The sequence below is a fragment of the Haemorhous mexicanus genome, chromosome 4, assembly GCF_027477595.1.
Source record: "Haemorhous mexicanus isolate bHaeMex1 chromosome 4, bHaeMex1.pri, whole genome shotgun sequence".
Taxonomy (NCBI): Eukaryota; Metazoa; Chordata; class Aves; order Passeriformes; family Fringillidae; genus Haemorhous; species Haemorhous mexicanus.
In genome coordinates this window covers 29,660,448-29,762,813 of record NC_082344.1, presented here as the reverse complement: position 1 = coordinate 29,762,813, position 102,366 = coordinate 29,660,448, and the positions used below count along the sequence as shown (strand labels likewise).

General features: G+C 39.6%; 3 protein-coding genes across 5 annotated transcripts; all 3 read right to left on the bottom strand.

The window, feature by feature from the left end:
• Nucleotides 1-9,069: 9,069 nt before the first annotated feature.
• Nucleotides 9,070-26,420, bottom strand: HADH (hydroxyacyl-CoA dehydrogenase). Its single transcript, XM_059844237.1, has 8 exons — nt 26,240-26,420; nt 23,011-23,139; nt 21,539-21,696; nt 16,715-16,841; nt 15,393-15,482; nt 13,804-13,876; nt 10,588-10,704; nt 9,070-9,539 (listed from the first exon to the last, which is right to left on the bottom strand). The coding sequence occupies exons 1-8, from the start codon at nt 26,366-26,368 to the stop codon at nt 9,421-9,423; spliced, it is 942 nt and encodes a 313-aa protein (XP_059700220.1). The 5' UTR covers nt 26,369-26,420; the 3' UTR covers nt 9,070-9,420.
• Nucleotides 26,421-28,298: 1,878 nt separating this feature from the next.
• On the bottom strand, nt 28,299-42,595 carry LOC132326280 (cytochrome P450 2U1). Its single transcript, XM_059844236.1, has 5 exons — nt 42,075-42,595; nt 36,157-36,789; nt 32,775-32,936; nt 31,648-31,815; nt 28,299-31,233 (listed from the first exon to the last, which is right to left on the bottom strand). Exons 1-5 carry the CDS (start codon nt 42,511-42,513, stop codon nt 31,055-31,057), a joined length of 1,581 nt encoding a protein of 526 aa, XP_059700219.1. The 5' UTR covers nt 42,514-42,595; the 3' UTR covers nt 28,299-31,054.
• An 899-nt stretch (nt 42,596-43,494) lies between these two features.
• Nucleotides 43,495-88,212, bottom strand: SGMS2 (sphingomyelin synthase 2). 3 transcript variants are annotated; one of them, XM_059844234.1, is made up of 6 exons: nt 88,126-88,212; nt 62,101-62,735; nt 61,231-61,348; nt 59,363-59,516; nt 55,344-55,510; nt 43,495-54,377 (listed from the first exon to the last, which is right to left on the bottom strand). In XM_059844234.1, exons 2-6 carry the CDS (start codon nt 62,553-62,555, stop codon nt 54,174-54,176), a joined length of 1,098 nt encoding a protein of 365 aa, XP_059700217.1. In that variant the 5' UTR covers nt 62,556-62,735; nt 88,126-88,212; the 3' UTR covers nt 43,495-54,173. The 3 variants fall into 3 exon arrangements, with proteins under 3 accessions (XP_059700217.1, XP_059700218.1, XP_059700215.1); XM_059844235.1 differs by lacking the exon at nt 88,126-88,212 and adding an exon at nt 84,311-84,331; XM_059844232.1 differs by lacking the exon at nt 88,126-88,212 and adding an exon at nt 83,822-84,288.
• Between the last annotated feature and the right edge of the window lie 14,154 nt (nt 88,213-102,366).

Here is a 102,366-nt window from a genome sequence, read left to right as displayed (position 1 = left end):
ACTAGAAGAACAACTCAGCCAAGAAGTGGTCTGTACTGTTCACTGTGCTGAGAAAGGTAACTGACATAATAAAATCTTCAGCAGAATAAGAAAAATAACATACTCCAAAACTTAATGATGGTCAGAAGAGTTATTTGGACAGGCCATTCTTTGAATTTGTATACATTTCCTACAGCTAAGAAAAGTGGCTAAAAAAGTCCTACAGGATATCTATTTGGCTGAGTTAGGACATCTCTGTCTTTTAAGACAGAGAGAAAAAGCCACAGAAACAAGGACTGGGATCTTGACAAAGCAGAATGCTGTAGAAGGATTAGTTCTTGGCACCTGCTGGGTAACAAAAGAGGGGACAGCACACACCACAACACGGCAGTGACTACATCCCTTCAGTGAAAAAAGCCCAAGATGGACAAGATTCTCACATTCTAGTCATTGCTTTTGCTACCCTGAAATATGTTTTCTTTTTACTCTTCTCTGTGATATGTTTAACTTTGTCATGATTAACATCAGCAGCAACAACTGCTTTCATTCTATACTCAATGCTAAATGAATAGGCAGTAATCATATTTGCAAACAAATCATCTGACAGAACAGCCACTTCTTTTTTTTCTGTAAAGACCTGATAGCTTCAAACTGTACTCAACTTTTTATGACAATAACCTGAAAGAATTCACAATCAAAACATTCTAATCTAATAACCCTCAAGAAATTTAACCATGAATGCTTTTAGCCACTGTTTGAAAATTCAAATTTTATAAGGCAGATTTCACGTATGGTCAAAGTTTACCTTTGAGTGGGACTGGTATAACTGCATGACCCAAAAATCAAACCACTCACAGCACTTAGTGAACCACTGAGCAGTGTCATTCTGCCTATACTGGTACTAATATTTAATTGTTTAGTAAGTGTGAATTTACTGAAATTACATACTGAAATGGAATTGCAAGCCGTTTCTCAATATTCAAGTGGTTTATTCCCTTCTTCCTCTAGTCCATTAGATTTCACTTCTACTGTAGGGCTCCTCCCTCCTCCCCCTTCTCTCCTGTGTTTGACTGACTCCTCTGCTCTTGGCCTGACCTCATTGGCAGAAAGAGTTCCCTGTGATGGAACAGCTTTGCTAACTGCCCTCACCCACTCAGAAGCAGTCCCCCTTTTCCAATGACCTAATGCTGGATTTCCTATGTACCTAAAAAAAGTGGACTTAAATCTAGCACAGGTCTAACATTTATACTGTATTTTCATTCTGACCAGTTTGGAAATAAATACAATTTGAAGGAAGAAAGGGGAGAAAGACTATTTTCTAGACAAGTGAAGGAAGAATTTCCCTGCATATGTGTTCCCCAAGCACATTTGAAGGATGGTACTTCCTTAGTTCCCAGGTATGTTGTGAGGATCAGATACAATTATATGTAACTCGTGTAAACCACAGACAGAAGAATTAAGAGATATTTTAAATGAGATGCATACAGCTACACTACAGGTACAGTAATCATAACAGCTACCACACAATTATTTAAATATGGAATATACTGTATTTATCAACCAAAATTCAAACAATTCTTCAGATCACCTTACTCCAGCCATTGTCTCACTATCTTAACCCTTTGCCATTTTTGGGCAGGAGAAAGCTCACTTTCAGAGGCAATGGAAAGGAAACCCAGACAGAACAGAGAAAACAAAGCACATAGAAAGCTGATGGGTGTGGATTTAAGAGTTTCACCTGAACTATTTTCTATTGGGCACTACTGCTATTATAGCATTTACACTGCCATGACCCCAGGGAAGTGTGGAGAGACTCATGCTTAGGTTGAGGGTGTAACTAAGTAGAAGTAGCAGCTCACAGAAAAGATGAAATGGAAAAGTGCAAATACCAGTTCCATCCACACATCACTCTCAGCTGAACAATGAAGACTAGGCAGGACTTTCTCACCTGACCCTTTACCAGATTTCATACAGTTTATTTTAGACCAATTGAGGCAAATACATAATTAAATTAAGCAGAAGACAACTCCTAACCAGGATACAAAAGCCTGCCACATTCTTCACAGCATACAGGAGTTGGGGTTAAAGGATGTCCTTGCTAACTCACATCTTGAAATCACTTCTAGTCAAGGGTATCTACAATCCTCAAAACACATGCTGGATTTCCAGCTGCCAAAGAGCAAACTTTGTTACTTCTCTCTCCATTCCCCATCAGATTCAGCAAGTTCTCCAAAGCCACTTCCTTGCCTGCAGAAGGTAGAGAATATGGCACTCATTTTAGAATGATTTCCCAATTTTAATATAAATCTGTTGCAAGTTGAGCTATGTGCCTGTGGACTAGCACTACTCTCATAATATGAATGACAAGAAATTCTGAGTCAAACTGATTCCAGCAATAGGTAAGCCCAGTCTTTATCTGTCACTGAAACAGTTCATTCCTTAAAAACACAATAAAAGCATTTTTTTCAAAGTCATAGTTTTCACTAGAAATTTTCCTCCTTGTAATGTTAGAAATGTCTACCATAGTGCAAAAGCTCTGGCCTTTGCTAAAAAGCAATGAGTCTGTGGGTAAAGACAGTGCCAACTGTATGACCATTTGACATACTCATCATTGTTTGCCATTATTCTCCCCTTCCACCTCTACTTCAAATATCACATGCCAATAGGCTAAGCAATGATTTCAGCTGTAAACATGTGCAAACAGTATTTAGAATATAACTCTGTCTTTGAGGTAAACTATATGTTCATCTTTTGATCTATGACAACCAAATGTCCTTACAAATTTAGATCCAAGTAACAATACTGGCTTCAGTTCATAGATTTGCCAGTTAAGCATCAACTTAAGCAACAATAGCTTTCAGTCTTTGCCAAAAATAAAATGCTAAGTCCCTAAGAAAGAGAAAGACTTCTTCCTCAGTTTTAAGTAATGTTTTTATTTAAAGCAATAAAAAAATGGTATTAGGAAAACCACTTATGTGAAATTCATAGCATCTTCTCCCTGTCCCCCCATATTCTCTCCTATTAAAAGAAAAAAATACCATTTTAAAACCCTCATATCTCTACTACTAAATTAATTAAATTCTCCAAGTATCTTCTGTCTCTTACTCTAAAGTAAGCTATTTAAATGCCCATTCACTGTGGGCATTCACAGACACTGCCATGTTCCTAAATGCACCCTGACTGGTTTCAGAATCCACAGCCTCATTCAAATCAGCTCCCTCTCAATGAACTATTTCCCTCCAGTCTATTTCACCCACGCTCCTCCTCGAAGGACTCACAGATGTCTACTTAAAACACTACTGGCGTGTCCACTGCTCGCTGTCTGACACTGATGTCACAGAAGCACTCAGAAATCCATCCATAAACAGATAGGAAAACCTTCTAACTCAAAAGGAAGTGAAAGGAGGGCGAAGAAATCAGGAGGCAGTACTTTTTTCCTACTGTTAGAAGCACAGTCTGATTGCTACTGTCTGAAGTTACTAATTAGCAAGAGCAGAATTTTGTTCCTGCAAGGAATTGTGTTCAAGAAAGTAGACAAAGAGGAAAGAAAAGTATGAAAGTTGCTGTTTTCTTTGACATTGTCTCAAGAACTGAAAGGAGGTGGAAGAGCTTGCCATCAAAGTCCATGCCAGCTCTTTTCTAATATTCCCCATTATTTTGGAAATTAGGTTCAAGATTTAAAAGTAAACTAGAACCCCAAAATCAGGCTCTTCAATAAATACTTTAAAAAGTTCTGAGAGAGATTCCAGTGCTGAGAAGAAATCATAGGAAGCTAGATGCCTCATCTGTTTAGACATTCTGGAAAACATCACTAGGCTTCCAACTGAAATAAAAGGCTTTTAGAAATTTCACCCTAAACTGCAATGAAAAAAGAATTGCAACATCAGCTGTAAGGAATCCATTAGTCCTCTTGACATATTCAGAGAAATAAAGCAGTTGTCAGAAACAGTTTACCTTTTACAACCTCTTTAGAGAAAGCTAACAACTGAAAAGCCTGTGAAATACAGATGCAGTGTATCTTACACCTGCTTATGCTTGTGGCTGTGTGGGAGTCAAAGCAGCAGGTCTCAAACAAAGTTAATGTAAAGTAGGTGAAGATTCTGAGTTGAAGCAAGGGCTTCCTTCCAATGACTGCAGTGCTTCAATCCAAATCAGAGCACCACTGCATGCCAAGGAGTCAGGGATCAGAGTGGTCCCTTCCTTGGATTATATGTTACTTACATAGGTCCTGCCACCAACAGAGCAGAGAAATGTCAGCCTGAGCCCAACCAAGATCCACTTACTGTAAATGTGTGGTTTTACCAATTTCTATTGCACAAATATTTAATAGGTCCATTTGAGTATGCAAGGATAATGAAGGAAAAAAAAGGGGGTTTTATTTGGTGCTAATTCACCACATGCAAATTCCAGCTGTTTACTGCAGACCTACCACCAAGCATACACTTCTTCCCACAGCTCATCAGAAAGCCTCTTGCTGGTGAAAGTGGTTAATCCACAACATTTTTGTTGCTGAAGCCAAGACTCCAAATGGGGGGTTTAAGTTACTAATGACAAAAAACTTGCATTCTTTAACTAGCGAATACTGTAAGGGTTTCTCCATTTACAGAAAACCACCCAGAAGTGGTTGCTGGCAGAAAAAAATGGACCAGAATAGAAGAAGCTGTTACCAGGCAGGACAGAGATGCACAAAGCAAAGCAGCAGCAAACAACAGGCTAGGAAAAAATCCTGTTATCTGGCAGCATGGGACAGCCAAAGTAAGCGACAAGTTCCTTAGTGCCCGCCAAGCAAAAGCCTTGTGCTAAAATATCCTCCTGAGCCATGGCCAACTTGCAGCCTCTGACCCCAGGCTGGAAACAAAGCTTGGCCTCGCGCCTCACTGCGATGCCTTGTGCCACCACATGACAAAAGAAATGGCTCCTTTAATAACTAGGTTTGATGTTTTGTATTATTCCTGCCCCAGAAGCAACCAAAACTTCCAGCCAGCATTACAGCTTTATGGTGCTGGTTTCTCTGCGAAGAATGCACTGCCGTGAGTTATTTTCAATTTATGGAAAACCAAATAGAAAACCTCTAGGGGAATCAAAGAGAAGAGTGAATTAAACAAGTGCAAAGTTGCTCCATGAGCATAAAAACCTAAATTTAATATATTATCAGTGACACCTGACATCGTCACAGACTGTTCTGTGATCTCATACATTTAAATTAAGATTCTGCATAGCATTGCATTTATAAACTAACAAGTATTGGATAATAAATGGCATATAAAGAGCGATTTCAGTTTTGATGTGAACTTTTGAGAAGATCATAAAGCTCAAGGCAAATTATTCTACAAATCATCTTTACAGTTACCAGACTGTGGCTCTACTTAACCCTTCTCTAACAGAATTCAGTAGAAGCACATCCCTCTGGTAGTGAATAACAGAAAAAGCTACTGAAGGAACATATAACATGAAAAGATGTAGATCTCAAAAGAATCACAGCATCTGCTGTCGTTACTGGTCTCAGCTCTTCCAAAAAGCACAAGGAAAAGGCATTATTCAGGTCAGCTTTGTAATTGCTCACGTGGTCACAAACTACAGTGAATAAAAATACTGAGATGTGGGTCACTGCTGTGGTACTAGTTAGAAAAGAACGTAACACCACGGCTACAGGTGCCTCTCTTGAAAAAAAAAAAAAGCTCCAAAACTGTCAGCAGTAAATTCTTAGGAAAAGTTGGTCTCTACAAACTACAGAAACTGTGTGTAGTTTGCCCATATCTTTAAAGTCACTTGGTACTGTAAAGCGGCTTTCTCTAGATGCAATAACAAGCATGCACTGAACAACAGAGAATGTCTGTTAATACCTCGGACCTCCTAGCACCACACCTGGCCACAGGAATACACTGAATTGCATTAGCTGACGCCTAACTCACTTGCAGACTTCACTGACCAGAGCCTGGCACAAAGTCAGAAACACACAAAACCTTTTCACATCAAAATCACCTTTTGGGAAGGCAAAGAAAACAACTATTTTTCAGACGTCTTTCTCATTTATGTAACAGATACAGATTTAACAAGACAATATTATCTCACTACACTTCACTTCATACCGCAAATATCTTCTTTCTTGCTTCTTCACCCTGATAAACATTCACTAATTTATAATAAGTGGGTCTCCAGAAGAGATTGGCTGATAAACCTCAAAAGTTTCACAGATACCTGGAGGTGTGTAAGAGCCTCATTCACAGAACAAGCCACCAAATATGGCACTAAGAAAACAAACCCAAACCACAATGGAATCGCATTCAGAAGCCACTACCTTGCTTTTCAGAGACCTGATTCACTGCTTAAGTGCATGGCTGGTAGTATTGGATCTCGTGGCTCTGAAGAGCCAATGCTAGATGCTGGAGTTAACTCCCATTAATTGGTTTTTGAAGGATATTTGCATTGTCACCTCAAAACCCTTGGGTCAGATGGCCTGGAGGACAAATACAATTCATCTATGAAAGAAAAAAAGATACCTTTCCAAGTTATTTTTTGCAGTTGCTGAGTCAATCAATTCTACACACGTCATTCCTCTCCAGATCAAACTTTACTGCCACCTCTTGCACTTTATTCTCCATAAGCTGCTCCTGCAGAGCACCCTCCTCTGCCCAATAAAGATTTTGCTTTCAAGTCCCTGTTTAAAATTTGCTGTGCTCCCGTTTTCTCCCCCGCCGTGTCAGCAGCTAGGCTGACCACAGATGGAGCACATTTGGCAGCTGAAATGACCCAGATGCTGAATCTGGAGCATCTTCCCAGCTGCAGTCGCTGGGCTCACGTCCGACTCCTCAGCTGCTGGCTGTCAAGCTGCCCTCGAGCTGTGCCAAGCGTACATCCCAAAGCTTTGACCAAAGTGGGGCAAATGCTCTAAATCTGTGAGGCCTGCTGACAGAAAGGATAATAAAGACTAAAGGTTTTAAAAGTAGGCAGTGAGGGAAAGCAAACACCCTTCCCTCCTTTCTCTTCTATCCCTCATTTTTTTCCACAATCTCTTTTCCACTATTAAAAAAAAAAATCAAGGAGAGCTGAATGGTGAGAGCAGGTCTAATGTACCACATGCTAGTCTGAGGCACTGACCAGCAGGAGATTCCCCTTCATCCACACCGTGCAGTGGAAGGTGGCTCAGATACCTCTGCTTCAAGTCACAGCCACAGCAAGGGATGGGAAATAATCTTTACTGAGGAAAAGGTGGCAACAGACAACTCCTTTATTTCATTACATATTCATTCTTTAAGCTCTCTAGAAATCTTTAAACTATCAAAGCTGTAGAAATTCTTGTAAAATTCAGGAGTGACTACTTAATATCCTACTTCTGGCTAATTTCCTAATTTTCCTCTCTTAAAAGGGACCTTTACATTCTCAATGCCTCCCCACTGAAGAGCAAAAGAAAAGGCTTACCTTGTTTCAATGACTACAGTCATTCAATTACCATTCTGCATTCTGATCTAGATTTAAGAGGAAACATTTGAAGTTTTCGCCCTTTACTCACCTCTACTCATCCTGGCCCAGCACTCCACATGCTGATAAAATAAACTATCCCCATCCACCATTAAAGTACCTCCACAGGGCCTATTCTGCTAAAAAAAAAGTCTCTTCTCAAATAGCAAGTCCAACTCAAAAATGCCTCTATTTATTACATATACACATACTGTACCTGTTAGAGCTCCTGAAAGGAAAACACTGTTTTAGAGAAAGTTTATTTTTCTAAAATATCGCATTTACTAGTGAAAAATACCTTGCACATTTAACATTAAATAGCCTATGTCTTGCTATAAACCTTCCCCTTTCCAAATTAAAGATCATCATCCAAGTAAAGGGAGCAGTAGCAAATGACTTCTACCTGAATGTTTTTTGTGAAAAACAAATAGCATTTTTTAAGACACAAGAATCATACATATTCCTATTTTTAATTACTACTGAAAACAGTAGTACTGAAGCTATCTTCACCCTGCAGCATTTAAAAGTCACTAAACTGAGCTACACGCATTAAGAACCTTCAAAATGAAACAAACTTCATAGGTAAGAAGTGGACTGTATTCCAGTAAAACCAAGTCAGTTTAGCAACATATTAGTAAAGAAAAGAGACTGTTTATAGTACTGTTTCTTTCCTTTAACCCTTTTCTTTCAAGGCAAGTGGCTCAAAATTAGATGATATGTAATTAAGGACCAGGATCCAATAAACCAAAAATTTTATTCTCTACTCAAGAGATTTCTTACGTGATAATGTCCAGGAAACTAATCTCTGTCAGCACTCAGTTTCTATATATGCAATCTGAATTAGATTATGGAGAAGAGAAGAAGAGGCAACTTGGCATTAAAAAATTATTCATAATTTCTGTAGCTAAAAATATGTATATAAGCACTAAATACAGAAAGTAAAGGAACACTACTACTGAGTTAAACTGGAACACCAATCCTCATGCCCACACACTCTGCAATTCTTGGAAAAAAGACAGGATTTGATGCACTCCCACCAAAGACAAATTCAGCTCTGCTAAGCTCCAAGGAAATGAAGTTGCAAAACAGAAGGTGCTTCACACAGCCAGACACACTTATTTGTTTACACAGCACAAACTCCCAACAGCAATCCTGAAGGTACTCAACTGCAGTAGTAGTGTGTTGTGTAAAAACGACACTTTAAATACAGCCAATTTACAGGACTCAAGAAAACATTCAGAAGCTTTCACCAGCATCCTAGCTTATGCCCCTGAGACCAGAAATCCCCTAGAAATTTTCATTATGTTTCTACATCACCTAGCAAAAGTAGGCCCTCAACCACTAATTGAAAATGCTAGAACACCCCAATGCAAATCATGACCTCTGCTTTTAAATGCATTATTGGGAACCTTCTGTTTGGGGAGCAGCCTGCCATTGTGGGATTCTTTTATTTGCTTTTAAATATGTCCTTCAAAACATCATTGTTCAAGGCACTGTAATTTACATCTACAGATTAGTGGTGCACTTAAGAAAAATCCTAACAAAACAACCCACTGCCTTTGCCAGTATGGGAAGAGACTGCCACCCTGTGGGCTCCATCCAAGACACGACTGCAAGCTCTCACACTCAATACAAAATTGTTGAAAGTTTTATTTTTAAGAAAGTGAGGTTACTTTTACGATTTTCCCCATCAATATAATAACGTTTCAAATACATAAATTCACTTATCATTCTGTACTGCACCTGAGAAAAATCAACATTTCAGGAAGGCACTGTATATTGAAAGCTTTTTTGGAATTACAAAAAAAAAAAAAATCTACCAAATCAAGCTTTGACCATAGTTAACTAGTGCAATCACTCAGTTCACAAGTGAGTTATGTTCTAAACGCAGCTCGTGCCACCCTTGGGAAGGTTTAAACACCTGTATTATGGCAATGCTGAATAGCATATACAGATAGTTTAACACCTCTTCAGGTCTGGAGTTCATTTGTATTTGTAAAATCCTTCACCAGTCTTTTTACCCAGCTTCTTTTCTTCTACCAGTTTATTCAGGAGTGGGCTGGGTGCAAAAAGAGGATTGTTGGGCTCTAATGAATGCCACCCTGGAAAGGAAGGGAAGTGGATGAATTAGTAACAGTTCTGTTTATATGCAAAAATAATAGAGATCTGCATCTCCTTAGAAAAATATTCGAAGGTCAGGAAACTGAAGAAGGACTGGAACTTATTCTAGGCTCTCTGAGACCCTGCAGTACAGCTTCATAAAGCCCACATCAGTACTGATGATTATGCACAAATCTAAGAATTAGTCTTCAGGCTCAGTGTACTCCGAACACCTTACAGTCTCCACAACTGAGGATTTTTTAAAACAATTAAGGAGAACTTTTGAAACATAGTTAAGTGCAAGGAAATAAAATAAAGGCTCTGCTGAAAAGAAATTCAAGTGCAAAGAAATTCCAAGTTGAATTTCTACCTGTGAAACACATGGTGACTTTGAATAATTTAACTCTACTCCACAGTACTAAGAGCAAAAGAGGTTCCACTGAAAATGCCATCATGGAAGTGACATTCTGCCTCAGAGAATGTTTAAGCTGCTCATTCAAAAGAACACAACAACCATCAACAAGCCATCATCAATTATGTATGCTTTTGTTACTGTATTGACATTCACGCACTTATCAACTGAAGTGACAGGGAGATGGTTCGCTTACATCCTTTGAGATATTTGCTGGGTTTCCTATTAATTAAGAATGAAAATATGGCTAGCAGAAAAAGGATAGGGAGTCTCAACATTTGTTGATTTTCACAGAATTCCTCTCCTCCAGTACATGTCACCCTTCCCACTGATTCTTTTTAGTAATATAAAGTACCATTAATGTTAATATCTTTACTATTTTCCAATAGCACTTGATGAAGTCAGCAAAGCCACCACTGTTCTGTCCCCATGTACAAAGGGTACAGGCATGCAGTACAAATGCTGTACTCACACAGCATTCTGAGCTGAATCCTAACAGCTGAATCCTTTCTCCTTAACAGTTCAAAGGCTATACTATAAACATTCAGTTTAAATAATTAAGAGTCAAATTTGCATTAAAACATTTAAAACAATTTAGCTAGAAAGTGGAAAAGCAGAAAAAAAGAAGCATGCAGTACCATCTATAATATATTTACTGGTATCCAACCCAACATAGTCCAGCAGTTCAAATGGACCCATGGGATAGCCAGCCCCAAGCTTCATAGCAACATCAATATCTTCCTTTGATGCATCTCCTAGAGAAAAGATTGACAGTTTGATGAACAGAGAAGATTCCGCATCTCCTTGGCACCACTTATAAATAATTAACAGGGTGTTATTTCACCCTGGTGCAGCTCTTCACAGAAATCTCTGCATGTTTCACAGCCACAGAAACTGGAGTCAGCATACACATAGTGGAGCATAAAGCTGAACCTCTCACAAAAAAAGTAAAAAAAAAAAAAGCAAGCCCTGCAGGCCTGCTTTCTATTTTCCTGGTTTCCTCTTGCATTTCAATATAGAGCACTGCACTGCTGATGGAGCCACAGCTCCCATGCTGACCCTATCAGAATGACTAAAGGAAGAACTGGTCCCTATGAAGAAACAAGAGCTTCTTTTAGAGGCAGCAGAACAGGGTAAGTAAGGAAACAACTCAATTTCAGCTTCATGAGATCAGCAGCAGCTTTTGAATGATGCACAGGACAGAGCTACCCTTAGACTACAGCTGCCAGAACACAACTGGTATCCAGCTGATGGGTAAGGCAGGCACGGAGAGGGGGGCAGAAGCATCTGAGTAACATGCTTAGCTATAGCACCTATCACCAGAGGATATCTGTTGGAATCAGAGATGGCACATAAGAGAGACCTGAAATGACGGTGCGGGTGCAGATGAATTAATGAATTTCGAAATTATTTAAAAAGAAATAATTAAAATGATCAGAAATTTGTAACTTCTAGTTCATTCTGCACCTATAAAAATACAAATCCTGCACTGCCACATTGTCACAGTGAACTTCAACCTCATTCTTTAGCTGGGAATACACATTTCAGACTGTCATCAAAGCAGATGCCCCTCTACTGCACACCTCTAACTCATATTTTGAGAAAGGCAGTGCACTTTCTCTGCAGATGCTCCAAAAAGGATGAAGTTATACAAACCCCAGAGGTACTTGTTAAGTACCCTCTGTGCTCAATGCACACAGGCATGCACGGTGTCCGGCAGCTTGGCAGACACAGCCTGTGCAATTTATATGCCTAAGATCAGAGAACCTTAGAAATAAATTTACAAAATCTCTTGTAAAAGTAACAACTTCAGTGACAGTTCTGTAAGAACTAATAATTTATATATACCTCCTTTTACTCTTTAAAGCTGACAATGTTCTTTTTAAGCCACATTTTATTTCTGAGAAGCTGCGGAGAGTAGTCTTACCTAATCTGAACATAATTCCAGTTCCCCAAATTCAAACACAGCTAAATCCTCAGCTCATTTGCAGCTGATGCAGGTATACAGACTTATTCTCTCAACAGATTTGTCCCACTTTATCAAACTTGGGACGTGGCTACCCGACAGTTTAATTAGAATGCATAAAAAGCAGTAAAAGGGCACACAAGGGCTATATCCCTTGTTCATTCTGGTCTCTCCTAGTAAAAAGAAGACTTCCATAGAAACTTAGCTGACTGCTTTTTAGGTTTTCCACTAAGGACAGAGCAGCACAGACCACTATACATTAATATTTACAATATGCCCTGTTTAAGTCATTGCTAATATACTAAAGATATATTGCATGAGCAAAAGTGAACATTTAACAGAATGAGATTTTGTAGAAATAAAAATGCAAGGACTAGCCCAATAAAATGACACTTGAGTGCTTGGGGTTACCAGGAAAGAGACACAATTTCATTTAATGTAGATGACAATCTGGCTCAAGTGTCTACTCTGAGAATAAACACGTAGAATATAACAGAAATTTAACCAGATTCACTGGAACATATGAATTAAAAGGCAGCCATCAACCTTCCCAAGACATCAACTAGCTTTTTAAATAGATTTCATTAGAGTTAAAAAGTCACAAATTAACTTTAGCAATTTTGGAAATATCATACTGTAGAAGAAAATACAAAAAGAGTAAAGATTAAATCAAAATATTGTTTTGTTTAGGAAAAAGCATTCCGTTTTAACATACAAACTCAGTAAATGTTTTCTTCTGCATTTAATTAAAAGTTCTGTTGTCTCCTGAAATATGCACAATGATACATACCACTTAACAAAGGCACCTTTTAAACACACTGAAATACCCATACACTTTATTCAAAACTGTGACTTTTTCTAAAAGAATAATGCCCCCTCACATTCATGCCTTTGCCTTTCAAGTCACTAAATTTACTCTTTTCTCCCTTTGAGATGTAATTAGGTACATCTGTTGATGGATAAACAAGTAGTGTTGTTTTATTTTTTTTTTTTTTTAGAAATCAAACCATCCCTTCCATGTGCTTTAAAAGAGATTTTTAATATTTAAAGCATACTTGGAGAAATTCTGAAAATGGAGTGCTTTCATCTGTAAAAAGGCAGTGATTTCAAAAACAAAATATTTCAATGACATTCGTAGTAGCACAGAGCTACGAGCAATGCACTTGAAATAAAAGCAATTATAGTCTGTAATTTCATCTTTATCCACTACATTCATTATTGGCTTCTTTTCAAAACAAGCTTCAATGCTTTGAAAAATTCAGTGGTTCTTTGGGGATTCATAATTATTTTTACCTACATATTAATGTAGAAGAGACCAGCAGTGAGACAGGAGTTCCTGAAGAACCTATGTCTAAAAATCAACACAGAAGGGGAACAGGAAGTTTTACGTGGCAGTAGCTGAGCTCAAATCACTTCAGTGCCAGTACCACAGTGTGACACTATTACACCACTTACCTTGAAACTGGGGATTTATTTCACAAGCCCCATGTGAGTGAACTCAGGAGAACTTTACTAACGGTCCCATCATGGGGCTTTCAATCACTTTAAACAATGTCTCCTGGGACAGAGAGAGGAAAGTTCCTGAATAGGTGGCAATGTATGTTTTTACAATGGCTCTACACTCACCTGGTCACCTCCAAGCCAGAAACATTTTCCAACACCAGGAATTTCACACACAAGTACCTTCCAACTCCACATAACCTGACATTTCAAAGTGAAGGCAAGGCCTTTCCAGCTACACATGTTGGCTCATATTTAACATTCTCTATTCATTTCCAGCCTTTAATGTCTGAAAATTTTGAGGGAATCCCATGGCTTTTCTGAAGCAATGTAACATTTAGTAGTGTTATATGTCAACATCCCTTGAAGGGAATATCCCACCAAGTACCTCTCTCATAAAGACGAACCGCTTCCATCATATATGGCACCAGGAGACGGTTTACAATAAACCCAGGAGTGTCCTAGGAAAAATAAAAAAGGGATTCTAAGTAAACGCTCTTTACCAGAACTACACTCAATGCCATGTGACAAATAAAACAAGTGGATGAAGACACTTATTGTATCATTATTATGGTACTCTCTGAACTGTATTTTTCATCTTATTTATCTGCTCAGTATTAAAGCATAAAACATTGTGAAATTCAAACAAGGAATGCTACATAAACAGTCATCATGACTGAGAACAATAAGACTACTACAAGCCAAAGCAAATAATCTTAAAACAATTTAATATGGATAGTCTTTTCTTTATCAAGAGTCTAATGATACAATTTCCTGAAGGTTAGAAGAAAAGCAGTTCCTCCCGAGAAAGTTTTTTTCTGTGTGTCCTCTACCAGAAGCACTCCTGACTAAATAGTCTGCTTCACCCCCACTGCTCACTGGTGATCCATACTTTTAAAAGTTAGGATAGTTTTAACAGCAAAGATCAACACTAACAATGAAAAGATAAGACACATGCTGTCAGAAGGTAACAAATGAACACAAAACTTCTTTGGCACAAGCATCAATCAAAAGCACAATCAATCAATCAAACACAAGAGAAAGAGTTCTGCAAATATAGTATTATTTTGTATATTACTACTGTTTCAGGTGTTTATTCTTCATTCCACTTTATCTCAGTATTTAATCCAGAGAATCCCAAGCAATGCTTCTTCTATAAGCAAGAATTAAAAAAAAAAGTTCAGGCATGAATACTGCATTATTCTCTATCCAACTAATTTATAACAATTCTTCCTATATTCTGCACATTGCACAGTACTAAACTGACAGAAATAGGAAAAAAGTCAACTAAGGCCACCGAACAATTTAGCCAGAATTTAGAGAACATAGCCAGAATTAGAGTCCAGCATCCAGAAGCTGAATTAATTAATCCAGTAACTACCAGATTGCAGGCCCTTTTTATTATCAACTGTCTCCTGGGGGCTGTGAAACCCAAAGCAGTAGCTTGCATAAAGCTATCCAGACCACAGCTTAATGGATTCAGAAAAAGTGAGCTTTCAAAGTAGGGTGTTTCTCTAGAGAAAAAAAACCAAAGCTGAGAAGAAATTAAGATTAATATGTGTCTAGTTACTGCAGTCTTAAGAAAAACTTGCAATGACCACACACCATGGAGGATTCAGCCAACTGCCTCACAGTACAAGAGGCAGCAGTTTTGTCTCTAGCATGGCTAAGGATGAGCTCCTGCTCAAGCTCTCCAGTCTATGCCTCTGCAGGACTTGAAAAAAAGACTCCATAACAGTAAGCTCTGATACCTGTGAGTTTTGCTGCTCTAGACAAGATGTCTAGAGTCACTGGACTCTGAAGAATTTGTGGTAAATGTGGGTGTTTTCTTTGTCAAATTGCTTTTAATTATGAAGACAAACTGGACAAGAAGCAGCTTAGAAATTTTTGAAGTGCTCATACATCTACTAAAACCTACCACCCTAACAGTCTACAAGGACAGACCCTCTGAACACTATACTGTCAAAACATACTCACCTTACAACTGACAGGACTCTTTCCTACTGCTTTACTGAAATCCACAAGTGATTCAAAAGTCTTTTGGCTGGTCATTGGAGTCTTGATGACCTAGGTACAGAGAAGGTAGAGAGAGCATAAGCATATTTACAAGCAGAATCTCTCCCGTTTCCCCTTTGCAGCAATGTAATCCAGAACACTCTTCCAGAAATTCACAAAATGCTTCACAGAAAACCAGCTTCAATGTATAGATATGTAACATACACAGAGCACTATTTTACACACAGATACAGCATTTTGCAATGCTGTGTTTCTTTAAGACACTTTCCCACTCAGCTACTATGGAAGGATGGTAAAAGGAACCATTCTTTGAAAGCACACTTAAGAGATTATAGTGTATCAAAATAACTCTAAAAGCTACATAGTCTCTTGTCTTGGGAAACACAAAGACATCACTCTACAGACCCATTTAAACAGCTGTACTTCCTGATAGAACAAGTTCTAGCAGCTACTCCACCTCTCTAAAACTCTCTCTCAGGTAATTTTAGGGAGTGATAAGGTTTCTCCTTGGCCTCCTTTTCTCAAGCTAAACAATCCCAGCTCCCTCAGCTGCTCCTCATGTGAGTTACTCTCTGGACTCTTCACCAGCTGTTTCCTTTCTCTGGACATGCTCCAGCACTCCAATGTCTTTTTTGTAGTGAAAGGCCCAGAACTGGACACAGCATTCGAGGTGTGGCCTCACCAGTGTCAAGTACAGGGGGACAGTCACGGCCCTGGTCCTGCTGGCAACACTATTTTTGACACAAGGCAGGATGGCATTGGCCTTCTCGGCCACCTGGGCACACACTGGCTCATGTTCAGCAGCTGCCAGCCAGCAGTCCCAGATCCTTTACCTCTGGTCAGATTTCCAGCCCCTCTTCCTCAGCCTGTAGCACTGGAAATATTGAAATAAACAGGACTGACTTTGTTTCAAAAGTGACAAAGCAATAAGATTCCATCTCACGACAGTTTCTATTTATTTCTACACTGGTATCAGCAATTCTTACAAATAAGCCTTCCTGCTTGAAATGATAGCTATAAACAGCACCTCTGCTGGCACTTCAGTGGAGAACTCAGGAGCCTTGAGACTGAAGGACTTGCCTCTGTCTGTTAAAGCCGCCCTTCAACAGAGATCGCAGCACCCTCTAATCACTAGAGGTAGCAAATTCCATATCAGAACAGCTGCAAACTGAGATCTGCTCTGTCAATCTCACTGAAATCCCACTGCTGACAATTGCACTGCTGGGAACATGATGGAACATGATGACAGCAGCCCCTGTAAAGCGTGTTCATAAGACACTCACCTCCACGAGCTTCATCATAGGCACAGGATTGAAGAAATGAAGACCACCAAATCGATCCTGCCTGGTGGTTGCATTTGCCATCTTTGTGATTTGCAAGGATGAAGTGTTGCTTGCAAATATTGTGTGCCTGGGAATAAGAAATATATAGATTGCATATAGGACAGTAGGAGACCAAGGCACTAAACATAAATAGAAATCCATTGGCTAACCATGCAAGAATTCTCAGAAATATCCTTGCAGTTTATCATGGTCCTTTTGCTAAGGTCTAGCACAGCAATGATTAAATAACCACTGCAAAGATGGTGTGGCTTTCTGATTCTTGAGGAATTATACTGAATACTTTTATTAGGGACTAGAAAAAAGGACTGTGCAAGTTTAAAATCTTATTTCACTCCCCAAATCCATTCTAGGTAATTCCTTCAGCAGTCCTGGAAACCTAAAGGTATTTTTTATTTATTGTTAAACACATTTACACATTTATTGAAACCCAATCATATGCTGTGTCAAAAATGCACTTTGGAGTCTTACAGAAGATTTGCAATCTACTTTGTTTTAAAATTATCAATGAAAGACATGATGAGCAAACATACCACCAGAGCAAAGATTTAATAGGGAAAAAAAAAACCAGAGAAAATGTAAGACCTGCCACACATAGGAAACTGCAAAGGATCTACAAAATGTCATGAATTTTAAGACATATATGAAGTCCTTCTCCAGACATAAACCAGATTTACTAACTGCAATTTATAATGGTTTGAGGTTTTTGTTTGTTTGGGTTTTTCTTCCCAGAAATATCTCAAAACCTCAACAGCCCTGCTATCATACCAAAAACTTAGAGAAATGGCTTTTTCTTCAATCAGAAAATCAGAAACTAAATTAGAGATGAAAACCTACCTTTCATTTTGGGCTGCATCCTACTATCCCTTCAAAAAGTTATCCTGCTGGACTCAGCAAACATATATCTATGTTGATATTTTGCTTACATTTTACTAATATGTAACTGAGCTTTGCAACAGAGCTTTCAGAAAAGTTATGTCCAAGTCAAGGTGACATTTTTATGGTGGCATTAAAGAAAACATTTCAAGACAAAAGCACCCACTTTGTTTTCCATTTTTTTTATCATGTTTTCTTTTTTGTTATTATGAAAGAAATAAAAAGTCCTGAAAATTCCTGCTTATTCTTCTCACAAATATTCTTTTATTATCTCTCTACCATAAAGTGGCCTTATACTGTTCTGAGGTGAGGCACTAAGAGGAACATTCTGCATTTCATAGTTTTGACCTTGCAAGGCCAATGCATACAAAAGTCACTCTCACCAAAAATCTGCCATTGTATGTGAAAATTAAAATACTCATATAAAAAAGAAGCACATCGATTTGTGAAATATAATTGCTAGGTTTATATCTGAGTCCATGGAGGAGATTTTACCTCAGTACTTCTTCTGTAGCTTCACACAATAGAAAGCCTTGGAAAAAAGAAAAGGATTTGCACTGTGAACAAGTGCATTTTAGTTACACTTTCTTCTCTGACCAACCAATTGATTTCAGTTGAGTTTAGAATAGAATTTTCATGCCTCTGTGACTTAGAATGACACAGTCCACGCTTCAGGTGACAGCAGAGTTGGGAGACTTTGGGAAGCCAGAACTAGTGAAGCCATAGAAATGGTTTAGCAGAGTGCTTTCTCTTGGTGCCATCTAGTGGCTCAGGGAAAGACGTCAAAAGCAGAGCCCAACACAAGAGAAACGTGAACAAATATTTCCAATAAATCCAACTCTTACAGTCCAGCTGCCTTACACAGCAAACACTGAACAATACTTCATTTTTTAACAGTTTTCTAACAAATTTGTTGTAACACAGTGAACAGCTGAAAAACACTGGCCAGGTCCAAGCTGAGTTTCCACATCTAAAGGCAAATCCTAGACTGTGGAATTTTGATGGGCATTTCCTAAACCCCATAAAAAACCAGAAATCAAGTACAGAAAAGTTCCTAAAGTGGATACTTTAAAGATAAAGTTCTTTTATCATCTTCCTTACGACCCTACTTGGAAAATTGCTGCAGTGTCTACAAAAATCCTAGCTTGACCTTTCTCAAGATGAAAATGCAAGACTAACTCCATTCAAGAAAAGGAAAGCACAGTTGAAGAGTGGGTAGCAATGCTTTACTCTGCTCCAAAGATGATGACCATGTAACACAGTAATAAATACCAAATATGGTGAGTTTAATACTGAGAGGAATAGAACATAGAATTCTGCCTTCCACATTTTGCAATGCTCCAAGAACATAAATTTTTGCAAAGTTCCAAGAACATAAACCAGTACGTTCTCAGACTAATGGCACCCAAGAAACAGCATCCAATGTTTCAGCTGGACAGTTACCCAGATGAGCAATACCCTGAGTTTCCAAGGTGCTCTGGGGTTGCCAAATGCTCCTGGCTTATTACACTGGAACTGAACACTTAGGAGAAATTTGCTCCCCACTCACAAATACAACTTCTCTCAAAAAAAGAATAGCTTTCCCATCCCCTACATGTTTAGATCCACTTTCAGAGGAATCACAGTTATTATAAGAAAAGGAAAAGTAATTAAGTTAATTGTGCTATGCTTTTTCAATGTAATATTTCAGTTTTTTGCAGTTCCCAGACTTATTTATTTTCCTCAGAGATGTCTCCATAGTTCAAAAATGGGAGATGAACAAGTACACGTTGCAGCTGAGGAAATGCATGAGACATGAAATACATCACAAAAGAAGAAAAATGCAGGATTTCACACACCTTCTATTTCACAGGCAGAATTCATCATCTTGTCAGAACAACTGTAATACACAGCCCCTCACATTTCCACCTGCTATCACCCACCCCTGTGGGAAGTTCTGAGATTTGAAAGAAGCCAAGTCATTCCTCCACAGCATCCTGGTCTTTCCTGCTCTCTCCCTGTAATCCACACTTCAGAGGACCATCAATGCTCAGAGCCCCTCAGAAGCAAAGTTTCTCCTGAGACTCAAAGCTGCCTTTAAACAAATCTTGTCTTTGCTACCAATTAACCACAAGTCTACCACCCCTACTGAGCTGACACAACAGTTAGTCCATACAATAGGTTTATACAGTTTGAACTATTCAGCCTTAGAAAAGGCTGCAGAATGCTTGCACTGACAGGGAGAGCTTTCCATTCCAGCACAGTGCCATGTGGGATGAGTAAAGCCTACTGCTTCCTTCTAATACATGGAAAAACAGTCACTACACTATGCACACCATCTGCAACTCTATACTCTCTCACAGTTACAAATACCTTTTGTATCCAAAGCTAATATTTTAAACACTGGACTACTAAGTTTCACTATTTTACCCATTTTTCATCTAGACTTTCTACAATGCAATCCATTTTTTTGCTATCCACTTGACCTTCCTTTACCCTACACATAAGATATCTGTATGCTTATAATAGCTTCCAAATATCCTCTTAAAAAGGAAGGCTTCTTGTCTTAGCCATTTTCCCCAACTCTGTAAAATCATCCCTTTCACAATGGGCAGGAGCATATTTGAACAACCCCCAGGATCTCTTAACACTGTGATGTAAAATTTGATGTTTTACAGCAGCTATGCTGATGAACAGCTCAGTCTTACAAAAAATAGCCTCAGGTGTTCCAAGCATACATATTTTTAAGTGAGGCTCCAAGTCCCCATGCCCACATTTCCTTGCTGACTGGTTTTAGACAGTTTACCATTTAGTACACTCAATTTGCTCATTAAATACTTGGCCAGCCAATGGTGTCTTTGCACAAAATAGGCACAAAACCACCATAACAAGGTACTTTCATAAATGTGGAAGGCATCTGCTTACTTTTGTGTGTCAGGGTAATGGCAAGTTATCCTGTGCTCAGTACATGGCTGCTTGTGATGGTTTACTGTTTTCAAAATTACCAGGTAATTTTAATTACTGATAGTAGGAGAAGGCCTGAAAATCTCCCCAGTCAACTAATGATAACATCTTTTCTCACTTGATATGATAGTCAAGGCACAGCTTGCCCAGTTGACAGGTCAGACAGTCTAAAATACCTCTTAGCCAATATACCTCCAAATTGACCTGCACTAGATAAAATCTCAATAAGCAGTCAAGGTCTTGTGATCCTGACTCATCAATTACAAGGCTGAAATTTCTGAGACTGCATGCTCACCTTAACAGCATTTTTGGGATTGGATAATATTCAACAGTAGCTTCCAACAGTTATCAAATGTAGTTCAAAGACATTTCCAGGGACTTTATGTAACTGAATGAGTACCTACTAAAATACTATTTACCCTTTTACATCACACACAATAACCAGCAATGGCTGTTTCCTAACTCTTGTAATATAAAGTCAAGTCAGTTCACTTAAGACATTATTGAGCTGAGTGAGATTTCTTAAAACTTGTTTATGACAGGTGGGCTGGAAACAAATACTTTATCATTCCAATTCCCCATTTAAGTATGGGAACACAACATTAACAGTAACCCATGTCCACTGGAACAAATCAATTCTACTGTTCTGCATTTGTAGTTGGAATAAGATTTGAAATTGCCAAGTAGATAGGCAATCCTAATGACTAAACACACCTGGAACAACAAATGAAGCAATGCAACAAGCAAATGAAGCAATGCAACACACCTGAGAATGTTTGTAACATATGCACCTGGCACAACAACTATTCCACACCAACATGATAGTCTGGAGCTGGTCTAAGACACCAAAACTCATTGTTAAATAAAGCAGCTAAGAAAACAGAGAACTGTGAGTATAAAAACAGAAAGTAGTTTAAGTTTCAAATGTAACAGGAAAAATATACATACTCTGGTGCAAACTTATCCAGCGTCTTGAAGAGTTTATTTTTAACTTCCAGGTTCTCCACAATGGCTTCTATCACCAAATCTGTGCTGTGGACCACTGATGCTGCATCTGTGCTTGTTGTGAGGTTCTTCAAGGTCTTCTTAATGAACTCAGTACCAGCCTGAAACATTTTCAAGCAGCTGTAATGTCTATTTACAGTGATTTAATTTATTTTTATATAAGAATCCTCTTACGTTCTCTGGTGGTTTTGACCCCCCCCAAATGCAGGCAGTCTGCCATATTTCCAAATCAATTAGAAAGTTCTAAGTGTGTAAAGGTACAATGCTTTCCAGTGACAAAATCTTCCTAGCCAATTAAATATGTTTTGAAGGAAACAGGGGACCTTTAAATTCATTCTTTTAGGAAGACCATTTGCTGTAGTCCAGCCTTCAGAACAAGAGTCTGAGTGATCATCTGGCTGGTCAATCAGTAGTTATAGTTTCAGTGAAAAAGTGGGGGGAAATGTTTCCTCACTAATAAATCTGTTGACACAGTTTGTGAGGGCAGAAATCAAACAGAAATGCAAGACTTTCAGCCAAAGGTAAATGGAGACACAGTACAAATGAAAAAAACCCTATATGGTAGAATATAATGTCATACAAAAAGTGCAAGTATTATGTGGACAGTTTTCTTTTTGATTAAAAGGCTCTACGTAATTATATATGTATGCTCTACTTATCCTGGCACTTCCATACTCCTGCAAACAAGATCTTTTTATTTCCTTCGTCTGCTGCATCTTTTTCTGGCAGTCATCAATATCAGTATACATTGTATACGTTAATATGTATCAAAAGAAGGAATGAATCTGCTGAGGAATTTAGAGAAACAAGCACAGCAACAAGTAACCCTTAGGATACAAAGCTAGGCTCATCAACTGCACCACAGTGAGTGGCTGGCTGTATGCAAGACTTACTCAGCGATGCAAGTGCAAAGTTCTACATCTAACGTGTGTCACTTGCACTCTCATTTCCTTTGCAGTAATCCTGTGCCCAAGTGTTAGGAGGGAAAAAAAAAAATAAAGACTCCTTACTCAGGTATTAAGACAATTTTGTTAGTATTTGCTTTTGGACAAAACGGGTGCACCCCCAGGTAAGCACTCAAAGACTGCTTGCTTGCTTTTAAGTTAAGATGAATAATTTTATTCCATTACACACTTGGCATCTGTTTTAAAAGATTGCTAAGTTGGTTTAAATCTTTAGCTTAAAGCTGAAATTTATTAAGGAAATAAAATGAGGCAACACATCTTTCAACCTCCCTAAATTAAAAATAAAAAACAAACTGAAAGTCCAGCTTCTTGAGCACACTGGGAAAAAAGTTTTCTTTTTAAGCAATATAATAACATGCTCTATAATGCATAATTGCAATATCATAAGTTCATTATGGCAGTTTTTATTCTTCCAAGTTTTCCTAGAGGAATAAAGAAGAAGGTGTCAACCTCAGGCTTATCTGCAAACTTCTTCTTTATCACTCTCTTCAAACTCTCTTCAATTCCTTTTGTAGACTTTTTAAGGATTTCATCTGACTGGTCAACTAACACCACAGTGTGACCACTGGCTGCGGCAACCTGGAAGTTAAAAAAAATAAAAATTCAACACCAATGTCACAAAATAACCAACCATATTGATTTGTGTTGACAATATGGCAGGGATTTAGGCAAAAGAGAGCTAAAATATATTGACTTAAATGCACTTGACTAGAAAAATTATAAAAGTCTGTGTACAGTTGAGGTGATACTGAAGTGATAAAGGTCTCAAATAACTTGAGGGAAAAGGAAAAAGAAATCTCTCCCTCACACTGTCTGCAGAATCTTGTTTCTGAAGGCACCTAAATTCTGTGGCCGTGGCTACAGAATAAGCAGCCATCTTTAGAGGAACAAGTGTTTTAGCTGAGAGCCTTGGATCTTGTAAGGAAAAAGGGCTGTGGAGACCAAAACTGGAACGCTGGCAGGGTGAGCAGGTGGCACAGGGGATGGCCCACCCTGTGTCCCCAGAACACAGCTCTGCTGTCAGACCATGAGCATGTCCCTGCAACAACAGGAAGGTGGCAGTGAAGCTGAGAGCAGCAGTGGACATTTGCCACTCCAGGATTCCACACAGACAAGAATGGCTGCAAAGTCTCCTTACTCTGCACTTGGTGCAAACACTGGCTCAGCTACCCACAGCACTTCTGGAAGGTGTCCAGCACATTAAAGATCAGCTGCTCATTATCTGTTACTTCACTTTTACTTTATTTATGTTCATCTTGTTACTCAGCAACAGCCTATCTTCACTTCCAGAATCCTTGAACTAACAGAGTTGTGATTTAGTAACTGTGTAAAACAGATATTAAAACACAGTTCCACTGATGGTTTTAAAGTGACTCGACTTCAGAGCTTCCCTTCTGCAATCTTTTACCTTACATTTAATCTTACACATGATGACTAAAGATTCATGCACCCACAAGACCTACTCCAACAAAGCTAGCTGAAATGGAAAGTACAGCTATCTCATGAAGAAAAGCATTATGATATTCTCATCCAATTTGCCTCACTAACCCAGCAGATAAAGAAATGCCAGATTGTCTCTGGACAGCAGCAGTAGAGCTTTAAGAAGGGGTCAATCTGCACACAGACATTTCTTTATCCAACTTGGTTTTTTATTTTCACTATGGCCATCCCATAAAAACCACTTAAACCAAATGTACTTCTACTCCTAACACCTCATCTGCTGCTGATCATTTGTAACAGTGATTTTTCATCTGAAGATGAAAAATCACTACCAAGCACATTTTTAAGAGGCGCTTCCCTGAGGATCCATTTATGACACCATCACTGACCAGCTGGTGAAAAATCCTAGAAAAATTAACATCTCCCATTTCCCATTTACATGGATAGGGAAGAAGGAAACAAGACAAGATCATACAATTTCCTTGCAACTCAACCATATGCATTCTTAAACTCTACTATCCAATGAACTTAAGAATGTGTTTCTAAATAAGAAGTACAAGTGCTGGGCAGTCAATTAATGCTATTTTCATACAGAAGTGCTTTTCACAGGGCAGAATCAAAAATTATGGCTTTCAGCCATACACTTTAGCAGAGGCTTGCTTCACCTGACAGTATGAAAAAACAAGAGAACAGGAGATGTAATTTCTTTAGTGCTCAAAAAGGGATGAAAAGCAGCTTTAATAATAGGGTACAGGGGAGACAACACTCAGTGTTATAATGACCTCTGCTTTGAGATAAGTTTGGATTGATAAATTGGAAGCAGATGGTCAGCAAAACAATCCTGGGTCCTTAAGAGCTGTAGAGGCCTGCAACCCCTGTTACTGTCAAATACCACACATGTTTCTCTTGACAAGCTGCTGTCTGAAAATGTGCAGTCCAGCAGAACAAGATCAGCACACTTACCTGGAAAATTATAAGCTTTGCATAGTCTGCATCTTCCTCAAACACAAGAACAACTTTTTTTCTTACTTGTTCTTTGATGGTTCTCCAGGGGAAACCTCAAGCTCTAGTATTATGATACAGAGGAGTATTTTTATCAGAAAAGGGAACAAACAACTATTTTCTTGCCTCTGTATTCCAGCTGCTAGATATTTGCCAGGAATGTAAGAAATCTTTGAGAAGCAAACCTACTAATTCATTGAAATGGAGAACTGCTATTCATGAGCTGAAGCTCCAGCTTCACTGTCAGTCTCTGCTTGGATGTTTGCCTACCCCCCTTATTCTTTGTGAAGTTTGTGAACTACCCTGGTATCCTGGGCAACAGGTTCTTTCTCTGAATTAAGTAAGTGACGAAATTTTCAATCACTGAAAGGAGTCTTCAGTTTAATGCCCCAAAGCTATCAAGTCAAAGGTGAACTTAAAAGCTAAAGGCCTGAGATTACACTCTGGGAAAATAAGTCCTATTTAAATATTAACCTCTTCATAGTTCTGAAAATGACTGACAGCTAAATGCTCATTTTAGCTGCTGCATGTAAAATGTCTAAAACGTCGCTAGATCTGCTCCCTTGCCAAGTTAGAGGAATCTTCTTTCCAACCAACATTTTCCACATATCATTACCCACTGTCTGCTTACAATTAGTCCACGCATTGTCTTAAGAACCACCTTAAACAATTTAAGCCATCAGCCTTGGTTCTTCTCGCCGAGCCGTCTGACCTGAGGATGGGCGGATCAGCAGGGGACGAGTGAGAGTTGAGCAAGCAGAGAGGAGCGGAGCAGCAATGCTCTGCACCCCGCCTCGGCGGCAGTGGAACCCGAACCCGCGGCAGGCTGGCAGCGCAGCGCAGCGCAGGGCTGCGTCCCGCCCAGCACGGCCGAGAGCCAGCGCAGCCACTGCTTCCCACGCAAACACAGCCCGGAAAGGCAAGCGCGAAGGAGTTCGACCACGGACTGCAACTCATTCCGAGAAGCGCCAGGAGGGTTGTTACGTTTAGTTCAGGGTTTTATTAATGCTGGTCCGCCAGCGGACCCCTCGCCCTTCCTAGAGCTCGTCCCTTCCCGCCCGGGGACAGCACCACGGCTGGGCTCAGTTCCGAGCGAAGAGCCCCAGCGGAGCTCCGGGCCGCAGGAGCAGCAGCCCGGGAAGGGCCCGCGCTGGCCGCAGGGCTCGCCCCGGGCCCCGGCCGCCATCGCGCCTCCGCTCCCTCCCGCCCCGCGGCCGGGCCGCTGCACCGCGCTCACCTGGGCGATGCCGGCGCCCATGAGGCCGCCGCCGATGATCGTGACATGCTTGATGAGCAGCTTCTTGGCGGCCGCCGTGGCGGCGTCCGAGGAAGCGGCGCGCACGAAGTAGCGGGTGGCGAAGGCCATGGCGAAGGCGCGGAGCGAGCGGCGCGGCCGGGACAGGCGGGGCCGGGCCGGGCGGGGCGAGGGCCACGCTCCGCCCCAGGGGAAGGCGGCAGGTTCCGGCTGCCCAGTCCCAGCTGCCGCCGAGGAGGGGAGGCGCGTTGGGTCTTTCACCTTCGCTACCTCTGATTCCTTAAGAACCAAGCATCAAGGGCAAGGTCAGCACTGCCGGAACGCCCGCGAGTCCCCGGCTGGCGCTGGGCCGGCGGCCGAGGCTGCGCTGGTGGCCGCCCTCTGCCTCAGAGGTCACCGCGCTGCCCTCGGCGCTCGCCTTGGCGCTGCCGCTGCTCATGCTCGCAGAATCGCTGAATCAATGAGGCTGGAAAGACCTCCGAGACCATCGAGTCCAACCCATGACCAAACACCACCATGTCAACTGGACCACGGCACCAACTGGCACATCCAGTCTTTCATTAAACACCTCCAGGGACGGTGACTCCACCACTCCCTGGGCAGCCCACTCCAGTGTTTAATCGTCCTCTCTGTGAACAGAGCTCCACCTCAACCTCTCCCGGTACAGCTTAAGGCTGTGTCCTCTTATCCTGTCACTGGTTTTGTGGGAGAAGAGGTCTACCCCCACCTGGCTACACCCTCCTGTCAGGGAGCTGTAGAGAGCAATAAGGTCTCCCCCGAGACCCCTTTCCTCCAGGCTAAAAAACACCAGATCCCTCAGCCACTCCCCACAGGACCTGTGCCCCAGACCCCTCCCCAGCCTCTTCGCCCTTCTCTGGACACCCTCCAGCACCTCAATGTTCTCCCTATTCACATCATTAAAAGCTCTCTCCCCAGAACAAAAGTTTCCTGTCTAGAAGGGGTTGCTATTTCCCGGCTAGCACAAGATACATAATAACAAATATAATAAAATTTAAAAAAAGAAAAAAAATTCTTCCATTATAAATACTAACAGCTGAATTATATCAGATGCAGACTTTCCTGATTTCCATCTAATTAATTTATCACCAAAAAGACCTGCACTTCAGCAGCAGCTGACAACACAGCAATTATTACTTGAGTCAGCATCAGGGTAAACATTAAGCAGCTTTTATGTTTCACTCAAATGAAGTAAGTGTTGTATTCTCATATCTCTGCACTTTGTACCACAAACCTACTGCAAAAAACTTCACCTGGATTAGGCAGGAGAAGGAAGGCTGTGGAAACAGCTTTATTCAAAGACTCAAGCTTAATGATCTTTGTGTATACAAATGACAGCTGAGTGGTAATTAATGAATTTCCCCTAAAACAAACAAACAAACAAAAACAAAAAATAGCAGTATGCCAAGTAATCTGCAACCTAACTCCAGGGCAAAAGACACAAGATTTCCACCTATAGCTCTTGTTGCTGAGTGCCCAGCCCCTTGTTAACTAGTGCTGATACCCACACCCCCTCCCCACAAACACTTCAGCGGGCTCCTGCTCAGCCCCCTGCTCTTCCATAGGGAAGGATCTCCCACTTCCCCCTGGACCTCTTGGGGGCTCTTTGCCCTCTCCCCCAGGCTCCCCCTCGGCACCATTTTCCCTCTCTGCCCTCTGCCTCCCTCGATGCCAGGAGTCCAAAAAAACTACACCTCAACTTCTGCCCAGGTGTTCTTTCCTGCAGAATGCATACCTCCTCCTGCTGACAATTCATTTGCTCTTTTATCTTCCTCATCTCCTACCCTTTCATCTTCTATTCTGGGTAGCAGTGTTTTTAAAAAAACCTCTTTCTATCATTTGATCATAACATGCCTGGCAATGTTATTTTCTTAATTTAATTTTGTTCCCCCACTTCCTTCACTCCTCATCCAAAGCATTTTTATAATTCTCACTCAGAAGCTTTTTCTGCAAGATGCCAAACACCACAAGTTTAGTCAGTAAGTGGAACTCGTTGAAATGACTATGCAAAGCTGTGAAATGCTTACTTGGGAATTACTTTATTTAAAATAAAAACACATTGAGGCAAAGTAATTCTAGAAATAAAGATATTTGCAGCATTCAGAAACAGTCACCCACTTATCTGAGCATACATTTTTCAACAAGGCATTTGAGATGCTTCCTCTGCTAAAAAAAGGAGAGGGGGAGGATACATTTACAAAAACAAACCAACTTTGCTACCACTCTTTACAGTTTGCCAAAGATGGCAATACACTTTGAAAACCACAGATTTTTATGCTTTTATGCTATTGTTCGGCTACTTTTATGGTGTCCTGTGAAAATTTCAATGCACCTGAAAGGTATGAAAGGCAGGTCTTTATTGTCTTTATTTATTCCAACAGCATCCTGTATTCTAGCACACCTGACATGGCTGGAACTTAGAGTCAGTAGTTTTAGCCTGTACACATTGCAGCATTTGATTACAGGTATCACCAAAAACCACATTCTCAAAGTAGTATTTGTAGAAAGCTAATTTTCAAAGGCGACATTTTAAACTAAACTCAGCAGGCAAAACAAGCACAAATATGTACAGTTTCACATACCAGGGGATTATGTGAATTGCATCTTCTTTGGAATCCGTAAAAAAATACTAAAGTGCTTTTCAAACGTGTCCTCAATGATTAAAAGGACAGGTATTTTATAAAAGTGATCAGTTGCACACCAACATCATTATGTTGTTTAAAGAGGCATTTCAACAGAAAGATAAATATTATCAGCACTTAATTTTAGCTTCTCAATTAAGCATAATTTATGATTTCCAGACAAAAATCCCAACTCTACAGAAACTATTTATTCATTGGAAAATAAAAAATTAAATTAAATAAAGTGCTTAATTCTCCAGTACTGTCTGGTTTTAGAGCAAGTTCACTGGCATTGGTACCAAAATCAACTTTTTATTGTACTAAGTTTTCAAAAACTTCATACCAAAAAAACAAACCCACAAGCCTATATAGTCCAGAGTTAACCTAGTTAAATTGAAAAGAATTGAAAGTTTTCACACAAACAGTGGGATACCTGACCAACCAAATACATAATTCAAAAATTAAGGCACTCTGTTATTCAAAACAGGTAACAGAAAACCTTAATTTAAACGCAAAATTACTATCTTACAGTCTTTGTTAGGCACTACCTGGCTTTTAAAACTTCAAGGTTAAAAGTGACAAAACCAGACATTAATTTAAAGCTGAAAAGTTGTGTCTTCTTTCACAATTTAAGTTTTGTTTCTGCTTTGGAATACCCAATTCTAAATCACATTCAAACTCACATTCCAGTCTTGTAAACTTGACATTAGGAGGGCTCTGGGTATTCTCTACGTCTTCAGTGAGGGAAAAAAAAAATCTTTAGAAGAGTACATAACAACTTAATTAATGTGATATGAAATTCTGATAGATCAAAAGGACTGTAAAAGAGATTAAAGAATGATTAAAAATAACTATTTAAAGGTTAGTTGTTATATAGTCCCCCAAAAGATCATTTTCCATGTTTGAAATACAAGGCAAGACTGAGTGCCCTGTTCTGAAACAATTAACATGAGGTTTCCTTGGCAGCTGGTTTGACAGTGGTTAAGAGCACTAAGATTCTGCATGTGAAAAAAGTACTGACACACTCATGCTGCATGAACTACAGATATTTTTACTCTCTATGGAAAATAATAAAGAGAGAGCCATTATATTCAAATCTCAAGTTTGTTAGCTTCTTCCTGTTCCCTGGTAAATGTATAAACAGTACCTGTACTGATATAGTGATGCCATATTTGAAGACTCCAGTTCCCAAAGGCAGAGGTTGTGGCAGTACCGTCCACACTGCCTGTGGATGAAAAACCTGAGCACCAGCCTCGACTTCAGGATTACACACTGTAGACTGTAGTGTTTTCCCCAGTGAGCAGCTGCTGGTCCCGTCCAGCCTGCAGCCACTGCTGCCATGAGGTAAACAATGAATGCCAAGAGGCAGCACAGATGTCTTGAATATGTTTGGCACCAGAGAGAACAGAGTTCTGCTGTTTCTTGTTAGAGAATTCCACTCTCGTTTGTATTCTGAGATAAAACATCTGCATCCCAACGCTGCACACTCATTTCATGTTGAGAATATGGCATATTCAAGGATTCATTTGGCCTCAAATCCTGGCCTTTCCAACTTGGTACCTGCTTTTTTATAGTGTGCCCTGAATCTCAAGGATATTTGGATCCAATCTACTACATCTATAAGTTAGTTGCAAAAAAGAATCCTCCAAGGTTAAAAGTAATGTCACCTGGTAATTTCCAAAAAGTGTAAGTAATTATTTAAGCTCAGTTATAATCTTTCATTTCACAGAAAATGCTAACAACTCATTGATACTTTTAATATTACATGATGTGCTTCACTCCTTTGGTAAATGAAATATTTATGTGCAGCTTTCACAATTTTTTACAATTACTATTTGCCAGAACAGTAATAAATGTTTTGGACCATTCCCCCATAATCAACATTTGACAAACTGACCATAACAGACAGATGTTAAGCCCACCAAGTTTTAATATCAAATTAAAAACTATGCTGTCAGTTCATTTGTGGAATGCAACAGCTGACAAAAAAAATCTTTCCAGAAGGCTAAATGGATCATTCTTACTGACTAGGAAAGCCTGTGAAGTTGGGGTTATTTTCTGGAAAGAAAGTAATAAAATAAGCTGGAAATAATAATAATAAAAAAAGCTGTATTTTAAAAGTGCAGTACTTCTTTGCTTAATCTTTTTTGACACTGTATCATTTCTTCAAAGCTATTATGTTGAATGGACATGGAGCTAAAGTTAGACCAAACCTTCCCTCCATAGATGGTTTTGCAGCATTTTCAGGGTACATAAAGGTAAAACTTTGCATAAGACTTGAAAAAATCAAGAACAGCTCCATTTTTGCCAACTGCTCTCCCATGCACACACGTTTACCTAAAGAACAGTTAGAAGAGAGGTATTACTGGCTTTATACAGTTGACCGATTTGTTAAAACACATATAGTTCCTGGGCTACCATAGTCCAAAGAAGGCTCAAACTACTATTAAGCTATGAACTCTGAAGCTCTGGCCTCCTGTATTTGAGTCTAAGGCTTGCTCAGCTGTACTAGTTCATATTAACAACATTTACACCCACAGTAAAAGTAGTATCAAAGGACAATTCATTATTTCTGTCTGGTGACTGGCTATTTAGGAACCCAAACCATTTTGCAGGCCACCAACTGTGATAATAAATCTACTCCTATAATTGGTCCTATGTGCAACCTTTATATCTCTCACCCCCAAGGCCCTACACTTGAAACACCACCATCCACCCACCCAGCTAATGACTCCATGTGGATTATCTTACCCATTCCAAAAGGAATGAACGACTCTTTCTTTATTAGCTGGCCATTTTCATCCAGAAATCTTGATGGTTGAAATTCATCTGGCTTCTCCCAAATGTTAGGATCCCTGTGTACTGACCACAGGTTGGGCACAATCACACTACCCTTAGGAATAGTATATCCCTGGAGCACTTTAAACAAAAGCAGAGACAGAGATGTGACAAGTTGCTAGAAGGAAACATGGGAATAATAGCAGTAAAAATGCAACAAGAGGATATCACAAAAAATTATATTGATCCCTAGCTGTGGGCTGCAAATGTAGCAAAAGCTGAAGGCAAAGGTGATCTCTGCTACCCTGCTTGAGTCAGAATCACTCAAGCCTGAGCAGTTGGAAAGACACCTAGTTACACCAACAGCTTCTGCAGAGAGAAGGTAGCAGCAGTAGTCAGAAATGCACTCTGCAGTACCCCAACACTGTGACCCATTTTCCTCCTGCTCCTGTGCTGTCACAGAGCCCCATCACAGTCAAAGGATGGACTTTGAACTGTTGCGACACAAGGGTTTTGAAATGACTAGTCTCATTTCAGCTTGCAGCACCTCACTCCCCTGCAAATCAAAACATTTAGAAAAGCAGATCAGTAATAGGTCTAAAAGCTGAGTATTGCTCTCTCACACCGACTCTGGCCAGTGCTCAGTGTTCCTATGTTTAGGAAAACACATAGATGAGTTGAGAGATGATATTTCTTAATGTTTTCTGTACATGTGGAGATCAGTGGTATAAGCCTTTAGCAAACCAATTACTCTAAACTGATTTTTTCAGACCTCTGTGTCAGAATGCCAAGAGCAGCTCTCCTGTTTCAGGTACAAAGCTGCAGTCCCAGCTTCCAGCCATGACTTAGCACATTAGTCAATACAAGCCAACCCCCAGAAGAAGAGATCACTCGAGAGTAGAAAAACTGCTGGCTGTCAGGTCAGACATGCTGCTTACATAGAGAACTATGTCAAGGCCTCTGGCTTGTAAAGGACATTTACATATTTGTTTTACAGGTCTAATACGTAAATGAGGTCTTTGCAAATTATCACTAGATATCCCATCAGATCTTCAGCCCCAGAGGAAACACTGCAGTAACAAGTCTCTAGAAATGCTTACCAGCAGTTTCTGAGGCCATTCGAGGAATAGAAAGGGGAACAACTGCAGTCATCCTCTGAACTTCCATAATGGTTGCCTCTGTGAAGGGCATTTGAGCCTTGTGAGCAAGAGAGGGAACTTTGTCACATCCTAGAACTGCTTCGATTTCTGCGTGAACTTTCTCTATTCAAAGGGAGCAAGAAAAATAAAGAAATCAGAAGACATAATATGTGAGAAGACATAATCTCAATTTCATCTGACTGTGCTTGCTTCACTGTTTACATAGATTTCTCAAAAATTACTTTAGGATGTGATTCCTAGCTGAAACAGCTATGCCAACATTAGCCTTAGGAACAGACTCAGCTATGAAGAAAACGACCAAGCACAATCTTGACAACAGTCAAGAGTAAACACTGAGCTGACAGACCTTGCTAGCACTGCAGTATTGGAAAAGTACAGGAAAGTCCTGTTGCTACTCCAAACGTATTCATAATCTTACTTTAGGAGTTTAATTATACAGTAATTTGAATTCTGGGAACATTAAGCTTCTGCTCTGCAATTATAAACTTGAACAGTAAGATAACTGTGTGCAGTGTGTGCCTGAGCTGAGGAGATGGGAGAGTTTTTCATGCAGTTCTTTAGATACTTTATTCTGGAGCAGGAATTCTGGTGCTGTTACTGCAAGCATTGAAGCCATTTAACTCATTCTTGCCATTTCCTACTTTGTATTCACAGAACCTAAACTCAGCTATTTCCCATTTCCCCCAAAGGCAGCAGCAGATGCTCCTTTCCCTTTGCAGCCCTTCTGCAAAGTCAAAAAAAATCATGAGCTTATCAGCTTTCTCATTCATGGGGAGCAAAGTAGATCAAATTATTTGCTTGCCCCTTTCATTTCCTTATATCCTGAAGGCACAGCATACAAATAATTCTTTTCATAGAAGTTTCCAAGACTCAGGATTTGCTTCACCTACATACATATAGGATGATGTGCCTTTTCTTGCAGGTAACTTGCAATCTGGCTACACCACAAAAGACAATCTTGGAAAAGGAGACCTCAAAACTAAACCTTTATTCAATAATAATAAAAGTCAGTTTTTATTTTTACCCTTTCTATCCGGCATACTTTATGGTTGTTCCACTTGACTTTTCCAACCAGGCTGCTGATACTCTGAGTTTTTGCTCTTTTCTCTCCTTAGCAGTGATACAAGATTAAATAAAAGCTCAATGTGAAAAAACTGTCCCCGTTGCCCGAGCAGCATCCCCACGGGCTGCCTGAACTGTGTTGAGGAGCCGCTGCTGCCACCTACTGGGTTTGCCCCAGAAGAAAAGCTCATGCATGAGGAACATTAAAAACCACAAAAAATACAACAAGAGATGGGCTGACAGTCTGACTCTCCAGTACTTTCTTTGTGGAGAAGAAAGTTCTTTCTTTCCCTTTTATTAGGGACATATCATAGCCCTATATTCAGGCATGTATGTTCACAGTAATCTAAACAAATAAAGTTTTCAATATAAAAAAAGAACAACTAGACTGTCTCATACCAAATGACACACCAGTGCTTTATCCTGAACGATTCATTTGTTCAGCATTCCTAAAAATGTGAGGAACTAAACAGACAGCAGCCAAACTGCTGCTCACATTACCAGCTGCAAAATGTAAACTCCAGCAGCCTCTGCAACAGTATATTATTTGAACTGCTCCACAACTTTTCAAATATTTAAAAATCTCAATGATCTTCAGAAGCCAAGGACCAAAACAAAGTCAGGGAACAGTACAAACCAAATACTCCCCATGGCTTCACCATATTGTCCATCCACGTCATTCTTTATTTCCATGTAAAAAGCAAAACCTTTTTCCACAGAGAAAAATACTTTTTTTCCCTCTGATAGCCCTTAGTTTCCTTCCCATGACTGCAAGTAACTTCTGGTACTTCTAAAGGATACACAATTCAGGTATTTTCTCTAGAGAGGAAATACATTTAAGAGAAATGTATTACCAGGAGTAAAAAAAAGGGGCCTGTACACAGTTCCGAGGCAACCAGGACATAAGGAATAGGATATTAAAAGTGATACAGTCTGGAATTCTGAGCATACTTAGACTACTTGACAAGAGCCACAGCAAAAGGGGAAGTCAGACAGAGGTAATAAAACTGTTAGAGATCAGTAGAAAAGTGAAAATTGACTAGCACATATGTATACAGTACCAGGCAGAAGGAAAAAAGTTTAAAAAAACAAACACAAAACTCTTCTGGATTCCATTTGTGTAATTTAGAATACGTCTAATCCATGTAACTGCACATCAAGTCAAGCAGTGATAACACACAGCATTAAAACAGAAGAATAAGCCCATGCAATAAAAGTTTATGTACATTTGTCCCCAGTGAACTCTCTCCTATGTACTGAACTGGTGCCCTGTTTTACAGTTTGTTTGACTTTGTGCAATAAACTATGACCTATTTGAAGAGATTTTTCCAAACAGATCCAACTCAGGGCAGATGAGACTACTACCGGTCATGACCACATAGTTTTGAAAAATTCCAAAACCAGAGATTCTGTTAACTCTCAGGGCAATCTTTGTCACTCCTTTGCCATGTTGTCAGGGCAATTTCTTTTCCTGGTATCTGATCAGAATTTTCTTGTTGTAGGTTGTTTCCACTGCTTCCCTTCCCTTCCCTCCACTGCACACCTCAGGGGAGACTACCTCCATCTTCTTAGCATCTTTTGATCAGACAGTTGTAGATAGCATAAGGTTTCCCCTCAGTCACTCTTCCCTAAAACTGAACAAGACCAATTTGTTCTGCCTCTGTTTGTGTCCCCCCATCCCTCATCCTCAGCCACCCACCCCACTGCCCTGAGCACTCAAGACTGACGGGGAGAAGCCCTCTAACAACACTGGCAGCTGGGGCTGTGCATTTGCGCAAGTCCAGTTTGCTTAAGCTGTCTCTGATTTGATCCTCCCCTACAGCAGGTGGTGTTTTACTTCCCCAGACTCTGCTGCCAGGTTCAAACACCTCCCTGCTCAGGAAGTCATAAAAGCAGACCTTAGCACTATGGTCTTCACACATCTTCTATCACTACTACATGCCTGGAATGTAACAACTGCCAAAGTTTTTCAAACATGCTAAAGTTCCCTGGAATTTCTTGGAAAAGATGAAATTTTCCCAAACCAGAAGAAATTCACAGATTAAAGGGCCATTTAGCACTTAATATATAGCATTAACCCATCATAGAACAGCAGGATAAAAGATGCCTGATTACAAACCAGCCTTTCAAATCACACATACAACACGAACCGCTGGCTCTCCAAATGATTCCTTCACTGTTGGTGCTTGCTTCTGTTTCTGAGCATCCATCTGGAGCTTTATAGCCTTGAATAAATCACCTAGAATAAAAGTAATCTTACCTTGTACTTCAGGGTAAAGAGACATGTAGAGCAGGCACCACAGCAATGTGTTGGAAGTAGTATCAGTGCCGGCGATGAAGAGATCACCGATGATAAAAAACAGGTAGTCGTCATTAAAACTGCTCTCCTTGTTGTTCTTCTCTTCCTCTGCGTGGATGAAGTACATATCAATGAAGTCCCTGGGATTTGCTGCATCCAGTGTATCCCTGTGCTGGGCAATTATTCTCTTCAGAAAAGCAGTAATGTCCAACTCGGTTTGCCGAAGCTCACGGAAAGGCCCAAAGGGAAGGTAGTAGAGCCACGGGCAGATGTTGACCAGGATCATGTAGCTGTTCACGCTCAGCTCCAGGGCACGGGCCATGTTCTTCAGCATCGTCTTGAACTCATCATCTTCGTAGTTAAAGCGCTTGCCAAAGGCCATGGAACAGATAATATTGGACACTGCATTGCGAATGATTGGGAAGGGATTAAATGAATCCTTTCCGTGCTTCAGCATTTCCTCCTTTACAAAGTTCAGCTCCTCGATGATTTTAGGCTCTAAGCTGTGTCTCCCTACTCCAAAATGACGCAGTGTTGACAGAGAGAATTTCCTCTGTTGCTTCCAGACAGGGCCATAAGGTGCAAAAATAACACCTGAAAGAAAAAGGGAGAGACTGAAACCAAAATGCCCAACTTTCAATTAGAAAATAGTTAGCCATGCCTGCAACTCAAGAGGGAGAAAAGAAGGAAATGATACACAGCAAATCTCTCCCAAGCACCTGTCTAGGAGCTAAAGGAAAAACACAAGGTTCTTCACTATAGCTTTTTTTTGTGTGTGTAAAAAGGGGGAATAAAGCAAACTCTCTGGTTTTCCTGTCCCTCCTTTTCCTTATCACTGAAACAAATATCCAAGTTACATCACCAGTTTCGTTAGACTTTGCAAGACACAAATAGATGGAGAAGAGGGAACAGTTAGTCTGGGATATATGTTAGACACAGCCTTTTCTTCCCAATGTCCTAGACATGAACTTCTTCAGCACAGCATAACAGAAGACATTAAAACATAAACTGATTTGCATTTTTCCTCCTTCGTGTTATACAAACTTCTCAATACTTTTTGCAAGTGTGTCTATTACAAGCAAGCTTTAAGTTATAATAAAAATATAGGATACTCACACTGCAAGAAAACTGGGAAGATGAAAACAGGTTCAGAGACATTGGGCAAATTCCTGTTTGATATGCATCTCAACAGTTTTGATGCCTGTAGGCACTTGTTCTGCATGATTGTGTCATTATGAAACACCATTTAAATTAAATCCCAATTACTCACTTTGAAACAGAAACATCTCTTATGTTGAATTAAAAGACCACACCAAAGACACCACAGGGTAACAAATACACAATCTGCAATTTCTAATGTACTCCATGGTTAACCTGAGAAAGTTTAGCCATCAAACATGATCTAGTTCTGGATTTGTTCTTCTAGTAAAATGACACCACTTTTTTTTTTTCTTTTTTTCTGGAAACAAAAAGTTACCTTGTAAAACCAACATCAGTTCTTCTGTCAACTGCAAACTTTAACACTGAATTTGAAAGGAGAAATGGCCATAAGAAAATAGAAAAAGTACATAAGTACTAGAAGATGCATCATGTTTCAATACTTAACACCACTTACATTTCCATTACAAGTTAATGTTCCAAGTTCTTAATGCTCAAAGACTACAAACACATGACCTAGCTTCAAACGTCCTAAACAAGAACATTAGGAAGAGTTAGGACACGCTCAGAATCAGCTGAATTTCATCTTCTCTGCATGAAGACATTCCTCAGGCAATCTATTCAAATGCCCACTTCCTGGCCCTTCAAAAAACAGAACCAAAATCTTTCCAGATTTCCTCTCTCAACTGTTTCCTGTTAGCACTGGTGTCCTCAAGTAGGTTAAGTGAAAAAACAGGAGTATTTGGGGCTGAATTTGGCCAAGAACCAACCTGGGTTGAATTTGGCCAAGAACCAAGAACCGTGGGTCTCCAGGGTTTGTGGCTGGGCTGCGAAAGAAACATGGATTTCTTGGAACAAAACAAAGTTATCACTGTTTCTATCCCACAACAAATATCTCCAAAATAGGCTATTCATCCACAGTCTCTTCCTTTTTTTTTTTTTTTTTTTAAGTTAAATTAGTTTTAGGATCCAAATACTTTCATAAAACAAAACAGACCTATTGTCTTCAATGCAAAAGAGACTTGCCTAGGCTCACAGAAAAGCTAACACCAAAAAGAAACGTCCCCACATGCAGTGAGCCCCTCCAGCGGTCCTGCAGAGAGCATCGGTGTTTTCTGATGTCCCCAAACCCCAAACTACTGCAGAATACTAACAACTGATTTGTAAATTGGGAAAGAATTACACAGAAGATAGATTAAGGAAGAAGAAGAGCATAAAGACAGAACAAAAGAGAAAAGAGAAGAAAGCAAACTCTCAACTGCATCCCTAGCAAGCTACAAAAATGGAATAGTCCTTTGCTGATTTCAAAGAAAATCTGCCTGCCCTAAAAAGCCCTTACTCAGCACAGACATCTCTACTCTTAAAAAAACCCCCAACAACAAAAACAACTCCTCCTGTAAAGAAATTAAAGCAAAACAAAACAAAACAAAAAAAAACCAACAAAAAACCCTGAAGGCCATACAGCAATAAATTCTGAAGCAACAATAACTGGGACTTCATGCTCCCTACAGAGGCCTAATTCTATGACCTGATAATGAAACCTTTTCAATACAACTAACAAACTCAGAAAACCGGAGAGTTCATTTTATTCCCCCTTTTTATACAAAAAAATTTCAAATCCTCACAAGAAGCAAAAACTTACTCACTCTCCTCCATCCCCCACATTTTTTACTGCTAGCTCTAGTGCTTGCTGCTACAATCCTGGGAACATTGACAAACACAGCACTCATGACACTTAATAACGTTCAACTTCTGTGTTGCCACATGTCCACATGTGGGTATGCACAGGGCAGGGCTATAAAGGCAGACAACCACTCTGACTCCATGTACTCTGCAGATTCAGTCTTTGCTACCTCTCGTAGCTATAGAATACAAAAAACTAAAATTCTAAAATTAGACCACAGAAATGTCTTGTTTCTCTCCCCAGTCTACTACTTCTCTTTCTGCAGACATATGTGATGATGAATTAAGAATTGACTACTACCTTCTCCCTTAAGTTCTTATGGCATTTTCTATCCAGCCAAGAAGGCCTCCCTCACTTGCTAATCAACTTGCTGAAATGTAATATTTGCCATTTCTGATACTTCTACCTGCTCTCCCCCAGAAAAAATTATTTTCTTTCCACCTTACATGCAATAGAACCACTCAGCTGACATAAGCCCCTCTGGCTGGCAGGACAGCTTAAGGTAAAGACAAAACTATACCAGCAAATGGAGCTTACAAGAAAATATCTCTGTATGTTCATACCAGAATAGCTCACTGACAGAATGAAGGAACCCAAAGAACCCAAGGACATGCAGGAGCCCAAAATGGACACTAAACCTCCCAGAGCTGAAGTACCCAAACTATGAGTGGTAGAGCTGAAGTAACCCATCATCCTGCCCTTACTGTTACCTTTCCTAGTACATACTAACACAACTGCTGCTGTCCTGACCTGCAGAAACATTTCACCCACAAATTCCTGAAATGATCACCCAAACCAATCTTAAGAGGCCTCCAGTTTGAGTGCAGTAATCCATCTGCCTCCCCCATGAACCACAGACGGAAAAAGCAATGCTTGTTAGCACGAACGCAGCACTGCAGAGGCTCAGTCATCTCCTCATGCCACCATCAAACCCAAGGCAGCACAGGGACAGCACCTGCAGCTTCCACTGGCATTTAGAGAACCAGCTTGTGGGGGGCAGTGGCCCCACTGCCCACATTCACCCTTTGTGCACTCAGAACACACCAGCCCTGTGGTTCACTCTACAATACTCCTCCATCTGGGGCAATCCAGCCTGCTGCTAACACGAGCACTATGGAACAGCGGGGGATGCTTTATGGACCCCTGGGCAGCCCTGATGCTGCAGTCCTCATGCCTGTGGTGACCTTACAGATAAAACCAAACCCAGAGCAACACAATGTCCCTGCCACAGTGCAACACAGACAGGCACCGTCCCTGGGCTTGCTTGCAGCATGCTCTGGCTATGGACAACAGGTTCCTGGAACGTCCAGCTCTCCTGGAGCACCCACTGGTGGAAGCTGCCAGCTGCCCTAGCTACCCTTCACCATATTCAAAAAACTCTGATAAAGAACAAGATACACATGAAATTCACAGCATTCAAGGAAAAAGAAATCTACCATGAGCCTGAACATGAGGTTTTACAGCACTGCTAAAATTATCTAACTCCTCTTCCCCTTTCCTCCTCCAGTTCTTGCTGAAGTACTGTACCTAAAAATACTCATGCATGATAACAACGTGCCAGTAAGATCTGTCTTGGAACAATATCATTAAACCAACACAATTCATCTTTTTTTTTTTTTATTCTTTAAACTGATTTCAGCAATGGTAGCTGATAGCATTTTAATAAACATTATCTAGCTCCCTCACTTTCTTTTCTCTTTACTATGGCAATTCTAGTAAAGGGGGAAAAAAATATTCATGCATATGTAAAAAACACATTTCCCTAGCCTTGGAAAAAATAATTAAAGGTAGGTTTCACAATAAGCTAGCACACTAACAAGCCTTCATGGATCCACCTCCTAAACTGAAAAAGGGTAAGTTTATTTCCATATACTTATACTTTCCATATACTTCCAAACAAAGAGATCAGTAATGACCTAAAAACTAAACATGAAGAAATTCTACCTGCAGTATCATCAAGCATGTGTTTAAACCCTTCAAGCATTTTTCCTGCAAAAGATAATAACTCTCCTTTGGACTCTTAAAAAAAAAAAAAAAAGACAACCAAACCCAAACATGCTCAGTAAGTTTTGACAAGCAAAATAACGCATTTGCCAATATCTCAGCAACAGTAGCTTGTACACAGGCAGCAGAGTGCACAGCCATGGGACTCTGCAAAAGCCTGAGCTCTGCCACCACTACCCTGGTAAGAACTGCGGGACAGCTCAGTTTCATACCACTGCCCAAGTACTTGAAATTTCTTCCCCTCACACAGCCAAAATCAGAAAGCCCCCAGGTGACAGACCAACTTAAACCCCTGCACAAATGGCAGCCACAGAAACAATAAGGTTAAAAAAGACCTCGGAGATTGATTCTAACCCATGACCAAACACTGCCTTGTCAACGGGACCCTGGCACTGAGTGCCACATCCAGCCTTTCCATAAACACCTCCAGGGACGGTGATTCCACCATCCCCCTGTGCAGTCCATTCCACTATCAAACCACCCTTTCTGTGAAGAAGTTCCTCCTAATGCCCAACTTAAACTTCCCCTGGTGCAACTTGAGGCCGTTTCCTCTTGTCCTATCCCTTACTACCCAGGAGACCAACTCCGCCCTGGCAACAAGGCCTTTTCAGGCAGTTGGAGAAAGAGAGATAAGGCCTCCCCTTGAGCCTCCCCTTCTCCAGTCTAAAGCAGCCCAGCTACCTCAGCAGCTCCTCAGTCCCTTTCCTGTGCACAGAACTAAAGGCACCGGGCACTTCAGTCACCCAGAGATGCTCCGTGGTGCACGGCACCGCACTGCCAACTTCGCGGGGATGCTGCACCTCACGGCAGGGCGAGTTTCTCTCTGTCAGCAGCAGGGCGAGGGATACACGCGAGGAGCAAAAAGCAAGTAAACAGTTCAGTCCACAATTCGTGGGAATTAGTTACAAATTTCGGCAATGCAGCCCCGGTCCCGAGCAGCCCCCGCTCCGCATCGCTCCTAAGCATCACTCCGACCACCTCCCGGCGTGCGGCAGCCGCCCGGGCGGGTCTCGGGCTGCCCCCGGGCACTTACCCTTGTGGTGGGTGATCATGAGGACGATGGGCACGGAGGGCCGGTCGCTGAACACCTCCGCCTTCTGCACCAGCGCCTCCCGCACCGCCCCGAAAGTGTTGAGGATGATGAATGGGCGGCTGCCCACGAAGAGCCGGAAGATGCTGCCGTACATCTTGGTGAGGCCGGTGAGGAAGACGTGGGGCGAGAAGGCGGGGGAGAGCCGGTCGCCCTTCACATCCACCGCCCACCTGCGCAGCAGCGGAGGCGGCAGAAGGGCGAAGGCGAAGTTGCCCACGAGCGGCCAGGGCGCGGGGCCCGGCGGCAGCCCCGACAGCGCCCGCGGCCGCCGCCGCAGCAGCCAGTAGCAGCCGAGCCAGCACAGGGCCACCAGCAGCAGCTCGGTGGCCGTGGGCGGCCGCAGCAGCCACGTCCGAGCTTCCGTGCTCGTCTCCGCCATCTCCCCGGGCAGCGGGACCGCCGGCCTCGGCCCGCCGCCGGCGCGTAGCGGTTTAAGATGGCGGGGGCGGGCGGGAGGCGAGGCCGGCGGCGGCCTGACCCCGGCCCGCCGGGCCTGTGGGCGGGGAGCGGGCCCGGCCCCGACACCGCCCCCGCGCCCGGCAAGACGTGAGAGCCCGAGTTTATAAAGGATTAAACATAAACCCACTGTCCTGCTCCTGGGAAAAAACCAACAGTCACAGCAAAAGTGAGCGCTTCTCCCCACCCCCTCGCAGGACTTGCTTTCAAATGCTCCTTACGCAAATACCTATTTTTTTAGCGGTTTAGAAGGGAAGGAAATGCAGATGGATCATTTTCCCCGTTCCCAAACACAAAAACCCGGCAGTTCCAGGGAATACACCAAAACTTTTTGTTTCCAGAGCCAAGGACGAACCTAGAACCATATCCAGCTTTAGGTCCCCTGCTTAGCAAATGCAAAACAGTACAGAGAGGCTTCGAAGAGGGGCACTTCAGTTTTAGAGGAAAAAGACATGTAGCTCTCCTCCTTTCCCTCAAGTAAAATAATAATAAAAACCCCAAACACAGACACAAACCCCCCAAACACACCCGAACACCCCAAACCCACCAAGAAGTGGTGTTGAGGGTAACTTCCCCCTCCCTCTAGAAAACACCTCAGTGCACTTTTCTCAGCTGATCAGCAATATAAAATTTAACCCCTAGAGAGGTAATTAAACGTCAAAAAAAAATCCCACTGTCTGGTCCTCACAATAATTTGCTGCAGCATCAGTGGGTGTAGTAAGTGCTCTTGATACACAATCACTAACAGAGAAAAGTATTTGTTTGGCCCACAGTGCTCCTTCTATAAAGTGATCCCCAAAATACAAAACAATGGACAGAATAAAGGGAGCTTTCCCATTAAAAAGGGTTTTGCTAAACAAACAGTTGAACATTCAGTAAAGATAGTGACAAGTTGCTCATAAAATAGTGGCTGAACTGTATTAAAAAGGTTTTATTGCAATTATACAGAAGTTACAGCAATTTCAGAAATACATAAAGCTTTAAATGGTCAAGGTCAGTTTTCCTCTGAGCAATTAAGGCAACTGTCTCTGTAATCTAAACAGCAAGTGGACATTTTACCAGCCATGGACTGAACCAAACAGAAAAACTAAAAACAGATTTTGACTGGCAGAAGAGAACGCAGCTTTTATTTTGTCCATATTTGGCAGAAATTCAGTGGCTAATTACAATGTATACAAATAAAATGCATCTATTAGAAAAAATATATAAAAACAGATGAAAATTTAGCTGAACTAAGGATATTTTAAATCTGACTCTCCAGAAAAGTTTAAGTTCTGTAGTATGAAAATAAGAAGCTAAGGTATTCAGCACAGCTGAAACACATTACTGTTTTTGTCTGTTTTCTTTGTACAAGAGTAATCTAGCCCCACTTCCTTCTCAGTCTAGTCAGGAAGCTGAACTAGATTTAAAAAATGCCTTACTTCCCTATGTATGCAGCTGAAAGTGTGGTTTCAGTGGCATATAGCTAATTCTAGGATGTCCAGAGATTTAATTGCACATTAATTTTGATAGAAAATGTGAATAACTTCAAAATGTTAAGTGATAAAATATAGCTTTTCCTCTAACATACCAGTAGATAAGTGGATATTTCAAGTTAAAATAATAGCTGTTGCAACATTAAAATCAGTTTCTCCAATTTAAGTTAGAACCAAATAGCCTCTTTTTAAAGCATGAAATTATAGCAAGACATATCCAAGTACTTTACTAATATTCTGCATACTCCTAATAACTACATATACAAGCTTCAGCACTACAGTACTATCCATGGAAATCCTTCCTGTTCAGTCCTAGCATCAGTGTAATAAAAAACACACCCCTTTAATTCTGCACTTAAGGAAACACCATTTGTCAAAATCTTTTACCCCTAACTCAGTAATCAAAGCATTTGGTGACTCTACTTTTAACAGGTCAAAAATAGCTCCACATAACAAGCAAACAAACATCCCCACCAGAGTAAAGGCTATCATGAAAAAAGTATTAAAAATAGAATAGTTCAAAGGAACTAATTTTTCCTTGAAGATAACCAAGTTACAGAGTTAAGGCCTAAGCAGAAGCATTGGAAGTTTAATTAACACAGTAAACTCTCAAAAGCAACATAATATTCTTTGCTCAAACTTAATCTTTGAATCCTATCAACGCTTAGGACTGTTGACCAGCTGTTCTATGCAGCTGCTGACTTAGCACCCATTCTCTTCAAGTGTGGGCTGTGGTTTTATATGCTTTATTTGAGCTTGCATGCAACTTTTGGATTTTTACTTCCACAGGCACTTTATTCATAAAAAGCACTCTCCTTGTCAAAAGCACATTGAAAGGATTTGAAAGTTCTGAGTTACAGAAATATGTTTCAGTGCACTAGTGTAACACAGCAGCTAAAGTTAAAAAAACCCACTTTTGGTCAAGTGCATGTCACACACTCAAAGGTTTTGTTTTTGCAGGGCATTGAAACATGCAGCCATTTGCCTCTTAGTATTTCTGTAAGTATTGCACTTTTTTTGTAAATTAAAAAAATACAATTCATTTTCTCTGAAGCATCTAGTAATTAAGACAGGAAAATTATATTTCAATGTGGCTTAGGACTATTATGGGTGACTTAGTTCAATCTTTGGCTTTTCCAAGGGTCCTACTATAAAAGCAGGCACAGAGACAAGTAGGAAGACAATCCAGACTATTGTTACCAGACTACCCACCTTCACACAACAAAAACCCCACCCAGCCCTGGTTCTATCCTAGATAGTAGGCTTGTTTCTGCTTTAAATTAAGTTACTCTAAACATGGAATATTCGTTGCACTGATATAGAAGTTCCATCAAATAGATCTTGGAGAAGCCCTCTTACTTCTGGAAGTACTAAGTGGAAGTGATAAAAGAGAATTTATTCTAGTACATGAAGCATAGCAACCTGGGGTACAACCATTTCAGAGCAGAAGGGTGTGCTGCAGTGCCACCAGTGCACCTGGGCATGGCACCAGCTCTGCACGCTCACATGTCCAGATGAATTAAGGGCATCATGCTCATCTAAGAGCTGACTCCAGCAGGAACCACCACATGTCACAGGCAGATACTTCACAACTGTAAGCTCACAAGTAAGGGCCTTTAACAAGAACAAAAGGCTTTGTATTCTCTGTGGATAGAAAGTGTGGGTACTGCTGCCCAAAAACACCTCTTGGAAAGATCTGGATGTGCGCTGTCCATTATTTACAATAAAATCACAACCAAAGGTGGGAGGAAGGCAACAATAACTTCTGCAACAGAAGGCACAAGATGAAAAACTATTTTAAGAAAAAGTTGCTTGTGAAGCTTTCAAACAAAGCTAGAAAATTACTTTGTTGTTTCACAATCTAAACAATCTAGTTTAAGGTTTTTTCACAAGTTTTTATAATGTCCTACTGTGAAGTGCCTTGACGATTATGTTGTTTCACTTCTGTTCTTTAGACAGCTACATGGTCATATCCATCACAAGTTGTTCGGGGTTTTTTTAAAGTTTCAGTAAAATATACATCTACACTATATAATCAGTGACCTCCTAATACAGCTTTGCCCATTTCACATCCTCTCTCTCTGTCCCCAAGGCTTCAACAGTCATGACAAAGCCAGAAAATTATTTTATTTAAACTACCAGCCTGTCCCTTAATCCTACCTAGTGAAATTCTTATATTTTAGACAGTTTCAGAAGATGAGCTATCCTAAATGTATGAAAATTTAGAACTGGACATGTAATTTAGAACAGTACACACTCCTAATGTTTTCCTGCATTAAAATACTATTTTTTGCCATTTTAATATGAAATAGAAAAGTGTTGTTTTATATAAAAAGCATTTGGAACAGGCTTAAAATGTAGAGAAATTTTATTTTATTGAAAGGTGTCACAACAGCTTTCCTTAGAGTTCACGTGTAATAAGAGAATACTAGCTCTTTATAATATTTGAGATTATTAGCACCATAAATAGATGTAAGATTTTTGATTTTTAAAGATGTGGGTGGTTGTGTAAATAGTGCACCTGTATTCATTAGCACACAGGCTGACAAAAAATTTCAACCTGTGTGTGCCAAGTAAACAAGTAAACCACATAGGACAATTTCTTCAAGATGTTTTACCAAATTCACAGTTGACAGTGAAGTGACCATGACAGCACCTCTGGAGGGAAAAGCTACAAGATGCTCCCATTATTGCTCCTTTTTTTTAAGTACAGCTAGTGCAATAGTTGGTTTTGGTTTGGGTTTTTTTAACACAGGGAACAGATTGCAGCACAAATCACAACTCTAGCTCTAGTACCTCTTGCACGTATGCAGCAAACCATAACACTCAGTTACCTGACAAAATATCCGTTATAAAGTGTCATCCTAAAAGTTTTACAACATAAAAGCCAACTCTTGCTACTTGTGAAGAATTTTTATGAAAACGAAACCCAATTTGCAAAGATCAGTAGAAACTACAGCGCCAAAGGTTTCTCAGTGTGTTATTGTAGTAGTCTGCTCCATGGTGTTTACAGAACTGGACCCTGAAGCTACAAACAACACCATCTTATCAGCTTCTTACCATGCACACATTACAGCATTCTCATATTACCTTGGAGGGCTCCTCAGCAGCCAATGTCTTTTCTTGCCTAGCTTTTCCAAGGTAGGATATACAGCTCCAATTGACAAAGAGCTGTGGATACCTAGGATCCAACCCAACCTAGGAGAAGTCCTGCAAAAAAAGCTGTCAGCTGACAAGGATGAAACCATGCTGCAGCCAAAGTGAGGTCCTGTGCTGTTTTTAGGGAAGTCTTGAGAGTTTTCAAAGTCACATGGAAAGCATGAGAACCACAGCCATCAAATCATTATTTCTGCTTTTACTTTCAGGTTCCTTGGTATAACCCTGACCTCAAAAGCTAGCAGAACCTTTTTCACATCTCACATATACTCTCCTGAATCATGAAAATGAACACAAACAAATGTGCTAAACATTTAAGAAGCAAGAATTGATTCCTGAGGGAAAAGAAGTATGTCCTAGCATGTTAGGTTTCAAAACTTGAAAATATTTTCAAGTACAAATTGTGCAAAGATGTGTCTGACAAGAATGCCTTTGGCTTTAGCGTTAATTATGAAGCCTTCTCAAATGTAAATTCTACTCTTCTGTATTGAGACATTTAGAAAATACAATTAGTAGAAGCAGATGTAGATAGACAGGAGTCTAAAGCAGCACAGGCTTCAGCATAAGCATCATTTTGAGTTGCAACAAACTGAAACAAGTGAAATGCAAACCCAGTTTTTACAGAAGTAACAAACCACTGCTAAGTTACTCAAAATGTAATGAGGGGTTGGAGTTAAGTAATATTGTTAAAGGTTCATACACAAACACTTCAATGGCAGAGGTAAAAGTAAGCAGGGAGATAAACTTTCTTTTGGTATTCTCAGCACACCTGCCACCTTTAATAAAAAAACCCCAAAAAATGTCGAAAGCAAACAGTCCCACTCATCTTAAATGCAACTTGCACATCTCAAGTAACCAATTGTATGCACCCAATTGTATGCTCCACTGAATTGGAATGCAGCTCTCTGATGAGTGGTTTTACAGAGATCTGCCTTTTCAGCCCCACTTATAGTTTTGATTTGTAAGTGACCTTCACTTTTTAACTATTGCCACCTGTAGTACTGCACTATCAGCCCAAAAGAAGCTCAAAAGGACAGGTAGGGATGGCTCACAGCCATCTGTGCCGTACAAGTACAACCTGGTTTGCCTTCCTAGGGAAGCCGCTGTGCACTGAATCCAATATTGCTTATGCCAGAGAAACCCTTTCCACACCCATGTGCCTGCACGGTGCCTGACCGCAACTGCTGGAGATGCTTTTATTTCAGACTCATTTCTGACCATTTTTTCTCTTAATTAAAAAAAAAACAAAACAAAACCCAAAAGTCATCTTCAAGCATAGTTCAAAGATACTTTGTGAAAATTGAACTCATTTGGCACAACAGAGATTCTTCTCTAGTAATTCTTTGCAGTGCCACAAATGCTAACCTCCTAAAGACCATATTAGCCTGAGAGAAAATGCAAGAGCTAACATTATTATTTTTTAGGCACAGCTTGAAAGAAGAATATTTCTCCCAGAAGAAACCCATGCACAGACACCTTAAAACACCTTAGGTACTGTATCCAAGGGATCTGCAATTTTTTTCATTGACATTTACCAGAACTAAAACCAGTTATATTTCACCATGCAGACAGCAAGGAAAAGACAAAAACACTCACTCCTCATCCAGCAAAGGACTGGGTCAGCCACTGCAGAATCATTTTTAAAAGTGCAAACACTAAATATAGTACTACAATACAACATCTTTTTTCAACTGTAGTACAGATAAGACTGCATGTAACATGCAGCCAATGTAATTTTATTTCAAAAAGTCACACACTGCTCCTCCCAGTAAGAAGTGGTCTTGCCCTCTCCTCCCACCTAGTTTGCATCTTAAAGGTTAGTACACAGCCAAGAGCCACAGAAAACAAACAGCTAGCTATTTGCTCAACTCGAAGTTCTTTCCAATTAAAAAATTTTCACTGAAAACAAACCTTTGTGGGTTTTTAATCACTGACTTGCAATAGAAAGAAGGAATCCTCAACACCAGTATTTCATATACTCATTAGAGACTGCACAGTATTGTTATTCCGTCTTTAAAAATCATTCAGGCATTGAGTGTTTAATTCGAAAAGATGAGTTCAAAACTGTAAAGTTTCCTTGAAATACATGAGCTACCTGTATCCAGCCTGACATCCTTATGTGCGGCTTTCTAGGTTAGTGAGATTTAATCATATGGTTAAATGCACGGAAACTGAAGCCAACTAGAAAAAAGTGTGTTTTAAGCATTGCAGCACTTTGTTCTTGTTTTAGAAACTATTAGTGACAGCTTGTAGGAACAACTTATAAAAGACTGATAATATATAAGTACTTCAATCTCCAAGCATTTCTCACTGAGTTGTGTTTTGTTTTTGTATTTTAACTTATGGATGAGAGCCAGCACAGATACACACCTGTACCACAGAATGATATGCTTAATACTGCTGCTTCCTTATAGGTTTTTTTCTCAGAACTATTACACATTTTAAATCTACACTTCTTACAAGTTAGGTGTAGTTCTAGCTCAATTTCATGCAAAAAGCAATACATGATCACCATCTACTTCTGTGTTTTAATCTTCTTTTCTTTTCCTTATAAATACTACAACAAATGCCTTTGTCTGTATTCTCTGTTTCACAGCACTTCTCTCTGGATTCTAAGAAGCATCATAGACTGGCACATGAAGGCTTATCTGTAAGCAAAGTTACTTGAATGGCATGCTAGGATATTTTTCTCATGTGTGCTTAAGCAGCAATACTCATTTGAATGATGTCTAATAGGAGTATTTACTTTTAAGATCCCTATTCTCAGTAACTGAATTTAAGACATTGATTTTACAATGCCTGGAATAGAACACTTCAATACAGAAGTGTTCAATCTCATAGCATCACTCTAATTTTGTGTGACCATGTAAGAGTTCTAGGTTAGTCCAAAACATGTATATTGTGAAAATATCAAGATGACAATGGAGTTTTACAACTATTACATCTGCCAGTAAGGCAAAATGGTTCTAGTCCATCTGGCAGCTTGGACCCACTTCCAAAATAAGCCCATGAATCTTTAAGATTCAAGGTTTATGCATTAAAAACAAAAACAAAACAACAAACCAACAAAACCAAAACCACAAAAAACCAAAACTCCTTTTACAAAAAAAAAAAAAAAAAAAAAATCCTGCAAGCAAACATCAAACATAAAAACCAACATAGAGCCACGGGAAAGTTAATTTAGAGTTCATGGAAAGACTTCACCTTGCACTGAAGCTAATAGATCTGTCTCAAGAACAGTAAATACCATCTAATGAAATGAAAAAAAGAATTTGGGTTAGTACCAAACAACTTAGGATAAACTGCCTAGCCAGATACTATTGATAAGAGAAAGCCAGAGATTGAACAGATTCTGATTTAAGACCCTAGAAAGCGGATTCGCAATAATCCAATTAAGAGAATGGTCTCTCATCTCTTTTAAGACTTCCTAGTTCAGTCTCTGTTGCTGAGCTTTATTTCTCCACTACATGAAGGTAGTGTATTTTAACATAATCTTTTTTAGTTTCCTTCTCTTCCAATCAGTTTTTTTTAAGGAGGGCAGCAAATCCCATACTAGGGTTCATAGCAATGTTTACCACAGCTATTTTTGTTGCTGCGCCACCTGTGGCGATCTTTCCAAGAAAGCAGCAGTGGATGACTAACAGTTAGTACCATTTATGTCCACACGGGAGTGCTAAGCACGTACCGAAATAGGCGTCCATTTACAGCGCTTTCAAGTAGATGCTAATTTCTGGCCTTAGGAGTAAGCATCTGTAGCATGACCACTTAGCAGCACATTTCTTTAAATGCCCAAGTTATCATTTAAAATGCAGATTTAAATTGGTGTTACGCATTTTAAGAAAGCCCATCAGCATTTAAGTCACACTGATAGGTAGGTGCACAAATGTAGCGGGTTTTTTTAATTAAGTGTCTGTAAAGTTCAACATATAAATGCTCTTCAGTCAAGAGGAGCATGTTATAGTCACAGGAAAGGGGCAGCTCGTGTGACATCTGAGAAATATTACTGTAACTAGGAAAAAAATTAGTGAAACACTGCAAAGTATTGGGCATATACAGACCAAATAATACAACAACCACTTAATGGTAGGCCTAAGCGGAGTCCAAGTTTCTCCCTTTTACCTACTGCAATCTCTTGCTTCTTATGATGAAACTATATTTTAAGCTTCACAGTATTTGTATACAATGATCACCAAGATGTTACAATTAGTCATTTTTTACACAGCAGTTGTGGTTTATATTGGATAAATGACTACAACAGTAAGAACTAGAATACATCATTACTTACCCCATTTTATCACCTTACATATAGGTCTAAAGAGTCATCAAATACAGCTACACCATCCAAGCTGGTAAAGCACTTAAAAGCTATTAAGAGGATAGAAAATTGGGGCTTTCTGCTAATTAAACAGGCACATATCCCTTTGAGAGCTTTCATACAATGGATAAATATTAAGTACTTAAGGGAGGACTGAGCCAGAACAGGAATCAAGCATTTTGAGCTAGAGCTGCTACTTAAACTTTCCTGTTGTATTACAATAGAAGTCTCTATCAAATTCAGCAGTAGAATGAAAGCTCACACAGCCCAACAAAAGCAGAGTCTGTACTTAGTTCTATTTCATCACTTTCACATTTTTTTCCTTCAGAAACAGGAATAAGTGTAAAACATCCCGAACACCTCATCCTGCAGGAAGAAAACCTGCTTTGCAGATCTATTACACAAATCCTACTGTCAAAGTGTTTATTTTACAGCCACCAGATGAAAACCACTGCTTAAGCTTCTTAGGTAATGCTTTTCATCATGCTATTTTCAAGGCACAGTGACTACTAATGAAACCCATTCATAACTCGAAAAAGATATTATTACTACAAGTGGATTAACATGACCATATTTAAGGTATCACAAAGCTTAGATTTTAGCTTTAAAAATTATGATTTGTGAAGTAGTACTGTTATAACAAGTATCTCAGGAGATCTACTGATTGGTGTTGAACAGATTCATTTATATGATAGGGAAAAAGGATTTTCAAAAGTTTTTTGATACTGGCTTTGTAGCTGTTCAAGGTCTGCTAGAAGCAAGCAAATGAAAGCACATATATGCCCATATACACACAACTTCAGGGGCCATTATCAGTCTACTAAAGTAATTTTAAAAAACAAAACCAAACCGCAGCAGAATTTCTTTCTTAACTAAGTTTTTCCAAAAATGTATTGAAAGGAACACTTTTTATTGTATTATTTTGATAATGCACAAAAATCCTTGAAATGCACAAAAATATTCTCATGTACAACTCAGAGAAATGATCCCCTTAACTGAAAATGATTCTATTTAAATACTCTGTATTTCATTTTATAACTAACCCTGGACTTTTTAAAAACAAGTTATTATTTAAATTGTGTTCACACTTGTCACTCAGTTCAAGACATTCTTAAAATATGCAGCATTTTGTTTATATTAGTATCACCTCAATACAATGCAGTTTTATCTTTTCATTAGGTTTTAGTGAATATCTGAAAATAGAGTTAACTGCAGAAATTATTACAGAATATAAATGGCTAAACATGGTGTGCTAATTTTCTACTTTGCTTTCACGACAATACAAAACAACATAAACCAACAAGAAACAGGTAGCTGTTAATCTGTGGTTTTGTTACATGTTCACCCCATGGTAGTTTTCCCCATTCTCAGCCAACTTGTTTAGACAGCCATTTCAACTGGACTGCAACCCTGGGAAAAAAAGGTAATCTGTTCTTGAGGTCTACCACAGTGTCATTTAAGATTAAATTATTTTACGTTGTAATTGAAGAAATGCTGCTGTTGTAGGTATTTCATCTTAGCACTTTTTTGTTTGGTTGTTTTTTTAAAGCAAGTCACAGAAATGTGTGTCAAGAGGTAAAAGACAAAAAAAGAAATTCAATGGAGAACTATGGCTCCCAAGCAAACCTGCTACATAGCTTCAGCAAGAGATTGCTACTAAAATTAAAATGTTTATTTTAAATGTAGCCCCATTTTGGACCTGGCCTTACATTCCTCAAGCAGGTGAGAGCTGTACCACTTCTGCCTGCATCAAGAACTTCAGGATTACTCTTCCCAGTAAATAATTTTGTTTAAGGTATGTGCTTTTGTGTATATCTGCATCTATATACACTGACAGGCACTGTAGAGCTATATACACAAGGCCAGCTGTAATTCAAGATTCAGATGTTGAAACTGCGTCTCTTACTAAAAATAAAATTTTAGGCTCCTTGAGCTCTGATGCTAGCAGCTGTTTCTAATTTGCAAATTCATCAGGTAACAACTATTTAAATATAAAATTACTAATAAAAATGTAAAAACTGGTTTATAGTAGAATACATCGAGTTAATGGTGCTAAGTAATATTTTAGGGTCCTAAGATATTCATACCCACAGTGTGTAAAAAAGTCAGACTTGCGTCCAGCTGTACCAGACACACAAAGGCCTTACCTTCATTAGCAAGAATAATGCAACAAACCACTTCCCACAACTGTGTTATTTTTTTATACCCCTCAATACGCCAATATCGTGCCTTTACATGTTAGCATGTTTTTGCCCTTAAACACTCCAGAGCTCTGAAGAGGAGAATTTTGGGTGCTTCTGCAGATGAGTGATAGTAATGCAAGTGTTACTGTGGTCTTTGGCACCTCTATCTCATTAATAAAGCACAATCCTGCTCCATTTTTTTCTTTAATAAAAAAATTCCATCAGTGGTGCATTTCATTAGCACTGAAGAGTAGAATAGGTCTGTACAGCTGGATGAGAGGAAAACATCTGAAATGCAATATATGTGTCTATAATTGTCTTTCCATCAATTGCACAGAAGCTTGGTCCACTTCTTCAGTTACAGTCTTTTAAAGAACTTTGGTTACAGCATTAATGTTTTGGTAAAAAAAATCAAAAATGAAAAAAACCAGAGCAGATGCTTTCCTTCTTTTCTTCAGGTAGATTTTTCATTGTCCTCTCCTGTCTTCTGAACCCGTGAATACTTTTTGCATGAAGATTTGAAGCAGCTGGGAGGCCAAGATATTGGCCAGGAAAAACTGCAAGGAACAGAGCCTTGCACATTCTTCTCAAAGAAATAAAATATTGGATACCACCATGCTCGAGAGAGAAAATTCGTCTGCGAAGACACCTTTAAAGTCTGTATTGGTACAAGCATGTAAAGAGGAAAAGACAACTGTCAGTTTACAGGCTTATCATCAATTACACAGAGTCAAGACAACAGCAAAAATGCAATGTGTGTGCATGCATTTCTGCAAAGACTGAGTATTTAGCCTAAAAACACAGAATTGAGACAGACATTAGAGTCCAAATACATACTACAAACTGAGCATCTTTACCACAAAGGGATGCTTTGCTGCTGTGCAAAATTTGGGGCAACAAAGTGCTCAAGACTTTTCAATATGAGTGCTTTCAGGCATGTCATGTTTCCACTGATGAGTAACAGTTGAGAATTAGAATAAATGGGCTAAAGAGCTATGCTTCTACTTGAAAGTGTTGCTGAAACAACAGCAGCAACCAACTTCTGAACTGTGTACCTTTAACGACATTTACACAAGAATTGTCATTAGAATTTCAGGAATCAGAATCACAAGGTTCAAAGAGACCTTCAAGATTGAGTCCAACTTGTTCCCTGGCATCTCAACTAAACAATGGCACTGAGTGCCACATCCAGTCTTTTTTTAAACACATCCAGGGATGGTGACTCCAGAACCTACCCAGACAGACCATTCCAGTACTTTATCACCCTTTGCATGAAAAACTTTTTTCTACTATCCAACCTATATTTCCCTTGACACAGCTTAAGACTGTCTAGGTAATTTCAGTTATCCAGAAATATTATTACTCAACTACTGTTTATTCATAAGCTGAGACAAAGAAGGGGTATTCTATAAATCAACTACAGCATCAAAACAATAAAAGCTCAAGAAATATTTTAAAGACAAATTAATATTATTTACTTAAAAAACAATGAAGTGAAATTCATTGCCCATTCTGATTAAACTTCAATATGGAACATCTTTTTATTCTGAGATTAAGAACTTACTTTAAGGTTCAGGCAATTTTAACAAATGCAGGCTACACACGGATTGTGAAGGCCACTCACCTTTTCATTAGCCATGGAGTGGTACCACCAGAAGAGCCGCGTGGTGATATAGTAGGCAATGATGACATCTACGGTATAGTGTTCATGAGCAACCAGGATACAAATGATGCCAGCAGCACTCATCAGCCAGCAGATTAAGTGATACCACCAGAAATGACGTGGTGAATCTGTGAGACAGGGAGGTGATGGAGAAAAAACAGCACAAAGCCATCTGTTATTCTAACAATCCACAAAAGCTAGGAGAAAAGATAAGAAAATTAACTTAAGCTGCTAAATTTGAATACATAACTCATATCACACTGGTTCAGATCCCCTGCTATCACACTGGTACAGATCCCTTGTTTTGATTTGTATGAATCTACATAATGAATTACACAAACTTACTGCAGTGTTCTTACTTTTTAAAGTGAGCACAAGATGGGTTAGCTAGATAACACTGCCACCCATTTTCTAGTCAAATTAAGTTTTCCAGTTAAATCATTTCTAGGATTTAGGGTGCAGAGGAAGAGACAAAATTGAGGTAAAACATACACTTTGGTTATTTAACTTGGTTGTATTTAATCTTTTCACAGTCTATATTCGAGTAAACTCAAGCCTCTAGAATTGATACAACCTGAGCAGAGATCACAAATTAAACAGAAAGACATTCATTTTAATTCCTAGGTTTTCATTAATTTGCATGAAGCCTCACTTCTATGAAACAAAATACACTGTACAGAAAAGGGCAGTATGGGAATTTATATCCTTTCATTAAAGATTTAACAAATGGGAGCAAAGCTATTCAAAATGCCACCTCAGTGGAAAAGTTCTCCTGTACTTCTTTCCCCATTGAAAAAATGCCTGAGTGTCACCATGATTATTCATAACTTCTGACAGGCTAACTGGCTTCATTTCACTCAGTGGGAGGTTTTGGCACCTCTTGCCTTGTCAGGCAATGGTCAGCCTTTACTTTCATACAACACCAGCAGAAAAGTTACTGATCTCAACAAGCCTACCCAGTAGGCTCTCAGAGGCCTGTGCAAAACAATAACTGTAGTGCCACTTTTTGAGGCGAGTGTCAAAAAAATTCTCTTAACCCTCCCCAAAACCCAGACAGATCTCCATCTACTAATTTTTTTTTTTTTTTTTTTTTTACAAGAAGCCAAGTAATTTGAAGAAGTTGATGAAAACAGCATTGAGAAATTCACATTTTTAGCTGTGGTGTGTCTGACTAACTATTCTGGTGAAAAATGCGGGGTTCAGAGAATAAGTGAAAAAATGACAGAGTATGAAAGGAAGAGATGAGCAGAGCAAAAACTCCACTAAGCCAGACATAAAAACCTCAGAATGCATCTTACACCAAAGACAAGTTACTGAAAGAGTAAAAAAGACTGCCACAAGCAGCATCTAATTCAGAGCAATTACAGGGCTTATGCCCTAGTTCAGATAACATTTTGGTCGTTATATGAGAGGTAAAAAAAGGAAAGCTATGCATTTCTCATTTATAGAGCACAATTTCAGTGAAATATATGCCTAACAATTAGGCAGCAGTCAAAGAGCTTATTACAAAAATTTGCATGATAAAATTGCACCAATCCTTTATAATATAAAGGACAGGAGAAACCAGCCCAAAAAACATTGGGTTGTCTTCATCTTTCCTGGTACAACTGAGTATGTGAATAGCATTAAAATACAACATAGCAGACAAAACAAGGTAATCAGTGATGATTGTTAGACCTAAGTCTAAGAATCATTAGACTATAATCAGCATCATAAATCACTACTCAAATAAGAACATCTCAAATCTGCAATTTGGAGTTTATCACATTCAAGAGGCCCTTTTATATTGTGTTTTTTGTTTAAGGCAGAATACAGCACTGCAGTACCTTGCTCCCTGAATATTTTAATAAAAGGAAGGCATCAAACTAATGCTGCTTAGTCTTATTTTTGTTTCAATGAGAATTCCACATTCTCATGAGCCAAGCTAGCATTTGCATAGTTTGGGATACAACAAATAGGAGGGAAGACTCCAACTCCAAACATATGAACTGAGAAGGGAACTCCCCACTATGTATTCATGAGTGGCCAAGCTCCCAGGATAGAAGCACTGCTTACCATAAATTAGATTTAGAAGTCAGTGCTAAGTTCTCTAACACTTTAATAGATGCTCTCAGTGTAGCACAGAAGATTTTTTCCTCCCATGCCCCAGAGAAATGTAAAGCAAAGGGAGAAACCATAACTGCATCTTCTGCATGCTTGCCAAATTCTTATCATATATTCTTACAAAAAACATTAAGTAGGAGACTCGAGTACAAGACATCCAAAGATTATGAATTAACTTTTCATTGCTTGCAGTAACTATTGTCCAGCACACCTAAGAAAAGTCACTTTGTTTCTGGATGTAGTGTAAGTGTGGCTTGAGCACAGCATCATTGCACAAAACTCCCTACAACCCCCTGCAGCTAACCTGCACAGTCAGTGTGCACAACTGCTACTGCACGTTTTATCCAAAACTTAAATTATCTGTCAACAAATGATGAAAGCTATCTTGTTTACTCAAGAAATAAACACTTACATAAAGATAGAGGTGACATGTTTAGCCACATTTAGCCCTTAATTAAAGCCCATAACACTTTTAGTCAGCCTTACTACAATCCCTAGGAAGGTGATGGAACAGCTCACCCTTGAGGCCATCACTAAGCAGTTAGCATGGATTCACCGCAGGGAAGTCATGCTTAACCAGCCTGATAGCCTTTAAAATCTGGACAATTGGCTGGACAGATAACAGGAGACAACTGGATGTTGTCTATATGAATTTCAAGCAAGACTTCTGACACTGTCTCCCATGATATCCTCACAGGCAAGGCTGAACAATTAGTGAGGGTGGACTGAACTGGCTGAATGGCAGGGCTTGGAGGGTTTTTAATCAGTGGCACAGTCTACCTCAACCCAAAGGTTCATACTGGGTCCAGTATTGTTTAACTTACTCATCAACAATTTAGGGGAAGGGATAGAGCTCACCCTCACTCAGCAAGTCAGCTACGGATACAAAGCTCAGAGGAGTGGTGCTGTGCTGCCCTTCAGAAGATCCCACACAGTGGAGAGTTGGGCAGGGCAGAACCTTTTGAAACTCAGCAAGGGCAGATTCAGGGTCCTGCACTTGGATGGAAGAACCTGGTGCACCACTACAGCGTGGGGGTGAACCTGCTGGAAAGCAGCTCTGCTAAGAAGTAGCTGGGGGTCCTGGTGGCCAAGCGGTCCACGAGCAGCGCGCTAATAGCCAAAAAGGGCAGAGTAGCCTGGGGTGTATTAGTAAGATCATTGCCAGCAGGTTGATGGGGGTAGTCCTGACCATCTACTCAGCCCAGTGAGGCACATCTGGAATTCCAGGCTCCCTAGTACAAGACAGATATGGAGCAAGACCAGTGGAGGGCTATGAGGATGATTAGGAAATCAGAGCACCTCTCTTATGAGGAACAACAAGGAAAATAGGCCTGCTTAGACTGGAGAAGTATGAGAGGAAACCTCACCAATGTGTCAAAATATTTAAATGAAAGGTGTCAAGAGGACAGAACCAGGCCCTTTTCTTTGGTGCCAAGCAATAGGACAAGAGGCATCAAGCAGGAAATTATGCACAGGAAGTTCTACCTAAATGCAGGATCTTGTTTACTGTGCAGGTGACCATGCACTGGAACAGACTGCCCACAGAGGCTGTGAAGTCTCCCTCACTGGAAACATTCAAGAACTGCCTGGACACAATCCTGTGCAATGTGCTCTACAGAAATCTGCATGAGCAGAAAGGTTGGGCTAGATAACCTACAGTGGTCCCTTCCAACCTTATCTACTTTATCTATTTTATGATTTTACTAGAGCCACCGTTCCATTTCCACTCAATTTGTGTTTCAAACCCATATAAATACAGTCTGTGTACAACTGACACGAAACTTTTGGAGGGGAGTGGTTTTACCCGTACTTTTGCGATTTGTTTTCCCGGTACAATGAACATGAACAAGAAAGTGCATTGAAGTACAATCACTTACACTCTTTGATGAACAGATAGACCAGTGTTAATACTACAGTGTGTCCACTAAACAGGAAGTCTCCACACAGGATGTGTGATCCAGTTATGGATAGACCACCACCAGAAATCAGTCGCAGGATTCTCTGAACCTTTGCCTGAGAGTCTCCATTCAACTAGAACACCAGAAAGAAGTATCGTAAGTGACTCAAGTAAACTTGTTGCCCAAACACATGTAGAGTCAGGGAGACAGGGACAAAAGGACAAATTATCTTAATTTTCTTCAGGTTTCTTTCACATATTCTTAAATAAGCACGTGTTTTAAAGTTGACAGGTGATAAAGATCAGTTTGGTAACACTAGCATTCCATCTATACTTTAGATCTATATTCCATCTATACTTTGCCAGGCTATTTTAAAACATGCATTGTATGAGAGTGAAATGCAGGATACACTGAAATGGTAAACGTTAAAAATTTATAAGGTCAGATCTCTCACGGTAGCAGTTGACAGAATCAATGAAACCCATTTAAAAACAGGTACAACCTTGCATACAAATTCTGTTATTCTGTCCAGAGCTGACCAGTGTTTCTACTGAGTAAAAACCTCAAACTTGCTTCATTTTAGATTTAGTTACAAACTCAGTCAGGAGTTAACTCATATTTGGAGGATGTACATTTTTAAAGCATGTATTAGGACCAGCTTCTGATTTCTATAGACACTAGGCAGTTTTATCTAGCTGTTTTAAATTAACTCTAGGAAATGGGTAACCATTTTCTATAATCAGAAAAATATTCACATACAACAAAAAACAAAAAAAATCCAGAAGAATTATCATCAAGTGTTTTTCCAGAGTTCAAGTAATTGATCCTGGTTTCATGCTAGCAAAATGCACTTTTAGCAGAGACATTTGCATTTTCCTTTGATTACCTCTTTTCACTCCACAATACATAGTCTATTACATAGTCATTCCCAAGCTGTTAGAACAAAACCATTAAATCTTTACAAAAGTGGCACTTAAATAAAACATTTTCAAATAGACACTGACTCATACGAGAAGTAATTCATCCACTATATCACCAAGTTGTCTCAATGTAGAAAACAACAGCCATGATGCTGTAACTCAAGGCTAGAAATCTTATCCAAGAGGTGACAAATTTATCCCCCCACTAAACCGGCAATACTTTGTTTTCAGTACAGCTAACACAACAGATTTGTTCCAAGGAATTTTAAGTCTACAACTTTTAATTAGTAACCTAAAGTAGGAGTAACAACTCCTTTATGTCACCATTTAACTCCAATGTCATTAAATTTTTAAAATATTTTTGTAAAATTACTAGTACATCCATGTCTCTGTATTTATCAGTTAATTTATGCAGCTGAACTTGTTTAAATCACATTCCTATATATCTTGCAGGTTGGAAGCAGAGACAGGCATCTGACTTCAGGGACTGCAATAGCTCTTGACCAAATAGTGTGGGAAACCAGGTAGAGCACATAACGGTGTGGGGTTTCACAGGGATACAGCAACACAAGGCTGCATATCAGGCTATGAATTACAGTGTTCACCTGGGGTATCCTACCATACAAGAAAAAATATTGCTACAGTATTAAGAATGATTAGCTTGAGCTTCAGAAGCAAGCTGATTGATTTAGTAGCAGCACGGTTTCAGCCTAAGATGATCTGAAAGGGAGCACACAGCTGCATCAACAACCTGAGGCTCTGCTATTACACAAGTTTTGGCTTATCACTACCTATGTTTCTGAAGACATCAACTGAAAGTAGTTTGTTTTATTTAGTAATACCTGAAACAATATCTTCTATTAGATCTGAGGAGCCGTCAGGACTGATGCAGAGACTTAAGGCAAGAAGCAAGGGGCAGACTCTTACCTTTGGCGCACACTGAAAATGCATTCCAGGCACAGGTAAGGTAGTAACATACATGGTAATACAGCGGTACAGATACAAAGTTCCTATTATAAAAAAGAACCTGCGTCCCACTATTGATCTGAAAGTGAGGAAAAGGAGAAAGATTGAGTGCAAAGTTTACATGCAGGACATTCAACAGTTACAGAGCTCTAGCTTCATTAAACAGCTGAATCCTTAGATGAAAGAGCAGCACCACCCAAGCTCTTCACCACACACTTCTCTGAATCAAATATTAAAACATCCCTTCTCAGCTTTTAGTCTTGTTCGTACTTATAGTGTGAAGCTACCACCAATTTAAGATGGCCTCAGTCTAACTTACAGGTGTGGCCAGGCAGTTTTTCTCAACTCCGTGACCTTTTTAGTCCCCATACTACAACCCCATTTCTTTTTAGTCCCCATACTACAACCCCACTCTCGACTTAAATATATGTAGTTTAAGACAGACACAGGAGAAAACTTCTACTTAGCTGTAGAGGACAGTTGGTTCTTCCTCAAATTTGGATGATATTTTCTTACACCATCATGATTTCCCCAGTTTCAATATCCTCAGGTCAGTAAACACACTTTGAAAAGCCCAATCTCAGAATAAACTCAAATAGTACAACATAGGTGTCAGAAATTCAGAATTCAAAGACATTATTCAATAATCAGAAAACCTGTATTTCTATGTCTGGCATAGACACTCTATAATATTTTGCAAACAAGCCATCCTTTTGTTATTTTTCTGCCAGCCTATTCTACAATATTGTTAAGGCTTTCACTGTATGATTTCTTCTACCCAAAATGAGCAGTGTAAACATACAGCAGAGAAGAAAAATATTGCTAACTTACTTGTATCTAAGAAACAACCACTGGAATATCCATAATCCAAGTAGTATCATTCCATTTATTTCTGATACAGAAAAAGCCCATTTCACACGATCAATGTAATCAAAAAATTTGTCAGGCAAGGGAGGGCTTAGCTCCTTTGGAGGTACTCTCTCATGGACCACAGTGATCATAACAGTTGTTAAAATCAAGTTGAAGAGAGCATAGACAAAGGCAATGCCTGTTTTCCACCATTCCAGAGGAAATTTGTTCCTAGATTCAGCAGGCATAGCAATCTGGATGTAATCAGGATACTTCTTTGCTGTTTTTCGCAAGCCATTAGACAAGCCCTTTGGTTTGCTGGTGCCATTTTTGTTCTCTTCACTGACTGAGAGAGTAGGTCGTGAGTAGCCATTAGAAGTCTCATTTGGCTGACCCTCCATGTGCTCTTCAAGCTTTGCTGTCTCAATGGTATTCATTTCCAAGCTGTATGGCCAAAGAGGCTTTATTAGTGACCAATTTCTGGGCTCTCTGAACTCTGTTATTCCTCAAAGTCCAATATTTTTGTTGCTAGATGACTTCTGTAGAACTCTAAAATGCATCCATTGTGCTTTCAAAGGAATTTGTGAAGACAAATCTTTCTTCTAGAGCTGAATCATCTGCAAAAAAACCACCAGAACAGATACTGAGGGCCTTTATAACTAGTAATGTGACAGAACAAAATATTCTCAGAACAGGCATTTTTAAGTATTTCAATTCCATTCAAGTTTACTTAGAAACACAGTCAAAAGGCAAATTACTGTGAAATAATTCAAGCCAACTCCTACTTGATAAATCTCATATCAGTTTAAGAACTAGTACCAATTTAGGCTTGGGTTCTTTTTAAAGGACAAGATCCACAGACTTTAATGATCATGACATCACTTGCTTTATCAGTTATCAGAATTAAGGCTAATCTGTATTTGCAGCAACATTGAATTTTACTCCTCAGAGATATTCCATGCAAAATGTCCTGATTTTGACCATAGGGTTGCTAGAGATATTAATATGGGTTGTCCATATAGATCAGACAAATCCAGTCAGTTCAGGTGATAGGACAAAAACCAGAAGGTCACTACAGAATTGAATTTTGTAGGGTATAAATTAATTTAGATTCATCTAGAAAATCTACTCAATAGATAGCTCCATTAAATTTCATTAGATCTAAATGAGTATTCCATCAAGTCAAAAATGCATTTATATAGCCATTGTAATACCCACTAAATGTCTGAAATTTCAGATAACTGAGAAATATAGCCCTGGATTCGATTCTTAGTTATGGTACACTACACACAGAACAGATGACAAATGAACCTGTTTTTGTCCTTTAGCAACTTTAAAAACAAATCTATTTAAATGGTTTTTAAACAGGAACAAATAGAAAGAGTCATTATTACTCAGGATTTATTTCAGGCTGCATCTGCTAATTCATAAAAGTTTTGCAAGCTAAAAAAACAGGTAAGTGTTTTTCTACAAGGAGCAAAGAATGAAGTTCATCTCTAGTGAACAGAGATCTTGGTAGTAAAAATAAAGGCCATTTCCCCATACTTAAAGTTCTGTGAAACCACTTACCATAGCTGTGATGTACCTATTTTTTCTTAGTCTGTTCAGCTCCTATGACAAAAATAGTATTACCATGTACAAATTGCTCCCCATCTACCAGTAAATTGTGATTCTCTCTTATTTTAGTGGTTCCTGCAAGAGAAGAAGTTCAGCACTGCTACTCCCTCAAGTCTCCGCATGCCAACTGCAGGCTGCCAGTTTGCCATGCTTTGTGTGCAATTAAGTCACCAAGATGGCAGCTAGAGCTGCCAGTCTCCCTAACCATCCACCACAGGACTTGCTTAAGAACATGCCACCTGCTTACAGGACAATCTAAACCAAAAAGAGCCTGGTAATTCAAGTGATTGTGTTTTGGTCTTCCCAGCCTCGCCCCACCCAAAGAGAGAAGACATATAACATGGTCAGCACGTAAATCTCACTGATTTTCTGGGTGCTGCTCCAACCACTGAAAAAGAGAAGCAGCAAAAGCTCAGATCCCAAACATGAGATTCATACAAATAAAATTGAAATAGCTGAGAAGCATTTCTAAATTTATCCCCCAGCAGTGTTTCCGAAATCCATTGTTATTGGTTGACCTTCTCTAAATTCCTGATTAAGACGTGTATGATAACTATCCATATACAACACATACAAACAATAAACACCTAAGAAAAACAAGTGATTTTTGACGCTTTTTCTCCCTCTTAATCATATTGTGATCTCTGTATCCCTAAGAAAAGGGCACATTTAACCCATCAGCCAGACAACAACTTCTCTGATGCTTCCTACAACTAAAAATACCCTTTTAGAGCATCTACAAAAGCAACAGCCTTACTCAAAACTATACCAGAATAGTATTTCAGCTTTCACAAGTCTTAACACACACACACTCTTCTATTCCTTCTGTCTACTACTAAAGTTAAGCATATGACAGAACACTTTAGTGACAGTAGAGAAAAAAACTGAACCCAATTGCTTATGTTTTGTAATGCATGTAACTAACATTCGGCTACTAAGTCAAGACCCCACTTCTCACCATTATGCTACATTATAGCACCCACTGAGGAAGCTATCAGCAAAATCTGGTAAAATTTACATCCTGTGCAGTTGAAACATTATTAGAATTATGCATTAACCGAGCGCAAACTACCTTAGTTATTTCCTCCTCTTCCCCACAAATACCAACCTAGTGTGCCTAGTGACATAAGTGAAAGATTTTACTTTCAGATGTTTAATGTCATCCAAGTAAGCCTTAAAGATCAAAGATTATCTGAAGTACAGATGAACAATAACATAGGAACCTAAAAAGTCGAGTGGTGCTCATGTTCTCATATTAACTTATTAAGCAAAACAATTATAGCTACAGCTTGCAGGAGAAAGTTGTGTTCCTTCCTGGTTCTTTAAAATGGATTATAAGGCACATTGATCTACCACTTCTGATGGCTCATCAAGATTATTTCAAGCAGAGTGCATACTGCAGCCAAAAGTTTGTTTACATTGATAATTAAAGGTGCTATATATCATCTGATGAGTGATCTGTAAGAAGGTAAGTGCTTCCCTTTATAGTACCTTTTCCATCTCCTTCTCCCATATTCTAAAACAAATTAGCAACTCTATTGATGAAAAAGACAAAAGTCTCTCAGCCCCTTGCTGCCAATCTGACTGGCCAGAGAAGTGACAGATACAGAGCACCAACAGCCTAATCATCCTCTGCTACTGGCTGTAAAAGGAACTCCCCAGAAGTGCACAGGTTCTTCTGCCAAGATCCTGTCCCCAATTCAAATATCCATTCATCACCCAAAGTGGTTCCTTTTAGCTTCATGTTGTCCAAAACATCCCCATATCAAAGCCAGAAGATGCCCACAAACTGCCTAGCAGAAGGCCTTCAGCAACCAGGCAGCAATGCTTATATCTGGCCATCTTGCCAACACCTAGATCTGAAAAGCATACTAAATTGCTCTAAAATAGGGAGCAACTACTGGGGAAGTCTCAAACTCACAAAAAACTGGCCAAGTAACCCAAAAGGATAAATAAAATCCCTATAAGGGATACCTCCAAGTTTTAAGAAAAAGTTTTCCTTTTGGAACCACTTCTATACCTTCTAAAAATGAATGTTTCCTTATCAAGAAAGGAAGAGCTTCTTAAGCAGCAACTTTACAGCAAAAATTGTAACTGCCTCAAGGAACAACATATTTCAAAGAAAATCTCTAAAATTAAAAAGATGCTAAAAGAGGAAGTGTCCTAATATTTTATCCCGAGCTCCTACCTGCTCCCATGCAAACAGCATCCCTTAGTTTTCTGCATCCTCAATTGACTGTCATTTGAAAGAAAATAGTTGATGGGGGGCACAGCTTTGAGACAAGCACCAGAAAGCATGTCTGCATTTGGCTCTTTATACTAGAACTTAAGAATAACAGAGTTTTATTTAGCTTGTTAGTCATCCAATTTTCATCTAAAGGTCATTTTCACATAAAGTTAGCTCCCAAACGGTATTTCTCATCCAGTACTTGAGCATTTCTCAAAATATTTTAATTTCTATAATTTATGAAGGACTGAATAGTCACAATTTGCACAGGGTTTTCAAATAAGCAGTTCTTAACCTGTTTAAACACTATTTGAACAAAAATATCCAAAACAGTGAGACTGATCTATTCTGACATTAAGAGAAGCTATACTTTCATATACAAAATGGAAAAGACTTCTGATAGTACTATTTTAAAGCTTTTTGTTAAGACTGGCTCAAACATTTGGTCCAGCTGTATTCTTGTATTTAGTAACTGAAGAAAAAGGGTCTGCTAACAAAGTACAATTTGAAGTAACTTATCTATATCATACAGTTACTAGGAGACAATTTTTAGCTAGCTTGTATTTTGATCAGTTAAATTTTTAGGACTACCTATGGAACTAGAACTAAAAAAGAAGCCAGGTTACCACTGTTATCTAGACAGCAATGAATAAAAACTTGCTTTTAGAGGCTTCTCCTTAATTTTGATTTTTGAAAGCATTCCAGATCTCACTATTCCTTTTTCCAGGCTATATGTACATCTCACAGCATGCAGGCCGCTAGAAGGAAGAAAAAAGAAGCCCAACACCACCTAAAACCTGCAGAAGACAACTGCTGTAATGCTAAAGAATTGCAAGTAAAATAAAGCTGGATTACAGAAGTACCATTCATTATCATCACATTATCACTTGCAGTAAATGTTAGCTTTTTTATTAAAAAACCGATTAACTACTTATATAAAATTATTTTCAGCAGTAGAAATAGAGCAGTTACTCCCTCTACCCTGAGCAGGGGATTTTGCAAGTCCCTTATTTAGGATTACTAATGTACCAACAGAAGACATCTTTAAGGACTAAAGCCCTACACTAAATAGAGGAGAAAAGCTTCAAAGTTACAGGTTATCCATTTGTATAAACCAAGTTTTACCAGTCCTGTGGAATTCTGTTTCTTCATACCTCTTAATAGTAAAAAGTATGTTAGGTTTCATTCTCGTAGTAATTCATTATCCAGTGTATTCTACAGCAGTGCCAGGTTTCTGAAACAGTATGTCCCAAAAAACACCAAAAAACCCCCCCATTTGTAGCACCACAGAATGGTTTGGGTTGAAAACGACCTTAAAGGTCATCTAGTTCCAACTCTCCTGCCATGCCTTCCACTAGAGCGAGTCTCTAAAGCCCCATCCAATCTGTCCCCAGAAACTAAACAAGCAAGGAAAAAAAACATCTTCAAGTTCTTTTATCATTTTGAACACTGCTGAGTAGGTTTGCCTTAACTGCATGAAGGGATCTTCAAACTCTTTGAACTGTTTGGTCCCCAGACTCTGAAGGACTGTATTTGGTAACTAAGAGTCTGATGTCCTTAAAGGTGACACCATCACATGGCTAGATTTTCCTTGTGACTAGTATTACCCTTATCTTTCAAGAAACAAGATCACAATAGCTGTCAGATATTTATTATCTTTTAGTGCTACTGTAACTCATTCTAGAAATAAACCATATGTACATGACAAAGTTGGTTTTATTTGCAGGTTAACAGTCTTCCCTAAAACAAGTGTTTTGAGAATGGTCAGTCAGACATCTGTAGAACCAGCAGAACAAACAGAATCATTCAGGTTAGAAGAAACCTCAGGAGGTTCCTGGGCCTCTGGCCAGGATCAGCAGTGACTCAGGGTTTCAATCCAGCTGTACTTTTCATGCCTACAAAGAAGCACAACCTCCCCATGCGGCTTGTTTCACTGTATGGCTGTTCTCACACTGAAAGCTGGACTTATTTTTGCTGTTTTGCTTGCTTTTTAATTGTTAAATCTACTGGTTTTGTATCTACCCATTCGAAGTTACAGCCTTTGTATCTCATCTCCCCACTGTTGTGAAGAGCCTGGTCCCCATGTTGTGATGGCATCCTTTTCAACAGAGCTGAAAGAAGTATTGTTATTCCAACATTAAAGCATAAAGACTCCCTCATAACTTTTATACCAGAAAAATAAGATTAAGTCTTCTTCCTGCTTAACCCATACTCTCTAAAATGAGACTGTTTCAGTAGTTCAGACTTGCACAGAAAGGTCTGCTAACCTAAAGTGATATTTAAGCTCTGATTCAGCTGCTTTTGAATAAAGGCAAAAAGGTTCTTTACCACTGCATATTTTCTAACATTGCAAAAAAAAAAAATGTTTGGCTCATAACCTTCTTCTATTCATTACAAAAGCCTATTATAAACACTGTACAAAGTATGGAAGTCACTGTTCTACCTCAGTTTCATCAGACAAAATGCCAAAAATGAGTGCCAAGATAAGCCTCTGGATCAGGCTTTTATGCACAGGCTGGCTTCTTCTTTCATTCTGCTGGAGCTTCACAGACACTGCTTAAGAGCCACTACCAAAAGCAAGATTCTTCTCAAAGACACAGCAAAGTCTATTTGTTAAGAGCCTAGCAGCACAACAAATGCCTCAAATCTTTCTTAGCTGACTCAAAAGTTGCAGCCACTGGCTGTGAGGTAAGGGGAACCCAGCATGGGAGGCAGAAATGCTTTAGACTATTTTGTGAAGTCCTCCACCTAGTTACCAAGGGTAAAGGTTGCACTTCATAATGGAAAGTCAGACCCAGAGATTAGTCACCACTTTCAGTACAGGGCAGTGAGGAGCCACAGTGACTAATGTGTGCTTTAAAGTGACTGTGCGACAGCTTATCAGCTATCAAACAGCTAGAAGAGGAAGTTACATAATCAGTAAATTGATCTGTGATATACCCTAAAAATATTTGAGTAATTATTAGGAAGATATTGCCTGTCAAATTTTCCCCCTATGTTACTTCCAAAAAGCAGCTGTGCCAACACCAAAATCACAGAATCACATGTTCAAGATCATCCCATGCCCTAAAACCTCAACTAAACCATGGCACCGAGTGCCACATCCAGCCTGTTTTTAAACACATCCAGGGATGGTGACTCTACCACCTCCCTGAGCAGACCATTCCAGTACTTTATCACTCTTTCTGTAAAAACTTTCTCCTAATATCCAACCTGTATTTCCCTTCATGCAGCTTAAGGCAGTGCCCTCTCGTTCCGTCAGTGCTGCCTGGACAAAGAGACCAACCCCCACCTGACTACAGCCACCTTTCAGGGAGTTGCAGAGTGATAAGGTCACCTCTGAGTCTCCTTCTCTCCAGGCTAAACACCCCCAGCTCCCTCAGTCATCCCTCACAGGGTTTGTGCTCCAAGCCCCTCTCCAGCCTCGTTGCCTTCTCTGGACACGCTCCAGCATCTCAACGTCCTTCCCAAACTGAGGGGCCAGAACTGGACACAGCACTCAGGGTGTGGCCTCACCAGTGCTGAGTGCAGGGGAAGAATGACCTCCCTGCTCCTGCTGGCCACACTATTCCTGACACAGGCCAGGATGCCCTTGGCCTTCTTGGCCACCAGGACACTCTGCTGGCTCATGTTCAGCTGGCTGTCAGCCAGCACCCCCAGGTCCCTTTCTGCCTGGGCACTGTCCAGCCACACCATCCCCAGCCTGTAATGCTGCAGGGGTTATTGGGGCCAAAATGCAGGACTCGGCACTTGCACCTATTAAACTCCATCCTATTGGATTCCACCCATCCATCCAACCATTCCAGGTCTCTCTGCAGAGCCCTCCTACCTTCCAACAGATCGACACACGCTCCCAGCTTAGTGTCAGCCCCAAATTTACTAATGAAAGACTCAATCCCTCATCCATGTCATCAATGAAGATATTGAACAGAGCAGGTCCCAGCACAGACCCCTGAGAACACCACTGGTGACTGGCCCCAGCTGGATGCAGCACTGTTCACCACCACTCTCCGGGCCCGGCCACCAGCCAGCTCTGAACCCAGCAGGGATACTTCTGTCCAAGCCAGGGGCTGCCAGCTTTTCCAGGAGTGTGCTGTGGGAGACAGTGCCAAAGGCCCTGCTGAAATCCAAACAGACAACATCCACAGCCTTTCCCACATGCAAACAAGAGGTCACATTTCTGAGAACATTCTAGTGTACTTTCTGCAGCAACAAGAACCCTCTTCCTTAGAAGTTTAAAGTGAGAGGACAGTAATTGCTTAAATCTGCACAGCATTTTACAATATCAGCAGTAATACATATAAACATTGCACAATCCAGAGAAAAGTTTTTTTAGCTGAGGTGTACACAGAGGCTCCTACCTCATAACTTACTTTTTAAAGTGCCTGAAACAGACAATAGTCCTTGAAAACCATAGGACTGTAATTCTCACCCCACATGAGTTCTTAGGACGGGGCATATTTAAAACTAATTAGTATCATACTACAAGCTGGTTTCACTCACATTCCTCAGTTCATGTGGCACATTACAAATTGTGATTCTGTACACAGCAGCAACACTTGCTTGTGTTCAAAGACTCAAGCAGCAGAAACACCTCTTCCAGAAACACCCATATCTACACAACCACACACACCCTTGTCTGATGGTATTCTGACCAATGTTCTACCCTCTATGCCAACAACAGAAGACTAGCACACTACATACTGTTAAAACTGGTCAGGAAAGAATCAATGACTCACTTCTCTCTTCTCCCTAAGAACAGTTTTCAGCTTGCTCAACTCTGTTGATGTAGCTGCCTGGAAAACTTTATGAATATTAGTTAAGAGCGATGATGCTCACAGTAAACAGAGTGACTAAAACTTACCAAGAAACATGATGTAGTTCCTATTTTGGTCTTCCCCTCTACTTCCTTGCAATGCCTACCACCAAGCAGCCTAAGGCTTGTGCATCACAATCAGCAACCCCAGTCAACTAGAGATGAGAAAACACAGACCCCTCATTCAAGCTGTTTGTTTACAGGCTCAGACCTCCAAATCTACATCTAGCTCACACACTACAAGCTTCCTTAGCACTTCCCAGCCCCCCTCCCCCCCCAGCTTCTGTTGACACACTTTCAGAACCAAAACCTGGTAAATTTAATTCTAACACCAAGTCAAGAGTACTGAGCAATTTCAGCAATTACCAAGATCAATCCAGACAACGTGTTTAGTTAGGGGATTAGAAAAGCAGCAAAGAACCCTTTCATAATATACTCGTCAAGCTTCCAGTTTGCAATAACCAAAATTATATTAAGCTTTTCATATGTAAGTGGGTTTCTCACTGAAGTTCTATGCACCAACTTGAAGCACTACACAGTTGAAAACAGGCATCACTACATAAACTTCCAATGCAGTCCCATGGTTTTCTTTAAACTTCAGCAAGTATTCCATTAGCTCAAAGCTTTCTATTAATAGAAGAAAATACTTTCCACATTATGCTGGCAAGAAAAATTATTTCCTTTTTATATTATTTAATTCAGAAAAGACAGTGTTAAACTTTAAATACTAAGCACTTAAGTACTATGCACTTCAACACTTCCTTCTTCATTTCTGTTTCTGCCACAGACTGATGAACAGAACACTCGTTTCCATAGGATAATCACTCCTCCTGCCTGGCAAGCTATCTCCCCACAACACAGGGTATCATTGCTATATAAATTTTCTGAGAGTATGTTAACAGTGGGGCAGCAATGGAAAATAGTAACAATTATAATCTAAAGCCTTTCTGTAATACCTTTCCCCTATATTTTGCTATCTCCATTTCTGCCCCACCCTAGAGGTCATAAAAAGAGGCCAAGAATCCTATTAATGTGTTTTTACTGCCCCTCACAGAGCTACTATTTAAGAACCTAACTAAACATCTCCAAAATAATTCTAACCTCTCTTCATTATTCCCTGCTGAACTGCAGCCTTGGTAAGAACAAACCTGCATTGAACACCAGGGCTATAACAAAATTCCTTCATGCCAAGCAGCTCATGAGACTCTGCATAGAGGCTTTCACCATTCACATCAGTACTTTCATTTGTCTTCCCCTTCTTGCCTAATAGTTTGAGAATTCTTTTTGCCTTTTTAAGAGCTTTTTAAAAGGATTTAAAGAACCAACTTAGGGCTGAAATTAGTAAGTTGGTGATGTTCAAATTCCCACTTACTAAAAATAGAAGATTAAAACTATTTCTGCAAGAAAATAGCTGAATAGCATCTTCAGTTGAAAAATCATTGCTCCTAAAAAGCTATCATTAGAGTCTTTCATTGTAGCATCACACAACTGCTTTGTAACACCTACATCTTGCACATCATGCACACACAGCATAACTAAAAAGGAACAAATTAAATTAATGACTGAAATTACATTGATCTTATCCTACCAGTTGGTAAAACCTGGTGCAAAAGTATTGAGGTGACTCTCAGTCTACACAGAATGATGTATATTACACTGTATCATCATGTACCTCAAGTAGCAACTTCCACACCTTAAACTATGTGTTGTACTCAAGGAAGGCTTCTGGCCATCACTGAACCCATTATCTTTAGAAGCACAGGCAAGCAAATGATCACGCAAATCAATCAAGGCTGAATGTGAAGTGGAAATACAAGCTGTCAATCAAACTGCCTGCTAAATGGCATTCATACCAGCAGCACAGTGTGTTGCACTGAACATGATTTATTTTCCATTTCTTCATTTAAGTAACATGAATTTGACTTAAAATTTTAAGTCAAGAGACTATTTCCACAGGAAAGAAACCCACAGGCTGGAAACCAGGACCACTTTTGACCTTTATCTTACTGTCCATGAAATATTTTGGGGTGGAAGAAATAAAGAATGAGTGATCAAAAAAGATGTTTCAGGAAGGTCATTTGGAAAAAGGGATTTACAAACATACATCCTAATTCTTGGTCACATTTTCATTGGAGGCCCTAAAGCTTACTTTAAAATAGAAAGTATTCTATAAAAATTATCCAAAAAGCATTTTATAGCATTCTTATTCCAATGTCCAGCAGACATCTATACACACATTGATTTGGGAAGAAGAAGGGAGGCCAAAGAGGTGCCACATAGACTATGTGAAACATGGAGGGCAGATTCTGAAACAGGTTCTATAAACTGCTCCCCAGTCAGAACTTCAGCTGACAAAACTGTTCAGGACAAAGTCAGTCTCATCTCTAGACTCCCTGAGACCAGTGATGTGAATGTGTGCTAAGTAGCCATGGTGTACAGTAAATAAGTGGTGAATCAACTAATACCACGTGATCAGTTACAAAAGTCTAAGGACAGAACTAAGTGTTCAACTGGAAATAGTGCCAAGCAGTTTTAAAAGAAGAGAATGAAGAACTTGGCAAAATTAGGGCACAGTAAAAACAATTATTCTGGTCTACCAACTGTCTTTTTCCATGAAGGAGGCCACTATCTTATTACATACTGCTATTTCTGCTGTGTTCCTGCATAAGTTTTCCTCCAAAATACCAAATATGTCAAGAGATCTGCATCTATCAGCAAGGACAGATCATATTCCAGCTTTATAATTAACCTTCTAAATTTAGGACAAATGGGCATAAACTGAGAAAAATTTTGTCTAGAGCATAGCTTGAAATCAAGACCCAATAGTGGCTTGGATTTCAAGAGCTTTCATAAACCCAGCACTACAGCAAGCCAGGCCATTTTTAAGGTATTTACCTGGCTAAATGTAGGCCAGGACAAGGGCTTGCACAACACAACCTCTGCTAAAATCAGCTGTTGCAGGAATTGCTCCTGCACAGCCATTTTGCAGCTAGAGCCACTGCAGGTGTCTTTGCTGTCAACTACCCTCCTCTGGGTGAGTATCATCTTGCCTCGAATAGGATGGCACATTCAAGCATCAGTGGCACCAAGAATACCCTAAATTCACATCTATTCAAGGCATACAGCAAAAGGAACGAAGGGAAGTCTCACAGGGATTTAACCTAGAAGGTCCCCACATCAGTTGTACTTGAGCACTACTTTAAAAGGTGGGTAACTTCACCATTTCAAAGGTGCACAACTGAAGCACAAAACATGCACATGACAATATTAAACACATGAATGCCACACCCTGCATGACAGACATTGTAAAACAAGAAACACCCCCACAGGAGCAATTAGAGGTCTGCAGAGGAGAGAGGCAGAAGCCTTCTAGACTCATGCAAGCCAATTAAGAAGAAATCAAAATTCCACATTATATTAGCTTACAACCATAACTCAAGAGGCATTGTAAGATGTTAACGACAGCTGGGGCAGACCAAGATGGCCTAAGACATTCCATACCAATCCCAGCTCATGGAATTTCTTAATACTGCTTTATCAAGACAACATACAAAGATGGGGATGGCTCAGGACAGGCCATAAAAGCTGCCATCCAGGAAGGCATATTTTATTTAATTTGGAAGCAGAAGTCAGGCTGGGATACCAGCATCTTCCAGCCCATGTTAAGCTGTTCTACTGCCAGTGCAACAGAATTAATTAGTTAATCTCCTGTAAACAGTCTAGGCCATGCATGTCTAACTTATATGACAGGTCAATGTCATTTTATTGAACCACATGAAGTGCAGGTATCCATATTGTACACGTGTATAAACAAAAATAGTGGATCACAAGTTACCCATGCATTGGTAAGTTTTGTTGGTAAAGAACAGAAGAAATTTATCTGAAATTCCAGAGCAGATCCATTTTCTCTCCTTCCTACTACTTTGATGCGAAAAAAGTAAAAAAAAAAAACCTGTTTTAGAAAAGTCTTTTAACACAAGGAATGCTAAATGCTGTTCTAGCATAAGACAAAAATTGAGTCAGAATTTCACAGTTTAAGACCTTCAGAAGAGACTCTATGCCCTACAGTAGGTCTGTTATTCCTCCCTGAAACCTTACAGATGAGCTTCATATCTCATGCAAGACAACACAAAAGAAACAGGTTTTATACACAGCAGTGTTACAGTCCAGCAAAGACTGTAAACAAATTAGCCAAAAAAATAAGTCCAACCTCCAAACAAATCTGATTGCCTTTTCAGATAATGCATATTGTGAGCAGCCTTAAGTATTGAATACTCACATGTGTGGATCTGACACAGAAAAGAAGTGCCATGTCTCTAGAATTAAGGCATCTGCCATAGCCTACATTTTCCTATATTCCTGGGAGAGCTTTACAGAATACACTCAAACAAGTTAAGTATTGAAGTTTAAATCCAACAGCACGAGTAACTACCCTAATCTAAAAAGGATTGTTCAGAGAAAGTTCTTGGCTTCCCAAAGCTTCCTCACGTCTGACAGTAAGATTTTATAAAACAGATTTAGACAGAACTGACACTTGTTCAATTCTGCTTCTATGGGGCAAGAGCACAAACTGATCTCTTATTCCACAAGGAGGCAGTCAGGGCAATCACCTGAAGTGTCCAGGATAAAAACTTGCAGTAAAATTCCTTAAGTATATTCAGACACCAGAACACTGAATATTCATAGACGCATACTGAGACACTTCCCAGGAAGAAGCTGAATTGCCCCTAACCCTCAACATTTGAGCTAATGTGCAGACTTCACAGCACACAATTGAAAAAACAAACACAAAACAATAAGCAAACAAAAACTTCCAACAAACACCAACTGGAACAGGTACTACTCAGTCTAACTGCATAAACCAATTTCTTAACATATACACAGGACAGAAAATCACAAGACACAGGGCTCACACACCACACTGACTCCTAGAGCTGTAACTGTTAGGTAAAAAGCTACATGTTCTTTGACATGTACCAGCATGAAAATCTATTTGACTTACAGCTTGGTTATCTGCAAACCTATCTCAGGTGCAATCACTCGGTGGGTGCTGCCTGGCTAAAAGGTAAACAGACAAAAAGCTCCTCTCAGACCTTTGAGCTCTCCTAGACCAACAAGACTCATGAAAAGAGGAGTTGAAAGGCGTGGAAACAGTTTTATAAAACAGTCATAATAGTGATAAGACAAAAACATAATCCTAAATAAAATACATTTTCTGTCCACTAAGATTGTCTCCTTCGCCATCAAATCACACTATGACAAATACACAACACTAAAGATACCATCCTGCAGTTTAGAAACCTTTTGATGAAAGGAGAAAGCCTTTTTCTCTGATTCTAATTGGAAAAACTATAGAATATCACCATAAATGCATGTGCCAGGACATTTTTCATGTTACATTCTCAACAAAGCATGACCAAATTGTAAGCTATGCAACATCAGTCTAAAACCTTCTGAGCAATACAAACCATTAAAATCAGAAACATCTTCATAATAGTGTTATGGAAGATGAATCATGATAATGGTTCTTCAAGCCAATTATGGAAGCTAAAGTACAATATTCTTCCTGTAGCTGTCCTTATAACTGCAATAGAGATTTTGATAAGAACAAACTTTATCTGCATGTTACACATATCACAGTCAAATTTTGACTAAGCTGTATTGCCTCTGTCACGTGTTCTAGAAAGGCTTGCAGTGCTAAAAGCTTTGTTCCTGATTCTACTACCACAGGATGCAGAGGGAGAATAGGAAGAAAGCACATTTGTGTGCACACTCAAAAGAGTTACAGGTAAGGTAGGAGAACACAGTTCTAGTGTTTGTCCTTGCTGCAGAATAAAAGAACAGAGAGCTTCTGCTTTCCTACCACTCTCCTCTGCCCTCCAGGCCTTGGAAGGAGAATAGTACCCCATTTTAAATTCAGTCATTCAGTTCTAAGCTCTTCAAATATGGAAGTGGTAAAGAGTTTAGTCAGCCTCTAAGATATTTAAGACTTTAATATAAACATCTTACTACAAATTAAGGAAAAAAAGCCAAACAAGAAACTTTTTACGGGAACATTCATTCTGCATAGTAAAACTAAGCCATGCACCTTACCTCGTTCAGATTGTCTAGTGACAAGGAAGTAATGCACACAAGAAAGCATAAAATAAAATGCCTGCAATCTGTAAAATTACATTTTAAAAAACCCCAAGCACTTCACATCAAAGAAAAATACTTTAAGAGCAAGAAGTATAATTATTTAGCCCAACAACTTAAGCTTTGCTATTTGAGGTATTGTGTCTTGTGATGTTGATGGTCAGCTGAGATTTATTTCATCCATCTTAACCTTTAAAAGTCAGTACAAGTTACTGACTTTACCAGAGAGAGACATAATTCCACCCTACTTTACGCAGTTTGCTCCAAACAGAAGAATGAAGAAATGTTACTTAACACTTATGCCTGTTTGCACATAAGGAAATAGCTGAGCCATTTTTTACAACCTGCATGGAGGAAGATAATGACTGTGGTTGCTGCAGAACACAAAACAAAGGCCAACAAGAAAACCATTCTCATTGGAAAGCACTTGCCATTCAGCTGTGCAGCATGTCTAGTATTCAGTTTCCAGGTCATAGTTATTACTAAAAAGATGAATTCTGAATAATCTGAAAACTCAATACAATCACTGCAGTGGACAGAAGTTCAAACTCATAATGCTAAACTCTTCAATAAATTGGAAGTTAATATTAAGGCAACTTAACTTCTAAGTTCCTGTGGCACCTTGGAAGGAACAATGCCTTTAATACTTCTTGCTTCAGTGCCAAACAGGATGCCACAGCCCTTCCTTTTGAGACTGAAGTCCATCATGAAAGTTAAAAAAATTTCTAGGAAAACAAAAACACTGGAGCGCTGTTTTTCTATGTTAGTGCATGAGCACTTTTAATAGTCAATAATAAGATTCAAACAACTTCAGCAAACGTGGTTTCTCACAGAATGGAGAAACAGATATTCACTTTGGAGGACCAGCTTTAGCCTTCTGGCACATTTTCCATATCAAGTAGAGTTGATTTTTTTTTCCCAAAAAATTCAAGATCATTCCCTTTAGCTGTGTGCAAAGTACACACATGCTTTCAAAGGAATTTGCAAACAATTCTGTGAAAAAGAGCATCTGCATTTCAGTAACAGCAGCTTAAGCAAGTGCATTAATTTTTACTGATAAATTAGAGCCAAGTTTTGGCCTCTAAAAGACCAAGATGGTATGCCAGAAGACAAGAATGAACTCTTGTCAAGTGGCACTCGAATTAATATATAAAATCTGAGTAAAATCAAATGAAGAGAAGCTCATGGTTCTGAGACTGGCATTGTAAGGAACTCATACCTGGCATCCTTACAGATTAGTACAGTATTATGAAAACAGGAAAAACCACAAGCTTTGGTAGGACTTCCGTCAGGCTCCTAGTACACAGGAACTGAAAGTAACATGAGTTAACTTTTTAAGCTACAACATATCCATAGTTTCTATACACTCCTGAAAAAGTTAAGTTACCAGAACCAATGAACTAATTCAAATGAGAGTCATAAGAATTAATATTGCTCACTATTACAGAAAAAAATCCCACCAAAACAAAACAGGGCTTTCAGAATTTCAATTTGAATGCTTTTGATTTTTGACTGAAACTGTAATACATAAATTTGAACCAGAATAACTGTCAGAAGATGAAACAGAATTCTACATTAAATATTGTTTTAGCACTGTTAAGACAGTAACACAGCATTATAGCTTTTAAGATGTCCTTTTTAAGCAACTGCAGAGATGGGAACACTTTGCTCCAATACAGCCTGTGTTCAGCCTCAAACCAAGACATGGGCAGTAGTATTTGGCATAAAGCATCTACAGACAGCAAGTGCAGTTTTACAGGGCTGATGTGGGGGAGTAAAAAAAGAAATTTAAAAAATAATCAAATAAACTATAATTACTGTAGAAGTATACTATAACTATCAACAAGCTACAGGATTATATCATGCCCTCCAGATGAAAGACAGAATTAATGACTATGAGGCATGACCTTCTCTACTGCTGCTTCTCTTCAGCAAATTATGTCACCTAAATAAGGAGACTGCCTCATTATTTCTGATTTAGCTGTAGTCTGGAATATTAAATGAAGCATATAAAGTTGAATTCAGTTTCTTGGATAGGACATAAGCATAACACAGCTGAAATGAGATAAAAAAAGTCTGGAGACACTGTCTCCTTATTTAGCTCTGCTCCATTAACCAACTGGCCAGCACTAGAGTGAACATAAGCAGGAACTTGGGTGTGTACATAAGTAAACATTTTGTCACTGTTATGTACCTTTCACATGGCTGAAACTAAGTGTGAGAAGTCATTCAGCACTCATCACACAACAGTTTAAGATCTTAGGAGGCTAAGCAGAATACACACTCTAAAAAGAGAAGGATTAGAAAACGCAAACATATTTCAACATAAAAAAAAGTAGTGAGAGCAGGTGACTTCTTAATAAAGGAATTTACAGACACAAGAGTTCTATTAAAGATTTTCTGGGGAGGTAGCATATGCCGAAATACTTCTAATAATACTTCAAGAAATGGAAAACATTACCTTGTGCCTAGGGCTTTAAGCTAGGTCTTACAAAGATCCAAAGGCCTGTTCTTAGAGGCTGGACAGATTTCTGCACTCTGATAGGATTAAAGACTCCCATTTATTTTATAGTTAACTTCAATTTTAAAAAAAAACCAAACACACACAATCAAAACCAACCAACCAAAAAAACCCAATCAAATTTAAGTTCTGTTATTAGAGGCATGAACTATGATCATGGATGTATAATCAAGCAAAACAAAAAACCCATCCTTCTCTAAGTTAGACACTACAAATGCAAACTCTAGTTAGTTTTGATAACTCTTAGTGACACTTTGCTATCAGAACTTGCATAAAGACAGAAATAATATACTAATTTAAACATGTACTAATATTGGGCTTTTTTTATTTATATGTATTTCGTCCATATTAGTACCTAAAAGTTCACTCTGAATATTTAAGCTTACAGTAGCAGGAAGACTGACACACGCCTAAGACAGCAACAGGCAGCTAGGCAAAAAGGCCTTTCCCAAAGGCAGGGAGGTTACAGAACTTTACAGAGGCCATATTGGTTTATGACAACCAACATGTAAACTTGTCTCTGAAACATTTCACAAAGAACATAACCAATTGCCTGGGGACCCTTGAAAACCTGTGATCATAAACTGCTGCAGGCAGTTTGTAAATTCTCAGATGGGGGTTAGAAAAAACACCTTAAATATAAAAAGCTTCCTGGGGTTTATTGCTCACTTCCGTTGATTTCTTTTGTGATATCCATCTCACCATCAAAGTAACCTTACTGTAATTGAAGATACAGTTAATCATTATTTGTACTTTAAACTCTCTTCCCAGTTTCAGCCATGATATGCTTACACCTTACCTGAAAAACTGAATCCAACTCTCAAAGTTCCATTTAAGATTTCAGATTACTGCTAAATCAAAAATAATCCAGAGGGAATTTATTTTAAATTTAGCCATTCTTAAGCAAACATATTCCTAAATGCTCTGCACTAGATCAGCTTAAATCAACCAAATTAAGATGATGCAACTTTTGAAAACATTCAGTGCTGTGCCCAAGAAACTCAGCATTTCCCCAAGGAAGAACACTTGTACAATCCTAATCCTAATTTGCACCAGTAATCACAGACACAACAACACTCCAGAGTTTAGCGCAAAGCTCACTGCATGGCACAGGATCCTACTCAGATTCAGCCTGAGGAAATCACTATATATAAAGAAAAAGAAACAAAATACTTCAGAACAGAGCAGAAAGAGATGAACTCTAAAGGCCAGGAGAAAAGCTAGGAAAAGGATGACATTGCAATGTGTGACTGCCAAGATCAGACTTTGGAACCCTCACAGATCTACTAATATCCTCAACTTCATTTTTGTATACAAACTTTATCAATAATAAGTGAGATGTTCTTGAAATTTATACATGACAGTTGATAGTTGACCTCTGTCAAGTGGGGAGGGTAAGTGACATCTGATTTTTTTGTTCAGGTACCTTCAAATAAACAGGACATTCTGCCATTCTGGAGTTACGTATTGGAGAAACTATTTTTTGTGAAAAACATAATACATGCTTTTTTGCTATAAAATTCTCTTGTCAGAATGAACACAGTAAAGTTCTCCTGATTAATGATGCTCATTATTTTCTCTGATGATCTAAACCCAAACACTGTTTCATTAAGAACATTCTATTGGCAATGATCACCTGAACAGCCTCAGATACTCTGACAAACTGTTTCTTTATCTATATAACAGACTAGACTCAAACATTTTTAAATGCCATCAGATTGCAAGCTGGACCCACACGATACACAGTAAAGCAGAAAGTTTTACTCAGCAACCACAAGTATGACCTCAAAGTAGAGTAATCCCCTTAGTTTACAGATACTGCATATGTTAGGTAGAGGGTAAGTACCATGTTTCCCTAAAGCTGATTCATTTTCAGTTGATATTTTGGTCCTATTAAAATTCCTATCAACAGCCACAGACTTCCAAAACCAGTTATATTGGTAGGAAGTACTTCATTCTCTGTATCACTCATATCCCCACAAGATCTGTTCTGGGCAAGAGAAACAGTGGTAGCTGTTAGTGTTAACTTAAGCAAGCACCCTCACACAGGAGACGCTTGTGGTTATTAACCTGGAGCCTCCCTACAATAGCTGGGTTTCAGGATAGTTAAGAAATGTCCAGAATAGACTTTCTGTTTGAAACATAACAGAGCTATCTGTGTTACATATAACTTTCCCATCAGCAGTTCTTAAGGTCTTCAGCATCAGCTGGGACAGTGGTGCCTGGATGCCTGACATTCTTAGTGTGCACAGCATCTTTGGGGACAGTGGTGTCCATGGTACAAACAATTCTCCCAGCAGGGAGAGATCTCTGAAGACAGTAGACCTAGTGTTACGTTAATCTTCGCAGCATCTGTGCGGACTAGTGCAATACCACAGCCATACTAAATAAATGTCATCGCATCTGTATTGTCCACTCGCCACAAACAGCATCAAAAACTAGCATAGGCCAACAGCCCACCAAAATCAGGAAAAAAAATCCAAACAGAAAAGGCATGCAATTTTATTACAAATACCCCTATCTTCAAAGACCACTTTTCCTTGAGACTTAAGTGTAATGAGCCGCTGCTTCAAAAACCTGCTTCTATATTTTCTGCTCCTTTAAAAAGGCTACTCATTTTTTAAATCCATCACTTGTTTCAATACTTATTTTGTCAATCCTTAAAAAGTCATACAATACTTTTCAGTCTTCATACCTTTAATATGCTATACTCACACACTGTAAATAAATAACTCCAGGCTTTAGAATTAAAATACCTAAGATTAAGTCTCTTATTCAGCTCTTCCAGAAACAGGGAGGTACGTGTGTGGACTGAGTTTTTTGCATTGATATGGAAATTTTCAGTTTTTCACTATACTGTATCTCTGATATAACACTTCTAATGTCTACTTGAAACATGAAGTTCTGAATTCATTTCTGTCCTACAATATTACAACTAGAGCACACTTCTACAATGCAGAAAAGTAGACACTTATCAACATGCCATCCATGGCTCAATAGTTACAATATTTAAAAAGCATTCTCTATTGAGATTACCAACCCGTGGCTTAAAAAATATAATCTGCCTTTGCTCTCTTCAAGTTGTCATTTCTCAATTGTGTAAGTTCACTTCAAGGACAGCACAGAAATCTACCTCATTAGAGGCCTTTATCAGTTTACTATTGTTGTCCCCTTAAGTTTTCACCTAAAGTTTCTCCCAATCACCACTTGATTTGTCCAATACTCTCTAAGAGAGAGGTACACTGGAATATTTTTCTGGAGAACAGAGACAAGTATATGTTTTTCAGCAGAATGTGATAATCTGTGTCTGATTTTGAACTAACAACCTAAAAGGAAAGAAATATGGAACAAGCACATTGATCTTCGTAGTAAATTAAGCCCTAGATTATTTAAATTAAAGCAAAATAAGGAATAGAAGTTATTAGTTTCACAGCAAGAAATTTTTTAAGGCTACAGAGCCTCAAAAAATCTGCCTTGTCAAATAATAATACATCTAAGCAACTACATTAAATATAATTTAAAAAAGCAAATTGATTTTGGACAAAGCATTTAATAAATATGGTTTAAAGTGAAGCCTGCCAAAACTCCTGTAAGGCCTGGTGTCTTGGATGAAGTACCATGCACCTGCTCAGTTTATGCTTATATTCCTACAGAACCATTCACTTGTATAATTAACTGTGCATGAATTAATATCTGCCAAGTGGTTTGAGAACAGATGTTTGATTTCCTAAGATGATCGAATGAAACAAAAAAAATGTTTAGAGATGGACAAAACTGAACAACAGCTATTCTACATTGTATCCTAGTTTTATTACTTTGTAAGAAGACTATGCATTAACTACTTTTCACAAGGATTTAAAGCTAAATTTATGCCAGAAACCACACAATATTAAAAGAAATGCAACCTGCCACTAAGTAAAAAGTTTAGTTCAGAAGCAGTTCAGGAAATTTAAGAGTGGCTTGAACAGAGCAGACATGCAATAAGAAAAAAAAGCACCTACAACAAAACACCTTTACAACACCCTTAAGAGCTTTATAATAATACTTTATCTTCCTGAGCTGAAGTCCCACGTTTTGAAGTCCCCTCCTGAGCAGCTAGGTATGTGGTACTGCTCTAAGAGGTATGTACACATTGCCCACAGCAAAACCATAGAATTTTACTCTCACATTAGGTATGTTCCACGTTGGCAAGAGAACTCAAAACAGCAGGTGCCCTCCCTAGCTAGAGGGGCCTCAAACTCTAGAAATGGAAGAGACCACAAGCATGGGACTGCTCTTCCCAGTCTCTATGCAGTTGACAGCTGTAGGTCTTCTGCGAAAGAGGGTCTCCAAGTGGGCACCTGTGGTACGCCACGCTTTTAATCCACCTATGCCGCTCCCAACTTACCTACTCAGCCGTATATGCAAAATCTTGCACTGCTGGCAGTTCCTCCTCCAAAGGCGGCTGGAAGTCGTTTTTGGAGCCTCAGGGCTCCTGGGTTTGGGCTCTGCAGTTCCTTATGGGCAGACACTCCCACCAGTGAGGCAGCAGCACGCAGACGCAGCTAGAAAGTTTGCCACAATCTCTACCTTCCCCTGCAATTTGCTCCTCTCCCAGCCTCAGCCTCTTCTCCCTCCTGGCGAAAGGGACCGGCTTTAAGGGCGTCGGCGGAGGCGGCACTTCTCGCAGAGGTTTCCTGCCTCAGCGCTGCCGCAGCTGGAAGGGCTCTCCCGCTGGAGGGCGGCTCCGGGCCGGGGGGCGCCGGGGGCAGCGCTCGTTCGGGGCTGCGGCCGCCGCCGCGTTTGCCGCGAGCCTCATGCTCGCCGCGGTGCTCCCTGACATCATTCATTCTGCTACGCGCACGCCCGCCCACTCCATTTCCAAGCAGTGACTCACCCGGCGCTGCCGCCGCCGCCGCTGTCCGGGGCAGGGCCGCCCGGACCGGCCGGACCTCTCGGAGCCCCCGCCCGCCGCGCAAGGTGCCGGCCCCGCCCGCGCGCGCCCCCCCACACACTGACGCGCGCCTCTGCGCGCGCGCGCCGCCCGCCGCCCCCTCCCGGCGGGGCCGCGCGCCCGCACCACCCCGGCGCGCGCCTCCGCCGGAGCCGCGGCAGCCCCGGGCGGGCACATCCCGCCCCGAACCCTCTGCCCTGCCCTGCTGGCCCGCCCGCCTGCTCCGCTCTCCGGCCCCGCACGGCTCCCCCGGGGGACGGCTCGGTCCCGCTGCCGCCGGGCAAGGGCAACGTTAGCCCGCAGAAGGGGGCGCCGACACTTGCCCTGCCCACCCTGAAACGTCGGCTACGGGAAGGGCACCGCCCGCCCCCGCAGCCAGCGCCGGGGCAGGTGCCGGGGCCGCCCCCGCAGCCAGGCCACAGGCGAGCGCCGCCGCCCTCCGCAGCGACGGGCTTCCCGGTTTTGCCGGGGGATTTGATTTCCCCAAATCTGCTTACGTGACAGATGACTGTCACTGAATCCCCCTGCTTCTCAAATGTTTCACCCCCGCCTCTGGACTTGGCTTTCCTTGAGTTTTTGTTTAGCTTTTTTTTTTTTCCTTGCGGTAGGTGGGAGGGGTATTCCCCCCCCCGTTTTGTTTTCAAAAGAGTTCCCCCATCACTACGTAGCAGCCAGATTTTGTTGGGAGTTTTCCAGCGTAAGAAACACGTGATTAGCGGGGGAGGAAGGGAGGGGAAGAAGGTGTCAACTCATCCTCACCGAAACTCGCTCTGGCCGATACACACCTGTCCTGCCTTAGTCACCCGGCTGCAGCGCCGAGCGGGCACATGACAGAGCAGAGCGGGGCCCGGCACACAAGCCTGGGTTCGAGGAAGGCACCTGACCCTCCGTTCGTCACACCCCTGGAAAGCCCCCTTCACCCAGCTATTGGCTATTCTGCTTGGGTTGCTCACACTTTGTTTTTTTCCACAAAAGCTTGGGGGAAGGGAAGAGAGAATCTGCTTTATTCCAGCACAGAGTGGAAAAATTTTCCGCACTCTCAGATTTCTGTGGGACAGGGAAACTGCCCCGGTCCAACAGTGACAGCCAGGGCACTGCTATAGACAGAGTGCCAGGATTTCCAAGTTTTATCTCCTGCAGGCATAATGCAAACATTCTCTTATACCAGATAAACAATTCAGCAAGGCTACTGCTGTTCCTGTTGCTAGGTGAAACACATACACACCTGTAGTGCTGAACCAAAGAGGTCTGCTGGAACCTCACAGCTCTCTTTACTGCCACTGTAATCTCCTCTCCCACCACCCCCCAATTCTCCTAAGTAGGGAATGCTTCCTTTGAAATAAAATCTAAAGAAAAAAAAAAGGAAAAGGTACCATGGCCAGGGCATTTGTTTTTAACTGATTACAGAGATATCTACATATCATGGACACATTGCAGACACAATCACAGGCATGCCTTTGGAGAATTGTATCTTACTTCAAGCTGTTATACGGAGAGGATAATAACAGACTAACAGATCAAGAGTAGAAACAGCAATGCAAGTGAAAAAAACCCCAAAAACTACTTACAGGCAAAGCAAAGAGGCCTCCTCTAGTTTTCCATATTAAAAAAGAGCCACTGAAGAAAGGTTAAAAGCAGAGACTGGAAATTTTACTGGCATTTTTCCAAATTATTTGGATAGATCAGTAAGCTGAAACTCCGGCATTACTCTTAAATAATATTCTCTGAAGCACTGCATTTGAATAAGTAAAAAATAGCAGTACATTCTCTTACTCTGTTCAAGACTACACTTCAACCCCACAAGCCCATCCATGCAGATGAGAGGTTCAAGAGTAGAGCTCAGGGGTGGATCTGTGAGGAGCAGCTTCCAGGCGAGGGTCTTTAACTAATGTGGTAAGAACTGCCTGCAAGTCCTGCATAACAACAAACCTTCAAAAGCAGGCAGCAAATCTGTGAAGTCACAAAACTTGCCAGAGAAAACAGCAGCACATCTCTTAACCTTTACTTTAAACTAAATTGACTTCAGAAGATTGTTTTCAGACAGGAATTAAGTAAGAGATAACAAGACTTACAAAATGATAACTCATTTTGAGGAAAAAGATACCTTGCACACACAGACAGAATTCCATGGGGAGACTCACATACGAGTCACATTCCCCTTTACCTCCCAGGGAGGCAGATGAGAGGGAGAGAATACAGAAACAGAGCTTTGAGGGGAAAAAAAATTACTGTTCCATTCACTTGGAACAAACCCAGCATCTTTTTCATTACTGTTTACTTTTCCCCCCTTTCATGAGATCAGCAGGGATATTATTGGAAACAGTAATTCTATAAACAAACACAGCCAGCTTGTGCATTAAAATTCTGACTATTTCCAAAGAGACACTTTGGCATTTTTTAGAAGTAGCTACCACCAGAATCCTTAATCCTACCATGGGAGAACTGAAGCTGCAAGATTGGGTTTGTGGTGGGGGGAACCAAGAACCATACAGAAATTTCTAGTTCAAGCTGACTCTACAGCTTATAGACTGAATAAACACTACTACTACTACAAAAAAAAAAAAAAAAAAAAGAAAAAAAAAAGCTCTTTTTTTTTTGTGTATGTAGCTAAGCCATAGCAGAATTCTGTGCAGAAACTGATAGGCAAAAACTATGTACCTGTGCTCAGCCTAGGTTCAGACCTAATTAACTGTATAAGTACATATGTTCTTAGGTGCTCACATACATTTGCAGCCTTTATTGCAGGTGTGTTAAGGGCAGATGAAAACATACATATTTAATTTTGAAGTATGCCATACACTGCCGTAACTATAGTCACTTACATTTCTCCCTTGCCTTTTCTTCAAGTAGCATATAAATCAGGGTAATCCTGCCAACTACTTCTAGTCAAGTCTAACATCATATTCTGAACCCTGGTTCTCATGGCAGCCCTGTTGTATCTGTGAAGGTGCTAGTTGATACTTCTGCCTTAAAACAGATGGAGTAACTCCAGAATGGTTTATTATTCCCACCCAATTATGAAAGAGTAAAACACACTAAAGCCCAATGTAAGTAGGTTATGCCATGAAGAGATTCTTCATCAGTATACACTTCCTAAATCCTTAAACACCCCCTCACAAAAATTACTTCCACAGTTTTTGAATTAGATGCATTTCAGCAATGACATGAATTCCAGGTCTCCAGGTTATCATTTTTGATCCATTCACTACCGCTTTTTCATCATCAAGGGCTTTAGAACAAGGAGAAAGCTTACCTTGTAAATTCACTATTAATGCCACTAATTTTTGGCAGCTGAACAAGTGGATGAAAAGATAAGCCGCAACAGAAATCACAAGACAAGTTTTTCCATCACTCCTTCATAAGCCCAGTTCCAAAGTACACAGTCCTGTCCTATACTGGAGAGGCTGGGGCCTTAAGAAACTCATTTATAAATCACCACTGCTGGATCGAGCGCAACTTCAGCTGCTTAGACAGCAAGACTATCTGAACAGGTCAACCCCCCAAAAAATAATTGAAAAAAAACCAAGACAAAACAAATAAAAGTTACCAAAGAAGACTACTAGTTACTACGAAGGACTAAGCTGCCAAGCCAGGCGCTGCCACGCTAAGCGCTCAAAGGTCGCTTCAGCGCTACCACCCTGCACGAAGCACCCGCGAGCAAAGAACGCCCCGTGTGGCTCCCTCAGCTCACAGGAGCCCGCCCCAGTCCCACGAGGGACACCCGGGGAAAGCGCTCCCCGCCGGCTGCCCGGCCTTACCTGCGGCCTCCTGCGCTGGCCCCTGCCGTGCCGGCCCGGCCCCGCCGCCCGACTGCCGAGGCACGGCTGCCGCCCGCCCTTCCCGAGCTTTCAAAGGAGGCGGGAAGCGGCGCCAGGCCAATGGCAGCGGGAGCCCGCCCGCCCCGCAGGTGCCCGGCCGGGCTCGGGAGGGAGCGGCCGCAGCCGCCTCCGAGTCCGCCGCCAGCGGAGTCCAGCTTGGAGGCATCTCTGCAGACAGCAGATGCTTCCTCCAGCCACTTTCTTTCGACTCCCCGAGACCTACAAATCCGTGATTATTGTCTCATCTTGGTGCTTTACACAGTTTACATTCCTCCAAAATTGCTGTATTAGCTGTTTTCATAACGAACAGCTAGGCAGAGATATTATGTTTTAAAAACTATTTTTTCAAGGGATTATGTGTTATTGAGAACGTCCCTGGATAGTTTCAGGGGAAAAAAAATATGAAGCTTTGTGGAATTATACTCCCTGCTAAAGCTCATGAGGAAAAAAAAAACCAGATTTAGACTACAGATTTTTTTTTTTAACAAAGCAGTAAGTTAAAGCAAACTTTTTACTTTTCCGTCACTATTTCACTTTTATAAGCAGAAAAAGCTGTACCTCAAATTTATCCAATATTTTTCCTTTGGATATATTGTGGGATCATAGAATCATAAAATCATAAAATGGTTTTTGGTTGGAAGGGGACAAAGGTCCAACACCCCTGCTGTGGGCAGGGATGCTTTCCACTAAACCAGGTTGCTCAAAGCCCCATCCAGGGATGGGGCATCCACAAGTTCCCTGGGCAACCTGTTCCAGTGCTTTACCACCCTCACAGGGAAGAAATTTTTTCCTAATATAATTAGGAATGGGACAGAAAGGGTGGAGGAGTATGTGTTTTTCTTGTTGATTTTGGTAATTCTTTAAGTATTCAAACTATATGAAATCAGACATGCCTTAGAAGCTGTGAAATAAAGAGATCTTGGTTCAGTGTCTTTCAACCAGTTTCCTTAAAAACTGAAGCCAAAAATTGATTTTCTATCTAAAAATATGTCCATCCAAAAATCTCCGTCTCTCTTTCTATACACAACAGTGGCATGCAATAAATGCTTTTCTCTGATGAAGCAAGGCTTTGGCAGAAATAGAAAGAGTACAGGTACTTGACAGAGGCTGTAGGGGGGAAACAGGAGATCAGGGAATAATGAAAATAAATTCTAATTTATCACCTCTTTACGTGTGCAAGGTGATTCTAGGAAACTAGACACAGATGACACCAAGTTGGGCAGTGCTGCTGATAGACTTCAAGGACAGGATACCAACCAGAGGGACATAGACAGGCTCCAGAAGTGGGCCCCTGGGAATCTCATGAGGTGTAACAAGAGCACCTGGGAATCTCATGAGGTAGCCAAGAGCAAGGTGCTGCACCTGGGCTGAGGCAATCCCCAGTACCAGCACAGGCTGGTACATATCAGAGCAGCCGTGCCGAGAAGGACTTGGGGTGCTGGTGGGTGACAGGATGGACATGACCCAGCCACGAGCACTCACAGCCCAGAGAGCCAGACCTGTCCTGGGCTGCATCCAGAGCAGTGTGGGCAGCAGGGGAGGGAGGGGATTCTGCCCCTCTGCTCTGCTCTGATCTGGTGAGACCCCACCTGCAGGGCTGCATCCAGCTCTGGGGTGCCCAACACAGGAAGGACGTGGACCTGTTGAAGCAAGTCCAAAGAAGGCCACCAAGTCATCAGAGAAATGAAGCACATCCCCAGTGAAGAAAGGTTGAGAGAACTGGGATTCTTCAGCCTGGAAAAGAGAAGGGTTCAGGGTGACCTAATTGTTGCCTTCCAGTACTTGAAGGAAACTTACAGAAAAGATGAGGCAAGATTATGTTCAAGTGCATGTAGTGAAAGGACAAGGGTGAAAGGGTTTAAATTGAAACAAAGTACATTTAGTTTAGATATTAGGAAAAAACATCTTTACTGTGAGGGTAAAGCACTGGAACAGGCTGCCCTGGGAAGTTGTGGATGCCCCATCCCTGGAGGTGTTCAAGGCCAGGCTGGATGGGGCTCTGAGCAACCTGGTCTAATGGAAAGTGTTCCTGCCCATAGGGATCTTCAAGATCCCCTTACAAGCCAAACCATTCTACAATTCTATAAAGACACATCAAGCAGAAGTATGGGAAATAGTCTCCTTCGGAAAAGAGGTAACAATTTTAGCAACAACTAGAAGATCAAAAGAATTATGCTAGGCAGCTAAAAAGGCTCATTAAAGCTTTTCTGTATCATAAGGATTTCTGGATATGATATTAAATGCATGAAAAATAAGACAAGACTGCTGCGCTGTAACGATTGTCACAAAGTCAACTGACAGGTAAATTAGCCCATTTTCTTTGCTACTCAGCCTTATCTACTATATCTTCTCTTCATCCTCCTGAGCAGCTTTCCTCTCTAACTCCTCTGATCCCATATTTCCCATGTAACTTTCTTTTAATTTCTCCCCACTGGGATTTTTTTGCAGCAGGCCTGTATTCTGAAACAGAATAGTTGGACTAAATCTCTGACTACTAGACAACATCCTCTTCTACAAGTAGTTTAAAGGGCTTTTCCCCAGTAATGCAAAACAGAAACCCATTAATTTTAATATAAACTGAACAGCAGATGAACAGATCAATAGATGATCTCTATTTGTCTCTCTGTGTGTGCTTTTTCTATGACAGAGAATTTTATCTGATTCAGCTGGAAAAGGAGAAAAAATAGAGGAAAAAAGAATTAAGACTTGAACATGAATGAGCAATACAAAACTGCTAAGACTTATCCCCATTGAAGCTTAGGAGCAATACAATTTTTGTATCATTGTCTTACATTTGAGGATGCTATTAGTGTGAGGACTTTTTTAAAGCAAAACTTAATTTTAAACCTAAGCAGCTGACACAATTTCATGAGGGACAGGTGGCCTACTTTAAAAAAAAGTTACTGCTGTTATCATCTGAATGTAAATTCAGTACGAAACACATGGAGAGCTCTAATGTACTAGGGTAACCTCCTGTCTAATCTTCTGTCCTGCCTCTGATAGCAGGCAATGCAAGAAGCTCCAAGAGGGGCAAAATCAGTAGAAGCTGGGAAAAGGACAAAAAGGCGTAAAGCATCCTTCTGTCCTAGCTGCTTATCTACTTACCCTTCCAAAGGAGAATAGAATCATTAACGTTGGAAAAGACCTCTAAAAGATCATCAAGTCCAACCATCCCCCTAGCACTATCACCATGCTCACCATTCAACCATGTCCTCAAGAACCACATCCACACATTTTTGGAACACTTCCCGGGATGGTGCCTCCATCACTTTCCTGGGAAGTCTATTTCAATTCTTTACAACCCTTTCCATGATTTTTTTTTTTCTAATATCTAAGCTAAACCTCTTCTGGTGCAACTTGAGGACATTTCTTTTTGTTTCCTTTCTGCCTAGCATAACAGGAGATGCACTTTCTCCTTTTAAATAAAAGGACCAGCAACCAACAAGTACATTTTAATGAAGTATGCACTTAACACCAAAAGATTGCTGCTTTTGGTGCATTTTTCTTGTGGATAAATTGTGATAATCCTCAATTATGTAAGACTTTAATACAATCCCATGCCTGTTTGTCTAAGGGTTTAAAAAAGTTTGAGGAAAAATACCAGAAAGTGTACAAAATGCTGTCAAAATAAATTTTGCTATTATTTTGCACTAGACTGTAGAATAAAGGTTGACTCTGAAATAATGGCTAAAGATATTCTGACAGATATCCTTCAAGTAAGTGAATGAGTCATGAGTCTTTACCTCAAAGGTAAAGAAGAAAAAGACAGAACTGACTCATATATCAATTCTGAATTTTAAATATGACATGCTTTTTTGATCTGCTGTGTATTAGCAGGGTCTTCTTTTTCACAGGACCCAAAAGATAAATGAGTTTGGTAAAAAAGCATATGTAGACTTTTGTTCCACTGCATTTGAAATGTATTCAGAAGTAATTTGGTGCTTATTCTTACTTGGAAGCAAAATGCCCTGGTGTCACTTATTAAAGTTGTGGCCATGAGATTTAGCACAAAGGTCAAGGTCAAGAAAACATTGTTTAATGGATGATTTTTTAGACTGAAAAGCATTAGGTCTTTCTGCCAGTTTTTATGTATCATGACACAGATATGATTAGATGACTTCTGAAGGCATGAAGCCAAGGGATCCAGGTATTGTTATGTCCCGCCAAATGTGCATTATTGTTGTAAAAACATGTTCTAAAGTGTCTTTTGCTTTGATTCGTGTTTTTAAATTGACTTGGAGGAGGATGCAGAAGGAGTGAGTTATAATACAGGGAGAAGGGCTCTTCCTATCTGATAAGAAAAAGGATGAAGCATCTTCTCACGTGTCTAGCTTGAGAAAAGGGGCAGATCTCAGAACAGATGAGGAGGCTGATTGTTTTCCATGAAGTATCTCAATGGAAGACACAATAGCACAGTCTTGACTTTTAGGTGCTACAAGTTTATACATGGGCAGATCTCTCAGATGCCTTCATTGTTAAGAGTCTAGATTCCTTTTCTGTTCTTATAAATAAATCACAAGGAGTTGTAAATATAGATGTCTCCAAGTTTGCACACACTAGGAAAGGCAATAGAAAGTAAGATGGAAATGGAAGTATATTCAGCAATCTGATGTTGATGGGAATCTTGTACCTAGTATGAATATAATTGATACTGATTAATTATGCACTGAGCTGATTTAGCATTGTGCCAGTTCAGGGATAGGCATAAAAAGTATGAAAGCATTAAAAATCCACAGTGTAATAGGCTTTAAAGAAGGAACTATACTGAAACCAGAAATATGAGGAGCCTTAGCTTCCTTTCAGAATATGAAGAAAAGCAAAGCATGTATTATAATACATATTTTATACATATATATATAATACATATTATATACATGTTCTGACTGGACAGTAGTACTTCTTTCCGATCAAATAACAATGAGAAAATGGTGGCAGCCACTGCCCTCACAATAACATGCCTAGTAAATTACTAAGTAAGTTACTAAGACAAACATAATTAATGAAAAGAAGAAGCTTTTTAAACATGTTTGCCTGTACCAAAAGCAGCCTTTGTTGATCACCTCATAGAAACAACTCCAGGCAAGAAATTTTTCTAGCCCATCAGGAAAACCTGCAGTACCTGTGGTCTCTTCTAAGGCAAAAAAAAACCAACAAACCAAAACCAAGAAAAAAACCCTCTGCAAATATCCAGTATGCACTCTCACTCAAATATCTTATTTCTACTCTGCTTGATACTTGTATTTTCTAAATATTATTTTATAACTGTGTTCACAACATTTCTTCACAAAAACATTTCTTCACAAAAATGTTGAGGGAGTGGCTAATGAGAATACCAGAAAAATATTGCAACAGAGAACTGTGCCACAGTAGGCAGTCATGGCCAAGCATAGTGCTATGGTCACTGGGACCCCAGTTAGTTAGGACTTGTTTCTTTACCTTTCTGCTGGGGCCTGGAACACGTCAGCTGGGAATGGCACAATCCACAGCACTGGAAAAGTATTTTCACATCACCTAAGAGTTTTAAGTGGAGTCTATGTAATGATTCCTGAAGATTTAATGCTGCAGTGATTATAAAATTGATTAAACATTATATTTAGAGGTACTGAGATTTTTTTTTTAATTCTCTTTTTAAAATCTATTGCTACTTAATTTGAAATGCCTTACTTTACATCTTAAGGTGTTGTTATTTTGCTGTCATATGGAGACAAGTAGAAAGACAAACTAGAAACAGTCCCATATATATACATATATATACATATACATATATATATATTCTTATTTATGATTCTGACTCCTGTTATAGACAGAAAGAGAGGGAAAACAGATTTTTAAATTAGGCACAGGATACCTCCAGCAGCAAAAAATACTAAATGTAAGGTGGAATACAAGTGTCTTATATTCCTCATATCTCTGGAATCATCTGGGGATTAACAGCCTTTGAACAAGAGAGCTCTTGGCTAAGAGGTCATGATCTAACTTACAGTGGTCATCCTGGGAACAGAAGAACTGGAGCCTACCAGCGGCCAGTGTCAATCACTTCTATTCCACTCTTTTCCCATACATCAGTCCACATGCTGATGCTTACAGATTTATGGTCATGCAGTCCTTTATGCAGACATCAGCTCCTGGGATAATTTTTGTTTCCTGTAGATTTGTCTTAAAACAGTTGCCTTATTTACTGGTCATTTGTACAATTACATTTTACATGTTATAATGGATTTGTGGCAATAACTTTTGCAGACAGTGAAGGTTTTATGCCACTATGCTTTAAAAAATGCCAGGCAGGCTAGGGCAATGTCACTATAGGACACGAAAGAACACAAGTGCACACTGCTGCTCTCAAGATGAAAAGAAAAAAAGGGAATTTTATTTTCTGACTCTAACATTTATAGTTTTCTAAAAGTGACAGTGGATTGGAGGGTGACAGTGCCACCTCTCCAATGACACTGGACAAACTAACAGTCTATCAAATTTCTCTTCTTCCATGAAAGAATGCAAAACAATGAGTTATTTACAGAAAGTGTGTGAGACAGTTCGCTACAAAAATGTCAACATCAGAAGGCTTAGAAAATCTTAAAAAATCAGGGCGACAGGGCACAAATGGGATGAATGCAAATAGTGCTGACTGTGACTGCCCAACGAAGCTTGAAGGAAATACATTTGTTCTACTTAGCTAAATTTTCCTTGAGACTATCAGAGTTACATCTTGTTTTCTGTCCTTTCAACTTCCTCCTCAAAGTTGAGTCAACACTCAGTTCAGACCAGACTGCCCTGAGCTTTGTCCAGTTGGGTCTTGAAAACCCCTGAGACCTCACAGTCTCTCTGGGAAAACTGCTCCAATACATTTTCCTTGTATCTAGCCGGAACTCCCTTTCTTGATTTCTGATTGCTTTTTCTCATTCTCTTTTCTTGTCCCTCCACAGAGCCTGGCATCAGACTTTTGGTTGGTAACTTTCTCCTGAGCATTGGAAGGGTGCTCTAGGCCTTCACGAGGGCTTCTCTTCTGACAAACTTATTGTCTACTTTACCTGAATGCCTGCTAAATCTGTAAACTGTTTAGGGAGGTACTGGATAAATAAAAATCCATGCATATCCATAAAGTTCTGCAGGTCACTGAAAATATTCTTGAAATCCTACAAAATTTCTGTATTATAAAATATTCAGAGATATGTTTATGACTTAAAATTTTTAGGAGAAATCCAACATTTTAAAGAGAAATACAGAATCATGTTTTATTTCAGTCCTTAGCAACCAAGTAGGTGATGGGTCATAATCACCAGCTCTTTGTTGATCTAGGGGGGAGTTTCCAAAATAAAATGGAAGAAAGCCCCATATATCTTCTTCTGTATTTTGGGATGATGAGAAAAAGTTTGAGAACAATTTCTCTTCTGCAGGATTTAAAATGACTATTTAAATTTTCATAATCAAGAATAGAAGCTGTAGTATGAGAATAATAGTTATAAATACTTCATTTTCACATTCACTATTCAATGACAAAAAACTTTAAGTGTGATGGTAGAATCCAAGGTAGTCATTAATGCACAAGCTCAGTCTTGAAGGATATACATTGTGACTGCTTCTCCTCCGCCTAAATTTACTATAATTTTCCCTGTTCATTATTATTTTCATCATCCTCCTCTGCTATTCTTTCCCTGTGCTCTACAGATTTTTGAATGGCTGAGGTGCTTTGTGTACATTCCCACTTTCATTCAAAGTTTGTATGACCTGCCTTCTTTTCTTTACACAACTCTCAGAGAGACAAAAAAATTAAGATTTTGTTGAATAACTTAAACACTTTGTACAGTAAGAAAATGAAGATATGGTTATTTTTTTACATCTTGTAAGGGTGTCTTCTTTAAGTGTTAACCTAAGTCTCACATAATTTTAATGTTTTCAATCTTTCTTCAAATATTGATATGTAATGAATAATCAGTTCATTTTTCTAATCATTTCTTATTAGCAATAAAATATTCAGATTTTTTATCATTAGGCATCCAGGCTTTTGTAGAAAAGAAAGTATGTATGATTTTCCTAGTTACTAGATAAAAATGGGATTGTACAGGATTGACCTCTCCAACATTCAACTGCATATCAGAAAGAGGATGAGGTTTTCTGACTGCAGCTCAATTATCTATATACCACAAGCAAACCTTACACTGTTTTTTATCAGTGGGAAGTCTAGCGCATCTAGAACAAATAAATCTTGACAATTTGAAATAAGCTCAGAATTAACACATGTTGGGACAGGGGGAGTGTCTCTGTGTGTGCTTGCACTGTGAGACAGATCACGCCTCTGGCATTTGGAGTACAAGAAGAAACTTCAGAATCACAAAGTGCTGGAGTAATCCTTCTAACATGACTATATTATAATATTATTCCAAGAATATTACAGCAGAAAAAAAGGCCACAGAAGCCCACAGCATTATGCTAAGCTTTTTTAGCCTGCCAAACACTAAAATCCCAAACTTCATAGAAGATAGGGAACACTGCAAATCTAGTATTTGTCTTAGGATTTTCATATATAAGACTGGAATTCTATTTCTATGTCTGCTTTGCAATGTCTGGCAAGTTGCTTCTAATTATAGTTTATATATATTTTCACTGTTTTTTGACAGCCCAGTTACCAGGGACTGTGACCAGCCTCCTCTATCAAAGATTTAGATGGGTTGTGACTGTATTTTGAAACTGTTAAATAAGTTTATATGTATTTTGGGGGTGGGGAACCCATCCCCTAATTTTTCTTCCCATTGATCTGTCCATTTTTTTAAATACTTTCGAAATGTCACCTAAAAGTGAAGATCTGGAAAAAATGACTGTATGTCTGTACTTGTATTTCTGACTAGGAGGATAAAGTTTATACATTTTTTTGACTTCCCAGGCTATTTCATAAGTATATACTAAAGAGGTTGGTTGTTTTTTTAATATACAAGTATATTGCATGTATTGTAAGTACTGCTAATGTTAGCTCAGCTAAGACATGGGCCATATCATCCTAAGCCCTAATAGATGGACACTTGTATTAGTTGCAATCTTTATAGCTTTTACAAAACCCCTTCTCAGTTTACAGAAATTCACTGTTATAAGGGAAAATGCAGGAACCTCTATGTTTAAACAGTATCTCCTGTACAGTTTATAAATAAATTAAAAAAAATTTAAAAACCGCCTTGATGTCCTTTATACCAAGTACAAACATCAATAACAGCAATGGAAAAAAACGTGGATTAAAATAATATTTCTTTCCATCTGAAAACTTGTATTGTACAGCAGTTGTGGGTATTTCCTAAAATTACACTGACAGCAGCACTGAAAAAACAGAGATTCACCTTGCTAATGACCTCTGTTTTTGGCAAGATAATAAGTACGAGAAAAAGAGGAGATCATTCTTACCATAAACAGGAAAAGAGGCTTTATAACAGCAGCATTTGCTAGCACCTCTAAAATTAACTCTGGGTCAAGCTTTCCATGAGAAATGCTTTTTTTAGAATTAATACAGAGCAGCTCAGCTACAGACATATCAGAGAATATGTTTTAAATCAGTCAGTCTGGAAACCAGGTTTTAAAATAGTACACATGGAAACAAAAACATAAATTTCTATGGAATATCCCATTTCTCTTATAAATTTTCTGGTCTAAGGTGTTTCCATCTTTCCCTATGATTGAAACATAAGGTAATTTAGGCCACAGAGTTCTCTTTAAATCGTAGCAGAGGTTAGAAGGCATCTCTGGAGGTTGTGCAATCCAACCCATTGTCAAAGCTGGGCTAGTCATATATTTATTTTCTCTGAACTTTAAAACATTTTAAAAAAATGTATATTTCACGCTATTTTTAGAACAAGGCAAATCTTTACTATGATATTATTTTGTAGTGATGGGTGGTAAACTGCATATACATGTTCTAGAAAATGGTTGTGAGTTTTCACAGTAAAAAACATGAATCTGTGTGGTAAATGTAATCTGTCTTAAGATGTTGCTGTTAGCTGCAACTAACAACTTGTTTCTGCCCACTTTTAAAGATCAATAAGTTAGATTCCAGATAGATATTAATATCAATTAAATTTTCAGGTTTAATACTAGGGCATCACTGTATTCTAGATTCTCCTGGATTCTGTTTAGGTGAGTTGCTTCAGTTATAAAACTTAAATCTCATAGGTAGAACTTCAGATCCAAATAATTCTAGACAGAGCCATCTATCATCTTTCATATCAATATTAATCATAACAGTATAAAGACTAATCTATGTACTTTGTAGAACATGAATATTCACAGACAAAGGCCTTCCTATGCATTTTGCTGCCTGTTTGTAACCAAATAAGCCATTTGAGCCAAATAAGTGTAGGCCATCTAAATAACCACATTTCCTCATGTCCAGTTTTCTCTTGTGCATAAGCACATAAAAGCATAAATATGACAAAGTATGTATGAAAAATCTTGCTACTCTCATTATGAAAATACAGTTTTTAACTATTAGCATATTTATAGAAACTTAAAATAGAAAAAAACCCTGAAAAATGATAAGCCATTATTGTCCAATAGCAACTTAATCTTTTCTTCCTGTATCTAACTCTGTAACTAGAAGAAAAATAAAAGAAAAAAATCACTATTAACTATTTAATTAATGGATAGCTTGCATGATTTAAAGAAAATCTGTATTGAATTGGGACATATGTTTGGAGTTTGTTCTGCAAAAGGAACACTTAGGGCATTTTGCAGTAGCTGGCATATACAGCAGTGGGTATGTTTATATCTGAATTGATCTTTTGTGGTGTCTTGTAAAAGACCTCTTTAAATTATTCATGTCTAAACCGAATTCAACTCTAGAAAAATACCTTTAGTGCAATCTATTTTAAGGGCAGTAGAATTGTGAGGTCAGCTGGCTTAGCTATAGTGATTTCTAACAATCATTTGGTTGCTGGTAGTATCTCAGTCACTGAGGTTGATACTGAGGGTATCAGATACTGAGAGTAAAAATCACCCTCAGCCACTAAATATAAAGGCAGTGGTGAGTTTAGATGAGAGGCCTCAGAAGGCACCTTAATGGTCTATCCCTTTATCTCAGAAGTACTAGCCTGTTATGTTCTTTCAGGGCAGGAAACAAAACGATGTGGATAATAAATGACCAGTCCTAAAGCCTGGAGATTAACACCCTTCAACACATTGAAGGGTATCTTATCACATCTATTCTCCTGAGCAGGGGCTGCACTATAGAATAACTTTGAGAAATTATTCACGTTTGCAATTTTTTAAAGAAACAGAATCAGACTTTCAGTGGGCACTCTGAAACAGTACTGGCCAAAGTCAACAGTCTTCTTGGGCTCCTCAATTTAACAATGCAGAAACAAAACCAAGTTTGTGGAGTGCTCATCTGAATGATGAAATGAATATGTAAAATAAATTGTTTATAGGAAGCATATACATACAAGAAGTGGTAATATTATTTGAATACACTGATAATTGTTATCACTTACTCTATAATGGCAGTTATTTGAGTACTGGGGAGGGAAAAGGCACTGACAGCTCAAGACGAGGAATAAGCATCTGTTAATTTCTCTTGACCAAGAGATTTCTACACAGATAAAGAACTGGTAGAGTTTTAAATTTGTTTTTCTTTTCATGAGTGCTTGCAAGCCTATTGTGCAAGACATTGAGCTGCCAGCAGGTATAACTATGCCATCTCCTTAGGCTGAGGTCATCCTGAGTGGCACATAAAATAGCTGAAGTAATGTAGCTGTTGCAGCACAAGAACTCTGTGCCAGGAAGTTGTCCAAATATTTACCTACCTTTACAGGCAGCTTTTACAGCTGACATGAACTGCTTGCTGCCATGGCTACGTTGTTTCCAGTAGCTGAGCTAGGTCGTTAGAATCTAGTTTGAGTTTCTCTTCAAAACTCTGCAGCTATCTCTCCATATCTCTATGAGGTTTGTGACCTTACTTACCAATATGCTATTTTTTCTGTTCACTTTCTACAGCATGTAAAACATTGGATTAGGATTAAGTTCAATATATCACAAAATCTTACATACAAAACACTACTACTCTGTGACAATGGTAAAGCTGTAAAACCAGCTGAATTTAAAGGCGTTTCTCAAGATGTCTTAACACCACTGACTTCTCAGGATTTCAATTTCTGTTACAGAGAGTCTTTCAGTGTTTAGAATCTGCAAGCATAGTCTGTACGGTTCCCTTTTCTTGGTGGTTTTTTTTTTAAACTTTCCCGTTATGTATTGCTGCACATCTAACATAACCCTCTCTACTGCTTTAACATAATACAATTCATGTTACTATAATTAAAGCTGCACTGTTGAACTGGTGAATGGATGAGATGCTGGATGTAGAGTGCTTGATTTCTGTTCCCTACTCTGTACCAAACCCAGCTGTTTTTACTCACCCTCCATTTTAGTGAAGCATGTCTGAAGAGACCTGCAAGGAGGGGAGAGATGAATAAAACTAATGTTAACTACTACAATGCAAAGCCCCCCATTTTTCAGTTACTTCATGAACTCCTATGTAACTTGCCTTTAGATAGATCACATTTCTCAAGATAAAAATAGATCAACCTTGTTCAAATTGTTATGGTTTATTATTTGACTTAAATGTCCTGTTGCAAACTTCCCTTGTATTGTCTGGTTCTACATATTCTTCACTATAAACTCCTAAACATTTATGTATTAAACACTTGTTATTTATTGTTAAATATTTATATATACAGACAGATATTCATACAGCTAACTCTTGAAGGATTAAAGCTGTGTTCCAAAATTGTTACTCTTCATATGAAAGAGATGCAGCCAAGTTGCAGACTATGAAATTCATCTTGCCTGGTCTGGCTTTTGAAAATGTTGGTATATACTGTAAGGCTCTCTCTACCCAATGTAAAAAGACTGAAATTAACACATGCCATTCAAAACCAGCTTAGATATTTTCTGTTCTCTTCCTTATAACTACAGCAGAAGAGCAAGCAACTAGCTTAGTTCTGATATATTCCCAACCAAAGTAAAATGAGATGAAACTTACCCTATCAGACAGATCTGGGTTTTCTGAAGAACATGTCAAAAGCAGTTTATTTTCTTTGTCCTGAAAGAGGCAATGAGGTACGGCTTCAATTTAAAATAATCTGGCACTGAAATTAGTGAACAGTAGTGAACAGTCTCTCACTTTGAATTGAGCCTTATTTTTTCATCACAGTCTGCAGCACCCACTCAATTTTTGGTATGGAGAGGGGACTCTTACGATCTGGATTGATGTCACTGGTGTTCTTCAACACAAAACATTTCTCTTGACTGTTTTTAAAGTGGTTCAGTGTGCACATAAATAATGTTTTGGCTGCACCAATTACCAAGTTTAGAAGTTTTTAGGCGAGATCAGTATTTGGAGGAGTATTACATTCCAAAAAATACCTTGTTCAGGCATCTATTAAGGAACATTGAAAGACATAAGGAAAGTATTGCTCCTGAAGTCTTTCTTTGAGCACCATAGAGGGTCATCTTTGTTTCATCTTCATAGCTACATTTATTAAAATATTCTCAATAATTTTAGATGGTGATCTGATATGCAGTATTTGCAGCATGCCATAATTCTATTAATTCAGTGTTGCGTTTAATATACACATGGTATAGGGAGAACCATACTATTGGAAAATTCGACTCTCTTCCTTGGCAGCTGAGAGCTGATCCTCCTGAAGGGTATGATTAATCCTAGGGCACATTCACAAGCACCCACACTTATGCTCCTGAATAATCTCAGTAAATTATGTGAGTAATTGCAGTTGGTTTAGTGGTTTAAACTGGTTTAGTATTACTCCCTTATTTTCTAAAATTGCAGAAGAGACAATTTGTGTGCTCTCTGCCAGCTGCAAATTTCCATTGCAGAAACACTAAACTTCAGGTTAGCTTGCCTATTAATACCTCCTTTTTAAAAAATACCATAACATAGGGGGATGTCTGCACGACATGTCTATCAATGCTGCCACATACCTATGCACATTGCACTAAGATTTTAGTAATTTTTAGATTCATAGTACAAATTTTACCTGCAGAGACAAGAGAGTAATTGTCAGAACTGCTCAAAGTGCAGCAACGCAGTTTCTACTAGAAAGAATTCATATAACACAGCAGAATTATTTGCACTAAGAATTCCTTTAAGCTGATAGTAATCTTCTGATGGAAACATTTGAAATTTACTGT

Bases quoted from the DNA above. Each gene is read 5' to 3' on its own strand.
- HADH (XM_059844237.1), bottom strand. From the start codon at position 26,368: ATGGCCTTCGCCACCCGCTACTTCGTGCGCGCCGCTTCCTCGGACGCC. The intron at 10,705-13,803 runs GTACTTGGTGGG...TCTTTTCTCTAG, and splicing joins GGTTCGTCTTTATGAGAGAG to GAGATGCATCAAAGGAAGAT. The intron at 9,540-10,587 runs GTACTGCATGCT...CTTCCTTTCCAG, and splicing joins CAGTAAATATATTATAGATG to GGTGGCATTCATTAGAGCCC.
- LOC132326280 (XM_059844236.1), bottom strand. From the start codon at position 42,513: ATGGCGGAGACGAGCACGGAAGCTCGGACGTGGCTGCTGCGGCCGCCC. The intron at 36,790-42,074 runs GTAAGTGCCCGG...TTTTTCTTTCAG, and splicing joins CATGATCACCCACCACAAGG to GTGTTATTTTTGCACCTTAT. The intron at 32,937-36,156 runs GTAAGATTACTT...CCCTTTGAATAG, and splicing joins TCTTTACCCTGAAGTACAAG to AGAAAGTTCACGCAGAAATC.
- SGMS2 (XM_059844234.1), bottom strand. From the start codon at position 62,555: ATGAATACCATTGAGACAGCAAAGCTTGAAGAGCACATGGAGGGTCAG. The intron at 59,517-61,230 runs GTAAGAGTCTGC...CTGGTGTTCTAG, and splicing joins ATTTTCAGTGTGCGCCAAAG to TTGAATGGAGACTCTCAGGC. The intron at 54,378-55,343 runs GTGAGTGGCCTT...GTACCAATACAG, and splicing joins ACTCCATGGCTAATGAAAAG to ACTTTAAAGGTGTCTTCGCA.